At 44.5% G+C, this 121,896-nt stretch overlaps 1 protein-coding gene across 1 annotated transcript; it reads left to right on the top strand.

The window, feature by feature from the left end:
• Positions 1 to 9,701: 9,701 nt before the first annotated feature.
• Positions 9,702 to 69,281, top strand: trabd2b (TraB domain containing 2B). Its single transcript, XM_018728116.1, has 7 exons — positions 9,702 to 10,024; positions 12,505 to 13,074; positions 44,971 to 45,117; positions 51,623 to 51,797; positions 65,766 to 65,856; positions 67,966 to 68,214; positions 68,795 to 69,281. The coding sequence occupies exons 1-7, from the start codon at positions 9,917 to 9,919 to the stop codon at positions 69,015 to 69,017; spliced, it is 1,563 nt and encodes a 520-aa protein (XP_018583632.1). The 5' UTR covers positions 9,702 to 9,916; the 3' UTR covers positions 69,018 to 69,281.
• Positions 69,282 to 121,896: the final 52,615 nt, after the last annotated feature.

The raw sequence follows: 121,896 nt of genomic DNA, 5'->3' as shown, positions 1-121,896 counted from the left end.
TAGTTCTTGATCAGTCCACAAGAGGGCAACGTCTATTGAAGTGCCTGCATCTACAGGATATTGTGACCATACAGCCACTACAAAACCAAGAGGTCTGATCACATCAGTAATCAACGCTCATGTTGGGAGTAAGAACATATGCATACACACTCAAAGGTTCACACAGAGACCTATGAAAATAGTGGTGCATGCTGGGGGTGCAGTGTATCCATGCTGGGCATCTCTCTCATGGAGATGTGATCAGTGCCAACTCAGTGTCCTTGCTGTCTCTCTGACAATATGCATCTAACTCCACCCCAACTGATAAATGAAAGTCTCTGTACCTGCATTGCTTAGAGTTGCCGTAACACTGCCCCTCCATCGTCCTCCCTCAGTCATGCATGACAGAAAGCTCCCGCTGAAGTATCCTCTTTATCGGAATGAGAGGGGCCACGCTTGCATGCTTGTCAACCAACCTTGGCCCATTTACACGCTCCAGGTCCCAGACAAGGCTGCAAGCTGTGCCCCTCCACTGGCCGCTGCTTTTCCATGGTATTGCGTGGAACCCACTACAACTGAAATGCATCTCAAAATCTGATCAGAGATCAGATATGTCAGAAGAAGGCCAAGACGGGACAAGGACAGCCGGGGCCTTGGGGCAGGTTGTATTCATTTGCTGTGCAAACCAATGTCGTGGCTAAGATATCATGCACCTGGGTCGGCTTTGGGTACCATGTTACATATCAAAATAAATCTGAAGCACGATTTCAAACAGAACTGGCCTACAACTGGGGCAAGGAATGGCATATGAGACAAACTGAAATTTTATCCCACTATTTTGCCCATTCCTCTTTCTGGCAAGGTACGCATGTGAAACAGCACTCCTTTCCATAAATCATGTCTCTGGGGTGGATGTGTCTGCCTGGCTTTCGGCCCCCTGGCAAAGTTTGAACCCTCACAGAGCTTCAAGAGGTCTGGGTTCGAGGCCCTTGAGCAGAGTTACTCTGTATTTGCTCACTAAGAAGCAGCAGCGCATTGCGCTGAGCTTTACAAGACTTTGGTCACTAACAGCCAGAGTGAGGAAAACAGGAGCTCTGCAGTGTGTTCAACCCCAGGGAGCAGGATCTTTTTAACCCTCCAATGAAAATATCTGCTCAGGTCTTACCGCAGAAGTGAGACGGCATGAAGGCTGAGAGCTCCCAGCGTCACTGTTATTAACATTCCGACAAATAACCATCTTGTGACTACCCTGCAATGCAGTAACATCCTGTCCAGGCTGTACCCTGCCTCATGCCCGGTACATCTGGAGTAGACTCTTGCCCGCTGCATGAGACAAGCAGTTATTGACACTGAATAGAAGGATAGATGGGTTGAGGTCTACATATCCTTAAACTAAACAACTCCAGCACCTTCCGCCCAGCCAGGACTTTCCTATCTGTCCCAAGATGTTAATGTGGGCAGCACTTGAGCAAGCAATGGCCTCCTACACAATTAGTGCATCATTGAAAACACGCACACACACGTTTGTTTAAGCTGTCATGGTCTGGCCTTGAGATTGGCTCTCACTTTGGCTAAACAGCACTCCACTGATATGAACAAATGAAATTTAACAGAAACAACAGGGAAACTTTTCAAAAAGATACCAGCATGTACAGTAAACTGTCTGAAATGTATACAGTAAACTGTCTGAAATGGACAAAGGCATGTATGGATCCCACAATTATGACGACTTGACTTTGTCTCTTGTTTTAATGCAATAAATGGTTACTAACTCCACACCAGTGAAACTCATAAACATACCAACATTGTCAATAAAAAGCTTGATTAAACTGCAAAAATGGCATTTTATTTTGTAGGGATGTCCAGCAAACATTGCTTCCTTTGGGAATCTGTCATTCGAAGAAATATCAGCAGTTAGCAAAACAAAAACACACACACACATTCATACTTTGACATCTTGCAGGCGCTCGTGCACATTTCCTGCAGGGACAATAAATAAATCACCAAATGAGATGAACATGAGGGCTGTTTTCTTTGCCGAGGAGTACAGTCAGTTGCAGTACAAACCCCTACACATGTTCAGCATCAGCACAAGAAGCAGAAAATTACATCTGCTCTTTTCCTGGAAGCCTCTCTGTTTGTGTGTATACTTTACACTTCACTCATAAAGACCTAGCTGTTTTATGCTGTTCCATGTTTTTTTTTTTGTTTTTCAACTTTTTTTCATTAGGCAGGAGACGGGGGACAGGTCCTGTTGACAAGGTTTTATGCACAGAGTGGACGGCGGGGAAGGAAAACCTGAAATGTTGCCCCTTCCTACCAAACGAAGGAGTCTTTGAGTCCGGTGAACGAAACTCACCAGATAAGGTGAGATTGTGACTGCGATCGTGGAAAGGGACCAAGCAGCACAACAGAGTTGCCTTAGTCAAGCGTGTGATTGAGTCCACCTGATTTACATCCATGACAAACATAGCCTGACCTTCTGGGTCATGGAAAAGTAGCTCAGACTTTCTGCTCATTCAAGCCTACAGCTCAAAAACAGAGAAGCAGCATTATAAACATGTAAAAAAGGAAATGAGATGAGTGGCAAAGAACAGGGAATGACAAAAAGGAGAAATGGGGGGAAAAATAAATGTTTTCAATATGCACTTTTCCAGCAAAAACTCCTGATTCTTTAAATGTTTGCCTCTATTTTCCCATCCAGTCTTGTGTTTATCTAGGTGTAATTCATCACAGAAATCTAAGTGTCCGTATCAGGGTCTGTGCAATCAGTTGTGGCGTCAGACGTAACAAGCATGCCCTGCTGCTATCACCTCGGTGCCGGTGGGTTGAGTGACGGGTTGCGGCACACAGCAAAAGTATCGGCATCCTTTCTTCGGTATCTTTCAGAGCTGGGTGGGAGGGAAGGGTCCAGATGATCCAGTAAGACAAACAGAGGCTCAGGTTGACTGCACTCAGCAGGTTCTGGACAACCCATGGTAAACAGTGAAGACTGCATTTTAACTGGTGGCTTTTTACACCCTGTTCTGGATTCACCTGTGGGGGTTATGAAGTGTGAGACTTTTTGTGATGATGGCCTAGGACAGTGGCATGCGAGTGTTTACGTGACCCAAGATGTAGCAAACTGATGGCCAGAAATATAATTAAGACAATTCTGATTCCAAAATTTGCCAAAAGTATGGCAAGTGTGCGCATAGCATACAGACACGAATGTGGATGGCACAACACAGAGGTGATCTGAAGAAAACTCCAGCAAATAGCAGAAGATGAAATGCGTTGCATAAATGTTAAATAAACGCTGGATAAATGCTGGATAAACACAGTTAATGTTTCACCCCTTTGGAAAAAAAGCTGCCAACCCCACGCGACCCGCAGCTGCCAGAATACAAGACAGCCTTTGTCTCCCCCGCCAACCCACTGAAATCCCACGTCCCTCCGTGGTAACGTTGCGATTGCTGCCCTATAGCAAAATGGGGAAAGCACACCTCAGCAGAACAGAAAACAAACTGCAAGGATAGAGATGTTTACATGTTCTGCTTCGCTTGCAGGGTTGTGCATTCCTCTATAACTTGTACCTCCAGTCAGACGGTACAGTCAGGTGATTTCAAAGGGCTTAGAATAAAGAATGCAGCCCACCCCCTACCACGCTCTGTACAGAGCACAAGAGGAGGCGGTAGCAGGAGGTACGGGGTGGCCTGTCTGCACGTACCATTCAGAGTCATGCATTTTTGAAATGGACGGACGCAGCCAAATGGCATCAAATGAGCCTCAGCACTTAGGAACCAGCTTCACGATTCACTTGGAGCTAAGGCTGACCTCAAATCACCTGGAATGCCACTGAGGTCTGGCAACAGCACCTTTCCCATCAGGCTCCCCTCCAGCTATATAGTCCAACGCCCATCTGACCTCGATGTCCCCGGCCAGGGAATGACCTGCCCAGAGGCTGATTTCAGAGTTCATGAAACTGAACTGGAATAAAGAGCAGGGAAAAAGAGAAAGACAGAGCTTGTTGGGAAAACATTGAGGAGGTCCTGCCCGCTCCCTTACAGGAAGGGAATATTTACATGAGCAGGTACTGACAGATGCTGCCAAGCTGTGCCTTGCCATGGCAATGTGGGCCTGTCCAAGGGAAATAAAGAGGGACTGTGAGGCAGACAGAGCATGGCCTCCATGGAAGCGACGGCTCACCTTTCACTTGTGGCCACCAAGCAATCTAAAATCGCCAATCTTACTCACAGATATTAGCCAGACTGTCCGCTCTTTGCATGATTTGCAGCCCCCTACTTACTATACTGTTACAAGAAACCTCTAACTTGTAATAAAAGAAAACCTTCTTTTTACAATGATACACATATCATTGTAAAAGCAAGTTGTCCTGTTCTATAAGTATTATGAGACTGAAAACAGATTTTTGTGTAATGCTTTGTGATAACTAACATTATGAATAGTATATTATGATATTTATAATATATAAGCAAATAAATGTCAGTTTAGTTGTAGTTCTGTGTTGTCCTGAAATATAATGAAGGTCTGTCTTATGCTTAGAATACCCAGACAATCTTCTCTCCTCCTTAAAGATGATGGCCTGTGAGTATTCTAAAGCAACGCAGTTACTCTGATTATAACAGGAGGTACATTTAAATCTGAAAAAAATCAATATAGGACACATAATTTGTTGATGTTTACTGATCAGCAACATCTCAACTCAACCTAAATTGTGAACTAGAGATACTAACATATGAAAAAAAGCAGCCTAGCACAGGGGAGCTGAATGGCAAGGAGGTCAATAAATTAAACTTTATTTTCTCTAAATGTGTTTATATGCTCCAGGAACTGATTTGGCACAGCTTATTGTTGTGCTGAGATGAATTAAAACGGAGGAGTTCTGAAGAGCCATTCGGTCGAGACAAAGGTGGAAAGAGACAATTACATGGCAGGAGGACATTGTGCTCACTGCTTTGATGTGCAGATGAACACAGATGGGTATACACACATACCCACACACTTGAGTGTTTTTCACTGCTTGCTGTGTTTGTGTGCAAAAGTTGAAAAAATTATACACACAGATAAATACAAATTCACAAGCTGAAAAAAGAAGTTGGAAAAGAGCAGGACAAAAGAACGCCTGCTTTAGTGGACATGAATACTACCACATTAGACTTTTGAGCAGCAACGGATATTCAATAGAAAATAAAATTCTATTCCTCCCAGCTATAAACCTTATACTTCCTGCCTTTTATCTTTTGTTTCAACCTCTTTTGGAGAGGCTTGAAGTCCTCAAACAAACACGGAATGAATTCCCCAGGACCCCAGTGATGAATGTCTTCACTCCAAGTTGCACTGTTGCACTCATCTGTTACCCCCGGCTGTCAGCCCCTCCCCATCTGTCAGTCTTCTTGCGCCCCCCTCCCTCTCTCATTAAGAGTCACACTTTGATGGAGGGTCAGCGCACGTTTTACTGCATGTTTCTGGTTGTCAAGACAGCTCTGCATGGCAAACACAGCAACAAGAGCAGTTCCTGCGTTGTCCTCTTCTTTAGCTCCCTGGGCCCTCTTAAAGCAAAACTGTACACCACCAGCAAATTAAATTTAAATATATAAGGAGGGAAACCAAAAGAACCCAACCAGTTCTGGCTTACTGGGGCTGTATGTTGAATAACTTGACCACGGGCCGTGGGGGATCTCACGCAAAAAATGAACGTTGTGTCCTGAAGGCATAGCCGACCCTGAAGTGACAGCATCCACCGCATCTCCTCCGCCTCTTGCCGTGCTGTGTCTTGCCCCCCTGCGATCCCAGGAAATCCGGAAAGGGGAACCACAACAATATTTTGCCAGCGCCTCTGAGTCAATATTATTCTGCATTTAAAGTACAGGATGGTGGGCTGGCTGAGGTGGTGCAGACAGTGAAACAGTGAAAGGACAGCCCTGGTCCTGTGGTCCATTAGCCTGCCGGCATGCCTCTCTCCATCTCCATGGGGGTGCATACTTCTTCTGCATGGATTCAGGCATTGATCTACCCTGCCTTTCTCTCTCTCTCCCTCTTCTTCCTGAAAACTTGCTCTTGTTGGTTCTTGAGAAATTCCACCTTGTTTCTTTAACTAATTCCCCCCCCCAGCTCTGCATGGAATGGATCCATGCAGTCTCCTGCCAGCAGGGGGCCCCCTTCACAAGACAACAAAGTCTTGATCGTGTTACTGTCACAGCAGTTCAGTGCCCCACTGGGTCTTACCTGAACATAAGACCTGTAAGGATGAAGTGAGGGAAGTCAATCCTGACTCCATTTACTTACACTGGAGTCCACCTCTTAGAGTGAATATTCCAACTGAAGGCCTATCTACTCACAGGTGGCTCGAATCCCCGCTCCCGCTGTAGTACCCTTGAGCAAGGTACTTATCCTGCCCTACTGTTTAAATGGTTCATTGTAAGTAGCTTAGTCTACAAAACCCAGCATTGTCATTTTCCCTGGACAAAGATGTCAGCTACATAAATAAGTAATGAGATTCAGCATCTTAAAGATTCATAAGCGTCAGTACATCCTAAAGCTTTGGTTATTTAATGAAACATTCTCGTGTTTGTGATTATTGGAAATACTGCAAAAAAAAAAAAAAAACTTAAATTACAGAAGTTCAAAATTATGCAATGGAAGAATATGAAAAAAGCCCATGAATTACGGACAGGAAAGGAAAAAATAGGGGACTGAGACTGAGCGTGATGGTGAGACACAGACATATTTAAATGTTACAAAGACATTAGATATTAGAGACCACAAAAGGTAGAACCACAAAGGACCAAAGCAAATGAAAAGCTGGCAAGTAAGTCAAATTGTCTGGCATATAAAAATGCCACCATCTTGATAACGTTTTTGTTATTTCTGTGTGTCTCATGACAGGCATTGACTGTTTAAACACTTTTCTACAGCGCCCCTCTCCTCAAGTTTCAGATCCAATCACCCTGAGAAAGAAGATAGAAGTAGAGAAAGAGAGGGGTTGGGGTGAAAGGGATTTCATTGGGTCCTGTCTCTTAATCTCAGGAATGTACTCAAGCCAAACACACACGCATGCACACACAAGTGCACAAACACACACACACACACACACACACACACACAGAGCAAAATTTAATACTGGCAGAGGCAGATACAAATGAACCTCATATAGTAAGCCAACCATTTTCCCTCCAGTTTTAGACCAAAAGTCCAACTAAGTATTCTACACAGCAACAAATATACTGAACATCAAGCGACATGCGGACTGCAGATAGCATAGCAGTTAGGTTTGTTGTCTTCCTGTCTGAAGGCCCCAGGTTCAAATTCCACTCTTGGTGTATTAAACTTGATCAAGGTCTTTATCCTGAACTGATACAGTAAGAATACCCTACTGTACAAATGGTAAATCTTTTGATTAACTCTTATTATATGCTGACTTGGACAATGTGTTTCAGGAAAATAAAGGTTCATAAAATCTTGTAAGGAAACCAGTAGCTTGGTATCAGACATCAGCCGTATGTGTAACAATGTGTTCTTATGTGTTTCATTAGTATGAATGCATGAGCATGACTGAGGTTTTCAATCCTGTTGTTAGTGGCAAAGAACTGGTTTGATAACTTGGCAGGAGTGAAGCACAATGTGATTCATACCGTAGTGGCTGTGGACACATATGCGTGCTCCATCCTGCCTTGCTGTCTCTCACACTCTTTCTCCAGCGGGTCCCCAGACATCCAGAGTGTTTTCCACAGGTCACAGACAGAACATTCATTTTAAGCCTTTCCTTTCTCTGCCTGCTTTGGGTATGTATGTGCTGTGAATCTTGGCGCCGGCCCTGGAGAGTCCCACAACAGGGCACGCGCCTCGTCTGTCACTGGTTGGGGGACGTGCAAACCTCCTGGAGAGAGAACTTGCTCCCAAAGTGTGCTTCACACAGTTAACTCCATCTGCAGGGGCTTACATTACCACAGTTAGTTTGTGAAGGCCTTCCAGGTACTTACCCTAAATTCCTCCTGGAAAAAATTACCCAGCTGTACAAATGGGCAAATCTTTGCAAGTATCCTAACATTGCAATTCGCTTTAGAGAAAAGCACCAGCTAAATGGGTAAATGTAAATAATTGATAAATGCTTGTCCATTGCAGACTTGTAGTAGTTTGGAACCTATCCATGAAGCACAGGGCACAATGCATGGTACCCACTGAAGGGAGCACTGATTCAGCATAGGACAATCACACATGAGAGCAATTCAGTCACAAATTCATCTGAAACATGTCTTTGGACTGTGGGAGGAAACCAGAGCACATCTCAGAAACCCATGCAAACACGAGGGGAACATGCAAACTCCACACAGAGAAAATGGGGACGAGACCCATGTTCAACTGCATCCAGGTTCTACAAGATATTGACTCTTCCCCACTGTGCCTCTCAAAAGAACCCAGAGAAAAGGCAAACAGAGCTATTATGGCACGTGAACGTGATAGCAGACCCTGCAGAAAGGCCAATTGTGCAGCTGATGGACATAGGAAGATGTTTAAGACAGATATTTGTACAAGAAAGGCACAACTTAGAGAAGAACGTCTCGTGTGAGGAGAGCAGCGAAGACCGTTTGAGCCGAAGCACAAAGGGGACCCTTATCCGGCCCCTGTGGGCGCTCACTTCTGAGGGGCGGCCTGCGTTCTGCGCGTTTGAAGAATTCAGATGATTTATTGTGCGCTACTTGACTCCCTCGCTCCATCCGGCACCCTGACAATAGCCGAGGTCACTGGCATGCAGTGTTGCCGCCGGTTACGTACAGGGACACGCAATTGACAATCGTCATGACAACTCATGCTCCTGTGGAGTGCCACAAAACAAGGAGCTGTATTGAGGCACGCCATTCATTTCACATTTCTGGTTTGGCAGTTATTATTTTTATAATCACGTTTTGAATGTTGTTCTAATACAGTCAAAACCAAAGCGGCAGATCAGCTGCAAACAGTGTTTAGCAACACATGGGGTTTGGTTAAGCTAGAAAAATATGATTTCAGTAATGGAAAATATCAAAGGTTAATCAATAATTCTCTAGCTTGGAACGTACTGGAAAAATACACCACGTATATTTAATATTTTACAAATGTCTCATATACGGGTGTTTCCAAACAACAGCTGAGCTGGTGCTCATTCATTGCGGTGCAGTGGTCACTAGTATCAAGGTGAAGCTGGAAAAAAATACGGAAATGGAATAAGTGAATGAAACTGCAGAGAGTGACGCAGAGTGGCTTAGAAGCTCGACTGAGATCATGTACGAGGAATCGCGGGCTCTCAATCTCTCCACCCAAGTAAGTCCGCTCATACGATGACCGCGGAGGTCCACGCACATGTTCGCGCGCGCGCAGCGCTCCACGAGCAGAGCGGGCTGCTGCCGGCTGCCCTCTCGCGGTGCACATCTGAGGCGACTTCTTTGACCTCGGGGATTAAGGTTTGCAACTTGTTTTAGCACCACGATTTAACTGTGGATTTCGGCCGCTGAAGTGCGTTAAGTGGTCGATTTCCCACCACAACCGCACACACACACGGAATGACAGTCCCCCTCCTTCTCCCCGAGAAAGGGGGAATCGAGCGGTCGGCCTCCTCCTCCTCGCCACCTCCTCCTAACGGTAAACAGTGTGCCGCGAACTTGTGGAGCGAGAGAGTGAGAGAGAGTGAGCCCAGTGAATAGAGAGCGAGAGAGAGAGAGAGAGAGAGAGAGGGAGGGGAAAGAGAGGAGGCAGAGAGAAAGGGAGTCTTCGCTGGGGTCAGAGAATGGCGGAGAGCCGGAATGATCCACGTCCTTCTCCTGAACGGCGGTTTTAAGCCGGGGATAACGCACTGCAGGAACGCGATCCGATTGAAAAAGCGGCGAGGAGCGAACAGAAACAGAGGCACGCATACGGAGGGTAGACAGCGCCGCGCTCGCGGCTTCCGCTCAGTCTCAGGATGTTCTGTCAGCCGGGGATACGGTGGGTGCTTATGGGCGCGTTCCTGCACACGGTGTCGCCCCGGGAGCACCGCGCGCGGCCAAGGCAATGTGACACACCTAAGACGGTGAGTTCGCGGCAAGAGAGACGTGCTCTACCTGCGCACAGACGCACTTACGCCCGTGCATACAGACACGCGCTGAAGCGCGCGCCTTGAATACTCCTCAACAGGTGAACGTGTGTGTCCACAGGCAGTGTGCACTTCTGCTTCTAATTTTAACTTTAGATTTTGGCGTTTCAGAGTTTGATTTGTAGGAAAATTAAAGGGTGACTTAAGCGTCCAGAAGAATAGTTCGCAAGTTGAATGTGAAAACGTACGAAGTCACTTCAGAAACAGTTTTTGCTAGTTTGATTTGATATCTTTTTTTTTGTTCCTAAGGACCGTTTCAATTTGTGGAAATTTGTATCCTGCGCTTCTACAGGATTAATTTTCAGAAGTATTGTGTTACTTTCTTAATTTTGTAAATAACATTTTATAGACGAAATGCGAGTTAAATTAAAACACATTTCGCTATGTGATTCTTACATATTCTTACATAGATATTGGCGATGAACTTGTTCGTAAACACGGGCTCAAACAGTGCAATTCGTGGGAACCAACTCATCATTATTCAGATTTATTGAAATTCATTTGGTCATATACTTTTGTAATTACAGAAAATATCAGTTTGTCAATTAAATTGCTCAGGTGACTCTCAATACAGCCCACTGTCCTTAAATGACAAAGAGGGAAATTATTTCAAGAAGTTTTAGCACACATTGTTGTAGACCTTGAAAGGGATACTGTAAATATAGTATAAATCATGCAGTTTAAATAGGTTCACGTTCAGGCAAATGAAATGGAGCCCCGAAGCTGTCAGTGACGAAGAAAGTAGAACGGCCACCTTTTAGTGCATTTTCATAAGTCAGTTGCATTCCAGTGAATGAAGAACAAAAATTTGCACGAGAATATTTAAAAGAAGTTTCAGTAATTATTGAGTTTGTTGGCTGTCCCGCACGACGAGTGACGAGAGAACTTTTCAAAGCGCTCTTCCCCTCGGTCGCTTGGCTCCAGCGCCAGTGAAAAGCTTTGAAAAGGTGCCTGAAAAACCACTGAATCCGCTAAAACACACACACACACACACACACACACACACACACACACACACACACACACATACATACTGTACATACATACATGCATACATACAGGGAACACAGTTGCAGAACACTGCTCGCCACAGGTTTGCTGTTGAAAGGCAGTGGCTGCATTATTTATTGCTGACGTCGTTGTTGAGTTGTATTAATACAAGCAACATGACATGTATTGCAATATGATAATGAAAATATCACCAAGTTTAGACAGAAGCGGATTCAGGAAAACTAGGAGGAACAGTTCGGGAAAAATAGAATTTCTAGACCGGTTTGTCAAATGACACAATGCTGCGCTACTGTACGTCAGTTACCCCCCAGTAAGTAGACTTTTCTTTTGTCGCTTACATTACGAATAATAACAATAATAAAATTAATAACATAAAATAATTTTATCGACTGCAATTAACACCAAGCTTTTTTAATAAAAATATGAACTTATAATGAACTACAGTCTGTGTAGCTGTGTGTGTGTGTGTGTGTGTGTGTGTGTGTGTGTGTGGGTGTGGGTGCAGCGGTCGGAGAATACGATAACCACAAAGCTTCCTATTAAAATTATATATAAAACTTGAATGTGCATTTATTGCAAGTGTCATCCTTCGTCAGTTAACTTTGCAGTAACCCCGAAAATGCACAGATTAATAATAGTTTCCTCTTGAGTGCACACCAGTGACCAGATCATAAAATGGAGGGAGAGCGCAGTCTCCTGTAATTATGAGATATCATATGTGTTCATATCTACTAACGTTTCTGTTTCTACCCATTTCACTGTGACCATGTTCAGTGTGAGGATTTATAGAAGAAGAGTTACATGAGCATGAGTGCTCAATAAACCAGTGTTAAAGGAAGAGATTATATGATCTCTGCATGTTCATTATGAACTCCCTTCAGTTTATTGAACACTGCTCACTTTACTGTGTGCTTTTAAATACATGCAAAAATTCTAGGAATACTCAATTGTTTTTATTGCTTTTTTTTAGTCTCCTTGCCATTAGTTGTGCCTGAGAGGCGGGATGTTTTTAATGATGTAAACATTTTCATTTCAAACCACACACACACACACACACACACACACACACACACACTCACTCTGAAGGCCTGGAGCTGCCTGGGACTCTGATCACCAGTCATGATACTTTATAGTTTCTTTCACGGTTGTACCTTTAGTGACCGTTGCTTTTACACTGTTGAAGTTTTAAATGGTGAAACCTTTGACATGTGGTGTCAATCCTTTGCAATTTTCAATGGTGAGATTAGTTTAATTACTTCAACAATAACTTCTTTAATACTAGTGTTGTTAGTATTCTCATACAGGGTAATGTATGTTTTCAGAAATTTAAAAAACTTTTAAAAAATCATTTTTCTTTTCCTCCCATACCTGTTCGTGTTTGTCTGTTCCTTGGTGTGGTCCTGCAGCAGAGCGATATGAACTCCTTCTTGTGGACTGTGCGCAGAGAGCCTCCTTACCCACCATCCTACCTCTTCGGGACCATCCATGTGCCCTACACTCGGGTGTGGGACTTCATCCCGGAGAGCTCGAAGCAGGCCTTCCAGACCAGCACCAGCGTCTACTTCGAGCTGGACCTGACTGACCCCTTGACCATCTCCAAGCTGACAAGCTGCCAGCTTCTGCCTCATGGTGAGAACCTACAGACACTGCTGCCTCGTGACCTCTATAGGCGCCTGAAGCGCCACCTCGACTATGTCAGACACATGATGCCCTACTGGATGACGGCAGACCAGCGTGGGCGCGGCCTCTATGCCGACTACCTATTCAATGCCATTGCGGGCAACTGGGAGCGCAAGCGGCCCGTGTGGGTGATGCTGATGGTGAACTCGCTGACTGAGTCGGACGTGCGTTCCCGTGGTGCCCCCGTTCTTGACCTCTTCCTGGCCCAGGAGGCCGAGCGCCTGGGCAAGCGGACAGGTGCCGTGGAGAGAGTAGAGGAGCAGTGTCACCCCCTCAACGGACTCAACTTTTCCCAGGTCAGAACAGCACAGGAGGGACAGGGCTGGGCCTCAGTGGGTGTGGCATTGGGGTGAGATTTTCATTCCCACCATTGCCCTGGCTTTCCTGATGCAATTAATAGTTAATCATGTATATTCCCTCATATGAACTGTTTTCTGAAAATCACAGATGCAAAGTACAGTATATATCTGATATAGGAAACAGCTGCATGACAGATATTTCAAACTCGTTCCATAAATGTATGGTGGGTTTTACTTTAACCACCCCTCTTAATTGACTAATGAGTGAAATCAACATGAATTTTTAAATTACATGAATATTGGCTTTCCTGATGCAATTAATAGTTAATCATGTATATTCACTCATATGAACTGTTTTCTGAAAATCACAGATGCAAAGTACAGTATATATCTGATATAAGAAACAGCTGCATGACAGACTTTTCATTTCAAAAATAATTTAAAAATTCATGTTGATTGCACTCATTAGTCAATTAAGAGGGGTGGTTAAAGTAAAACCCACCATACATTTATGGAACGAGTTTGAAATGTCTGCTATGTGGATAACCATTGGAATGATAAGCATGGATTACTTCTGTGTGTCCGAACTGATTGAAACACAGCCAACTTTGGCCCTTTCTATCCACTCTTTCTAGAGCTAATCAGCACGCTGCAGATTAGTTTGCAACAGAGGAGCTACGGGACTGGGAACAACTCATTCCCCTCCTCTTTTTACCATCTTTCTGCACGTTGCCAGGCTGGCTGGTGGCCTAAGCCGACGTGAGAGTGCTTCCGTGTGCGTTGTAACCTGAGCCTGAAAGATGGGTGAATTAACCTAATTACTCGATGACATGATGAACAAGGATAGTATCTGTATTGGGTTTCTTCCCTGGGGAAGCCAGGGTGGAGAGGGTGCCTTCAAGCACAATGGCCCCAGAATGGCGACAGTCGAGGGGCACTCAGTCAAAGTAAGTCATCAAAATTGTAATAAGTTGTTAAAGAATTTTTCTACTTTACTGTTTCTTTTCTCCCAGCACCATGGTGGATGGTGGCAACGGCTGTTTTCACTCGTACCCTTGCACGCTCAGGCACATGGGCACATACAAGCACCACAGATGTTCTGTAACAGTATCTGTGTTCCTGGGCCCCTGCTGTGACAGTGACTGGGGGGCCTTGTGTGCTAATTTGAGAGCTGTTCCCGCTGTGTCACCTCTCCTCTTTCATCATCACCTCCTAACTATGCTGTCAGAAATGTGTGTCTGTGTATATGAGGTGTGTTGAAGTAGGAGTCAGTGCTGAGACTTGTTGAATGGTGGGGCCCTGGCTTTGGGTGGGGGTGTTGAACAGTGTCCCCACTCAGCAGCAGGACACTGGTGTCCCTGTGCCATGGGCTCATGTCACCTCTCTTTGGTGTGGGACAGTTATGTCCCCAGTCTGTGTTCATGGATAATGACACCGCTCTTTGCTTTGTGTGACATTGATACCAGTTTCTCTTTTAGGATCTGAATAGAACACTCTCGATTCTCTAGAAAAGTGACAGTTTCCTGTTGGACATTGATGATTCTGAGCTGTGCAACGAGGAAGATGTGGTGCAATAGCAAAGTCAGATAATCACAAGAATACCGGCGCTCCCTGTCTACATCTGGTCTTACCATATTTATCATACTTGTCATACTCTGGTATTGGACAGAGCTCAGCAGGCGTCCTATAAAAGCTCAGTGGACTGTAAACTGTCTATAACATTTTAAACAGGCAACTTCAAAAGCACTTTGTAAGACCACAGAGAAGTAATTAAGGAAGCAGCCTAATGAGCTATTAGCTGTGATAAGTTTATGTAGTGCACAGGGCATTGTAGTGGATATGGACTTGTGACTAAAGTTACTGGTCCCAGATCCCAGGTGGCAACCCTTTTGTTGTATCCTAGAGCAGTGATTTGCACCAGGGCTGCTGCCTTTGGACTCTAGGCCCGGTGATGAAAGGGAAGAAGTTTCCTGTGGCACTCTTTAATGTAGCAGGTGGACATTGTCCTATGAGCTCAGGATTCTGTTTATGCTCTTGCAAAATGGGTTCCATACTCTTTGGATCCAGCCCCAGAGTCAGTGAGATGTAGCCCATTGGAGACATGAACAGGATGCTCAGCTCAACTGCAGCCTGAGTAGAAAATGACAGCAGACAAATGTGGAGGTGACCTGGAATGAAAACGTCCGGCAGATGACTTTGCCCTGTTACTGTTGTTTTTGCACTGTGGTCGACTGGAACACAGGAAGGGCCTCGTGGTTAGACAGACAGGGGACAGACAGAGGGGCACTCCGCCGGCGCGGTCCCTAATCCGAAACATGAGAACTGCTCTGCTCTGAGATCTGACCAGGGACTCATTCCAAGCTGGGCCGGCCCGCATATTATTTGTTCCCAATAAAAATAACTGCTCACAATGTCCTGAAACTAGCTGCTCTCGCATGGCCAAGGAGGCCCCAGTGCCGTGGATGAGCCATGGGCATTCTTGAAGACAAACTGCTCCGCAAACGCCGTACACCTCTGCCTCTCGTGTGTGGAGTTGGAGGCCCCAGCCATGCCAGGGAAAGGCCTTAGGGCCTGATGCAGTTCACAAGCTTCCCTCTTAGGGTGAAAGGTGTCACAGGAAGCAGACCTCCTCCAGAGGGACCATTGTCAGGGACCAGGACGATGGTTGATATGTCCGGGGGTGGGGGCTTTGTTTAGCTGGCATCTGCCTGGGCACAGACATAGGGGGCAAGATCAGAATCTGGTTACAGCCGTGGCTTAGGAAACAGAGGCCGGCTGATGGGTGTTTCACATCGAGCTGCCGGAGAGTGATGTGGCCAGACAGTTGGTTAGGGCTGGGGGATGCTGTGTAGCCTTTGTGCAGATTATAATGTGTGCTGCATGGAAGCTCTGTCAGGGTCCAGGCATCATGAAGGTGCACAGGCAAATTAACGCCACCTGATCTGCCCTCCATGAGACACTGGAGCAACTTATAAACACATGGAGGGCAGATTCTCACGTAAACTCACTAGTTTCCTGTCTTGTCTTCCAACCAGCTTCACATCAGTGTGTAAGTATACATTTCCTTCTCCTTCCCACTTATATTATTTTGAGACGTGTCACTGCTTGGCACCCAGTTCAGAGAGTGACATCACACGACTGGCGTCTTGCTTCTGGGCCTTGGGTTAGAGGTCACGGCCCCACTGATGGCACAGACAGCATGGGGAGACAGGAGTCTGAAGGCCGGGCAGCAAGGCGGGGGGTAGGCTGGGTTACTTACTTATTTTCCCAGTGTGCCGTGGAGCCTGCTGCCTGGACATACTCAAACGCCCACAGCATTATCACCTCGGGGCAGATCCAGCTAGGGGTGACTGTTGGGGGATGACTCTCTGGACTTCAGAAATGGAGGCTTTTTAAGAAGACCTGAGACGCCTTTGGACTGAATTTGTAGTTTTGGGAAGTTTTTGTTGCCGTGTGCATGTGCAAGGTGACTAAATTATTCAAATGTGTAGCAATAAGCAGGGGTATACCATTAAGTCAAATGTAATGTGAAGGCAGTGGCTTCTTATTATCCGAGCTGAAAGGTGTTTTTGTGTAATGATCACATTTCAGCAGACTCACAGTCAGTGCAAATTCATAACTGCTAACCCTGTGTGGGCAAACAGTACAAAGCTGTGCTGTTGCGCTTCCCATGTTCCAAAACACATATTTCCAAACATGTCACATCAGACCATCACACGACACTTCATAGCATATTAGTTGGGCTGCATATTGAGTAAACATGGTGTACTTCCCAGAAGGAATTTGGTCATTTTTGACCATGTATGGCCTTAAAATATTTACATTCTGGACCTTGTGTGTTGGAACTTTTTGGAGTACCCTGCCAGTGTCCATGGCTCAGTGGTGTGAAAACCAGAACTGTGTCACAGCTGTCTTGTCCTGTTGCAGTGTTTCCTTCCTACTTGCAGTGTTTATGTTCCTTGAAGGACCTGACTTTGAATCCCACCTCCTGATGCAGTACCCTTGAGCAAGGTACTTATCCATACTTCACACACACACACACACACACACACACACACACACTTTCAGAACCGCTTGTCCCATACGGGGTCGTGGGGAACCGGAGCCTACCCGGCAACTGAGGGCATAAGGCTGGAGGGGGAGGGGACACACCCAGGACGGGACGCCAGTCCGCCGCAAGGCACCCCAAGTGGGACTCGAACCCTAGACACACCAGAGAGGAGGACCCGGTCCAACCCACTGCGCCACCACGCCCCCGCCTTATCCATAATTCTTCCAGCAAAAATGAATCAGCTGTATAAATGGATAAATAATTGTGTTTAGCTTGTATGTAACAATGTAAGTTGCTTTGGAACAAAGCGTCATCTGAATAAATATGTAATGTAAATGGAATTCTTGTCCTCCAAATGGTCTCCTTTAGAGACTTCTGTGCAGCTTTAATGTGATGATCACAGCATTTCAGAAGCAAATATAGTGAAAGAAAATAACTGTGGTGCACAAAATGACAATAAAGCAGTACAATAGCTAATATGCTCAAATATGCAAGGAAACCGATATCAGGCGATCTCCTGGCTCTGACTAATGTGCAGACTATGGTCCAAATATTGCTTGAATTACTTAATTGGACCTCTTAATGACTAAATTGCCCCCTGCTATCCAAAAGTGCTTAGAGAATTAGGATTTGGCAAGAGCAGTGACTGGAGATGGAATGCAATGCAGTCAGCAATTGGTACGTGTGCCGAACGGCTGCAGCGCTCCCACTAGGGACACATGTCTCCTTAGTCCAGTTCAGTTGGGACACGTGTTGTCTAGCATTTCTTATGAACTTGAATTGTAATTAACATTTTCCTGCTTAACTACAGCTAAGCAACTTTTCTTTAACTTGAGAATTTCTTCTAAGCACCTTGTTCTTCAACAGGACCCCTCTTATAATTACATTTATATTTTTTTATTTGAGAGGAGTTGCTTTTTTCAAACTCTCTTATAATGTTAAGCTGACACACACACACACACACACACACACACACACACACACACACACACACACAGTATCAGGTGAGTGAGTAGGTTATTGTGTCTAGCACTCTCATCTTGGATAAAGGCGTCACCTAAATATTATATAATAATTATTCTAAGTTGCTTTGGAGAAAAGCATCTGCTGGATTAATAAATGTAATTACCTTGATCAAGTGCACAACAGCAAGAGGTGGGATTTGAAGCAGGTCCTTCAAGCACAAGACAACAACCCTATCCACCATACCACCTGCTGACCCTGGTCTCCTGTGATCTGAACCCAACATCCTGGCTACACTACAGTCCAAGCTGCTGTACTGACCTCAGTTTCCATGATCTTCTTTTACAAATCAGCATCGTTTGAAGCAGTAAAACAGACTAGGGGCTGCTCCTTTGCTTTTGGAGGTCCAGAGGCATGTATAATTATTGCTTTAGCCAAGAGATGTCCAGCCTTTTTTGTCCAAAGGCCACAATCATTATAACAAACTGGTCTCAAGGCCTCACATTAAAATTATAGGAAGACACATAACGAATCATAAATGCGAAAAATGAAAAAAAAATTGTGTTGTGATCGGAGGTGGTGTGCGTGTAACTATAAAACTGTCTTCTGTGGATTTAACAAAGTGCATAGCATTTATGGTACAGTAGGTTTAGTACAGGTGGTCCTCAGCTTACAAAAAAGGGTTCAGTTACGATAAGTTTGTCATAAGTCTACTTTGTTGTAGGTCTGTATTATGTGAACCATAAAGATACAAAGGTTATAAATAATCAACATGAATGAATGCTGTTGTATAATAGGGCTTTATTATATAGCATTTTCATTAATTTCACACATTATTTATGTTATAGAATACTAATATACAGTACAGTATTATAATTATCTTTTTATGCTGTTATTTTAACTTTTATTTCTGAATCAATTGTCATTTTCTTTTGTGCACCACCAGAAGACTTTTTTTCACGTTAGCAATAGTAAATAAAAATGAACTTGAAAGGAATTGCAAATATAAAGTCTGGTAAACAAAACTGCAATTGCTGCTAGACACCTCAACACTGACAAAGACCCAAATAATAGCAAATATTGGTGCTCGGCAGCAGCGTAGCCAGTTGATGTTAATGTACATCAGATGGAGCGGTTATCAATAGACATTGTGACCAAACATCTGACCCAAAAATCATATACTAAGGTTGATGGGATGGCCATTGTAAGTCTAGGTTTCCATAAGTTACATGTGTTTTAAGTCAAAGACTACCTGTATAAATTAATTTCCCAAATGTTCTTGTGGGCCGCATTAGGTTACGCAGCAGGCCATATGCAGCCTTCAGCCCACATGTTGGACCCCCTGCTTTAGCCTCTGTTTCTGTCCATGTTCTTCAAACCTCCAGGGTCTCCTTGCTGGTGAAAAAGCCCCCTGTCCTTCGCATCCTTGGGTTGTGTTGCCTGGAAGGAATGCTGGACAGAGGGGGTCAGATGGCCATACTGCATTGATGTCCCCTTAAGGTGCTTCATTTCTGGGGTCATCTTTAGCCTCGCCAGGCTCTATGCCTCCTGTCCGTCCTTGCATCCTTGGGGATCATAGCTGGAAAAGCAAGAAATTAATTCCTCACCTTGCTGCTAAATGTGCCTTGAAGCACTAAAGCTTCATCAGTAGATGGTACGAGACCATGGCTCTACACACTCGCTTCTTCAAATTCCACATCCTTCTTTTTATTTATTTCTCTGTATTCCTTTTCCAAATGGAACAGCCATTTTTATCATTGCTCTTTAATGGCAGTACATTTCACTGAGACAAAACTTTCTCCTATAGTCTTCTGTGGGTTTAACAAGGTCTCAGTAAAAGACATAGATTAAAAAGGTAATTGACGAGAAAATACCAGAACACAGATAGGTCTCTGGATTGCTTTTATCGTAGTAATACAAAAATACTACATTATGATAATTAGTAAAATTGTTTGTGCTCGAACATCTCCTTGTGGGTGAAGATGTATGTTTTTCCAGACATAGTTGTTTCAGGGAGTAGCCAATTGATTGCAGGCAAGAATGCAGCCCGAGGATTTTGTTGGAAAACATCCCCTGGAATGCTGTTGTCGGAGTGTCTGATAGCCATCTGAGATCAGAATCGTCCTGGACTCGCTGACTGCCGCTGTTTGCAAGGATCTGAGGTGGGTGTGTCCATGAGAGGGCTGCGCTTGGACATGCTGACTGGGGACTGTGTTCGTGTGTTTGCGTGTGTGTTTCAGTGGGAATCAAGTGATAGAAAACAAGTGAATCAAAGTATCTGAAACAGGATCAAAGTATTTGAGAATCTCAAGCAAGCAATCTCAAAGAGTTAACATAATATGATATCTTAAGAGCATGATACTTTTGATAAAACGTATCAGGTTACAGACAGGAAAGGCTGTAAAATAAGAACACAGTGAATCAGTTTCATTGGCTTTAAACATGATCCTCATGTGTAGTATAGGCACTTACACACTTTAAGTTAGGGATCTCAGAGAACCATCTCAGGGCTCACAGGTGTGTGCTTTGTGCCCATGACCCTGCAGAGAACCATCTAGTGGAGACCTCCCAGCACGGCTGTTGGACCATGGTGTCAGGTGCCTTGGTCCTATATAGTTGTCAGGGTGTTACATTGTGCTCTGAAAAGTATTTGCCCCCTTTCCAACTAATTTGGCCAGTTATAGTAGTATGTGAATGTAATGTGAGATAAAAAAATTAACGCCACTATTGTTTTACGCCATTTCGTTGATAATTTCATTGACTGCTGATAATTTTGTTAAACTATGTGATCAAACTTAACATCAAAAACCTGGAAAAATACTTTTTCACAGAACTGGTGGCATGGCGGGTTTGGCCTGTGCCTGCTCTCTGGCAGGTCTGGGGTTCGAGTCCTGCTTGGAGTGCCTTGCGATGGACTGGTGTCCCGTCCTAGGTGTGTCCCCTCCCCCTCCAGCCTTCCACCCTGTGTTGCCGGGTTAGGCTCCGGTTTGCCATGACCCTGCTTGGGACAAGCGGTTTCGTCCAGTATGCGGAAAGAACTGGTGAGGAAGGTCCACTACTGTGGTGTGTCGTGTTGCTGCTCAGAATCCCTCTTTCCACCTGATAAGTGTTCCTTAAACAGAGTTATTCAGTCTACATTGATATTAAGGATGACCGTACTGGCAAAGGAGCTCAGACCAGTTTTTCACCCAGTGGAGTTTCTGTGGTTCATGCATTTTCTTGATCTCAACTGTGTTTCTGCTGTTGTTTCTGAATGAAGCAGCTACATCCCCATTCACAGCACACGTTCCTCTGCTGCTGCACACAAGTTCCCCAAATACACACAATCCCTGTCCGATGTGAAACTTATGGTTGGAGTGCTCGAAATGCAGTCCCTCTTGTAAATTTTTACTGGTGCACACATAAATCCTTTGCTTGCTCCTCCCTGTCTGTATGGCCATGTGGACTGTTGATCCTGCCCATAGTCACAGAGTGTGCAGCAGGGAAAGGGGACCGGCTTCACTCACACTAATGTCCACTGAATTCCTGTTAATAGATGTCCATTCTGCAGGCAGAGTTTAATATAAAGCTAAATATACCTAAATTTATTAGGTTAGATAATTTAATAATTTAAATTATACTGGGATTCTGGCCCCTTTTTGACTCAGAGTAGTTGATGTATACATTTTTACTTTAGGAACCAACTTATGAAATATTTAATTTTTTAAGGAAAAACACATGTATTCAGTCATATGAAAGGGCAATTCAGAGTCACCAGTTCATTTGAATTGTATGTCTTTGAACTTAGGGAGATGCAGTGGCGCAGTGGGTTTGACCAGGTCCTGCTCTTTGGTGGGTCTGGGGTCCGAGTCCAACTTGGGGTGCCTTGCGACAGACTAGTGTCCCATCCTGGGTGTGTCCCCTCCCCCTGTCACATTATGCCCTCTGTTGCTGGGTTAGGCTCTGGCTCCCTGTGACCCTGCATGGGACAAGTGGTTTCAGACTGTGTGTGTGTCTTCGAACTATTAGAGGAAACAGGAGCACCTCAAGAATATTGTGCCTTGATGTATCCTGTGGATCACAAGTTCTGTACATTTGCAGGTTTCATGGTGTCTGGACTGGTGAGGGCTCAGAGTTGCAAACTTAGCACTCTGCTGTTGACAGCTCATTGCTGAGATATTTACATCTGCACACAGAAGATGACAAAGTCACTTCTCATCCTGCTACTGTTCTCTAGACTCCCGCTGGCATTCTTTGTATAATTTGTGGGTGTTGCAGTTCTATTCCAGGGTGAGGATTAACACCAAAATCCAGTGTGGTTATTTAGAATAGGAAGTTTGGAGCCCAGTCCCAAACAAGGGCTCAATCTCTTAATGGCAAGATTAATGTTAGGGAAACAACGAGCACCTCCCGATGACTGTCTCCTGTTTTTGAAGCCCTCCACTAAGCTCTGGGGATATATACAGTTCTCCGACCCATATCCCACCCTGCTCTGCTGACTTTAAGGAATTAGACACCTTTGGGCCTCTTGGCTTTGCTTGTAATTCCCTATGTCTCTGCCACAGAATAGATACTGTTTCCCTCTCGACTCCAGCACTATTTGCATGTTTATCCGGTCACTTTTCCACTACCTCCATTCATACATTTCAGATTAGCAGTTTCAGCTCAAAGATGCCTGATTACCACAAAGATGTACTTTTGATTTATTTTCAACGGCTGGTGTCTTCCTGTTGACCTTAGGCATGGCTCTTTTGGGCCATGAGAGAGGTGGAAGTGGCATGGAGAACTGAACGGCAGAACTTAGTTGCTCCCAGTGAATTGGCGAAAGACATTTAAAGAGGGTTTGTCCTGAAAAAAATCCAAAAAGAACTAAAAATCAGGAGATGTTGTACTTTCTCCTCCCTGATGTTGCCAAAACAAAAGGTTGTGCAATTTAGACATCTTTCTTCCTCACGTCTTGGTTTATGGTTTGCTTTTCTCCATTCTGATCTCGCTCAGTTTCACCTGCTGTTCACCACTCTGGTTTCTTCCCTGTCTCTCTAGTTCTTCTACAACAGCCTCTTTTTGCGCTCCCTGGAACAGTTTAAATGTAATATCCAACATGTGGCAGCGTTTATGGAAGGCAAATGAATTGAAAAATCAAATTCACTTAGAGATTCCAGCCGTGGTCCCTGAAGGGCCGTTCTGTTGGGGGAGAGTGTGATGGGCAGCTGTAATTACACCCACAGAGAGGGTCTCTTTGAGGGGGAGGGGTACTGGGGGACCTGCTGAGAAAAGACTGGGTGCAAATCATTCGCTCAGCTCTCCTGCTGTCCCACATCACCATCAGCTGGAGCTCCATAAAAGCTGCATTTGGCCAAGAAGTGTGTCTGTATGTGTGGGTCTTATGGGCAGTGACTGAATCTGCGTTGTGTTCCAGTCAAGCTGGATGGTGTAGATGTGTCATGGCTCTCAGACATCACACTCTCCCTCCCTCCCCCATGCACACAGTCATACATAAACAGGTGGTAAGGCTTTATTATACGCTGAAGACACAAGAGCCGAAAAGTGGGACTTCTGCAGCCATGTGTGGCATGCAGTGTTTGGGGGCGAGTCAGAGAAGAGACTGCAAAACACTTTTGGACACAAAAATTTAACTTGGAGCTAGAAAGTCAGTGTGTAAATATGAGTTAATTGGTTTCTGATGCCCCTTATAATTTCATGCCACACCACCTGCACTGGGGGGTAAGAGCTTTAGGAGTCCTTCACTGCCACCTCGTCCATGGCTATCCCACAGAAACCATAGCTACGTCACTAACAGGACCACCTCTCTGACTCATGAACACGAGCACTACCTTGCTCAATAGTGGAGCTGTTTCTTGCCATAATTGCTGTTGCCACATTTCCCATTCATCTGGTGTGCTGGCTCTGGGTACGAGATGTTCACTGTTGCATTCCAGCAGCTGTAGCAATGGGCTCACAGTGCCACAAGGCCACTGTACACACTCCCTAATATGAAAAATACGGTTTTGAGTAGCATAAGCCAGAACTGTTTCAGACTTTAAGTTTCTATATTTCAATGACAATGACAATACTAAATCGCCTCTGCTGATGAACCGGCCTCTCAGGGAATATCTAATGACAGTTAATAAACGCAGTGGAACTGTTTTGTGTGAGTCTGTCATTGTCAGCTGTGAAGGACGTCTTGGGTGGAACGAGAGTGGAGAGTTAGAGTGGGGGGCATAGGGGAAGGAAGAGCATATTCCATTGCTTCCCTGCCCACACCCGAACCCAGAGCTCTACACAGCAGTGGCCAAGTCAAGCACTAGCAGAACAGTGCAAATGGCCTTTTAATGTGTGCTAACAGCAGGAGCGCAAAGCAATGTGAAGTTGGGGTGGGAGCAGTGACGGAGAGTCCACACTCGCTTCCTCCTGGCCCCAAGAAAAATGGACTGGTCCCCTGATATAGCCGCCTTCATGCCTAAACCCTTCAGGCCTCTCTTACAGTTCTCTGTGTGCCCAAGGACAGCCCGAATGTCCCCTCCAGCTGCTGCGGTTGGTCCCTGCGAGGCTTCTGTTTGCCACAGCTCTGGCTGAGCAACCAAGTCTAAGGGCCTCATGACTAGCCACTGCTTTTCTGTCATGTGATTCTTTTCAAATTTATCAAAAAGAAATGGGGAATGAATTAAATGTCCCTCTGGTGGACTTTGCCTCTAAACTAAGGGAAACCTCACTCATTCACTTATCCATAATTGCTTATTGTAAGACAGGGTCATGGCAGTGCAGAGTCTATCCCAGAAGCATAAAGCCCCAGGCCAGACAAGGTACATCCCGGACAAAACACCAATCCCTCGTTGGATAGACTACGACAGACATACAAAATATAATCTAAGAATGTTAGTTGCATTGAGAGCCAAAATATTGAACATGGATTGGGGCTGTTAGAAACTAGACCCTTTTGGTATTTTTAAACTAGATTATGTGCTGTGAAATTTTAAATGAGCAGAAATGCTGGGCTTCTTTACAGTCACTTTCTAAAGCATGTAGAACTTATTACCAGGTGCTCTTGTCCAGCCTTGAACCTTCCTTCCATTCATGTGTCCAGCACTGCCCGGTATGGGACCAGCCTCTCCCCAGTTTCTGCTTTTTGCTGACAGCTAGAGTTACTGCCCTCACACCTGTCCAACCTGCCAGGCAACTGGGGCTCCCGTAGCATTTGAAGGTTATGGCAGAGGAAAGAAGAGCACTCCAGGGTCAGCTTCCGGGAAGACAGGTGCGAGAGCCAAGGGATTATCCTGCCTGGGGTGCTGCTGTGCATGCTTTTCTCCTTGTAATGTCTTCACCAGCAGGGAGGTTCTGACCTCTCTAGTTTGGACTCACCTGGGAGAAAGATGAAAAAACTTAGTTCGATTACCTTCAAAAACTTACCCTACATTACAGTCCTTAACACAGTGCTATGAAAAAATATTTGCCCCCTCCCTGATTTTTTATATTTTTTTACATATTTGTCACAGTTAAAGGGGTGCTGTGGCGCAGTGGGTTGGACCACAGTCCTGCTCTCCGGTGAGTCTGGGGTTCGAGTCCTGCTTGGAGTGCCTTGTGACGGACTGGCGTCCCATCCTGGGTGTGTCCCCTCCCCCTCCGGCCTTACGCCCTGTGTTGCCGGGTAGGCTCCCGTTCCCCGCGACCCCGTATGGAACAAGTGGTTCTGAAAATGTGTGTGTGTCACAGTTAAATGATTGAGATCATCAAACAAATTTTAATATTACACAAAGATAACCCGAGTAAATACAAAATGCAGTTTTTAAATGATGATTTCATTTATTAAGGGAAAAAAGCTGTCCGAACCTACCTGGCCCTATATGAAAAAGTAATTGCCCCCGTAAACCTAATAACTGGTTGTGCCACCCTTGGCGGCAACAACTGCAATCAAGCATTTGCGATAACTGGCAATGAGTCTTTCATATCGCTGTGGAGGAATTTTGGCCCACTCTTCTTTGCAGAATTGTTTTAATTCAGCCACATTGGAGGGTTTTCGAGCATGAACGGCCTGTTTAAGGTCATGCCACAGCATCTCAATCGGATTTAAGTCCGGACTTTGACTAGGCCACTCCAAAACCTTAATTTTGTTTTATTTAGCCATTCAGAGGTGGACTTGCTGGTGTGTTTCGGACCATTGTCCTGCTGCATAACCCAAGTGTGCTTGAGCTTGAGGTCACGAACTGATGGCCGGACATTCTCCTTCAGGATTTTCTGGTAGAGTGCAGAATTCATGGTTCCATCAGTTATGGCAAGTCATCCAGGTCCTGAAGCTGCAAAACAGCCCTAGACCATCACACTACCACCACCATGTTTGACTGTTGGTATAATGTTGTTTATGAAATGCTGTGTTAGTTTTACGCCAGATGCAGCAGGATGCACACCTTCCAAAAAGTTCAACTTTTGTCTCATCAGTCCACAGAATATTTGCCCAAAAGTCTTGGGGATAATCAAGATGTTTTTTGGCAAATGTGAGACAAGCCTTTGTGTTCTTTTTGGTCAGCAGTGGCTTTCGCCTTGGAACTCTCCCATGGATGCCATTTTTGCCCAGTCTCTTTCTTATTGTTGAATCATGAGCACTGACCTTAACTGAATTCTTTAGATGTTGTTCTGGGTTCTTTTATGAGTTCCTGGATGAGTCGTCGTTGGGCTCTTGGAGTAATTTTGGTGGGCCGGCCACTCCTGGGAAGGTTCACCACTGTTCCAAGTTTTCTCCATTTGTGGATAATGGCTCTCACCATGGCTCGCTGGAGTCCCAAAGCCTTAGAAATGGCTTTGTAACCCTTTCCAGACTGATACATGTCAATTACTTTGTTTCTCATCTGTTCTTGAATTTCTTTAGATAGCAGCATGATGTGTTGCTTTTTGAGATCTTTTAGCATGCTTCACTTTGTCAGACAGGTTCTGTTTAAGTGATTTCTTGATTCAACAGGTCTGGCCGTAATCAGGCCTGGGTGTAGCAAGTGAAATTTAACTCAGCTTTCCAAAAAATGTGGTTAATCACAGTTTGTTTATTCATGATTTAACAAGGAGGGGGGTGGGGGCAATTACTTTTTCATATAGGGCCAGGTAGGTTTGGACAGCTTTTTTCCCTTAATAAATGAAATTATCATTTAAAAACTGCATTTTGTATTTACTCGGGCTATCTTTGTGTAATATTAAAATTTGTTTGTTGATCTCAATCATTTAACTGTGACAAATATGCAAAAAAATAAAAAATCAGGGAGGGGGCAAATACTTTTTCACGGCACTGTGTATATTTGCAGTCCAACAAATCACTCATTGGATTTGTAATGTTGGGGGTAATGGTTTTTCACTCAAGCCTTTGAAGCGTTTTTTGAATGGTGTGTGCTGGCCATATTGTTATTTTAGCAGGCATTTGCTGTGCTATACACTAAAATGCAGCGCTATGCTTGCGCAAAGTTAAAAACTGGCCTGAAAGAGAAGGGTCCTCTGAGAGCTATTCAGTCTCACAGTAAAGTTGAGCAAGCTTCAAATGTGCTTGGGGCTAAACTCGAACATGGAACTCACATGCCCTTTCGCAGAAACCATCAGAAAAGTACCTGGAGCAGACGTTTACGTTTACATTCATTCATTTAGCAGACACTTTTTTCCCAAGTGACATACATCTCGGAGAATAATAAATACACACACACACACACACAGTCTGAAACCCCTTGTCCCAAGCGGGGTCGCAGTGAGCCAGAGCCTAAACTGGCAACACAGGGCACAAGGCCGGAGGGGGGAGGGGACACACCCAGGATGGGACGCCAGTCCATCACAAGGCACCCCACGCAGGACTCAAACCCCAGACCCACCAGAGAGCAGGCCCTGGCCAAACCCGCTACGCCACCACACCCCCTGAATAATAAATAAAGTGCATTAAATCAACAGAAGGTGAGATTTCAATGCAGACACATGATTCTTCAATATAGTCAGTTTGTCATATCCCACTATATGAACCAGTGTACATCACAAAAGCAGCTGCACATAGGCTTTACATGTACCTGTTTATTGAGCTCTTACAGGATCAGGGGAGAAGTGAATATGAAAGAGACCGACAGAGACAAAGCTGAGAGTGCAGTTTTGGTTTTATTTTATTTTATTTTATTTTACTGTATTGGTCTGAAGTTAAGAGACAATTCCTTCTGAAAATTATGTTTATAACCAGGGCAGCAGCTAACACCGAAATGAAATCTGGTGTTAGCTGCTGCCCTGGTTATAAACATATCCCCATAGATCCTTCCTTTAAATGTAACATCAAAGTAAGATTTCTTCCATGCTGCTACAAGCACATTGAAAAGGAAGACAATGATCATTTGTTTAAACCCCCAGCAGTCTGAAAATAAAAAAGGAATGCAGAAGAAGTGTGAAGTCTGGTTTTAAGTCTATGAGTTATTCCAAGAATTCAGCAGCATTTTGCACCCGGCTTATTCTCTGGAGTAGGGCGTTCAGAAGCAGGAGTGCTGGAGAATTGTCCTGGTGGCATGGGATTTAAAGCACTAGAAAGTGCATGGGGGACCCAAGTTTCGGTCCCCCTTGGTTATATTAGAACTACCTGATCGCATTCCTGCCAGTGGCTGTTTAATGAATCCTAATGCTGCAGGTGTAGAACTGACCTCTTATTGTCTGAAGGGAACTGCACAGCTTTATTTATTTATTTAATTTTTTCTTTCTTGTATACTTGTGTAGTTTACTGTTTACTCTAGTGTGATTCCATGGTCTTGTCTCTAAGTTGTTATATGAATGCTGCTGTAGCCTCATGCTCTATCTATCTATCTATCTATCTATCTATCTATCTATCTATCTATCTATCTATCTATCTATCTATCTCAGGAGATGCTGAAACAAAAGCAGTATGTGCTAAAGCACAAGCATGGGTTAGCAGGACAGCCCTCAAAAGCTCTACAAGCTTTAACAGGAGATGTTCTTACTGCCGCTGTGGTCTCTGTTACCCTTTTGCTGAGGTTTTCCCATGTGTTGACCACCCAGTTCTTTGGGCTGCACAACACTGGCAGTAACACTGACCTTGGACTTGTTTGGGGTTTGGACAGCCCGTGGTTGGCTGTGAGTGATCTACTCCTGAATCAGTACTTTTGGGCACCGTCTCTGCAGAACTTGTTGTTCCCGAAGTTGAGCAGGAAGTTTAGACTGGGCCTTAGAAGCTCTTCCTTCATTATTAGATCAGCACAAACAAACACCTCATCAGCTTTGTATTTCAGAGTTCATTTGGGATGGAATGTTCTGTGAACTCAGTCGTGTCCTTCAAGTTGAGTGCTGCTAAGCCAAGCTTCACACTTCTCTGCACTCGTATGACCATTCCAGGAGGAAACGTTTTGCAGCTCTTAGTGGTCACATTTGGGATGATTTCTGGAGAAGCTTTTAAAATGCTAAAAATTGTTGTAAGTCAGAGTCCATATCCACAGCGGACAGGATGGCTCCAGTGCATGGGTGGTTACTGTCTGCAAGAGCAGTGGTGGAAAGGAATCAGTAAGATCTGGATGCACAGTGTCCATAGGGCTAATTGTTACCTTTTTCCACCAGTAGAGGAAGAATACCTAGCAGCAGACTTCTGGAGGTTTTCCGGGTAAGGTTTCCATGTCAAAGCTGACAGTCTGATGAAGGACCCCTGTGAGAATCCTGTAACGGGGCACAGGGGAACGCTTTGCACCCGCTCAGCCAAGAGGTCAAGAGGAAAAGCAGAACAGACAGCCGCTGGCATGCTGTGCCTTTTTAAGGCCAAGGACATCTTTCACAGGGAAGTGCCCAGAGGGACAGGTCCTTTGCTGGTCTTCTGTGACAGAAGATCCAAACCTGCTTGGCCAACAGGAGAGCCAAAACTAGTGGGCTTACATCTGCAGGACCAGAGGGATAGGTAGTACATGTTACCACCTGCAAAGTATGTTGTAGTTTTCAAGGACATAAAATTCACTTATTTTTACACTTTCTGGTGTGTTTTTAAAACTGCACAGCTCTTGCCTTGTACTCCTATCAGAAGATAGGCCTTCCATTTACATTTATTAACTTAGCAGACACTTTTCTCCAAAGCGACTTACATCGGATACTATGTAGCATTACTAGCCACACACACCTTATTCACTAAGGTGACTTACACTGGTAGATGCACTACTTACAATGGGTCACTCATCCATACATCAGTGGAACACATTCTCTCTGTGATACTCACACACTGTGGGGAACCTGAACAGCATATTTTTGGATTGTGGGAGGAAACCCATGTGCATAGGGAGAACATGCAAACTCCACACAGACCAAGCAGGGATTGAACCCACATTCTCTCACACCACCAAAGCACTGTGAGGCAGCAGTGCTACTCGCTGTGCCACCATGCAGCCTTCCCTACAGCATGGAGCTGGCTTTGTTCCTGTGCAGAACTTGAGCTGTACTACTGTGCCCATTTGGGCTTGACCTATGCTACACTACAGAGTTAATCTGAGCTGTGCAGAGCTGCTTGTACTACTGTGCACAGTTGAGGTTGGCCTGTGCTATTCTCTAGAGTTAATCCGAGTTGTGCAGAGCTGGCTTGGGCTACTGTACTGGGTTTATCTTGGCCTCCTGCTGTGCAGAGTTTATTTTGGCCTGTGCTAGCAAGCAGAACTGAGTTTGGCCTGTGCTGCTGCTCTGCGTTTGAAACAGAGGTGTTGCCATGTATGGACATGTGTTTGTTATTGCAGTTTGAAGCTCTGCTGGCCAACAGGAGTACACAGATGAGAGTGAAATGGCGTTCTGAATTCAAGGTATTGGGCATGTACTCTGGCTTGCATTACACCATGATTTAAACCTGAATCCCCAAGCAAGCAGTCTGATATGCTAAGAGAACTGAACGAAGCATATGGGTGAGCATGAAAAAGAGAGATAAGAGAACTGACGTTGTTGTAGTGACAGAAAAAGATAAGATGCGTTGGGAGCGCTGGGGTCAGGTGGAGGCGAGGGAGACGGAGAGGTCAGACGGGGAGCGAAGGAACAGACAACCAGGTCCAGATGAAAGGATTCCTGCCAGTCCTCTCAACGACAACCACGTGTCAGCATTGCAGAGCTGACAGACTGATGCAATGACAGCGTCCTCGGTGACGCACTGACAACGTTAGTGGTTAGGGGAGCAACAGGCCAGGGCCTCCATCTCCACTTTGCGAATATTTCTTGGAAAAATGTGCAAATACCATCGTACAATGGATGGGGAGAGAGGAACTTAACATCTGCACAGTAGAAGTGCGAGTGTAAAGTCAGCAGCAGGCTTCATGTTGTCTCCATGTGTTCAGAATGAGCTTTCGGTAAAGTTGACTTAACGTTTACATTTGATCATTTAGCGGATGCTTTTCTCCAAAGCCACTTACAACTCAGTGTAAACAAAGTGAATTTCACCAACAGACAAAGAGCTTCAGACACAAGATTATAGAAGAATTCCAGTTCAGTTTGTCCAGTACCACTGTTTTTGCCAGTGCACATTATGTGACTAGCTGCAAACAGAATTCAAATTGACAGTAAAATATAAAGATGTTTGTGATGATGTCATGCAAATTTATGGAGATGTCAGGAGAGCAGGAAAAAAGTGGGCCTGAAAGAAGTGCATATTGAGACTCTTCTTGAGGTAGCTCAATCCACCACATCGGACGGAAAACTGAGAACATGCAGACTTTACTTTTTGGACATCTGATGTTCGAGACCATCAAGTGGCCAGAGGTAGGAGTATAACCCCCTCTGCCAGTTTTGCTGTGCCTAGAGATCCCATGATGCTTGTAGCTTGTACAGGACCTGAACCTCATCTCCTTGTCTTTCACAGCTTGTAGCTATGAGCTCATTCTGGTCTAAATCAATCAACTCAGGAGAGAAGTCTAACTTATTTTAGCAAAGACTTAGTTACCTTGTCCTTTGGTAAACAGCTCCCCCCTTGTTTCAGTAGTCCTGCAGGAACTTCATAGCAGGGTGCAGACGAGCTCACAGCCGTGTAGCTTTTCACCATAAACACTGTGTGCAAGCGTGCGCGTGTGTGTGTGTGTGTGTGTGTGTGTGTGTGTGTGTGTCTGTGTGTTAATGGCGTTATGTTTTGTTAGCCCGCGTGCTTGTGGTGATGAGGGTGCTCATTTGCGGAGAGGCTCGGCAACACGCTAGAGCCTCCTTCCCCAACCGCACGCCCGTAAACGGACCACCACTAATCTAAACTCCGGCAAACGTGACGTTTAACAGCTGCGGCCAGCATGCCTCTCAGGACAGGGGGAGGGCCACACCAGTGGCTGCACGAACAACAGGCAGAAGCGGCGGCAATCAGGCCAACAGGGTGTCTGCGACCACACCGTTCGTCACGTTACAGCGTGGTGGATAGCGTCTCTTTCAGGCTAATCGACTTGGACTGACATTCTTCAACAAACTCCACACTGCGATCAGCATGTGCAGTTGGCTCGCTGCTGACGTCATGCTGAATTAAGACAGTTGCCGCTACCACACAGCCGCGTCTTGCAGCCGCCCTGTCGAAATTCATTAACTTGTTTCTGGGTTTTAATTCCTCTTGAAAAAAGTTTGTTCCCCATGTTAAAGTCAGTAAATAAATGCAAGTGTTAATTAATAAAGTTGCCGGTCCAGCAGGGAGTGTGTGTTTGCAGTGAAGCAGAGTTTTTCAAAACACTCTCCGTCAGACAGAGCGGCTTTCTGTCTGTACCAATTAATATCAAGCACAGCCGGGCCTTTCATACGCAGCGACTGAGGGGGGGAATCTCTCTCCCTTTACAATAATGCATAAATAAGCAGCTCTGAACACGGCAAGCTGCTTTGATGGGAAATTGCCTCCTCTGCCATGGAGAAAAAAGGCCCATTAACATGGGGGGTGGAGGTGCCCTGGGGACCAGCTGAGTCAGGCATCAAGGCTGTGGTACTCGGCAGATCTGGGCGGAGATAGCAGCGAGGTCACGCTGGGGTCGGGACAGGACTCGGCGGCCCCTCTTTTGACCAGCGCTCCCGCCGGCAGCAGGAGGCCTTTTCCCACAGTGGTCACGCAACATTGTGATTGTTCATACAATTGATCGAGATTGATTGAGATTGATCGTACCTCATAGGCACAGATAGCAAGGCAGTAAGTATTGCACTGGGGTCTGTGAGATGATTGCTGGGCCAGATTTGCTACAGTTGGAAGTTCAACAACAGGAATGACCTCCAGAAACATTAACAGCAAATGCTTCACTTTAGTATAGATTTAATGGCTCATACTGGGAGACGTGTCAAAGTTGCGCTGAAGGCCACTGCAGCTCCTCCCTAAACTGCTGCACCATAGTTTGGACGTGAACTCGAGCTTTGCCATTTTCCAGTGGTGGCTGGTAAGCTGGGAACAAATTGGCCCAGTTCCTCTGGGTTAGCCTCGGCCACAATGCCTCTAGCTGGCCGCTGCGAGGCCGTCCATCACTGGGCTGCCAGGCGCCTGTGAGCTGCTGCGTGCCAGCAACGGGAGGTTGCTTCCCTCCCCCTGGCCGCCACATAACTGTCCCACGAGGCGCCGTGCGATCCACGACGTGAGAGGAGTTGGCGGGTGCATGAAGGGAAGAGCACATCGGCTGCCCTCTGCTTCCTGGCAGACATAAGCTGCTGCTGGCTGCCAAGTGCGATACAGAACTGGAAACAACTCAATATGCCGGCATGAATATGAGAGGAGGGGACCACAGCGAAGGCTGCATGAGTCTGTCTGCACTGCCTCCAGATAGGTGTGTGCTTCAGACTGGGACTGCTCTGTGTTTGTCCTAAGAGCAGTCTTATACCCCGCAATGATTTTATTACTATGCATTCATTCAGCTGATGCGTTTCTCCAAAGCAATCCACAAAGTTAAGCTGCTTACAATAATCTACCTATTTACACAGCTGGGTAACTTTTACTGTTATCACTTTAGGGTGAGTACTTTGATCAAAAGTACTAAAAGGGGAACAGGGATACCAACTCTGGTTTTTGAGTGCATTGTGATGGCTCTAACCACTCTGCGACCTGCTACCTCCATAAATAATGTGATTTCAGTTAAAAAATAAACTTAATATTTTACTACTTTATATATATTTATTTACTACTTTATATAGGGGGTGCAGTGGCGCAGTGGGTTGGACCACAGTCCTGCTGTCCAGTGGGTCTGGGGTTCGAGTCCCACTTGGGGTGCCTTGCGACGGACTGGCGTCCTGTCCTGGGTGTGTCCCCTCCCCCTCCGGCCTTACGCCCTGTGTTGCCGGGTAGGCTCCGGTTCCCCGTGACCCCGTATGGGACAGGTGGTTGTGTGTGTGTGTGTGTGTGTGTGTGTGTGTGTGTGTGTGTGTGTGTGTGTGTGTACTACTTTATGTAAATATACCTATATACAGTATATATATATGTGTGTATAGGAAGTCTGTTCTAGCCATTCAGGTAACATGCTCAAGGGTGGGCCCTTACTGGACATTGAACTAACAAAGCTCAGGTTAGTTCCTCCATTCTCAGACTGCAGTGTCAGGATCTGCTGGTTTGACGACACCCAGTTTCCGATGGTTACTCCCTTGGAAGGGCCTGGAATGCACTGCTGACTTGACAGCTGCTCACGTTGTAGCCGAATAACAGAGGTGGGACTGCTCCATCGGTGGGGATTTGCTTTTCCCCTCATTTTCTAAATGAGAGCAATGGTTCTTTTGCGAAAAATTCTAATTCAACAAATTTCTCTGTCAGCACAGCTCAGAGGATTTCCAAACCAAACGTTTTGAAAACAGAGGTGAGGCAGGGGGGCCCTGAAATGGGTGAATGAGGTAGTAATTGCACTTATAGACTTAATCATATTTTTTGACATAGTAAGCAGTTTTGGTGGAGTCAGTGAGCCCCATAAGGTGGGAGGGGATTTACCAAGATGTGGGATTGTTGTGGGAAGCCCGTCAAACACCAGAGTTGCAACTGTTCACATCACAGATGGGACAGGAGGAGTACTCCGATCATGTTTGTCCTACATTCTTTAGCAACAAAACTACTCCACCGAAAAAATATGGCATGTATTCCAATGCCTGGGGCTGACCAAACAATCAGACAGAACCATAATGCACACAACGCTCGAAAAGTGATGGGAGAGAAGACAGCCCACGCAAAATGTGAAAAAAGTGGATCAGAATGCTGAAGAACTTAAGTTAACCTTACATAAATACTATGATGTCCAAATCCTGTGTGCATTTTGGAAATACTCAAAGAAGTTCTGCTGCCTGGTTTGGTTGCATCCTTTAGCTTCTTGTGCATGAACACAGCAGAATATGTCTGCGGTCCGATCTCGACGGCAAGCATCGTAACCGTATCTCATGTCACTGTAAAGCATTAATGACCCGCTGGAAATTTTTCCTCGTTTTAAAGTGAAGTTCCAACTCTGTGAAGTTCTGGGGAATTTTTCCTCTATGGGATGAGTTCCATGCTGGTGTCCTTCAGCTGTGCCCTGGTAATTTAAGGGGACAGACGTCTACCGTCGGCGTGAAACACTCCATGACAGCTTGCACTCGACTCGCCCAGATGTGGCCCATCGCCAGTGACCCTGTCTGGCAGGATGGGGGATGGGGTTGGGAGCCAGGGTAGAGGAATGGGGCATCTGGAGCGTACACCTCTCCGTTGTGCGTCTCCGGCCGGACCTGGATCTAGGATGTGGTCTGGCATAAATGAATTCCAGATTCTCCTGCCTCCCTCTCCCTGTCCAGCAGCCTGGCCTCTCTATCTATCTGTCTGTCTGGGACTTATGTATTTCATCGATTTTTCTTGTGCTTGACCGATCTTTTCATCAAAAGCAACTTGCAGTTATACCCACACATGACTTGGCAGAGTGTTTCCACTAAAAGCTTTTTTTCAGCTCTGCAGAATTGTTGTTTATTTGCAGAAGCATTTCCTTACAAAACAATGGTTGCTACTTTGGGTTTTATAAAATTTTCTTTTAACCACTTGAGACTGTGCAGATGACTTTTGGGAGCTGCTGAAAGGAAACAAATCTTTGGTTATTCCTTTCAGTCTGACTATTTATAGAATAGTGGTCGACTTATAAGCCTGGTAGTCCTGCTATACTGAAATGATGGTAGGGGAACCATGGGATATTTTAGTAGAATAATTCTGCTTAAGCATTGAGCTCTAGAACACAACAGTAGCAGCTTTCGTGTTACAGGCATGTGTTATTAACCATCACACTTCCTACTGGCCTGTGAGGAATAGTGTCACCTGTCTGGGGTCATGTGAAAGGGGGTGGATGAAGTAAGTTCAAGCAGGTCCAAGTTTCTCAAGATTACAAAACAATTATTCAGAGGAGCTATAACCTTCAGCTTCATCTGCTTTAATTTTTTTCTGCTTTAGCCTGCTTTCGTCAGCTCTCACGTCTTAAGGAGCTTCTCACAGACCTTGGTTACATGGTGAGGAAAAGAGAAGGGAGATGGCAGATTTCCTCAAGACAAGTCGCCAGAATAGATCTCCGTAACCAATGAGCCGGGCAGCCATTTCCATGTACCATGTCTTAATCATCCTTGTGATAACTTCACAGGTGGATTATGTGCTGGAGGGGTGCTTGGCTGCTCGTGGTGCAGAAAAGAGATGGACGGCCCACAGATATTTGTTCTGGCCTCTCCACAGTGCTTCCTCATCTCCAGGGCTGGTTTTACAATTAGGTGAACCTTGGGGTGCTGAAATTTTGGGATGCCAAATTTTACTGGAAAAATGTAAATAACACACACATTTTCTGAACCGCTTATCCCATACGGGGTCGCGGGGAGCCGGAGCCTACCCGGCAACACAGGGCGTAAGGCCGGAGGGGGAGGGGACACACCCAGGACGGGACGCCAGTCCGCTGCAAGGCACCCCAAGTGGGACTCGAACCCCAGACCCACCAGAGAGCAGGACCCGGTCCAACCCACTGCGCCACCACACCCCCAATTTAAATAACAGTCCTTGCTTAATAAAAAAGAAACCGTTTTATTAGAAAACTGAAGATGTGCTGCCTTGCATATTATGTAAACGTCATATGATGCATCACTGCCCTGTGCCTTGAAAATGTTGCAACTCTGTGGGCATCATTTCCTATTAAATGAGCTCTCGGTCTACATAGTAAATATTATAGAGTATAATTTTGTTCCCTTAAATTTCCTTCTTAAATTAATATAGCTTTCATTCTGTTTCCAGTCACACACACACATTTTCAGAACCGCCTGTCCTATACGGGGTCACGGGGAACCGGAGCCTACCCGGCAACACAGGGCATAAGGCCAGAGGGGGAGGGGACACACCCAGGACGGGACGCCAGTCCATCGCAAGGCACCCCAAGCAGGACTCGAACCCCAAACCCACTGGAGAGCAGGACTGTGGGCCAACCCACTGCGCCACCGCACCCCCTGTTTCCAGTCATTACAGAATAAATGTGTTTCACACATAATTAGCACATATGTGTTGTCATGAATAACCTCACCAAGTCAAGTGCAAAAGGAAAAACACACACACACACACACACACACACACACACACACACACACACACACACACACACACACATCCAAACAATCTAATGGATTTTGAACTGATTCTTACATAGGGACACCAAAAGCCCTAGTACCAGCTCTGGTTAGCGCTACTGCAGTGCCTCCAGAGTGCCTCTGGAACATGATGGTGCTTTTGTTGCATTGTCACTGTCACGCCATTCCCCACAGCTTCTTCTCATTCAGCTTTTATTTGTATTTTATATCTGTTTTTTTCCTGCAGATGTATAGAAAAGTTTTTCAGGTTATAATAAAATGCACTAAACATGCCAGGGAAGGAGGACACTCTGGGATTCCTTTCACATTTTCTGTCATACACGGATGCACACCCACACGACTCACCAAAACACTAGTGTTCAGGCGCAGGATGTGGAAAGCGTGTTTATTGTACCTGCTGGTGGCCGTGCGCAAGTGAGTGTCCAGTGCACATCTGAGCATGAGGGAAGAATGAAGTACACTGAAATGAGAGATGAACACAGATACCAAAGTGCACTCACCTATCAGCACACACATGCTTACCAACACATCCATATTCGTACCCACACAGTTTCTTACTTTGGGAAGCTGGGCTTGAGGCACAGATTCTGCAGTTTGCCTGCTCCCCGTGAAATTGGACATTTCTCCTTCTGATTTGCCGTGAAATGGCGTGTTTGTCTGGGATTACCCTGCGTTAGCCTTCAGTGTCGAGGGAAGCCGTGACCAAAGGCGTTGCCTCGGCTTGCTCAGCTCCTTCACAAGTCCTCAGCAGACAGAGATTCCTCCCATGTTCCACAGGCACACACACACACACACACACACACACACACACAAACACACACATTCCCTGTTACTGGGCACGCAGACATAAATATACAGAATATAGAGTGATGAGGCAGAATACTTATTGGAGCCTGAAGAAAGGGTGGAATAATAAAAGTGAAGAAAGGGGCCAGATCAGTGGGGGAGCCACTGAGAGGATGAGGATGGTGAAATGTGTTAACAGGTTGTACTGGTGCAAGTTTTTCTCATTGGGATGAATCCCTTCTCTTCAGTCCTGGGTTCAGCAGAGAGCCAGCTGTGTTCCAGAGGTGGTGTGGGGCTGGGGGGGGGGGGCTGGCAGTCAGCTCCTGCTTCTCCAGCTAACTAGAAACACATGGCAGCTCCTCTCCTTTGCTCTCTCTCACACACACACACACACACACATACACACACACACACACATACACACAAATACACTCTCACAGTGTGCTCACACTCATAAGCACATTCACACGCACAACTCCGAAGTCTCACTTTTTTGATGAAACAGGAGACTCCGCCATCACAATACACCACCCTTTAACACATCATGGCTGTTCGTATGCTTCGATCACAAGTCACTGCGTCTCGCAAGAGTGACCACAATCCAATCAAAACTAGTAAAGAACAGTGACTTCACTTGCCTTGTTTTTAAATGGGTCTGCTTGCTGTAACCTCTTAGGCCGGGTTTGTGCAGTCGGCAAGAGCAGAAGGAACAGCCGCCTGCTGAATAGTTGCAGAGTGCGGTTTCCTGAAACCTTGAGGGGTTTTTGCCCTCTTTTCCAATTTGTTCTCATAAAGAAAATTATGTGTCATTCTCATATTTCACATAGACCTTAAAACAGAACCTCATGAAATGCTAATCATTGTTTCAGTGTTATACTGTTAAAATCTATCGAATGAATATGCTGTTTAAAGATAGTGGGGGGCATGACTTCTTAACTAGACAGCACATGTTTTGCTCCTGAGATGTTCACTTTCTTTGCTCTCAGCTGCATACAGACAGTTTCACTCAGATAGGGAGCAGTGTGATTGAGGATGGAGTGTAATTTAGGCTGGAGGGAGTCATGGCAGAGTGTGTTTTAGGGAATAGTGTGACTTAAGGAGGAGTGCAATTCAGGGAGGAGCTGGAAAAGCTCCATGCTGTTGAAGTGCTGCACTAGGGAGAGGTGCATCCATTTGTGCCAAAACACTTTCCTTTTGGAGTAAACACAGCATGTCATGGATGTCCAGTCGCAGGGGTTTTGCCCTTGGTTACCAGAGTAAAAAGGGGTAATGCCCTTGGTTACCAGTGTAAAAAGCACCGCAGGACCCCCTTTGGCTCTCCATACTGTTTGCTTCTGTGTCCCTCCTCCTGCCTTCCATCCTCAGCTGCTTGATGGAGCACTCAGGCCGAGTGGAGCTCCTTTCCTTTTCTCCTCTTTCGAACCTCCAAGGTTCTCGTCAATATTGACACACTCTCAGCCTTTTTCGTAGGCTTGCCTGGATGGGGCAGCTCATTGCGGCTGGAGGGCGAGGACTGGCAGTGGGGGGAAGGGGCGCAGCACTGCCTCTCCAGTGATGCTTTGTTGTCCCCGTCGTCTCCTCGGAGGCCAGGAAAGAATAGATGAATGGCGGCAGTATCCCCGGCTGCCAAGTCAAACAGCGGGGTTTGTTTGTGGACAAGTGTAAAGAGAGTGGCAGTAATCCCTTCGACGTTATTAACTTCACTGGTGGGAGCTGAGAGGGGTCAGGGGGATGTGGATTAGGTGCAGGCAATCGCATCGGGAGAGGGGGAGACTGGCGAAGAGGACATAGGAGATGTGGAGAGGCGGGGTCAAGCTTGCTGAGTCGGCCGGTGGATCAGGCAGGGATGAAGAGATTGCCCTCCCGCTGTGGCGGAGAAGGAAGTTGATGGGGGTTCCAGAGCTTGTAGCCGAGACTGTGTAGTGCAGAGGGTACAGATCTGGGAGGAACAGCTGGCCTTCCACAGCAGATGAATGCAAAGTTGCTCACATGGGCACCACTGTGTGATAATCTGCAGATTTCCTTGCCTCTGGACAGCTCATGCAGAGATTGAGAGAAAGTGTAAAAGACACACACAAAAACATGCTAAATAAAGCTCTTCAGGCTTGTGACTAGCACTGGGGTACCTGTGATATGTAATAAAGTGCTCCTTGGACTGTGTATACCAACAGCTCTGCACTGCAGAATGACTTTTGCCTTTGCTATTATTCATTAAGCAGACACTTTTTTCCAAAGTGAGACACAATGATCATTTACTGGTATTTAGCTGACACCTGTGCCCAAGGTGACTTGCAGTGCTACAAACCCGACACTATACTCCCTACAGTCATTTACACTTCTGTACAGCAGAGCAATGTAACACATATGCACTCATACAAACACACTAAGGGGCATTCAGAGTGACCAGTTCATCTGAAACACGTGTCTTTGGACTTTGGGAGGAAACCTATGCATACACAGAGAGAACATGCAAACTCCAGACATACTGAGTTAGATTTAAACCAATATCCAAAGACAGAGCCCAGGACCTGTGATGACCCAGCACTTCCTGTTGTACCACATTGCTCTCTGTAATATACCCTTTGTGTACATGCCTCATGTGGTCAATTAAAAGTGCTGCTAACCTTTAGATAAGTAAAACTTACAACACCGAGACGAGCCCAAGGCTTGTAAAAATATTTTAGCAATTCCTGACATTGGAAATTACTTCTGAAGCCTCAACGTTGTTTTTACAACACTTGATCAGTTACCGGGTTACATCTGAAAAAGTTTTACGACTTTTAAGGAGAGGACAATAAAACTGCCACAGACAATGGCGGCGCTGTCGTGTGAGATGGGTTTCGCACTGCTTTTTCCTTCTCTTGGTCTGATCCACGTCCCGTTCAGCTCAGTCCAAAATGCATTCCACGGTAAATGTGAATGGCATGGGCATGTGGTGCAAAGAACACACTCACTTGAAGCCTTAAAATATCCACTGCTGTGAAGGCTCGATTGACAGCTCTCTTTCACATGCTGACGTGAGTCTCTCTTCACCGACAAGAAGGCAAAAAAATGCACAAAAAACAAGAAACATAGATGCAATGAAAAGTTCATGGGCTAATGCCTGATCCCTGTGACCAACCCCAGACAAGGGCATCCTCTGAAAAGCTTATTTGGATGGGAGTTTGGGAGTGTGTCCTGTGCTCTGAATGGGCACACCTCCTGTCCCAGTACTGTGGGTTGACCCAGTCTGGGGGGGTGTCTGCCTATGTATTATCACAGCCCTTTGCTCACAACAATCCCTGTTGCCACTTCACTGGGGTCTCATGGACTTTTTTTCCATTTTGACAGGAACAGGAACATTTTGACAGTTATTAAAAGAATGTAATTTCTGTACGCATGCCCTTTCCTTGCTGGTGTAAAAGGTACACTGAGAAGTGCAGACATGGCCCTGTGCTGTCCAGTGGCCACATGCCATAGATCAGGGCTCCAGGTCTTTGCCCTGCCTCAGTTCTTGTCAAGCCAAAAATAGGTGCAAAAGCAAGAAGTGAAAAGGGGAGCTGGATATGAATGCACCCAGCTGCATTCCACGCTTTTATTGTATTTGTTTTGTCATTCTTTCATGTTCCCACCCGAACCCCCCTCCAACCCACTGCTATCAGAATAGATGGCGAGAGGCTCGAAACGCTGCCCCCTGTTTGTCAACCGCGGCCCCCGGTATGCAGGGCTGACAGCTGAGATCCGTCCAACACCTTGTCATCAGCACCTACTCATTACATGCAATAAAAAGCGGGCGTTTCAGACGGAAAACTGGGAACATTAATACTAACAAACAGCCGCTTGAATTTGCTTCAAGGTCAATTGCCTGTATTCTCACATGTGTCAATAAATTACTTACTCCCTTCCTTTTTTGGACCGACAGAGGGGGCACATTAATGTTCTCCTTTTTTTCCCCCTTCTGCTCCTTCTCTTCAACCACAAATGAAATATTGGAATGCAACGTTTGGGAGAAAGACTGCTGTTTCAGAAACATCCATGCCAGGCTGTTTTCAACTTTGGTTTTTTAGCACCTTTATTTGATTATCAGACGGGTTTGTGCTGGTTTGGAAAAACTGATCACAAAATGATGCAGTGGAACAGCAGGGAAAGAAAAGGAAAGGCTCATTCCTCTTCTGCTGTCATTGTAGATCAATAAATAGTGTGTTTATGATGAAAGTGGTGCATTCCCTGTGCAGGCCCATCCCTTTGATAGACTGAGCGTTCCATTCGATGGAGGTGTGGAGCAGGAGTATGGCCCCCGCGTGTCTACGGGAGTGTCACACTGAAGCCGAGGCCATCTAAAGGTGCACATAGCTGTAACCCGTTGTACCTAGGAGGGACACATTTGCTGTATTATTTAATTAGTAATTAATTGATTTAAATTTTGCTTTTCTCCAAAGTGACTTACAATGATTTATCCATTTATACAGCTGGCTAATTTTCACTGGAGCAATTTGGGTTAAGTAGCTTGCTCAAGGGTACTACAGCAGGAGATGGGATTCAAACCTGTGTTCTTCAAGTGGAAGGTGGTGGCTCAACCCACTATGCCACCTGCTGTGTAAAAGATGTGCTACAGAGTTGGCATCTGGTTTCTCCAGGGTCATTAATTACACAGGCCCACAACCCCATCCATGGTTCTCCACCCGACACCCACCCTCATGGGTGCCTTCTCTGTCTGGTTTAGTTTGCGGTATTTAGAGAGACTCCCACTGCTGGCAGCTCAACAGAGGAGGGCAGCAGTGTGTGTGTGTGTGTGTGTGTGTGAGGGGGAGGGGGCAGTGCCAGCCAGTGTCTGTGCCAGGCTCCTCCCTCACATTGCTCTTGGCAGCAGTAGAAAGGTCTGGGGTGGGCAGGGTGCCACACAGGCCGGTGGAGGGGTGGCAGAGGTCGGATTCTGCCGGCCCCCCAGCGTGACCTGGCAGACAAGGGGCAAGACTAATAAAACGGCACACGCAAGATAGAAACAAACGTGTAGCAGACCATCATTACAAAAGGGGGCTACAAGGGGGGCTGCCCACTCAGGTAAGGAGAAGTGAGGGAGCACATCCCACCCTTGTCTGTTTCAGGGTTACCAGCTTGGCAGGGGCACCACCTGCTGCTGAGCAGGCAGCTGAAAATAGACTCTTTTAAATATGTCTAATAAAATTAAAATGATTGCTCTTCTCGTGGGAGGTCCATCGAGGTCCTGCAGAGGCAGCGTAGTGGTTGCGTGCAAGGCGTAGGAGGGGTGCTGTTAACCTTGAATGCAAATGCATCGTTCCGTTGAACAGAGGGGAAAGGAGCGAGAATGGTGGCTGAGCTGCACTTGGTGCCTCTGTATGGTCTAGACAATGCTTCTGACAAAAATAAATTGTTCCTCAAATAGTAATGCCTTGAAATACCACATGTGTTCCAGTGAAAAGGAATATTTGTGATTAATTGTTTCACTAAGACTGTTACTTGTTTCATCGTTAGTCTCAAGCCAATTCAGAAGAGATGGGAGCCTTCCAGTGCATGGGGGAAATACAGCGAGCTGTATTTAGTCAGCCAGTGTCAGCAGTGCCAGAATGCAGGGAAAGTTATTCTGGCACTGATTAGAAGTGAGATGCCAGTGAAAAAAAATGTTAATAAGCATTAAAATGATTTATTATACAGAAATACGGAAATTATACCAAAATTTCAAGTATCTAGCTCAAAGTAGCTATGAAAAACTGCTGGATAGAAAACAAAACAGTGAAGAAATTAACCATTAGATGAAATAATTAAGTGGGTAAATCATCTGAGGATGGCCTGAGAGGGTGTTGGTGAGAGAATGTGCGACGGTGTGAAATCAAATCCTTGGTGCTACGCTGAAACCGCTGTGACTTACTCTGCTGTCAGGACCCTAAACAGTGACTGACAGTTGCAGCTTCTTTGCCGGACCAATCGCTGGTGGCTGTGTCAAAAGAGGGCGGGAGCATGTGCGTAAACCCCTGCTTTTTTAGGACGGCTCCCTTGTTGCCTGGCCTGCTGGTTGCAGCACACCATAAATCCTCCCTAAAGAGGGCTTACTTTCTACTTTAATGGGGACTGTAAATTTGCCGCACCCGGGGCCATGAACAGACTGCCTTTTAAAGCGCCCTTTTCAACTCTGTTGCTCTCTGCCTTCAGTGTGTCGGCGTGAAACGTTACCATCTCACCTTATTGTACTGGGAAGAGTGCCTCGTGAAACATTTAATATAACATTTAAAACATTACTTTCAGCTCTCAACTTTTTTTTGCCTAAATATCAGATCCCTGTCACAATGTGTCAGCAACTGTGGGCATGCCTTTGTTTGCGTGATGGCGTGTATTGTGTGCAGGCTGTGATTTCACTCAGTTGGTCCTGCCTATTTGCTGCAAGGGTATCTGAGAATTGTAAAACATCAGTCCCTCGGTAACCCCAGTGAGAACTAAGGTTTTTTGGTATATTGGTGTGCAGCACTCCTCTCCAGTGCTTAGTTTATCCAGACACACAGCTGCTCAGTGTGTTACCTTTTGCACCCTAAAAATGTAGAGGACATGTGCATTGCTGATTGCAGTCCCAGCCCGAATCGTGAATGAAGATGCCTCTTGCTTTCTGTGACCTCATCCAGGTGCTGTTTGCCCTGAACCAAACGCTACTGCAGCATGAGAGTGTCCGTGCCGGCAGCCTGCAGGGTGCCTACACCACCGAGGACCTCATCACCCACTACAACTGCGGCGACCTCAACTCCATCATCTTCAATCACGACACTTCCCAGGTCAGAGGTGAACTGCACAGATAGGCCACTCGCGGGCAGGTGCCAAGCTTGTGGGCAAATTGCATCAGACATACACACAGACGGCACAAATGCTGCGCTTAGTTGCTAAAGGTGACCAAACAAGACTGGGGCATATATTTTCCTGAAAGTCAAGACATCCCTTACAAAAATAATTTATTTTCCTTGGGTATGTGAGTGTTAGGGGGTGTGGTGGTATGGTGGGTTTGACTGGTGCCTTACTGTGTGGTGGGTCTGGAGTTCGAGCCTTGCTTGGGTTGCATGGTCGCTCTGTATTTTCCCTGTGTTTGCCTCCCCTAACATGCAGAGGAAGGACCTGGCAACCCACTTCTATTCCTTCCTTGACTTGCGTTAAAAACCACACGAGTGGTCACTGTGGGTCAGATTTAACTCAGCACCTTGCATGTGAGTGTAACCTGTAGTGCTCCTATTACACTGAGTCCTAGTGTAGCGAACATTTGCATCACAAGTTTTCAAAGGTACAAAATTTTCTTTTATTTACATTAAATTGTATTTTCTTCAGTATTCAAATTTTTTTATAGAGCAAACATCATTTACATTTCAATGTCCAGTCATTATTTCAAAGTAAATGAGGGGAGTGTGGGACTGGATTAATTTAACTCACTTCCAGAGTGGTTACCATTTGTACCTGTTTTTTTAGTGCTGTTAATCAGTAGCAAGATGGCAAGCATTGCTCATGTTTATGAGATGAATCTGCTGCTAGTCAGTGCTGATTGTCAGTTTGTAAAGACACTTTCTTATTTTCAGTCATTTTAAATCAGTTTTAATTTCAATGTAGCATGAAATTAATCAGAATGTTAAAATCCTTATGGTGTTTTTTTGTTATAGCTATATCCAAAACTTTTACTGAATATACTCAGCGAATAAATCAATGCACATGTTTGTTATTATACATTTATTGATTGCATGCATAATACAGCAAACTGAAAGCAGCCAAATGCCAATCGGTGTTGCACATGCTGTTTTATGTTATTAAAAGGTAATAAAATAAAAGTCCTGCAAAGGACTGGCATCCAGTCCATGATGTTCCCTGCCATATGCCCTATACTTCCAAGATAGGATCTGGAACATAGCAACCCTGCATATGACAAACTGTAAATTAAAATGAAATTATAATTAAAGGCTTACAGTAAGGGGGCGCGGTGGCGCAGTGGGTTGGACCGGGTCCTGCTCTCTGGTGGGTCTAGGGTTCAAGTCCCGCTTGAAGTGCCTTGCGACGGACTGGCGTCCCATCCTGGGTGTCTCCCCTCCCCCTCCAGCCTTACACCCTGTGTTGCTGGGTTAGGCTCCGGCTACCTGTGACCCCGTATGGGACAAGCGGTTCAGATGGTGTGTGTGTGTGTGTGTGTGTGTGTGTGTGTGTGGAGGGGCTTACAGTAAATTTTAAATTCATTGCACTTTTAACTAATGTTTATACAGAGCCTAATCTATGGGTAGGTAAAGGGAGGCTTCCATTATAAAGCTTTTAAATAGACTTCTGGTGCCATTTGTGTTCGTAAGTGAAGGACCCAATGTACTTAGCATGTTTCGCTACTGTAACACATCAATATGGTACAGCTTTTGCAGGAGGGCACATATGACAAACCCTCGGAAATGTAATGTAATGTTCAGATCCAAAGCAATATGTAATAGCATTTTTTTCACCCTTCTAGATAGCTTATCAGTGCTATGAAGAAATAGGGCATTTGAGCCTGACACATAGGCTACAAAGCAGGATCTGAGCAGCAGGTGTCCCATGATGCATTGACTTTAATCCGGACCCTGTGCTCGCCTGCGGCTCTGTCTTCATTAGGCAACTGTCTGAAGGGCCTCGAACAGCGTAGGTTAATGCATTTTAGCAGCAGCAGCTGTGCAACCCTGAGACTCAAACCGGAGAACAGAAGTGGAGGAAAGCCGAGATTTTGGGGGAGAGGCAGAAAATTGGGGCTGGGCTGGGCCAAGCCAGCAGTAAGGGGAAGTGGGGGAATATTCCCCTGTCGCTCCACATTTCCTGGACAGAGTGCAGCTAATGGGCCTTCCTGTGATAAGTTATCTGCCTGTGGTTCGCATCCCCCACCTCCCCTTCACCGCTTCCCCGCGCACTTTCTTCTATGCCTTTATTAATCTCCACAACGGCTGCAGTAAATCGTTGACTCTTGCTGGGCCTATCAGCCATGGCCCATCTGGAACCTGGAGCCCTGGTACCGCTCAACATGCTGTGTGCAAGAAAGAAAGAAAGAAAGAAAGAAAGAAAGAAAGAAAAAGAAAGAAAGACTGCATCCTTACTGAACTACAGTCAGTCAGTCACAGAGCATAGCTACCCCCCCAAAACACACACACAGGACCTGCAAAACACCAAGCTGTGTATTCAGTAAGATATGTGTTTAAAAATAAGACATGTGTTTGTCATCTGAGTTCTGAGTTGAGCAACAACAGAAGACTTGGGAGCATCGAAATCGCTGGCATTTTAATTGTTTGCTTAATGGTTTATTTGTTTCTTCCGCAGCAGATCCGAAATTCTGAACACAGTGAACAGATCCCTTTTTTAACATTTCCACATAGTTTGAAACAGCTGGGTTTCAGCTGCTTCTTATAAATAGAATATTATAATTGGGTTCACATTTTTGGACTATTTTTTTCACTTGATGTTTCGGCAGCTCGGCAGGAAGGGACTTTTTTAGGGGAAAAAATAAAGAATTAGAGACTCTATAACCCCATTAAAACCACAAGCATAAAATAAATATACATACACTTATAAACAGTTATCATAATGTCTTGTTGGCCTAATGCAATTTTTCTGACGTATCAGAAGTAGTGCCTGACAGCAGCAGATGTGATGTAGGGTTGAGATGAAAAGCAGTTAAAAGTGGAGTCTTTAAAAGCCACCAGTAGCACATTCATGTTTCACTGGGGTGACTGTTAAAGCCAATTCATCCATCCTGGTCGTGCTGTGTATCTGTAATGGAGTTATGCTTTATTTACTTGCACAACTGGGCAGGTAAACTCATTTAACTCCAAATTTTCTTTATTTTGTAGCAGAATTTTAGAACCATCTAATAGTGGCTTGAAATTTATTTCTAATTCATTTGTAGAACATAACTATTTTTAATTCTTTTTTTTTTTTACTTTAAACACCAGCACCCCAATGGGTGGCCTGATGGCACAGTGAGTAGTGCTGTTGTCTTACAGCACCTAGGTGGTGTGAGAGGATGTAGGTTTGATACCTGCTCGTTCTGTGTGAAGTTTGCATGGTCTGCGTTGGTATCCTGTGACATTCTAAGGATATGCTGTTCAGGTGGATTGATGCTCTAAAAGTCACCTATAGTTTGTAAGTGAGAGAGAAAGAATGTTTCATTGATGTGTGGATGAGTGACTCATTGTAAGCAGTGTAGATACACTACTTGCAGTGTAAGTCATCTTGGGTGAATAAGGTGTGTGAGCTGATAACACTGTATAGAGTGCCCTGAAAGTTGCTTTGGAGAAAAGTGTCTGCTAAATGAATAAATGCAAATACAAGAGAACTACCCAGAAAAAGCCTCAGATGAAAAAGTTAGTGTTATTAACTGCAATAAGGCCTTGGAAAGTACATTCTAGGGATTACTAGTTCTTACTTTAGCCTTATAAAACTTTGCAGTTGAACATTCTCCCAAAGGAACAACATTTGCAAAGTTAGCCAGCAAAGCTGAAACTACAGGCACAGCGGTGTCCATCCATTAAAAATGGTGTTTTATGGTGCTTTAAGAGCTGTCAGCAGAGTCTGTCTTTGATGAGTAGACACAATGCTGAAACAATATTATTTTTCAACAGGAAGATCTCTATCAATAGTTGTTCCTAAGATATCAGTGCTGTAGGTGCAGAGTACCAGAACAAGTCTATGAGTCTATGGCAGGTTGCGCCTAAAGTGTGCGTGTACATTCACACCACTACAAAGGTAAATAATTAATGGAAATAATGGAAAGGATCTTGTTGTATCTTCATTTTTTTGTTTTAAATAAGTTATTTTATTTTTCCCTTCCTTGTTATTACGTGGCAAAAATCAGCAGTGTATGTAATACATTGAAGTGGATGGTTGGGTTATGTTGGCTTTAGTGTGGATCCTTGAAGTTCCTAACCAGCTAACAGTGTATGTGATCATTTTCTCTATTGTTTGTCTGCATCAAGCCCCTGTAGGAATTTAGTTAATTTGATTTTAATTAATTCTTTGAGAGTGTGTATGCCATTTTGTTGTGGAAACAGCGATGGGGTGCTGGTCACAGCCTAGAGATGTGTGGTGTATAAAAATATGTACAGTAGGTGTTGAATTTGTACCCTCCTTTAGCGACTTGGCACTGACACCATGAGGTAAATCCAAAGTTTGCAGTTTGCACTTGTTAGTAGTTAGCATGGCTGTAAAATGTATAAAGTTAGAACACGACAAGGCTTCATGTCTACAGTAGTTATAACAAGCAGCTTGACATTATTAAACTTTTTACTTAAAAGACATCATCCCCATCTAACCAACTTAACCTCAAATTGGTGCATTTCAATTATGAAAAATTTCATTTTAAGTACTTCCCATATGAGGGATACTGACACACATTACAAGTGCCAAGAAAGACATGGTTCTTTGTTCACAAGCTGGCTTTGAGCCAGCGTCTGTGCAACCCATGAAGTAATTGTGATCTAATAGGCCAGATGTTGAAATAAATTTGTTTACATCTCGGTCTATTTGACATGAAATGTAGGTCTTTTTAAAACAGTGGTCAGATTTTACGCTGCGTGCATGCTGTGAAAATGTTGTGTATTAAGTAAGAGATGTGTTTGAAATTTCATCCTTGAAGTGCTGAATTATGTTCCCCCTTAAAAAATACAAGAGCAGAATGTGCTGAGGGAATTACCAACATCATAGGTTGTTCTTTAGCTCAGTACAGGGTTTTTTATTTTACTGGCTGCTTGAGACCATAGTTTTATTTCAATAATAGACAGCCATTTGCCTGTACTAAATTTGGGCCTAGTTGACTGACAGGGTTAAAGATGGAGGGGGGGGGGGGGGGGGGGGGTGCAGTGGGTTTGGCCAGTGGCCTCTGTGTGGTGGGTCTAGGGTTTGAGACCTACTTGGGGTGCCTTGTGGTGGACTGGTGTCCCGTCCAGGGTGCATGCTCTCTCCCCTTCGGCCCTGTTCCCTATGTTGCCAGGTAAGGCTCTGGCTTGCCGCAGCCCCGCTTGGGACAAGCGGTTGTAGACATTGGTTGGTTAGATTGATAGAGGTTGTGTTGCAGACATGATCCTAGAGTATTATTAATATGTTGCTTAGTTGATACATTTATATTTGCATTTTTTTTATTAGGGGCGGCATAGCGATGCAGTGGTTACCATTTCCACCTCACAGTGACTGGGGTGTTTGGGCTTGGGTTTGAATCCGGTTCAGTCTGTGTGGAGTTTGCATGTTCTCCATGCGTCTATTTGGGTTTCCTCCTGGAGTCTAAAGCCATGTAGTTCAGGTGAAGTGGTGATGCTAAATTGCCCACACTGTGAACCTCATTCCACACCACCACCAACTCTCTTACCACCTGGAACATCACTACAATCCAGGAGGTGTGAAGGAACCTGGAGTCGACAGATGCTTTGAGCCCAGAGTGACACCGGAGGTTTAGCATGGTGAAACCCACTGTGACAAATGGCCTGGTGGGTGGGACAAGAGGATGCTGATTCCGGATTTTAGGTTTCATTTGCTCTTTACTCTGGAACTCTTAGGCTAAGTGAGTGGTTGTGGAAAAGGGAATCAAAAAGTAGGCAGAGGCTTGAACTCACAGACTTTTGATATCTGGTGCTTTTCCATTTCTCATTCCAGGAGAAGTAGTCTTGTTGTCGACAGAAGGGGTTTAAATAAAAGACTTATAGCAACCACATGTTTGTTAACTATAACTAGGTGTTTGTATTAGGGTGGCATGATATCCAGCATGGCAGAAGGTATAGATGTGGGTAATGTTTCATATGTGATGGTGTGAAGTGCTCCTTAGTGGAATGTTCAGGTCTTCAGCATTCTTGCTTATATGTGTGTTCTGTCTTGGCGTTTATACTTTTGTGTGCATGTGTTCTGCATGTGCCATGTTTATGCTTATGTGTGCATGTGTTCTGTCTCCACTACATGCCACACCCATCTTCCCAGCATACACAAAAAACAGAGCAAGCAAGGAAGGGATCCCCTTAGCCCACATCCCTATGTGCTCTTCAGTTCATGGAGGGTTTGTGGTTCAGCATCTCATGGTGGGCTGTTGATTCTAATTCCGCAGAGGATTCCAGCCCAGAAAGGCAAACATAAATCCATCACTAAGTGAAGAAGCACATGGTGGGAAAGATTGTTGCCTCAAAATGGTCCATTTCCTCGCTGCCGTCACGCCTCTGTGCCTTGTCAGGTAGCCCGGTGTCTCGGGTGCAGGTGTGTGCCAGCGTGTGTGTGCCAGCCCACACTCAGTCTTTCTCTCTCTCTCTCTCTGTCTCCTAACAGCTTCCACACTTCATTAACAGCTCCCTGCCGGACCACGAGCGCATCACAGCACAGCAGATCGACAGCTACTTTCGCCGGGAGCTCATCCACAAGCGGAACCAGCGCATGGCACGTCGTGTCTCTGCCCTCATGCAGCGGAGCCCCACCCAGACTTTCTTCTTTGCCTTTGGGGCAGGTAAGAGATGGGGCCTCGATGGGGCGAGGCAATAACGGGCTTGGCAATTCCTGTAACAACAGGCATTATAAACTGCCTCAGATTAATAATTGTGAAGGTACAACTTAATCACTCCACTCACAGAGTGTCTTATCTTGCTACACTCACTGACCACTTCATATGGTCCATCTAGTATTGAGTGGGACCCTCCTTTGCCTCCTGAATTTAGCAGCAAGGTGCTGGATGTGGTTTTTGGTCCATTCTAGCTTTATAGCTTCTCACAATTTCTCCAGATTTTTTTGGCAACACATTCACATTCCATGTCATTCCAAAGATGTTGTGTTGGCTGTAGAGGTGCAGATTCCACAGGCCACTGTGTTAAAGTAAAGCACTGCCATGTTTGTGGAACCTGTGTGTCCAAAAACTCCCGGAGGTTGGCCGTTTCTGAGATGCTGGAACCAGTGTGCCTGGCATCAGTGATCACACCACCTTCTGAGTCTCTTAGTTCTTGTACATTGTCTTGTCCTGCACACTCTGATGTTCATTCAAACAGTAACTAGACCTCTTAAGCCTGTCTGTATACTTTATACTTTGCACTGAGTCAAAACCATATTCCATATGTGAATATAGCTGGTTGTACCTAATAAAGTGGCCTGTGATAGTAGCTGCTCCTGAGAGCTAGCTACTGTACAAAGCAGACACACAGGCAGATTCAGACAGTCAGATTATATCAGAGAATGAGGAGTAGATTGTAGCTCAAAAGGGAGTGATGACCTTCTGCAGAGGACTAGCTGCACGTCCCATAATGCCTGCGATGCGGTCAGCAGTTGTTCACCCTGGGAAGTGAGGAGGGAGGGACCCGGGATGTATGAGCGGAGCACAGTTCTTCTCTTGCAAGTTCCACAGCGGCACTAAATGGAAATGAAGCAGAAAGGCAGGAGGCTGTCATCCCGCTATCACCCCCAGGAGTGTGGCCTGGCCTGACAAGAAGAGGAGGCCCGGGTGCGAAAAAGTTGTGGAATTTGTGCAGTTTCTTGAGAAGGAATATTGAGGCCCATTGTGGCAGTTAGAAAAGCTGCCAATATACCTCTGACATGAGCAGTGCTTCTGCCTGTGTGTCTGTGTGTTTGCAGAATACACTCAAATGTGGAGAAATGTTTTAGTGCTGGAGAAATTGCGGTGCACATACAGAAATTTTTGCTCCAGAGCCAGTAATCTCTCCCGGCTTTGAAATACGAAGAGGAAAAAAAAACAGAACTGTTTGTTTCAATTAGCATTCCAGGGTAATGCTGCTAATGTTTCCTGTAGGGCGCTGCCTCTCCTGTGTGTGTGTGTGTGTGTGTGTGTGTGGTGGACTCCTGCAGTCCCCTGGGTGTGCACACCACACTGGCTGATTAATGCTGATCACCTTGCTCTTTCCTCTGTGCATTTCTTACTCCCCTTACTCTGCGCTTTATTTAGACAAGGCCATTACAGTGCCGTCCAGCTCTGCTGGGTGTATTGTGTGTGTGTGTGTGTGTGTGTGTGTGTGTGTGCGCGCTTCTGTGTGTGTGTGTGTGTGTGTGTGTGTGTGTGTGTGTGTGCGCTTCTGTGTGTCTTTTGACTTGGACATGTACATGTATGCACATTTATGAGCATAGATGCATAAATGCAGGACAAGGGCAAATGCTACGTGTGTCCACAGAAATTTCAGGTCACAAATGTCTGTCTGTAGTGGGGGAACCCAACAGCACCACATTCCACTGAAGCAGTTATATAGAACATGTAAACTAAATATGTAAGAGCACCTTTCAAAGGGGTTTTTTCAACCTTTAGCTGTTGTGAAAATGTAGGAAGTCGTCTTTGGCACTTCTTGAAATTTATTGTCTTATGCAGTGAACCTCAGGGTAAACAATAATAAATCGTACAAAGCTGGAGAGCTTTCCAAGGATCTGAAGTCAGGCTCTGGGCTCCAGGCTCTGCTGGTCTTCTGCAGGTCACACTACCAAAATAAAACTTGTTCATCTGTCTCTGTTCCCTCTATTCGGCTGGGCATTAGGTGGTGCACATCATGGGGAACATGTCAATGACACGTGAAAAGTTCAGTAGTGTAGAACTGAGCTTGGCAAGGGGGCTGTTGGGGTTCCATAACCACAAGCTTGCACTATAGCTCCACATGTCTTGCTGTCCATGCTATCCACATGTTCGAGTCGGCCTGCTGTCTCCGCCATTCCTGCTGTTTCTCAGGCGCCTATCCACCAAGAAGGCAGGAACAGCCCCGTGTTCATTGGTGCTCCCACCCCCATCTGGCCAAAAACTCCTTAGCGGTCCTCCAGCACTACTTTCAGCTTGGAACCGGTTCTCTGGAATAATTTCAGAGCTGCAGAAGGAAAACAAAAAAGTGGGGCGAAAAATGCGGGCTCCCAGGTGGAGGCCGTTCTAGAGTTACTCGGGCCCTTCCTCGCCTTTTCCGGGGGTAATCAAACTACACGATGTGTGTATAAAGTGGTTTGGGCAGCCCATTCATCTGAGCAGTACCCCCACCCTCTGTCACCCCTACATCGTTGAGTCCCAGACCCCCCCCCCCAAGCCCACCGCAACCTTGTGGCACTGCCTGACAGCCGTTCTGGACAATAACACGCTTGCAAAGACATTTTTCATTTTTATGTGCAAGTTATTTTTGAAAACATGGCAGGAGGAGAGTCATAACAAGGAGAAAATGAATAAATATGACTGCTGCGGTGGAGGCCTTTGCTTCCTCTCTGGCGCCCCCTGCAGAGGCAAAGCATCCTCGCGAAAGAAGCTGAAAGGGGTTCGGGCACTCCTCAGGAACCTCAGCACTGGCATTCTTACAGCCTTTAGGACACACTTTCTTTCAGAAAAAATCCACAGAAGTGATAGTAACTTGCCATGCAGATGTTGAAGTTTTATTTTATGTTTACTCAGCAGTACAGTCAAGAACATACGCACCCTGTTGCATGTCTTCTGAGTTACGACAGGTCTCGTTCACCGCACAGTGATATCAGCCTGACTTTAAATGACTTCTTGATTGCATGTGCTTCCACCGGACGGTCGATAAAGATTTCCTCACTCATGAAATCACATTGCACTGTTTGAAGGAGTTTGTGTACAACACGCTGCAGTTTTCAGGTGCACATGTTCTCTCCCGCACTCCCTCGTTCACACACATACACTCTGCTTTCTGTTCCCCGGTGACTCGTACTCCTCTCTGGCACACACTTGTAGGCACGCAAAGCCTAAAAGCCACAAACAGTGGACGACACCTCACGCTGGCTGTCTGACAGGCGGGACGCGCCATTCCTCCACTCGTCTCCGGCGGGCTCACCGCTCCCTTATTGAAAACATCCGCTGGAATTTCCTGGAGTCGCCACATCCCAGCCACCAGCAGACCGATGCTCTTAGTGAGTCAGGCGACGTGCGCACGAGACAACACGTGAGAGCGTGTCAGAGTGTGTCAGTGTGTTTGGAGAGCAGGGCCACATGCTGGCCCTGTGGTAGGAAAGAGGGGGATGCGTGTGAGGGAGAAGAAAGAGAGTCAGATCCTCACACTTTCAGAGGATATCCGTCTTGTTTTTTCCTCTAACAAATAAATAGTATTTCACTTTATTATGTCAAATGTTTTTGCCTTACTCTAATCTGTTTTGAAGGAAAATGTGAGTTTAACCAATAAAAAAAGTTTTGTCGGAGGGCTGGCCACATGTGTTCTGCAGTTGCATTGCGTGTGCTAATGCTGCAACAGGCGCTCATTGACAGGAGCCAAATGGAGACAGCCCTGTTCTTTCTGCCTTTGTGCCTCATGCTTTGTCACTCTCTCTTTCGGTCTCCATCGCTTCCTCCGGCCGATCCTGTTCCTCCTTTTTCAGCCTGATATCATCTCTTTCATGCTGCATCTCTGCAGCGCCATCTGTTCTGTTTTCTTATCTTGACTACTTTCCTCGTTAGTAAATTTGGGAGTATGGAGAGCTTGGATTGAATGGTTTCAGTGGTTTTCTACCTAGGTGGTTCTTCAAACACACTGACCTCTTGCACAATTGTCTTAGGAATTTTTAAAAATGCAAATATTTTTCCCAGATTATTTACTTTTTCTGGGGTGCGGTGGCGCAGTGGGTTGGACCACAGTCCTGCTGTCCGGTGGGTCTGGGGTTCGAGTCCCGCTTGGGGTACCTTGCGACGGTCTGGCGTCCTGTCCTTGGTGTGTCCCCTCCCCCTCCGGCCTTACGCCCTGTGTTGCCGGGTAGGCTCCGGTTCCCCGTGACCCCATATGGGACAAGCGGCTCTGAAGATGTGTGTGTGTATTTACTTTTTCTTTAATTTTTTTCCACTGACCATTTTCTGAAATGTTATGTGCTTCTGCATCCAGACTTCAGCTGATGGCACATTGCACTCAAACAGAAGGAGAGCAGGACCACCTTCTTCCTTCCACTGGCTTCCACAGCATTTACAGCTTCTATAAACAGGGAGTGTCAGTGATCAATAACAAGATGGCCGATGCTGTAGATGTTTGTGGGGTCAATCACCAAACAATCGCCACTAAATAGGTTTGTGGAGTTTCTGGAAATGGCATATTGTTATTTTCAGTCATTGTAAAATAGTTCTAATTTTAATATAGGATAGGTGCTTTATTAATCCCTGAAGGGAAATTTACAATACAAAAGTGGGACAAAAACAAAAAAGCTATGAGAAACAAGAAGAAATTCATGGAGCTACTGTGAGGCACAGTTAATTAATTAAAAATTATTTCAAAAAGCAGTGTAGTTTTTTATGTGTATAATATATTTATACAGTATATATTTTGCAAAAGTGGACTTGTGCTTCATTGTGCTATGTATAGATACCTACAGATGGTATATTTACCAGTTTTATTTCACTTCGAATAAAGATGTCTGCTGAGCAACAATAGAATGACAATCCCAAAGTACAGGATTAACTGTCCACTTTGTGACTGGTTGTGACAATTATGAAAGCTGTAGCGGATGTTCTCACGCCCTCCCAGTCTCACATAATTGCGTCATTTCCTCGCATCTCATAGCAGCTGGAATACAAGTTACGATACTAAGTACGATACTAAGTACTAAGTACAATACTAATGAGTGACCCATTGTAAGTAGTGTATCTAGCAGTGTAAGTCACCTTGGTGGATAAGGTGTGTAGGCTATTAGCACTATATAGTATCCATCGTAAGTCGCTTTAGAGAAAAGCATCTCCTAAGTGAATAAATGTAAATGTACACACACACACACACACACACATTTTCAGAACCGCTTGTCCCGTACGGGGTCACGGGGAACCGGAGCCTACCCGGCAACACAGGGCGTAAGGCCTGAGGGGGAAGGGGACACACCCAGGACGGGACGCCAGTCCGTCGCAAGGTACCCCAAGCGGGACTCGAACCCCAGACCCACTGGACAGCAGGACTGCGGCCCAACCCACTGCGCCACCGCACCCCCTTGTAAATGTACATATAAATGTAAATGTAAGTCAAATGTGAGCCACAGCGCTGGAGGCTGTCAGCAAAAAGTCCAGCTTGAGTTGTGTTGAGAGCAGCATCATCAGCATAGCGCTGCGCCAAGGGCTCAACGGTAGCTGTTTCTGGGTGGAGACGGGGCCGCGGGGGCCTCTAAATAGGGCCTTGTAGAAGTGCTGCAGGGTCGGGAAAGATGGGAGAAGAGAATTCGTCTCTGGTGCTGACAGCAGCATGGCTTACATGTGGCACAGGAAAAACTTGAAGACTCTTAACTTTCCCTTTGTGCATTCCAAGGATGCTTGTCTCTTCCTTTTCCAGTCTGCTTCTCGTCCCGCCGAACCCTGCCCACTGTCATATTAATCAGCCGTAACTCCAGGTTCTCACTTCATGTTCAGAGTGGGGTTCAGTTCAGGCTCTGGTTCCCTTGATGATACTGCAAAGTTTCTATATAATGACTCTCAGCTCTTGTTGGTTTTTTGTGCCTCATTGCCCTCCTTGGCGATTACATGCTTCATTAATTGTAAGAACCACTCGTCAGAACTCGTTTTGCAGTAAAACGATTTTTTTCTGTGTTTCGCTCAAACTCACATACACTCAGTATAACTGAGTACTAAACTGCGAGTTACTCTAAAAGTTAAATCAACTCTGGGAAACATTATGTCCCTTCAGCACCCTTCAGGGTTGATTCAAATCTCTGTTAATTGAATACTCTTACTTTTAATGTGCAAACACATAAACACAGATACAGTACACTGGGTCCTCAGCATACAAATGCAATTGAGACCAGAAGTCTGTTTGTAACTCAATTTATGTATAAATCCATTGGCTATGTCACAATCAAAAAACGCAATTATTTGCATGCCCCTAGATTTATTTGCAGGTTCAATTCTGTAAAAATCTCAGATAAAATGTACTGAACTTAAACTTCAATCCAACACATTTGTTTAATTATTACATGTTTATCATCTGCTTGTATGCAAGGTGTCTGGAAGGCATAGCACATGAGGCAGGGAACACTGCAAACGGGACACCAGTTCAGCACAGACTTTTATTATCTTTTATTCATTTGAAACAGTATGTGCAACATTTGTCAGTATATGTCTACTTTGACCTTGCTTTATTATCTATACAATCAATAAAAGCATAATAGAGTCATGCCTCGGTTTACAATGCTACTTGAAAGTATGTGAACCCTATAAGAATGGTCATTATTTTTGTATAAAATATTGAAATAAACTTATAAAAGGAATACTTGATTATGATTTACCCACCTGATTGTACTTATGCACTTGGTTTAACCAATGCAGTTTTGGGTTCACTTATTTTTGCACCTGCAGTGCTTCCCTGTTTCTATTACTTGCATGATTTCTTCTAAAGCAACATATGGAATTGGTCATTACACACCTATTATGCCAGATGGGAATGACTGCTTCTCATTAAAGAACCATTTTGTGGTAAAAATAAGGGACACAAGGGGTTCACATACTTTCAAGCAGCAATCAAGAATTATGAGAAAAATACTGCGAGACTTAATTTTTTTATTCATTTTGACTTACATTAAAATTAAAACTAATTTGAAGCGACTAAAAAATGAAAACACGTAGTCTCCACAAATTACTGTGCAATGCAGAATGTTGACTGATTAGGCTCATAAACTAGTGCAGCATTGAGCATCTTATTATTGATCACTGACATTCACAAATAAATTGTAGACAAGCCAGTTGAATTAATCTGCTCTCACAATCCTGCTCTGTTTGGGTGTATTTTACTGCTGACAAATGACTGTGCATTTACACACGTGTGTGGATACACACACACTGAAAGATGGGAACATGAAGAGTAGGAGCAATCACACTGTACGCGTTTTCAGAGCAGGCACTGTTCTGTTACAATATTATCTGTACCTGTGTCCCTTTTGTGATTCATCAGGCAGGAAGTGGGTACGATGTCGCCTGTATGGAACTTCAGTCATTCCAATTAAAGATTTCCTGCAGTGTGCGCAACCCACACTCTGTAATTTATGTAAACTGTTTAGCGTGACCTTCAGTGCTATATAACTACCACACAAATATTTCTACAAAAAAACAGCAAAAACCTCTGTTTTGTAGGGTGATTATTATCTAGCAACCAACTATAATGGAAAAATCTTGTTAGCCAAGTGCACAAGAGGGAGATTTGGAAAGACACTGAGTTGGTTATTAGGGGACATAAATTATTTAAAGACAGGAAAAAGGATTAAGTGAGTGAGAATGTACGGGAGGGGGATAAAGAAAGGAAGAGGTACTTATTATAGGTTTGGGAGGAAGAAGACCAAAGTAAAATGCAACGGTCGGCTGAACATCCATTGTTTGATGAGAAACGCTGTGTCAGCACTGCTGGTGAAGTCGGCCTGTCCTCGGGAAGAATTTCTTTGTGGTGTCATGGATTCAATGGCCAAACGTGAGATTGTGTGTGTGTGTGTGCGTGCAAAGTCATTGTCTCAATGCTTTGTGTGTGTGTGCACATACGGTCAGTGCTTCCTTGCCCCCTGGCTCCTGTGAGGGAGTTAAGACCTCAGTTTGTCAGGAATAAAAACAAACGGTGGACACAATTTTTGCTAAATGTTTTAATGTGTCACGGGCGCGACCTCCCACACCTTGCCATCCCCCTCCCTTTCTCCCCTCTCCATTTTTCCTCTTCTGGGACAGTTACAAACAACAGTGCCTTGCCAGCCTGTCAAGCAGCGTACGGGCAAATGGACAATCTAAATATTTAAAGTGACGGAGAAAGAATAAAACATTTCTGTGGAAAGCCACTGAGCAGGAATCCCAGCGACAGCTGTGAGGGGACACACTGGCAGGAGGCATTCGGTGCTGCCAACCTCCCACCACCACAATTGCCAGGATGAATCTTACCGCACACACAGGCACACACTCGGAGCACTGTCACAGAGAGCGTTGATTTAGCTCCTCGTTCTTGTTAATCCCATACCTGCAGCACACAGAAGTGTCGCTGGGAGTGGAATTTCCTGATCTTTACTTTGAGACGCCGTGAGAAGCTGATCCGTCGCAGGCTTCATGTCAGATGTGCATCCGGCAGCAGATTCACTGACTTGGTGAAGCTGGAGGAGCAGGCCAAGAGCAGAGCTCAGGAATGCTTCGAGTTGTAATTTTACTATTAGGCCGGGGTTTTCGTTCAGACGCTCTTTGATTATCGGGTGGGAGACATAATGCTGTCGATAAGTACAATGCAAGCAGAGCCGGGAGTTAATGATGGCTTTCACTCCCCTTGAACTACTGCAGACCCGAATGGTGTTCTCGCGGGGGCTCCGGGAGCCCATGGCGGCAAGCGGACCCTGTAATTACAGCGAGGAATGCATGCTTTACCGGAGCGGGCCCTGTGTGTGTGTCCCACTCCCCTTCCCCCTCACACCATTGCCTCATCTTCTTGAGCAGCATCTTGTGTTTATTTGCAGCCCAGCAACAGTGCCCAGTGTGTGGCGGGTCCTGCTGCCACCCACCTCCACCCCACACCCCCCCACCAGCATATGCCCCTCTGTCTTTCACGTGTCAAAAAAGCCACTGCTCTCCGCATCTCCTCTTATTCCACACCTCCCTGCCCCCTAACCCTATGGCTCTGTGTGTTGTCAGGGCTGGGCCGCTGACAGGAAGGTGGTGGATGTTTGGGGGAGCAAGCAAGCGAGTGAGGGAGGGAACGTGTGAGTAATGAGGTGCTGACATTGCTGGAGTCCTACCCACGAGCCTCTCCAAAACCAACCTGGGTGGCACTGCAGCAATGCTCACAGAGAATTCGAGAGCAGAAAATCGAGAGAAAGAGAGGAGCAAGTTAAGCCAAACATCTTCAGTCAGCAGCAGTGTCAGGTGGAGTGTTGCAGAGAGGTGCTGAGCAGCAACATGCCATTTCAGGCGACTGTGGCTTCACAGTTGCCTTGATAAAATGTCAGTGGTGTTAGTGCACCCCACACTGTCCATACTGTCCCTACAACCCAGAAGCTGTACTGACACCCAGTAAACGTTCCATAAGGACTGGTTATAGAGGATGATGCAGTTAAGCTGCTGGTGGTTTCACTCCTGGTGGCGGTTCTTTGTGTCTCTGCTTACTGGATCCCAGCCACATGAGCAGCGCCAGCCCACTGGGATTCATGCCTTTGGAGTCTCCCTCTCCCATCCCGTTTAGCCATCCAGTGCCAGATGCTGATGCACGCCATCTTCCCACACGCTGGGAAGAGTCATGCAGGAAGGAGGTATTAGGGTTCCAAAAAGCCTGGGCCCTCTAATTAAGGCTCCCGTTTGTTTATTTTCTGGGCGGCTAAAGTTTTCTGGCTGGGGCTTGATCTGCAGCTCCTTAGCACAAGATTGTTTACAGTCATCTAAAGGCTGACTGCGGGCACAAAACAAACAAACACCTGGTTTAGGGAGGCGTTTGGTTTCCAGTTTACAAAGGAGTATGAGAATGATGCATACTTTCTCCTTTTTCATTTTTAACATTATATGTCAAACACATTATGAGAAAAGCCAGACTAAAAGAAATGTAGATGTTCAGTTGGTGGAAGGAACAGAACAATCTCTCGGGATCGGTGATCAACAACAAAGGATGCAGCAGTCAGGAGATACGTACTTGGTAGCGCTATGACGAAAATATCAAGAAGGTCATCAAATGTGCCGACATATCCACAACAAGATTATTATTATAATTGTTCAAGCAGTGCTATTTTACATAACACTATGTGGATGTGAAAGCTGGACTTTTAAAAAGCAGGATAGGAAAAACCTGGGACTCCTTTGAACTGTGGTGCTGGACGAGACTTTTAAAGATATTGTCAAGAAACTCAAAACTGTGTACTGTCAAGAAAACAAACAGATGGATAGTGGGTCAATTCAAGTCAGAACTCTCACTCTGGAGGCACAAATGATGAGACTGAGGTTGTGCTTTTCACATGTCATGCGAAGATTGGATTCTCTTGTGAAGACTTAAATGCTTGGAAAATTTAGAGGAAAAGGAAGACAACCAATAAACAGATGGATGGAGTTTGTCATAACCATAGTGGATACATCAGTTTCCAACGTAAAGGCACAAGTGGAGCACAGATAATTCTAGAGGCACTCTAGATTTTATGTGTGGTTGCCATAAGACAACATGGACCTGACCACACTTAACAACATGAGAGACATTCTTTGTTTTCCTCGGAGCTGACAGAATGGCACTGTCGTCTTGTGAATCTGATACAGTATATGTTTTTCTCCCTCTGTGTGGACTGGGTTTACATTTTGAGTTACGCAGATTTTTAAAAATTAACACCAAAAATATGATGCCAGTGTTTTTTTATTTTTTTTCTGTTTTTTCCTCATTTATTTGGGGAGGAAGATGAAACTTATGTGCAATCAAGCATTTCAAGCTGCACAGCTGGTAATATTGCGGTTAGTAGTTATTGCTGCTGCCTTTGGACCCAAACGTTGCAGGTTCGTGTCCCAACTTCAGCTGCAGTACCCTTGAGCAGGGTACTTACCCTAAATTGCTCCAGTAAAATTACCCAGCTCTGTAAATGGGTAAATAATTGTAAATAGCTTAATGCCGTAAGTCACTTTGGAGAAAAGCTAAATTAGCAAATGTAAATTCTTTTTTCTGTTTGCCATGTGAAATAAGGAGTTTGTATATGTGAATCAAAGGGAACATAATGTAAGAAAAGCTATGACTTGCTACAGTTACTCAGAGCCATGTGTATGTTTTATATCTGTACAGTTATTAAACAATGTTGTAAAAGTCTTAACTTAGCCTAGTTTAGTCATTTTTCTTTCCCCTTTTGTTGAATCTATGTTTCCAATGATTATATCTTTATATTTTTGTTTATATTAACTTAGATTACACACACACACACACACACACACACTGGCTGAAGCCACTTGTCCCAAGAGGGGTTGCGGTGAGTTGGAGCCTAACCCCGCAACACAGAGCGTAAAGCTGGAAGGGGAGGGGACACACCCAGGACGGGACACCAGTCCGTCACAAGGCACCCCAAGCGGAACTCGAACCCCAGACCCGCTAGAGAGCAGGACCCAGCCAAGCCTGTTGCACCACCGTGCCCCCCTCTTAACTTAGATTATTTACAGTTAAATTAATTTTAAGAACGTTTACCCCAACTAGCAACCCTGATACATAAGATAAACATTCTGTTTTTGTTATTTGGCACCAACAGATAATATCTACCTAGTATTCATTGCCAATGAATTTTTTTCCTTTTTTGCCTGAGAGTATGGGAAAAACCCATTTTATCACTATAGAGTTTTAGAAAATATAGATAATAAAAATTTCAAATCTTAAATCTGTGTCTGTGAGGGACTGCAGTAATTCAACTCTCTCCCACAGTGTTTGGTGTTTCTGAGTGTCGGTGATCAGTATGAACGAATCAGTCAACAATTGACATCGAATAGAATTTTGAGGAGATGCAGTTTTGTTTTAAATTAATCATTTTAAATTAGTTTTCGTTTTAATATAATGAAATTAGTTAAATTATTAAATTATTTAAATTATTTTTCATTTTAATATAATGACATTTAAATGTTGTTTTATAATTTTTACTGGGTCTTTTTGGTTTTATTTTATTGTTATTTAAGTATTTGTCTTTATTCATTTATTAATAATCTCTTCCCCAAATTCATTGTTGGGGACATGAAGAGCCTTATCCTGGAAGCACACAGCGAGGCAGAGTACATCCTGGATGCAATACAAGTCCATGGCAGGGCAATTTTATTTATTTATTGTTAGTTATTCTAGCTAAATCTAGGGTTTCTGCACAATGTACACAATACCTGCAAATATTTATTTTTTGGGAGGGTCATCTGTGACAGAGGGGCATCTGTGTTTTCACTTTTATTGATTGTGAGCTACTGTAACCATGAGTTCTGCACAAAACAGTTATTAACAGACTTTTGGATCCAGTTGTGTTTGTATATTGAGGGGCCAATGTATGTAGACGTGAGGGAAAAAATTGAGACAATGATTAAGAATCCAACAGTCACTGAGCAGAAAGTTATTTTTATTGTATTCTCAGGTGGCTGGGATGCGGAAAGCAACTTATACCGTAGCACGGTGCATTCTGAGTAGCTGTCTCTGTGTGTGAGCTGTGGTGAGGCTGACTGACACTAATGTGAGGCTAGTCCACAGATGACAGACTGATACAGTGCAGATGCTGCCCTGGACACTTTTTGGGTGCCAAGGTTTTTGCTCAGGGTGCCAGGGGCTGGTCCACAGAGGGGGGAATGGCTTTAGTCCCTGATTCAGCAGGTGGGTTGGGAGAGCAGCACGGCGGCTGCTCAGCTTGTGGCCACACACATTCCTGCACAGCCCCAAAACCACAGACGAAACACTTTTGCCTCCAGGACCTTCTTGTAATCACAGTCTTCTGTGAGACCTCTGTTCCTACTGTTTATTTATTAGCTCCAAAACGGAGAAAATAAATAAGTGACGTGAAGTAGAAGGCTTGACCTCACACCAGGAATGTTTTTTCACCCCCAAAGAGAAGCGCATGTACATAAAAGAGCTTTATAAATAAATTATTAGAGAAACAAATCCAGTGGGTTACAGGTATGAAAACACTGGATGTAGAACGGAGGCCTTGAGGCTGGATCGCAATGTGAGCTGCTTTGAACATGGCAGCCGCTCAACTCGCAGACAGTATGTGCTATGGGTCTGAACAGCTCAATGGGCCTCCTGTTCGCCCCTTGGGACTAGCGGGGCGTGAGGAGAGTGGGAGGAGTGGCGGGATATTGCTGTCTGACCTGACCGACACCCCTTACGCTCCATTGGCCCTGTGGTTATCTTTGAACGACCTGGCCAAGAAACTGTGCAGCTTCTCCAGGTTCGGTCAGAAAAATTACCATTTGTTTGAATGCAAAAAAAGAGCCTAGATGATTTTCAGCATATTAGTAATGAAGTTTGGGAACTTGATGAGGGGACAGTGTCACGAGGCATTAGCAGTTATTGCTGGGATGAGTGACACGTGGGATTATCGGACGCTCATAGAAAAGGGGAAGCTTTCATATATTTCACTGCAGGCCCTGTGTTCGATGTCGCAGAGTGGAGGAATTGTGTGCGCACACATGCGTGTATCTGAGGAATGAAGCGAGGGCAGGTCACAGGCTCCGCTGCTGGATCCTTGAGAAAAGTAACTAGAACAACCTGCTGCAGTACAATAACCAGCTGTGTGAACGTGTGAAACTGGATGAAAGCATTGCTTTTCTAATTATTCACCTACCCTATGTTTTTCTCCAAAGCTAATTTCGCTGACTTACCCATTTATACAGCTGGGAAATTTTATTGTATCAATTCAAGGTAAGTACTTTCCTCAAGGGTCCTACAGCAGGAAGTTGGATTCAAACCTGGGTCCTTCGCATGCAGGGTGGCAGCACTATCTATTGCCCCTAGCAGCTGAAATGTGGGATAATTAGAAATAAATTATACACCTTATGTCCTCTACTCCCTCTTTCCTTTTTGCCGCACAGCTTAGTGTTCCTTGTCTTCTTTGGCAGGCCACTTCCTGGGGAACCACAGTGTGTTGGACATACTGCGGCAGGAGGGTTACGAGGTGGAGCACACACCCCCTGAACAACCAATCCCAGAGTGAGTTCTGGCCCCAGTCCGGCTGTACCTGCCTGGAGACAGTTCGTACAGTAATACACACAGTAATGACATCACCACTTGGAAAGAGTACCACTCTGTCTCTGTTGTTCACTCTGTTTAGCGTGGTGGTACCTTTCTGTTGTCTGGGAAACCTCTCCGCACCAGCATGAACATGATCGGCTCTCAGTGCTCTCTTCCACTCGGTTCTGGGAGGGAGGTAAAGTTCAAGAGCCACAGGCCTGTGATGTGTCAACAGCCAGAACAATGTACGCTGCCTGCAGGCACTTTGGATTAATATCCCGAGCCTCCCGTAAAGAGACGGGGCCTCCTCTCGGCACCTAAAACACACCGTCTGAGAAAAGGCCTCCCCCACAGCAGCCAGCTCGCAAAGAGGGGTACCCCGTAGGCAACCTCCCACACCTACCTGACCTGGCTCGGCAAACCTGCTGCAGGGTGGGGGTGGAATGAGGGGTGTTTAGAGCTCTGGGGGTTATGGGGGGCTGTGCAGGTTGTGTCTGTTAAACCAGCAGCCCTGGTAACAGTTATCACCATGCAGTGAAAATGGAAAAAGGGAGAAAGAAGGCAAAGTCATGTAATGCAGACTAAACCGTTGCAGTCACAGCCGTTTACTTTTGCATGGCGCACAGCAAATCACAGCCGCAGCCCTTCCTCCACCTCTGAGGGACAGGCTCGAGCTGAGCTGGAGTCAACAGCGGTTGTGGGAACAGCCAAAGAGTGGGCCGACTGCGGTTCAGAAAAACAAATTAAGGAGGGCTGTGCAAACATTTCACGTTTACATTTATCCGTTTGGCGGACACTTTCAACCCCAGCAGCCTGCAGCCTTATCGCACACTCCACAAATACAGTATGGGCCCCAAGCAAAAGGTCATGAGAGGTCATAAGCCTACACCCAAAACTCAGCATGTAAACTTATGTAGCAGTGTTTAATGGCTTAACAACCACAAGAAAAATAAGAACTTTCAGTGTTCCTGGGCCTGAGCGCCAAGTGATGTGCAAAAGGACAAGCACTGCCACAATAGTGCTATGGGCTACTTAAAGATGACCAGGGGCCACTTCCTAGAGGATCATGCCAGCTTGAGATATGGTGAACATGACACTATGCGAGAAACTGGGTGCCGGGCCATATTTTTCATGTGTGTTAATGGCTGTGCACCTTCCCACAGATGTATCTGCAGTTTGCCATGTATGGCAGTGTATTTCTGTGTAGATGAAACAAGTATCAATAAAGAGATCCCTTTCACCAGTCATTTGAATAACACGGGAGTAAAAGTCTCTTCTCTGTAGGGGGATATATTACAGTCGCTCATTTCCATACTCCCATTTGCTGCAGAGAAATACAACAGGTCCAAAGCTCCCTGTATTGGCTTTCCTGGTACCCTTCTCCTGATCCCCTCCAGGCATGTGGGTGTTCTTCCACTTTGTACCCTCCTCATGAGAAGGGACACGTTTCACCGAGTCAAAGACTTAGCCAGCGAACTTGACAACTTTATCTCTTTATATCAGAAACATCCATGTGCCAAATTACCAAAATATGCCAATCCAGGGAGTAACCTGTCTCATAGCCCATCTTTACCGTGATATGCTCTGTTTCTCTGTGACATATAACATTAAAAGACTAGCAACAAATAATAATTTTGTTAAAAATATTATAAAATATGTTGGTTTTGTCATTTCATGAATCAAAGCTTTTTTGGTATTTCTTTTTAATTGGTCTTATAAACAGCACAGGGTCACAACAGCATACTGGTAGAGACAGTACAGCGAAAAACATGCAAATATATCCACATACATAGAGCGAGGGCTCAGGGTCAAATTCATTAGAATTGTCATTCAAATCAAATGTATTTTTTTCCATAATTCAGTTAATTTTAGGCTACATATTTTTGTCTTGCAAATAATTATTTTATTTTTTTCCATAAGAAATAATGGTAATTTCAGGCCTTCATAACAGGAATTCATGTAACCCCATTATGTGAGGAATGTATGCACTATGGAGTAATTCACTCAGAAATAAATTAATATGCTGGTACTCAGTGAGCATTTCAGTTTAAACACAGCTTGGCTCTGTCATTTCTCCCTGTTGCCCAGGCACCCGTTCCAGGATATCACCGAGGTGTCCAGCACGACGGGGCCCCAGTCATCAACCGAGGTCCCCCTCACTGGGGTCAGTGGATCTCCAGAGCCAGGAGCAAGCCAAGACAACCTGCCGCACTTGCTACTCCCAGACAGCTTGAGTCAGCTGGAGGAGTTTGGGAGGCAGAAACGGCCCCGGAAGCACCATCGCACCCACAACCGACCCCGGCTCTTCAGTGATCTCTGGGTCCGCATGGAGGCTAGGTGAGATGCACATAAAAAATTAATTTGATGTGCAGAATATTCTGGTATGTTCCATTGACCAGGAAAATAAACTCTGGTGTAAAACTAATGACCTATTTGGTATTCATTAATTGGGCCCTGGGGGTGTGGTGGCGCAGTGAGTTTGACTGGGTCCTGCTCTCTGGTGAGTCTGGGGTTCAAGTCCCACTTGGGGTACCTTGCGACAGACTGGTATCCCATCCTGGATGGGTCCCCTCCCCCTCCAGCCTTATCCCCTGTGCTGCTGGGTTTGGCTCCAGCTTGCTGTGACCCTGCTTAGGAGAAGTGGTTTCAGACTGTGTGTGTTCTTCAAAGTGGCTTACAGTGTTAAACCACTTACAATTACTTGCCCATTTGAAGAGCTAAGTAAATGACAATGTCTCAATTCACAGTAAGTACCTTGATCAGTGGTACTATATCAGGAGCAGGGATTGGAACCTGGGCCCTTTAAGTGCAATGCAACAGCTCTAACCACTATGCCACCTGCTGTCCACATTATGAAAAATCTAGTGTGACAAACTAACCAAAATGGTTGGATTCTTCTGTCTGTGTTTTTGGACAGCACCAGTCCCATTCCAAATATCAGGATAACAAATGGCTACGTTACAGTGGAACCGCCTCTAACACATCAGCAGCAGCTTCGAAGGACTGTACTGGGCCCCTTGAGGCCGTCTGCGAGGCCAGCCGTATCCCAGAGCCCACCAAACTCCGCATTGCCTGCCACTGGCCACAGCCTCACGTGCCTCATAGCCTGCCTAGTTGTGCACATGTCACTTGCCTCCTGACTGCAAGCGGGAGGCCACATATGTGAACTGCTTCCTGTCCTTGGACTGAGGAGTGGGAGGTAGCTGTCCACCCAGTAAGGCCAGAGACCCAGAGAACAGACCACTGCCATCCTGGAAAACCAAAGAATATCCAGAGTCTGTCTGCAGGCGTCTACTGTTTGTCTGAGTTGTTTTCACACAGATGAAGGCGGCTGTAACCAGAACAACATATTTACATATCTTAACAACAACATACTCGCATATCAGAGGGCGGACTGGCCAACACAAAGCTAAGGCCTGAGTGGTGTATTTCAAAGGTACAGAAATCTCTGGAAACACACACTTGGAATTATCAGAAAATAATATAATTGAGTTCATATGCAGAGAGATTCTGAATTTTAAAGTGTCTACAGCATAAAAATATGAATTATATAGAAATTAATGATGATATTAATAATGTGATTCTACTAATGAAAATAACAATTATAAATTTAAAGCTCATTGTTATAGGCCTAGGAGAAGGATCCTGCAGTTGAGGTTTTTGTAAATTGTGCATTTTTTGTTCAGAAAGACATATTGTGTATTTATTCTTCTTCTGAGAGTATATTTTCATGCATTTGTTGACTACCTAAAAAAATAAAACTCAAATAGAAAAACTGTGTTTGAGTTCCTTGCGTGAGACACAAGCGGCTCACGGTTGTGCAGAGCAGAGCAGCACCTCTCCGCTCGCTCTCTTCTTCGCCTCAGTGTAACTTTTTCCTGCTGGCCTTTGTAAGCGTGATCTTACTCTGCCCTCTACAGGCACGTGCGGAAACTGCATCATTTGTAAACTGCGCTTTCGATTTTTGCCATATTTTGCAATGTTTCATTTAATTTCGAAAATTTTATTTAGTTATGGAAACTATTTCGTAAACTTTAAGGACTCTTCAGAGTCAATATACAGGTCCTGCATGCCACTAAGATATGACAAATACAAACTTTTACATTTACATCCGTAAGGAGAATTTAAAAAAAAACTACCACACCAGACCGCATCCAGCACAACAGTTCGATCCTCCGCCTTAACAGCGCGAGACCTCAAACCCTTACTGTCCACGCGGACTTCGAATCCAATGGCCGCCGAAGTTGATTGGCTGTTCCTGTTCTGTTGTGCGCGGAGCGACGCCAGCAGGTGGCGATGACTCCGCGCGAGACGGAACGTAAAGTCTGGCAGCCGAAATTCCAGTAAGAAAATTAAGACTTTTTTAATAACTTCTAAGCGTCTGACAGAGCGAATTTTATTTTAGTTCCTCACATAACTATTGAAAATAGAACATAATTATAAAAAATAATGATACCACATTATTCACGAAGTATATTTAAAATTTTTATTTGCAATTATGCACAACATTAATGATCACACCTAGTTTAGAATGAGTCGTTAGTATTACGCACGGATGTTGCGATGTATGTTGCTAATTGATCGGATTGGTCTAATTGGTGGTGTTTGTGCTCCTCAGGGTGCGGTGTCGCAGCAGGTAAACAAACACACACACACACACACACACACACAGCACGAGTGCGTGTTGTCGGGGCAGTGTGTCTGCACAGCACCACACCAGCAGTAGCTCCTTTCTCAGCTGGTTACTCACTTGACTTGAACCTTTTGTCCAATGAGAAGGAACCGATAAATTCGTAGGAATTAAACTGACCTCTGTAGCACTGCCGTAATTATACCTGTTTTTTTATCCGCTTCTTTACTGCAAGCTCTTAGTGTAGTGTGTATAACTAAAATAATTTTAACTACCTAAAACAACATGTAAACGTATGTACTCTACTAGGTAGGACTAACTGTGGGCTCGGTGCAGTAAATCCGATCCACACGTGACCAGGCAGCAAAACATTACTATTTTAAATACACACGCTATCGGTCACAAGACAGCTGCCATTTGTTTGTGTTATTGACCTCCTCTAAATTGTTGTTTCGTCACACTGAAATAGTACATACACACAACTAAAGATAAAAAGAAAATAGTTTCATTTGTACTCGAATGATCTTTCCCTTATTATGCTGACAGGTGCAGCCCTTCTGTTTTTTTTAAACCTTATAACAAGCATTTTATGGCTCAGTGTTACTTAAAGACCTGAGCCCCGAAATCACTGAATGATGGAGGTAAAGATTAAGTTGAATAGTTGAACAGAGAAAAAAGGACCTATTTTTAGCACGCGTCGGTTTTTACTCTGTTTATTTTCCACACATTAAATTATTATACCCATATAGTGAACCATGCAGAATATTAAATACTACGGCCGCAGGGGATCGGCGGGCTTTGCAATTCAAAGGCCACCTAAAACAGTTTCAGTTTATAATCATATAAATCAGAACCATATAAAAACGACGCACATATGCGCAGTCAAATGTTAGACATTAAGATATGAGAATGAAGGTGTTTTGTTTTAAAAGAATAGGAACAAAGCCCTTGAAGAAGTCACAACGATTTTTTATATTCACAAAATCTAAATGTTGCGGCTTCGTTCTGCAGAATTGGAGAAAGATTTTATCAAAAGCATTATTATGGCCTGTTCACAGAAAGTTTAAACATATATCTGGACTCAGTTTAATGTAACTTGTAAGTAACCGATTACACATGATTTGTCTTACTGTATTTGTATATATGTTATTTCATAAGTAATATCCCTTTATTACTGCCAAATGTGGTCACTTTTTATTTAAAACATTCTAACTATGTATGCATATGCTCGGTGATTTCCTAGCTATGATGTCAGAGAGTGAATAAATGAACAAATGAAAATGTGAGTGAAGAGTGAAATTTACCGAAGGACGTCTTATTTTTCGGAAGGGAGGCGTTTTGACGGGAAGCCTTGCTCAACGTCCTCCTGCTGTATTCCTAAGGTTATTGTATAAATAATACGTGTTTATTACTGCCAGGTCTTGCGTGACGCTGAGGAAGGCTTCCCGCCAAAAAACGCGTCCGTCCCGAAAAAGAAAACGTCTTTAGGTGAAGAATTTCGGCTTGAGTCTGTTGTCCGTGGTGGGTCTGAGGTTCGAGTCCTGCTTGGGGTTCCTTGCGATGGACTGGCGTCCCGTCCAGGGTGTGTCCCCTCCCTCTTCAGCCTTGCACCCCTATCCTATGTTTCTGGGATAGGCATTGTAGACATTGTGTGTGTGTGTGTGTCCGTATCCGTATGTGTCCGTGTATTATCCGCCTCCCTGCATTCTTCCAGTCGAAAATAGGTGCGCTTTCCATCACCTTACTCTTTTTTTTCGTTACAAGTAGAGCGAGTCTTTCGTTCTGACAGATGATAAAGAATCCTCATTTTATTCCGGGTTTCTCGTAGTCACTCTTTTTTTTTTTTTTACTGTTTTTCACTTTAAATTTATAAGCCGGTGTTGAAGTCCGAAATGCGATTATTTTAATTGTTTTAAGTGCTCATGTTTTTCACAGTCTATTTAGAGTAAAGACGAGTGAATAGTAGTGTGGATGGGATACATTTCGGAAGTGTCTTGTATTCTTGGACTGTCTTTTAACTTAAGGATTAATTATGTTCGCGGTGAAAATGTGTGCTGAAAGAGGCCGGGTTTTGGTGACACAGTCCTGACACTCGGAGCCGAAGGGAAGGAAGGGTCGTTTCCACTCGTGGGAGTGGGAGTGGGAGTCTCTTTTCCTAAATTCCGCTCTGTGTTCGCTGTGCTGATGTCCCTCCTCTCTGCGGCCCGAAACATTCACCGTCTACATGCTGCATATTGTACTTAGAAATGCTCATATATTTTCCAAACATTGCAAATTGTTGCACCTGTCATCAAGTACACGTGTTATTCAGCTGCATTTCATTACTGCTCGCAAACGAATCTGCCTGCTGTAGGTAGTATGTGTATGAAAATTATTTAAGATATGAACAGTCACGCTTTTATGCCCCTGTTTTCGAAAGTTGAACAAAATTTTGTTTTCAGGAATATTACAGTGTTTTTCTTATCCGGTATAAGGAAATAATTATTTCCTTTCCTGTAGCATCTGGAGAAATGTCTGTTTTAGTGATACGCGACAGGAAAGCACTTGTTCTGTTATTGATCGATGTCAGTGAAAAATTAACTGTCAATGCAATAATAATACTAATAATAAATAATAAAACACTACTAATTCTGGAAATAGATTTTTCTTTCTCACTTGCTGTCTTCAGATAGTTTCATGCTTGCCAAGAACACATTTTAAAATAAACAGCTATTTCGGCCCTTAAGCCATGACAGGACAATGTTTGCTTTTGCTAAAATACCATTTTGCCTGGGCTTGGGGGTCTTGTTTGGCCGAGTGCAGGTCCTGACTCAGCCCACAGCTCACTGACCCCTTGCTGGGCAAAGGAGGGATCTCAGGCTGCATATAAATAAAAGATTACAGCGGAAAATCAATTTCTGGGCAAACTCATTAAAAATGCTTCATCTTCTTAAACGATCCCCATTTTTCTTTCCTTCTCCTCCTGCCCTCTCAGCCTATTTCCTTCTCTCTCCTCAGTCCCCTATCCCTTACCTTCCTTTGGCAGTAATTACTTGCACAAGTCACCTAAAAGCCTTTTGATTCACACCATTTCACAAATGAAGGTTAAGTTTGTTTAACCGACCTGGATTCGCCAGTCATGTTAAAGCATATAATGTAGCAGGTTCTCATTTTCTGCTCATCCAACTCTCCTTCCTTTCCCTTCCTTGCTCTCTTTCCTCCTGCCAGGAGAATCCAAGGTTAAGGTTCATAAAGGGTCTGCAGGGGTTTTGGAGTGGAGACACACCCTGCCTGGACTTGAGCGGAATGATAAGCTGTTAAGAATCACCTCTGATGATTGAATTCAAAACACAAGAAAACTCTAGCAGCAGTGTTGACCTTAGAAAGCTCTTTAGGTGCTTTCAAGAAAAGTGTGAATAGATGTTAATTGAAAGAAATGCAAGGATTAAATTACCGTTCAGTCTTGTAATTGCACTAGTAATTAGCGTAGGCCCAGATATTAGTCATGCCTCCAAGACACCTTTTAAAATGGTGAAATAAAGCTTCTCTCAGGATACCTCCACCCAGAGCTACTACCTTGCCTGCAAAACCCAGATCATATGAAAACAGAATTATAATTCAGCTGTTTTTAAAATTGTTTTTCCTCTTGAAACTCCAACATCACATTTCAACTGTTCATACCTTTGGATATAAATGAACTCAGTGAATTAGCTGAATCCCTGATGATTCAAATGTCTCATTTTTTGTTTCTCACTTTACTTAGCTTATATAACTGTTGCTTGTACTGTGAGTGACCAATATGAAGATTTTTTAGAATTTATGTTCTCAGTTAAAACCATCTTTGTCTTGTCGCTGTGCTATGACTGTTAACGCTACCGTGTAAAAGTGTGTGTGTGTATACTGTATATATAAATGCTAAATGTAATAGTGCGTGTGGACTCCTGGAAGTGGAGCATAGCAATGTCTGCTATGGTACAAATAACTTTCAATTAAAAATGTTCAGTTGTAGTGCCAGCAACCCCTGACAACTCTTGCAGTGTAAAGGGCCCTATGAAAGACACTGGCCTTTCACTGAAGCTTTTGAAATGATTGGCTGAGTGAGCTCAGGCGCCCACTCCACAGAAACCACGGCTGTGCACTGACATCCCACACTGGAAAGAGGCCTGGCGTCCATGTAGGGATGACCTTGCAACTGGGAAAAGCACAATTAAGAGATGAGCCGAATGACCGCGCGAGCAGCTGTTGTGCAGGCAGCAGGTGGTATTGGATGTGTAACCAGCAGGTTACAGGTTCAAGTCCCAAGAGGGCCTGCACTAGGGCATCCTCGAGCAAGGTAATTAACCTGAATTGCTTGAGTAAATATCCAGCAGCATGAGGTGTGTGGGTAGCTGTGGATAAGGGCGTCGGCTAAGTAAATGTGCCACGTGTGTGCATTTCCAAGAGCACCTGATGGCTGAGAGAGGATAGATGCAATGGGGGTGGAATAGGGCTCACAGATATACTTTGACAGGTACAGAATAAGAAATGGACACATTGAGACAGCAGCCATTTCCGGGGTGTTGGTCCAACACATTTGTAGAGCTATTGGGAGGGACGAAATATGTAAAATAGATGTCGTTGTGGTGCTGAAAAACAAGATTGTGCCATGTATGAATATGAAATAACCAGAACATTGAGTCTTAACTTAACCTATTATTTTACTTTTTTTTTTTTTTTAAAAAAAAGGGATTTTACAACGGCACACACACACACAGAGAAAACATTCAGCCAAATGACAACTTCTGTTTTATTACGTATAAATAACATTTATTATGTCATTTGGAGAAAATGTATGGCTGTTTTATGTTTACTATCCGTAGTATTGTACTTTTTATTTAACTGCTACCTTTGTCTAAGAGAAAGTTAGAATGGAGGAACTTTGAGATGTACATTGCTTTCGAGAAAAGTGTCAGCTAAATGAATGGATGTAAATGTAAACTCAGAAATGCAACCATTTAAACTGGTGAATATTTATTTAAGCAAGTCAGGCTGAGTATCTAAGTCAAGGACACAACACCAATGCCCATGATCAGGGATTTATTCTAATAAATCTAATTACTTCACTGCTACTCTGCATACACAAAATATATAACTGCTCAAAATGTACAGTAATAGCAGCAGAGCTTCCACATATTCCATAAGATAAGGTTATACAGTTCACAATTCTCATAAGGGCCAGACCAAGCAAGGACAGAAGGAAAAGTAATTGTATTTTAGCAAGTTAAAGTGAGTGTTAAAACAGTAAAAGGAGCATGAAAGTTTTTGCAGGGAGGGTCAATAAGCAATCTGTGGTTTGGCAAAGCCTAAGAGGTGGTTTGCTGCTACAACACATTAAAAATATTTTTGGACCTCCATTCTCCCACAGCCTTTCCAATCTTCATGTCTTTAGCACTATGCCAATGTTACTAGCAGCAGCATTAAAACTGCTTGCACAATGCTATAGTAGCCATACCATTTCATGAAACCACATCCCAGTCAACAGAAAACCGGCATTTACTCTCCCCGAAAATCAGTGCACCAGATGTGCTTGTAGGATGTGTAAATTACACTTTGTGGGCACTGCATCTATACCATCTGTAAAGCTGAGCGTGTTATCGTTGCCCCAGTGAAAGAGAAATGGATTAGGACAAAACTGTGATGGACTGTGCCAAGTGTGTCCTACATGGGAGACACTATTGGCATGACAGATGTCCTCTACATACAGCCAGAATAAGCTCCCTTGTATGAAACTGGCAGGATTTAACCTGACATTGCGGACGTTTGCCTTCCGGTCCATAAAAGGTTTGGCAAGAAAACTACACACTGATGTGACACATAACATTAATTATTTCCTTTACTTCCCCTGTGTGTGTTCTCAGTAAGTATCCAGCCCTGGCTCTGATGAATTGCTCCTTGTGAGGAAATCACAAGTGAACACAATGGTTGCGAACATCACATACAGCATATAAGCAGTAAAAACAACATTGTGAATGGGTATGCTTCCCTAACAGGGACACGGGGAGCCAAGAAGTAAATATGTACAACATCTGGATGTTGCTGATGTAGTGCACTTTTTGAATTTTTCTCTGAGATGTACGTCGCTTTGTAAAAAAGCATCTGCTAAATGAAAAAATTTAAATGTTTTCAGTATTTTCATAAGTTTAGTATCTGAATTTTGTAACTTGGGCCTTTTCTGAAAGGGGTAAACTGGACTAAACCATAATGAGTATCTTTGTTTGAAAGATGTCCTTTTGTAATGAAATGATCCTTTTTAAAGCCCAATCACAGAGCAGTTGCAGGGAGAGAGAGAGGGAGTGTGGGTGCGTGTTCGTGTAAAAGCGAAGGTAAAAGAGTCGTGTTTCACAGGTTTTTGTGACGTTTCAGTGCTTTATTATTCAGGACAAGGGGCACTTCAGATGCGAAATGGGTTCTCTTTGATATTGACAGCAGCTTGAGAGAGAGAGTGCCCTCAAAAACAGACGGCGGTAAATTTATTCTTTGAGGTGAAAAAAAGAAAAATTAGCAGCATACGACTCTGGCCACAGCAGCCAATCGCTTTGATGGTCCTGCGGTGTTACTCCACACACTAATGAAATATGGTAATTGCATACACATGAAGGCCTTTCCATACAGCCAGGGCACAAGGAGAAAAAACAAATATGACTTTGTCCTCAGACATTTCGCGTGATTAACTCTCATCTTCATAAACATACATTTGCTTCTCCCACCAAATACAAAGACATGAGTCATCATTTATCAAAAAGGTGCTGAAAGAGAAAGGATTTTACAGTCTAAGAATGACCAGCTTCTCTTCGTTATTGACATGAAAAGTGGAAAAATACAACCTAGAACCTACCTACGAACTGCACAGAAAGTTCTTTCTGCATTATCCACTTCCCCTTTCTGTGGAAGTGCTTAAGGGCTACTAAAATGAATTTATTCTTTCTTATATCGTCACTCTCAAAAACTGCTGCTGTGTGCATAATTAAGTAAGACAATACACCATCATCAGTTAAATTGGAAGAATGGCTGATATCATAATTCTAGGCTGTTATGTACCTGCTCAGGTAGGGATTTTCACAAGGGGGCTGGTCTTGCTGGCCTGTAGTGATCAGGGTGGTGGGAGTGGGGAAAAGGCAATGAGAAGACGACACCGGGGAGGTTGTCTGTTTGATCGTCAATGTTTGCTCAGAGTCAGACAGCCGATCCAGCCAGCCATCACCTCCCCCTCGGCTTTGGTCTTCCTGCCCACCTCTCCAGGGATTGCGCTAGAGGTCAGGGAGAAGGTGGAGGTCAGATGGGCTGGACCCAGCCTTCCTCAAACACTGTTAATGGGACAGTGCACTGGGGGCCATGAGGCACAGGGGCTGTTATGTGCCTGCTTTGCTAACTGGGGCTAAATGCTTGAAGTATAAACACAAATGTACGCAAGCACACATACTTTCGGAGCAGGCTGAACCAGAGCTGAATAAATTGATGAAATGAATTAACCAGTTAATTGTGTTTCATTTTAGCACAATGGCAACTGAAGCCTAAAAGCTGAATTGGTACAAAAAAGTTGCAGCTAAATTCCAAATGGTATTTGGAAAAACCAAGGGTTTTGAACCAAAAAACATGAGATAATGTTTTTTAAAAAGACATTTATTTCAGTGGACTAATGGATATGCTAAAAATATATCTTATTTATTGTGTAGTTTTTTTAAGTTGCTATCAGTATCAGGATTTAAAAACATTTTCTTTCAGCACTGATAGATTAAAGCAGGGCAAAGAAAATTAAACTTGAAAAGCCTGCCACGTTTTGCGCTGAATTCACTTCCAATTGTCATTTTAAGGAAAAGAAACAGTACATGGTCAGGGCTGAGAGACAGATGGGGTATCAGTACAGATGTTTAATTCTAATGTGAACACACAGATATCCCTTTAATTCCCGGTTAGCAAGTCCATTACACCAAGGCCTTTTATCGCTCAGTTTCAGGTGTATCCAGGTAACTCCAAGGCCAGCCTGCACTTAAAACGCAACAGTCAAGGTAACAGGTAATTGCAACGCTGTCTCGTAAAATTTCCTAGTTACCCATAGGTGCACAACCCCCCAACCTTCACCCCATTCTTGTGTTCCTACTTTTGGCTGACAAGAAATGTAAGAGAAAACAATAAAAAGCTTGATAAATACATATATGTATATACACAGTGTCTTGCAGAAGTATTCAAGCCCCTTGAAAGTGAGCACCATTTTCTGGATTTCACAAGATGCATACACATATTCTTTATTATTTTTACAGTAAACCTAGATGTTCCAACAGTTAGTTTTCAAGGGTAAAATTTAAAAAAATGTCAGAAGATTTTTTTAAATAAAATCTGGGAAAATGCTGCTTGGCATAAGTATTCAACCCCACATATTAATATTTAGTGGAGCCTGCTTTTGCCACAATAACAGCCTTATCACACACACACACACACACACACACACACACACACACACATTTTCAGAACCGCTTGTCCCATACAGGGTCACGGGGAACCGGAGCCAAACCGGTAACACAGGGAGTAAGGCCGGAGGGGGAGGGGACACACCCAGGACAGGACGCCAGTCCGTCGCAAGGCACCCCAAGCGGGACTCAAACCCCAGACCCACCGGAAAGCAGGACTGTGGTCCAACCCACTGCGTCACCGTACCCCCTAACAATAACAGCCTTATCTTTTGAGTTAAATCTGAACCCGCTTTGCACATTGATCAGGAATGATTTTGTCCTACTCTTCCTAACATATTTTCTGTAGATCATTCAAGTTGGTTGGATGGCACTTCTGGACTGCAATTTTCAAAAACTGCCACAGATTCTCAATGTGGCTAAGATCAAGACTTTGACTAAGCCATTGTTTGACATTCATTTTTCTGTTTTTGAGCCACTCCAGCATTGCCTTGCCCATGTGCTTGGGACTTTTGTCTTGCTGGAAGGTGAACCTTCTCCTGAACCTCAGTTTCCTAACCAATTGGAACAGGTTCTCCTCCACTGTTTCCTTCTATTTAGTTCCATCCATTGTTCCATCAGTCTTAACAAGATTTACAGTCCCTGCAGATCACAAAGCATCTCTACAGCATTATGCTGCCACCACCATACTTCACTTTAGGGATGATGTTTTTTTGAGGCATGGGCAGTGTTAGGTTTGCGCCATACATAGCACTTTGAATTTTGGCTTCATCTGTATAAAACACCTTTTCCCACATCCTAGCTGGGTACTCTAGATGTCCCTTGTTATGGATATTCTTGAGTAATAGCTTTTTTCTTGTAACCTTCCCAAAATAGGCCAGTGTTATGGAGAGTTCTTGATATTGTGGGCTCATGCACATGCACCCCAGTTTCAGCAGCTGACTTCTGTAGGTCCTTGGGAGTGATGGCTGGCATATTTGTCATTCCTATAGCAATTTATGTCTTGCATGGGCGCTAAGTTTTGACAAACCTGATACACCTTTCACTTCCTGATGATGGATCCAATAGTGTTCTCTGGGACAACCAAGAACTTGATATTTTCCCTATCCTTTTCCTGACATGCATTTGGATCACTTTATGTATTACTGCTGTGGTATGCTCTTTGGTCTTCATTTTTGCTGTGAGTTCACAGCCTGGCTCCACAAAATGTGACCTTAACTTTAATTGTTCACTGGTAGAAATTAATTATTCAATTATGTCCAAATAATAAGCAAATCTGTGTTTTTTTTTTGGAACAATTTGCCACTTTATGCTTTTGGAGCACTGGGATTTGAATACTTATGTAAGCAGCACATTTCAGTTTTACATTTTATTTTTAATATCTGAGGGCAAATAACTAATTTGGCTTCTGAAATAGACTGTTAATGTGAAATAGATCTCAGTGAAAATAGCTACTGGGAGAATACTTGTATGTATCTTTGAAAATCCAGAAAATTGTGCTAATTTTCAAGGGGCTTCAATACCCTTGCAAGGCAGTGTGTGTTTGTGTGTGTGTGTGTGTGTGTGTGTGTGTGTGTGTGTGTGTGAGAAAAATGTGACAGAAGTGGGGCATAACTGAGTTTCTCAGCAGAAATTTCCCTTTACTTCTATTTGTTTAAACTGACAGATTTTTTGCATGTGACAAGAATCAGTTAGAGCTATTACAGCTGGTGCAGTGCAGTTTCCATCATTATATGGATTTTTTTTAAATAGTGGTACGTCGACACACTTTTAATGTTTGATTCCCAGTGATAAGAGCTGCATGACAAATGAAGCCATAATCACAATAAAAAAGTTTAATGTGGTCAAAGGTTGGTGTCCTCGGCGGTAATGAGCAGCAGTCTGGGTACTGAGCAAACAGGCCGCGGGAAGGCTGTGGTGGGGCTCAGCGATCAAGGTGAAAGCCTGACAGTGAAGAGCAAGTGGGGATTAGTCCAGCTGTGCCACGTGTGCAGCTATTGACTGGTTATAGGTTGGCACTTCAATGAATACACTTATGGGGTCATGCACAGGGGCACATTGTGGTCACAAACACGGAGAAAAGCTGACACCTGTAGCAGGATAGGTGTGGTTTTGGGAACATATTTCATCCAGTCACAAAGACAAAGAGACACAGAGCAAAGCACACATACTGACACAAGCACACTCACAACAGAGGCAGGTTCCCTGTTTACTGGCGTATGCTTTCACACTCTATTTTCTCACCTTCAGCACTCTCTTGTTTGTTTCCATCTGTAAACAGACAACAACACAAGCAAAATAGTGGCCATTGACATCAATAACTTGCTTTTTTCCCGATCCCTCTCATTGTTCTCATCTGATTTCGCTGTGCCGCGGACCGCATTACGAATTCGCCATGCTGCTCATGCCCTGATTGAAGAGACGAGCTGATTTCTCCAGCTTTCTCCCGAATGGAGGGTGCTATAGCAAATAGCCCAATGGGTCTGTTTAGATAACACTGACCTCTCTCTAGTTGTGACAGCACTACTGTAAGTGAGCGGTTTTATGGGATTCTGCAGTCCCTGAGTGGAAGTCAAAAAAGAAAAAGAGGAAAATTGATCAATTCAGAATTTAAAAAAACTGTGGGCTTATTGTACCTCCCACCTGCCTCTCTGTGTCTAAAAGTGTTAGTAATCATGCTAAATTGTGGGGAACACAAGAGCATCTTTGGTGATCTGCATTCTACAAACACAGTTGCCTTGGCAACATACTGTATATAATTTTAGAAAGCACTGTTTCTTCAAACCAACCATTTAAGTCTTTGTTTAATTTCATATTAACAGTTTCTTTATTTTTGCTGGACTGCACATTGTCTCATTGTATTTTTATCACTTTCTTGGCAAGCAATGATTATGTTCAGCGGCCAAAGTAACGACAATATGGCAGCCTGAAAAAAACACATATTTACCTGATGTGTTTCTCCAAAGCGACTTACAGTTGTTTACCCATTTATACAGCTGGGTAATTTTTTACTGGAGCAATTAAGGGTAAGTACCTTGCTCAAGGGAACTACAGCTGGAAGTGAGATGCAAACCTGCAACCTTTGGGTCCAAATGCAGCATCTCTAGCCACTACACTACCAGCTGCCCACATATATACAATGTACCGCAATAGTGGTACATAAGGCTGGCATGCAACGTACAGCCAAACTGAATTCCATGATGGGCCATTTGAGTGTTTGAAGAACACCTCTCTGTGTTTGTTTCCAGTGTGGATCAGTGGTGCCATAGGGATGTGTGTCTTAAGTGCTTTACAGTGACACTACCACGTGCCTTTGTCATGTGCATTTGAACACTAAGGTCTGTTAAGCAACTCTTCAGTTACAGAAGCCAGTTACAGACTTTCGGCTTGGTGCAGTTATAGCTGTTGTCGCTGGAGATGGCTGTTATAAAAGCTCCCGATCGCCGGCTGAAGCGAGGAAGTGTGTTTCTGACGGATCACTAAGCGCTGATTCACAGGGGCAGTGTTGGTATCGCCGTGCCGAACCGAGCTGTGCCACACTCTGGGCTGCTCTGTACTTAAGAGTCTGGGTTCAAGAGTTCCCCTTGCGGCGCAGGAGTAGGCTGCGCTAAGATAATGTTGTTGTTTTTTCATTAAAGCGCGCGACGCTCCATCGCAGGGGAGGGAAGGACACGGGCGACATTTTCCCGCGGAAAAACCGCTGAAGTGAGCCGCGTGGACGCGCGCGCCAACTGAATCCGCGCGGCAGTGTCCCTCAAGCATCAGACGGCAGAGTGCGCGTCAAACAACCTTTTTACGTAGCCGAGCAAGGTTCCTTCGCGAAAAGTGAAAGGAATAAGACTTCCCGTGAATATTAGTGTCAGTTTCCCGCTGTGTTTAGGGGGGATGAGGAAGCGTAGAACTTGCAGTGTTGTTTGTTTCCACTAGTCTAGAGTAGGGGTTCCGGTGCCCCTTTAAAATAAGATGAAAAGATGAAAACTGAAGACCCCTCCTAAAATGTCTGCAAATAAATTTGGTCAAAATTATAAACAGGGCCTGTTATTGCACATAAACTTGATTTCCTTCACACAGAATTATGTCATAAACAGTAATAACGGAGTAAAGTTTTAATTTTCCTTGTTATTTTACTTACATTAATTGGTTAGACAGGGAGTAATATTTTCAAACAGGACTGTTCTTCGAGGACCCCTTGAACCTGTGTCTTCAGCACATATCAGTTCCGTCAAAGAAACTTGAAATATTTCATATACTGGGGAAACATTAGAAAAACCACTATTTCATATACCATGGGTTTAATAGCAGTAATCCCCTTTTATTAAATGTAATTCAAATGTCAGCCATAGCGCATTTAAAACGCAGTGATCGATGCAGCGATAATTCGATTAGGACGATAAATGATAACGTTGTTTTTATCTGTACACTGTGGTTTCGTAACCCAGAGTAAAGGAAATGTGGTATTCGGAGCCAGTCTATAGAAAATAGATAAATATGAATTAAATTAATTAAAACTTTTTGTGCATTCTATATAATATTTGCTACTATTTATGTAAGTATTTGGTCTGCTGTAAGGAATACTTTGTGAAGCGATATGAATAATATTTTAACTGGCGATGAAAGTATTAATTAATGACGTCGCAACGTTGATACTGGTGTTGATAAAGAGACCTACCGGCAGCTGTAGAGTTCCACTCCTGCAACGCCTCACAAAACCACTAGGAGGAGATATTGATCGCAGGTTCCCAAGTCTTCTGTAAAATAATAATAATAATAATAATAATAATAATCATCATAATACGCATTGACTGAAGCCGCTAATAATAATAATTTAGAAAGTTTGTAGTTCTGTAAACTAATCCATTACTAATTCCAATTCCTTTAGTTAATCAAATTGATTCTGTAATTTTTTAATACTTTAACTGTGGATAAATATCGGAAATGCTACATTGTTTTACAGAATTTTAAATTTGTGCTATACTCCGTGGAAATATATTTATTATGGGTATGACAGTCCCTTTGGAGAAAAGCGTCTGACAAATGTATACATGTACGTTTAAAAATAAAAATTGAACTGCCCCAAATTAGATGCAGAGAAGTTAACGTGTTTGGGAGAATGTGTTGTGGATGATCGTTTACCACAGTGTTCCGCCCAGCAAGCGACAAGACAACGTTTTCAGTGTAAATATGCAAATATATGCGTCCCGTGTTTTCACCAGAAGTTTCTCATACCAAGTGTGAAACACGGAACTGGGAGCAACATCTATGAGAGCACACCGTCCAGAGAATGACTAAAACAACAAAAAGTAATGCAACGTGTAAAAAGTATATTTGATGGAGAGGGGGAAGTAAAGCCACTGTACACAGTCATGCGGTTTAGCCCAAAAGAGCTCGCGGCGATGAGCGACATTGTCCTCCCGGTCACCTCATACCGTCCTCAGCTCAATGGGATGCAAATCCGCGGGTCCACAGGGGTCGGTGTCGCAAATCCATTGATTAGAGATGAATACAGTGACTACTTTCAGACCCTTCACAGTTATTAAGACTAATAGAAAAAAAACATAAAATAAAGAGAAAGAAGCGGGCGTCGAAGAATAGCCGCCTCCTCTGAAGGCCTCTCTCGCAGTTTGGCTTTCAATTTGCATTCCTTTGTCCGGCATCTTGTAATCCCCCCCTCGGCATGCCAAGAAACACACAACAGATTTATTGTCCCAGTCAACAAATCGTTTAGGTCATCCCAAACCCATTACTGCCGTGCGGAGGGAGAGCCCCCCCAGACCGCTGCTCCCCTCAGTCTCATCACACGAACCAGTGCCTTCCAAACACGGGCGCGCGGGCGGGCGGGCGAGAGGCGTGGGGGGGGACACAGCTTTGTTCTATTCACACCAGCACACCGCTATGGACTCAACACTTTCCCAACGTACCGTGAGGAGCGCTGGGGGGGGAGTTCTCACCCTTAAAGCTCCAAAAAGCCTGGCCTTGGCAGAACACACACATAACTGCTCTACACACAGAATTAAACGGTACTTCAGCAAACTCTGCACGATGATCTCAAAATGTAATCGTTCCCAAAAATGGGAAAGCACACGTAGCAAAAGACTCTTCAGACTTTTACTTAGTTTTTAATTTTGTACTCAGTTTTCACACACTAAAATGCCAAGAATTGCAAGTCCGGTCATTCACATTGGATCTCATGCATTCGGCAGTGTTAAAATTAAATGTTATTTAGTTGGCCTTTTCGACGTTGTTAAGCTAATACTGCTTGACTGTAACTTGAAGGAAAAAAGACACGCAGTTCCCGAAGTAAAGGCAGGCCGACAGAGAACTAACCGGAGGCGCTGGAGCGCAAAAAGCGCGGTTCACGCGACACTAGAGCCGCACCAATCACACGTCACAGAGCCCGTCAGCTGAACACCTCGCGGCAACTCGTTCACATGGAAACAGAATGGCGTCCTCTCACTCCTGTACGCTCACTTTACAGATCACTCTATGTTCCTCACTTTTAATCCGATTTGACGTTTTATGTTTCTGTAGATACTGAATTATGTTTATGTTTTTTTTAAACTATACTGTATACACAAGTACTTGCAACAGTGATCTCGTAAGTGCTCGATAAGCGTGTACGTGTTATGTTTAATATTTTTTAGGATTTGTTCAAAAGGAAAAGCCACTCGTGTGTACGGGTTCTGGAGCTATGTGACAAATTGACTATACTCAAGAATCTGCCTCCAAATCTCTCCTCTGTTGAGAATGCACTTGTACTGTTCTCGGGGATACGTCGGTTTGGAAAAAAGCGTCTGCTAAATGAGTAAATCATGAAAAAAGCAATAAAACTTTACAGGAAAGTTAATTCATAGTTGATATAAATTCTTCAGTGTTTGTTGGGTCCTCGAAAGACACAAGTTTAAATCCTGTCTCCTGCTAAATAAATGTAGTGAAAATAAGAGCAAAACAATAATTGTGGTGTGAACGATGCATAAAAGAAAATACCATTTGGAAGTAAGTCTGCTGTGTCGTTTTGTTGTATGAGTACGGTTTATTTTTGTGCGTCGGCAGTGTAATAACTTGTTAGGTATCGGGGACAAAAATTTACATTTACACATATTACACATTAGCAGACACTTTTCTCCAAAGCGACATACACCTCAGAGAAAAATACAAGGAGGAGTGCATTACATCAACAGCATAAAATATTAGCAACATACCTCTGTGGAGTTATAAACAAGATTTTCTGGAATGCTGAGAGGACACGTCCCTCTTTTGTTACAACTATAGTGAGTGTATTACTTGTGTGTGCTGTGTGGTTACCCTGTTTGAGCACAGAGAAGAGAGAAAATAGTTGCCCATCTGCTCGCCTTCCAGTGTTCATTGCTGCCTTTCACTTTCAAACTCTAAGGAGAGGTCACCCCTGGGAGACACAGCCTGCTGAGGCATCTCTTCACATGCATAGGCCTCGACTAAACAAAGCTCCCACCACTGTGTTTGAACACACACAATTATCTCTAATTTTTGTTTTTCTTTTAATTTTGTTCAACTTGGAGAAGTGGTGAAAGAAGGACAACAGCAAGGCCTTGTGATGATTCTGGATGGGTCTTCCCACTTGCCGGGTGTAATTAAGACTTTTTTTGTCAAACGCATAAGTGAGTCCTTTTGAATGTAATTTAATATATGTTGTGGTGGCCACTAATTTTTTTCCCCATAAGACATCTGGGAAGAAAAGCATGGCTGTGGTGGAAAGAAAGTGTACCTGGCCGGAGGTTAGCGTTAGTATGGTTAAATCATTTTCATATGGCACAGGAAGGAGAAATTCAAAGATAAAAGTACCATTTCAACACCACTTATTAACAGCACATTTAAGATCCTGTTGTGATTTCCACATTTATAAGAGTTGCAAAGAACAAAAAGAGTGAAGACCAGGAAATACAACCATTGTCAGTAGAAAGGGGGGGAGAAAAAAAAACCAATGAGTTCTTGGTTCAAGACGGGGTCATCTAGATGAACATTATTAGGTAAAATTGCATTTTCAGGTTCCTCTACATCCAGTTTTATTTTTTCTATAATGATTTTTTATAATGACATGGACGACTAAAATACACTCCTGCCATGAAATTCCATCGAGCTCCACTCATTCTCACCTTCCTGTTGTCATTACAAGAACCAGTTATGGAGTGGAAACAATCTTAGTACGTCTTTAATTGCCAAATGAAGCTGCTGCTTAAAAATGGAAAGTTATTTTGTAAAAAACTTTATTGTTGTTGTTTGTTAACAGTCGCCTATGTTCACTTCTGATAATTACACCGTCATCCTTCCTAATGATTTCATCACATGACAGCTTGGAGAAATGTGAGCTTTAATGTGTTGATTCAGCGCAATTTGCTGTGTCAAAGGCGTTCCAAAGCAAAGCTGAGACATGTGCTGTTTATGGCTTCAGTTCCCATGTTCCATCACTTGTGGACACCATGATGTGGAAGAGAAAGGGTCGGTGTCTCTCACAACCTCTCTATTGTCATCCTCTGTTCACACTCTCTCTGATCGCACTCTGTTCAAACACTCAGTAACCACAGTTTGTTCACACACTCTGCCCGGTGTATGTTGAGGTGCTGTGCTTAATGAAAGCCGCTCCCAGTCCTCACAGAAGATCCCCAGCCGGGCAGGGAGCGAGAGTCCTTCAGCGAAAGTCCAGATTAATGTAATGCAAATAACTGTGAGGAAGGCCAGTTTAACAAAGACGACACGCCTCTTTGATGCGCGGAAGACCGAACGCAGTGCGAGGATTTTCCCGCTTCCCGGTCAATAGTAAGGAGGAGAGGAGAATGTAGATGTAGAATTTAGAATGTAGAACAACATTGGTTCTGAAGAGCTGTGTTAGAACACCGTGGATCTAGAGGACAGCCTCGAGTTATTCCCCGTCGCCAGATCGTGCCTAAACGATTGAGAACGAAGTCCACTTGGAATAGAAACATCACTAATTGTTTTATTTTTACACGATTCCTATGGCTGTATACAACATTTAATTGCTTTACATCACCTACCCAGGACCGAATAAATGCTGTAATTTCATGTGTTTGAAAAACAAGAACATATTTATATTCAGATAATTCAGACGATAACAAAGGTGTTTGCTGTGCAGTGATAATAATAATAATAATAATAAGATGGGAAACTAAGACGTTAATAATTTGGGAAAAAAAGTGAGTGCTCCTTAAGGGGTTTATTATTTAACGTAATATATGTTACAAGAAAAACATCAAGTAGCGTTCTAAACCCAGTTTATTCTGAGGTCAGGAAGAGGATATAGGTTGTTAAGAAACAACCGAAATCCATGCAAGACTTTTTCTGTTCTTCATTTATTATGTCAGATGTAATTTTCCGTGGAACGCATCAAAACTAATAACTCGTGGGTTACAGGAGTGTGCGGGTTTGAGTTGTGTTTGGCAGAGGACTTTTCAGCGTTTGAACATTTCATGTACTCGGGTTTCAAAGCATACATTTATTAATTCATTTCTCTGTTATTACTTTTGTGCCTTTCTCAGACCGTTGTAAATTGGCACAAGATGCAGCTGTTGTACATTTTTTCACCACAGCCTAACTCACACTGTCCTGAAAGTATATCGTACTGGGTATCGCCGGTCTCGCCGCATAACATCGAATTCCACCGCCTCCCCGAGTCAGATGTGTTTTGAATTACGAACACATTTGTTATTGGATATTACAAAATCGGCTTATATACGCATATATAAAGTAAAAGTCCTTCTGTTTCAAGGCGTAAATAGAGTACAGTATATATAAAATTCAAAATGTTATAGCGTTACAAGAGTTATGTCTATACAAGTCGATTTTGTAGTCACATAGCAGTAGCAAAAAACTAGTAATAGTAAAACAAAAGAATTAATTTTAAAATTATACAAATTATTGTTCATTTCATAATTTAATTTATTCAGTTAATCACTCATAAGAGAACAGACAATGTTTTTTTAAATATAGTTGTATTGTACTACACGGACAATTGCACATTTTCTTGGTAATAATATTATATTAACTGCTTAATTCATATTCACATGAAAGCATGTAATGAGAGTACACACACACACACACACATTTTCGGAACCGCTTGTCCCATACAGGGTCACGGGGAACCGGAGCCTACCCGGCAATGAGAGTACTTTTTTAAAAAACACGAAAACAAAACAGAATTCAGAACAACGGCGTTAGAAAAAAAACGTGAATTTTTTCAACACACATTTCCATACATGTCCATTTTTGTGACACTTCCCACAAATTCTATGTGTTAATGACGGAAATCAGCATGCCGCGTCTCTAAATCAATTGCATAAACAGAGCAGTTATTCATATTCCACTGCTATCGCCTTTCTCTTTTCATAATCACACTACATTAAAACAGGACAGGATTGGAGCGCGCGAACACATAAACTCCAGCAAGTACCGCAAGGGGGGAGGAAATTCAGAGCATACAGTCATAATTTTGTCATTTTCTTATAAATAAGAACAAAGGTCTGTTTGTAGTAACAGTGACTCTATTATTATTATTATTATTATTATTATTATTATTATGTGTGCACGTGTAATTTTTCTTTTTCTTTTTATTAACTGTCGCAAGATTGAGGATTGCGGTTCTAATTGCTGCAACAATGAGATGAGAAGAGGCCGAGCAGGTGTTTGTTCTGTGTTTCCACATCTCCCACATATGACGAGGCACTCAGAGTCCCCATGGCAGGGCCAGTGTGACTGCATTTGTACCAGGCTTCTTGATCAAAGGTGCTTTGTGGTACAGATGTCCATGCCTAAGGTTTGCCATCAACTAAATCAACATGGCCTGCGGGGGACCTCTACTCTCACTGCACCCTCTCATATGTCCTAAAGAGCCAGGAAGCCCTGACGGAGTGTGAATGTATGTGTGTCAGTATGTTTGTGTTTAATCACTCCTGTCATCTGTTATGTGAGATTTTCACAAGTCTTTATTGGTCAGATATTGATACCTTCTCCACACCTGAAAAAAAATCTTCATCAAAATACATGTCTGTGGCCTTTATGGAGAAGACCAGAATAAAATGGACATCTCTGCAGTCCTTTCTAGAACCAGAAGTCAACATTTTCCCCCATACACACATGCAACTTTAATGTGGCATGCACATAAGGATAAAATTACCCTGACAAGCAAATACACACACACACACACACACACACACACACACACACACACACACACACACACACACACACACACACACACACAAATGCACATTCCTGCTCAATTCTCCTGCATATGTATAACCTGCTTGGTAACACCTGTAAGCTTTTACTGCGCCTGCACGACACTGATAGTGGTTACCCTCCTTTGCAGAGAGAGCTGAAAATAATTTTAATTTGGTAGATCATAAGTTTGATTAGGCAGAGAGGAAGAAACAGAGTTCTTTGTTTGCATGAGAGACTTGTGCCCCAGGGGCTTCCTGGCACTGACTTTGTTTAGAACTGCAAAATATTACATCATTTTATTCTCCCTCTGTCATGGATTGTTACCATGTTTTTGGAATGAGGATGCTGAAGTGGAGACGACATGAAAAGGTTACTTCTACAGTCACTGCAAACTCTGAAAAACGTGTTAAGACCTAAAAGGAACTCACAGTCATTTGGAGAATTTTCTAGATCCTTCCCGACCTGCAAAGCTACCTAATTATGTCAAGTCTGGTGAAAATAAAGTCCACTTAACCCACCGTCTTGTCGGTCTTTACACAGGTGGAGCCAAAGCCCCCCAGCTGATGACAAACTCCACATGTGGTTGTGCGCAGACGGTCCCACAGATACGTAATACGACATCTGCTTAAACGTGCGCCCCACACAAAGCAAAAACACAAAAGGGGCTGCATCAAGATTTTTTCTGCACTTAATGGACCCCTTAGAAAGAGTTTCCTAATGGGATGCGACAAAGATTTCCATTATCTTCTCTACCATACTACAATTCAGCTCCTGTGCAAGTGACCTGCCCTGGGGGAGGGGTCAATGAAATAATTAATTAGAGCACAGTGCAAGTGGGAAAGTTGTGAACCGGATCAAGTTCAACAGGCTTTTCTTATCCTAGGCCACTGAAAACGAGAGCAGATTTTTTCTTCATATTAACAAATAAGTGCCACAGAAAATGGGAGGACCATATGTTATCTTGTTATCAATTCAATTCAATTCAACTCATTTTTACAGAGCGCTCTTCTCATGCAGTGACACATTTCATGTGTGTAGTCACGCAGTGACTACTACATTTCCAGCCTCAACTTGGTTAGTTCAACATAATAAAACATTTGTAAAGGTTCAAACCTTGTGTTGCCGGGTAGGCTCCGGTTCCCCGTGACCCCGTACGGGACAAGCGGTTCTGAAGATGTGTGTGTGTGTGTGTGATGATGTGGCAATATTGCATAAATGGGGGAATTTTAGAGAATGAAAGTCGGGCAAATTGGGAATTCACACAGTGGATGTGTAACCGGCAACACAGGGCGTAAGGGAAATTCACACAATGGACATTCTAGATTTATGTACAGAGTGTCTCCTCCGTGAACCGCCACCTTATCGTGGTGGAGGGGTTTGAGTGCCTGAATGAGTCCAGGAGCTATGTTGTCTGGGGCTACATGCCCCTGGTAGGGTCTCCCATGGCAGACAGGTCCTGGATGACAGACGAGACAAAGCGCGGTTCAAAAACCCCTTATGACAAAAAAATCAAGGCGTCCGTTTACCCCGCCCGGTATGGGGTCACCGGGGCCCCACCCTGGAGCCAGGCCTGGGGGGGGGGCTCGCATGCGAGCGCCTGGTGGCCAGGTCTATGCCCACGGGGCCTGGCCGGGCTCAGCCCGAAGCCACAACGTGGAGCCGCTCTTCGGTGGGCTCACCACCTGCCGGAGAAACCATAAGGGGCCGGTGCGTTGTGATTTGGGCGGTGGTCGGGGCCGAGTGCCCGGCCGACCCAAACCTCGGGCGCCAACTCTGGTTTTTGGGACTTGGAATGTCACCTCACTGGCGGGGAAGGAGCCTGAGCTGGTGCGGGAAGTTGAGAGATACCGTCTAGATATAGTCGGGCTCACTTCCACTCACAGCTTGGGTTCTGGAACCACTCTACTCGATCGAGGGTGGACTCTCCACTATTCTGGCGTTGCCCAAGGTGAGAGGCGGCGGGCTGGTGTGGGCTTATTAATAGCCCCCCAGTTCAGCCGCCATGTGTTGGAGTCTACCCCGGTGAATGAGAGGGTCATCTCCCTACGCCTTCGGGTCAGGGAACGGTCTCTCACTGTCGTTTGTGCTTATGCGCCTAGCGGCAGTGTAGAGTACCCGGCCTTTTTAGAGTCCCTGGGGGGCGTGCTGGAAAGCGCTCCCACTGGGGACTCTGTCGTTCTACTGGGGGACTTTAACGCCCACGTGGGCAGCGACAGTGATACCTGGAGGGGCGTGATTGGGAGGAACGGCCTCCCTGATCTGAACCCGAGCGGTGAGTTGTTATTGGATTTCTGTGCTAGTCGCGGTTTATCCATAACGAACACCATGTTCATGCATAAGGGTGTCCACCAGTGCACTTGGCACCAGGACACCCTAGGTCGGAGGTCGATGATCGACTTTGTAGTCGTTTCTTCTGACCTTCGGCCATATGTCTTGGACACTCGGGTGAAGAGAGGGCTGAGCTGTCAACTGATCACCACCTGGTGGTGAGTTGGATTCGATGGCGGGGGAAAAAGCTGGACAGACCTGGCAGGCCCAAACGCATAGTGAGGGTCTGTTGGGAACGTTTGGCGGAGGCCCCTGTCAGAGAGGTCTTCAACTCCCACCTCCGACAGAGCTTCAACCAGGTCCCGAGGGAGGTGGGGGACATTGAGTCTGAATGGACTATGTTCCGCTCCTCCATTGTCGGTGCGGCTGTTCGGAGCTGCGGCCATAAGGTCTCCGGTGCCTGTCGCGGCGGCAATCCCCGAACACGGTGGTGGACACCGGAAGTAAGGGATGCCGTCAAGCTGAAGAAGGAGTTCTATCGGGCCTGGCTGGCTCATGGGACTCCTGAAGCAGCTGATGGGTACCGACGGGCCAAACGGAGCGCGGCTCTGGCAGTCGCCGCGGCAAAAACTCGGGCTTGGAGGAGTTCGGTGAGGCCATGGAGGAAGACTTTCGGTCGGCCTCAAAGAGATTCTGGCAAACCGTCCGGCGACTCAGAGGGGGGAAGCAGTGTTCCACGAACACTGTTTACAGTGGAAGTGGTGCGCTGCTGACCTCAGCTGAGGATGTTCTCGGGCGGTGGAAGGAGTACTTTGAGGATCTCCTCAATCCCTCCGACACGCCTTCCGTAGAGGAAGCTGAGGCTGGGGACTCGGAGGGGGACTCGTCCATTACCCTGGCTGAAGTTGCTGAGGTAGTCAAAAAACTCCTCGGTGGCAAGGCTCCGGGGGTGGATGAGATCCGCCCCGAGTTTCTCAAGTCTCTGGATGTTGTGGGGCTGTCTTGGCTGACACGCCTCTGCAGCATCGCGTGGAGTTCGGGAACGGTGCCTCTGGACTGGCAGACCGGGGTGGTGGTCCCTCTTTTTAAGAAGGGGGACCGGAGATTGTGTTCCAACTACAGGGGGATCACACTCCTTAGCCTCCCTGGGAAAGTCTATGCCAGGGTACTGGAAAGGAGAATCCGACCGATAGTCGAACCTCGGATTCAGGAGGAGCAATGCGGTTTTCGCCCTGGCCGTGGAACACTGGACCAGCTCTATACCCTCACTAGGGTGTTGGAGGGTTCGTGGGAGTTTGCCCAACCAGTCCATATGTGTTTTGTGGACCTGGAGAAGGCATTCGACCGTGTCCCTCGTGGCATCCTGTGGGGGGTGCTTCGGGATTATGGGGTTCGGGGCTCGTTGCTACGGGCTGTTCGTTCCCTGTATGACCGGAGCAGGAGCTTGGTTCGCATTGCCGGCAGTAAGTCAGACCTGTTCCCGGTGCATGTTGGACTCCGCCAGGGCTGCCCTTTGTCACCGATTCTGTTCATTATTTTCATGGACAGAATTTCTAGGCGCAGTCAGGGAACGGAGGGTGTCTGTTTTGGTGGCCGCGAGATCTCGTCTCTGCTTTTTGCGGACGATGTGGTCCTGTTGGCTTCATCAAGTCAAGACTTGCAGCGTGCACTGGGGAGGTTTGCAGCCGAGTGCGAAGCGGCGGGGATGAGAATCAGCACCTCCAAATCCGAGGCCATGGTTCTCAGTCGGAAAAAGGTGGATTGCTCCCTCCGGGTTAGGGGGGAGTTGCTCCCTCAAGTGGAGGAGTTTAAGTATCTTGGGGTCTTGTTCACGAGTGAGGGAAAAATGGAGCGGCAGGTCGACAGACGGATCGGTGCGGCGTCTGCAGTAATGCGGTCATTGTACCGGTCTGTTGTGGTGAAGAGGGAGCTGAGTCGTAAGGCGAAGCTCTCAATTTACCGGTCGATCTACGTTCCTACCCTCACCTATGGTCATGAACTCTGGATCATGACCGAAAGAATGAGATCGCGGATACAAGCGGCAGAAATGAGTTTCCTCCGCAGAGTGGCTGGGCGCACCCTTAGGGATAGGGTGAGGAGCTCAGTCACCCGGGAGGAGCTCGGAGTAGAGCCGCTGCTCCTCCGCATCGAGAGGAGCCAGTTGAGGTGGCTCGGGCATCTGTTCCGGATGCCTCCTGGACGCCTCCCTGGGGAGGTGCTCCGGGCTTGTCCCACTGGGAGGAGGCCTCGGGGCAGACCCAGGACACGTTGGAGAGACTATGTCTCCCGGCTGGCCTGGGAACGCCTTGGGGTTCCCCCAGAGGAACTGGAGGAGGTGTGCGGGGAGAGGGAGGTCTGGAGTACTCTGCTCGGACTGCTGCCCCCGCGACCCGGCCCCGGATAAAAGCGGAGGAAGATGGATGGATGGATGGATGGATGTACAGAGTGTCCACACAAAAAAACCCCTGCATTTATTGCAGAAGATCATTTGACAAAGTTTGACTAGACTAAGTGTATAGCTGACAGTGTGTTTCCACAGCTCACTTTTGTCAGATGTCTGCACTGAACAGAAAGACAGGAATTTCAGGGCATCAGGCCTCTGGCTTTAACTGACACAGCAGTTAAGGGAACGAATGTGAATGCAGTGGTCAACTGCAGGAAAGTAGGAAGATGAGGGTGGCACAGGGAACAGTGGCATGTCTTTCAGCAATGGGATGCAACACAGGATGGGCAGCATCTACACCACACTCTTCAGCATGAGCTCCTTCAACCAGCAGCATCAGCAAGCCTCAGAGCCAGCCTAGCCACCAGACACAAAGCAGGACCTTGTCATTTGCACAATGCCATGAAACACACACACACACACACACACACACACACACACACACACACACACACACACACACCTTCAGAACCGCTTGTCCCATACGGGGTCACGGGGAACCAGAGCCTACCCAGTAACACAGGGCGTAAGGCCGGAGGGGGAGGGGACACACCCAGGACAGGACGCCAGTCCGTCGCAAGGCACCCCAAGCAGGACTCGAACCCCAGACCCACCGGAGAGCAGGACTGCGGTCCAACCCACTGCGCTACCACACCCCCTGCCATGAAACAGTGAATTCAAACAACACACAGTGTGAAAGGCATACTGCTTTAGCAATTTTTGTTTGAAATTCTCGTTCACTTCCACTATTTATAAACATTTATCCTAATGTAGAATCACAGTGGTCCAGATCATATCCTGGAAGCGCACAGCACCAGGTTAGAATACATATGCTCTGTAGCAGAGCAGCCACACACACACACACACACACAAACACACACACACACACACACACACACACCCTCAAGCATTCACACACTACAGTCAGTTTAGAGTCAGTAGTCCTCTTGAAACAGATGAAACTGTGGGAGGAAACTGAACCATCCAGAAGAAGCTCACAAGGACACTGGGACAAGATGCAAACCCCATACAGATTAAGAGGGGGTCAAATCCATGTCTAATCATCTAGCTCAAGGGCCTGGAGGCACCCATGCCGCCTGCTGTGCCATCATTCTGTCTGTGAAATTATTAACAAAATGATATTTCCAGATGTAATATTTCTGTGATTATGGAGACAACAATGTAGCTAGTTAATCAGTAAGTGTGAATCCTAGCCAAGAAACATCTTTCCACTTTTTACTGCCTCAGAGGGAGTTCCTAATATTCACATCTGAGAGTTAAAAAGTTGCCTGGGTGAAACTTGAATCAGCCTCTTGGCTCAGTTTTGTTTAGGGTGGATTAAATTCAGTCAATTTAGATAACCCTTGATTAAAACTGCTTTCTTTATACTTTATTTTCCCATCATGCCTTAGGATGAGGTTCAGTAAGGTACCCCTCAAGATGTGGATGACTCCAAGCTTGGGAAAAGTGAAAAAAGGAATAAATTTGCACAAGTGTCGCAGAATCCCTTGTGGTGAGATAGCCTTCCATGCAGAGAGGGAGGAGACAAGGAGGTCAGCTCTGGCCGGCCCTTGGCCCAGTTCTGCCGTTCACCAAGGTTTATGCGAGTTTATGAAAACAGGCTGTGTCTCCAGTTCCCCTTTTCGGAGTGTTTATCCAGGACCAAGACCACCAGTCTTTCAGCAGGTTTGCAAGAATCATCGGACCTGCCGAGAAGACTCAGTAGTAGTCAAACCATCCCCTGGCAGGGTTAGTACTGCAAAGCACCTCCATAATGACCCACAAACACCCAGGACTCCTCCCTCCCTGCCTCCTCCACCTCTCTGCTCCAAGGACTGGTGTACGGCCAGGGGAATAGAGGAATAGAAAAGAACAAAGGAGGGAATATGCAGCAGAATACAGTATGTATAAGGTTGGCTTGAATGCATGCTGTTTACTCATTTTGAGATCTGGTTGCTGTAGCACCTTTCTGACTTGAGTGGTTAATTTTCAATTTAGTCTTACTCTTCTGCTTTTTGATGCAGTATCTGAGATTAAGAGAATTATGGCAGGGTTGCTTTTCTGTTGGTGGTATATTTTTTCTTGAATTTCAGACTTTCAGTTCTATCACACAGAGTGGGAAATGAACACTGTAAAATGAGCCTGTGGCTTCTGGCCTTTTACTTTACTTTGACCTCACCATTAAATCATCCAGGAGGATATACAGTGGATCACTGATGGGCAATCAGGAAACACGACTGATATTAGGAGATAGAAGAAGGCTGGGACCCTAGAATGTTGCTGGTATAGGGGGAGGCTTCACCTGTCATAAATTAACCTTGGCAGCCCATACATCTGTGTAACAAGAGGCACATACACAGCTACATGCATCCATGCACACACATAGACAAGAAACATTTTTACAAACCTTGTAGCATTCCTGTAGCCCTTAGAGCAGTGTGTTTGATCCAGTAGACCAACATGAGAAAGATACCTTCTTTGCCTTCTCTCTGCTTCTTCTGTCCGTCAGTACCACAGGGTTGAGGAGCAGGCAACTGTATTAACAGATGGTGGGAGTCAATAAAACACACAAATCAGGACTCTGACACATCTGTCCTGTAACATGTGTGGAGAATCTTTCTAGTTGGCTCCAGGGGATGGGTGGGGATGAACATGGAGTCTAGGCCACAAGGACAGATTTGGATCTGACAGTGGGAGCTTCCATGGCAACCCAAGACACACAGAGAAAAATTTGAATTAGAAAGTCTGTGAGATATGGAACCATCCCCTTGTTCTAGTGCATGACAATGAATGAAGATAAATTCCATGAGCCAAGGAGACCACCAACATTTCTCAATAATCTACATTCTTAGACAAATAGAAATGTTAATCTGAATGACTGACAGATTTTTAATGCACCTTTCATCACACTTTGTGTTCATGTTTAGCAACAACAAAAAAAACTTCCATACCTTCCCTTCTGCGCAAAGCAAAGGAAAACCTAGTTAGCTGACTGACAGTCAGCGTTTACAAGCTTTAAAAAATAACCAGCCTTCTGTAAATACACAAGAATCTGAAAAACTACCTCTGACCTTAATGTCTGTAGGTATGACCACCACAAGTGAAACATAAACATTTTAATGTTGAAATGTTAACTATTGTTCAAAACATAACTTTGGCGCAAGATTGCTGTTTTGACATATGGTCTCAATCTGAAAAATATATAAATGTACTCTGAAGTATCCCTTCATAAAAATGAACCCAGGGACAGTGTAAATATATGCAGTGTCACTGTTTATTGTTTGCAAGGTGAAAGACAGCAAAGAAATGTTTTTTTTTTCCATATATAAGACTATCAATAGTCCAGATGCATATTTGTACATACATGTAAGTTTCAGGTTTGTAATGATTCATCTAGCATTTTATTGCTGTTTGTTTAAGAGTTGCAGTTCCATGAGGAGTTCTTAAAAATGTTTTTAAAGCTTAAAGTTTCATTGATGGTAACTATGCATTGCAGCTTTTGACACTGTATATTCTGAAAGTGTAACATCTAAAAGTGAGTATGGAGGACATCCAGCAGCAGCAAAAACTGGAATGGCTCACTGCAAAGTCAGAGCATTTTTAATTTGGTGCTCTGACTTTGTCTCTTTTTCATTTTCATATAGTTAAATGCTTGCACAGGCCAGGTTCTCTTGTTCAAATGTGTCTAAACAGAACATAGCACAGCAATACAGTGGCAATGTCTGCATCTCAGATTTAAAGGCTATTCCAAATTAGGTCTTCTAATCCCTAGTGTATCTATCAGGGCTCCCCGGTAGCCAGCTGTCCTGTTTGAAAAGTAAACAGAGTCAACCTGAGTTTTAATTGAGAATAAGTAATTAAAGATCAAAAGCAGCAGGCATGATTGGGTGGAGAAGGCGAATTCATTGTAGTTATCATTAAAAGGAAACTATACACACAGACACATATATAAATCAGGTTTTAACAGTTACAGGAAAAAAATGACCATGAAACAAAAAGGACAAGCAAAAACATCAAACAGATTTAATAAAATAGGGTTGATAAGCATCCAGCCCTGGTTAATTCCCAACAAATTATCTAATCCAGATGTTGCACTTAAAGTGTAAACACTGTGCCCTGCAGAATCATAAAATAAATAAGCATGAGAGAGGTTTAGAGTTTCAAACAGTGACTAACCCCAGTCCAGGACCTCTACACAGCAAAACCCTGCCCCCCCCACACTGCCTTTAGCTTTTTGAAACAGGAAAATGTAAATATGGTAATATTTAGCACGTGTTTTAAAGCAGATCGGTTTTCTCAAGTGAAAAAAGAAAAAAACAAGCCCACACACGAAAAAAGGCCTCCTCAGATTTGGGCCTGTTTTCCTGCATTCTGCATGTGGACCTGACGTGTTGTGGGTTCCTCTGTTTGGCCAAACAGTCCCAATGGGCAATTGGGCTACTTTTATGGTGCTGCACTCAGCCTGCCCTTACAGTTGAATTGATGTGCACGTGTGTTACACTATATTAAAAAACAGCCGTTGTTTCAGTGAGATATTTCATTCATAAGATGAGTAAAGGCAAAAAAGAGAATGACAACGGGAAAGAAGAGAAGGAAAAGCGCATGGGGAAACACTTGGGACATATGGATATGTTTAAGGACCACCAAGGAAGGGAAAACTTGTGCATTTTCATATAAAGCCAGATAAAATATATAATTACATGGGTTTAAGGGGTTGTCTGTCACAGATTCATTCAGGAATTTCTGGTTGTGTCTTCGACAGTTGTAGTACACTGAATTTTCATGAATGTAGGTGATGGAAATTACAAATTTAGTGTTGAAGACACGCTTTTGACACGGTCTCAGTCTGTGTGAGAGCACGACAGTCCCTGTCTTCATGAGCCTGAGGGTAAGACAAAGAAAGAGCAAAGGGAATGGGTAAAAATGCAGACAAGAAAAAAAAAGAGACTCTTGTAAAATACCTGCAGCACACTTTAAAACTTTCATCGCAGCCAGTATTTATAGTCCTTCGATTCCTTGTCAGTGTTTGTAGCCAATTTGTTGTGCTCCAATAAATAGACTGCCCTATTTATCAACAAACCACATGGCAGTCATTTATTGAGGCTAACGAGAGGCAGATGTGTGTCTTCGCATGCAGGTTCGAGGCGCTGACAAGGCAAAACAGATAGCAGAGATGTACGGTCTAAACCCTGACTTCTGAATCAGCTGCAAACAGCCACCGTGATTAGATGACGTGCAGCGAAGCGCATCCATCCACCCCAGTATTTCTCGGGCTGCCAAAAACCACTAGTGTGCCGGGCAGGAACCCCAGTGACTCTGGCATTCGGTAATCAATGGCATTAAATATGCTTTGTTTTGATGAAAAACCTATGCGCACCAGGGCCTATAAAACGGATAGTCCTGGATATGTTTCAAGAGAGTGTCGGTGTTTTGATTGCATTTCAATAAAATGTCACCCCTCACTGGGGTCTGGGAAAATAGCAGGAGGAGCAGTTTAAACCACAATCTGAAAAGTCCTGTTTCGCAGCTCCGCCTCTTTCACCTCACAAAAGTGCATCCACCAAACACATACATTCATAATTCCACATAAATCATGTTGGGCTTAGCATCGGGCTCAGTTTACTTTCGAGTGCAGTGTCTCTGAGTGTGCGTCTGTGTGTATGGATGTGTGTATGAGTGAGTGTGTGTGTTGCCAATTACCTCAGCTATAAATACAAGAGCCCCATCCGTCACCGAGTCTCTGGGTGGCTGCAGCATAACTCTAATAGGTTTCAGATGGTCCCTGCGGCCTCCCTGCAAGCAGCTCTTCCCCTAGAGCACGGCCTGTGTGTCTGTGTGTGACAGAGAGAAAGGCTAAGGAGAAATCTTCGACATCCAAAAGCTTGAAAAAAACAAGCAATAAACAAGGGATGTTGATGTATTTTTTCGTTTTTCGGTGACAAATGTTCTGACAGCCCCTGTTTTTTAGGGCTGTAGACAGAGACTGTCCTGAAGGGCACAGCTGGGTGGGAGTGACAACAACGTGAAGGAATTAAAACGGCTTTGACAAATTATTCTACGTCCCTCTTCCCCTCCTTTCTCTATTATTTTTTCCGTTCTTTTTTTATGGAATATAAGATTTTTTTTACAGGCAGCAAAGGCCGTCCTCGTCCTCCCTCCACGGAATTCAGCAAATTCCTCGAAGGAGCCAAAACAAACTGTTAGCGAGGCAGGTTGAAGGAGGGTCATTACACCGCTTACCCACTGATTCAGATCAAAAGATGAAGGGAAAACGTTACACTGTTTTCGAAAAAAGGAGAAAAAAACAGCGGTAACCTCGCAATAAATCTTGTTGCCTTGCGAAGTTTGTCTCAGCACGTTGCCAAAATATGATTTTAATAAACTCCGCGGGTTCGCGCCGTGGCTGCCAGCGCCACGTTCCTAGGAGTCCGCGAGCGCGAGACTCGCGGGGTTTTTCTGCGAGGGAGCGGCGCGAGGGCTGGCGCGAGGGCTGGCGCGCAGAATTCGGTCCCGCTCCTCCTTCATCGCTGCACGCCTCTCTCGCTGAGGAAACGAGTCTGGCGTCGGTGTCATTCTACCTTTCAAAAGCGCATAAGTCCCATATCTGTTTTTTCACACTGCATTATATTTTAACAGTATGAATAGTCACAGCGACACAGGGCCAAAATCAATAATATTCATCATTCTGATATATGTTATTATTTTTATTGTTTCAGTAGACTGTATCAGTGATGTAAAAACTCGCCAGGTATGAGAACCAAAAATATTAGAAGTACTACTTAATGCAGTTATGCTACGGCTTGCGTAAATATTGCAGGAACACGCCCGTACTTGCTTCTCCTATTGATATTACAGTTATGATTAGATGTCTTAAGTGTTGTGGTTGATGTCGTGTTAGGGTTGTGCGTGGTACCAATGACAGCAGGTCAGCGGTTCTCGGATTAGCACCTAACTGAGAGCCGAGGAGGTGTGACCTGCCACCCGCCCCGCGAGACAGCAGATCAATGGACACCTATTAACACCAAATTAGTATCGATTCAGCATCCGAGAGACACGATGACAGCGATCCAGTTCGCTTGCAGAAAACGCCGGACACACCCAAGTCAAGTGACTATCAGATTGTTGTAAACCAACGCCGCTTAACTTAACCAAGGGTTTGCATAATATAATGATGCGTATTACAATTAACATGAAACTTCTTTATTTTAAAATAAAAAAATTATGTGCAAAAACAAGCAAAAGCATCATCATCATCATCAGAATTATTAACAAATAACAAAATACTGAAGAAAAACTTTAGAACTGTAGGTTTTAAATTCCCATCTGACATAATAATTAATGGTGAATAATCAATGTTTTACTGTTTGTGCAGTCTGTGATGGGGATCGAGCGATCACGGGTGGAATACCCGGTTTGACGTCACATCTTTTCTACAGGTTCAGTGAAATGGATCAACTCCCTGTCTGAGTTCTGGGTGCTGTGACGACGAATTCCAGCATATTTCAATTCATTCTACTCGGCACTCTGCAGCGTTGCACGTGACTCTCGGGCTGTGACCCAGTCCCTCTGATCTTGTATGCGCGCGCTCCAGCGCCTCCGCTCGAGCTGCTCTGTGGCTGTTGACACCATCTTCATGGCAATAAAAATGTAAAACGGCGCATTTCCAGATGGTACACACCGCGCGAGCAACGAAAGTTGAGGACCTTGTTGTTTTAAAATCAAATGCAGACCTGAAAAAGTGGAATCAGATTCAAAGCTAAACCGTAATTGTGAATGAAGTCTCCTGATTATTCAAATTACCATCCAATGGAAGGACCCATCAACAGACAGGCCGCTGTATAAATTGGCTTTAGTTCCAAGTTTAGCCACACTTATTGCTTTGTTATTCTTCTTGTTGTTGCTGTTGTTGTTTTAATTGCGTAACAGCATCCTCCCTGTTTTCACAAGAGTCGGGTGGTAACGGATCATTAGCTACCCTGCATGCCATGGCCTGTGGCAACACACAGCCCTTGAGAGAGAGGATCTAAACACTTGGGAGTGGTGTGACCACTGCTTGGGGGGTGGGGGCGACTGTGTCCTGCGGGAGGTAGGGGGTTAACACCATACACCAATTAACAGTTTTTCGTAGCTCAGAGAGCCCCAAAGACACCCGGAACCCTAAGCTGCTATAAATCCATTAAATCCCCCTCATTAGAGCACGAGCCTCATTACTGGCAGCAAGGGAGGGGGGGGTGAGCTGGGTTATTTGGGTTTGTCGGTCTTCACCAGCAATCGCGGTGTACGCCCGTACGCACAGTGAGGTCATTAACCCACGCTGTGCGGCAATTACACTGACCCTGCAGTCAGTTAATCAACGTCAACATCATTAAAGGTGCACATTTAAATAGCTGAAGAAATTAGCCATCCATAAGAGCAAATTTTGTCTTACTACAAAAGTGGCTGTCAGAAGTACTTTAACACTAGGCCTCAACTTTTAAAGGAATCTGGGAGGTGTAATTTTCATTACGTTATTACAACAATGACCAAAAAATTAAATAAACCAGTACAGATAATAACATCTCAGAGGCAAAAAGGATGTTAATATAATAAACACCACAAAAATCATATGCAAAAAATGCAATAAAATCAAGAGAATATAGGAACATCTTAAACATACACATGACTAAGAACCATTCACAACAACATGCAGTATTCCCTGTGCATTTACATTGTCATTTAGAAGAAATATAATTTCTGTTGACTGCATGTGAAGAGGCATGTGTCAAGATAATTTGGACTGTGACTCCTGTTCTATGACCCTTCATCTAAATATGCAGTGCTATGACACCTCTGAATTTTCAAAATGCACTTCTAGTTGTTTTATTATAATTAAAAACGATTAAATTGCAACTCATAACTGCATTTCACATATGTAGTATTAAATTTAGAAATTCTGTGTTTCAATGGTTAATGCTGTAAGGTTTAGACATTAATAAAAATATGATTGTTTTCTTGCTGAATGAATGACTTCTTGAATTTTCATGACCAGTTTCTTATCATAACCTAACATAACCCCATAACTATGGTCTGATATGTTTTTTAACTACATTCGTTATTACATTGTTTTGTGTCAGCTAAGTTTTTTAGTTATATGGAACATGCTAAGCTATAGTTTTTATGTGGTAGTGTGCTGTATATGTCAGTTGTGTCTAGCTGGGTTATTAAGTTAGTGCAGCTGGATCAAAATGCCATGCATGCGTATAATACCAATCAGCACAAGAGCTTGAGTGACAGCAGTGTTTGTGTTTAAAAGAATCTGTTAAAACTTAATTCTGATTGTAAAATGTATACTGTGTCATGGTACAAAATATTTAGCTCACTCACCTTTATGCAATAATTGACTGTAAGACTCACTTCAGTGCTTTTTGATACTAATGCCTTTTTTGTATTAACACATTTCTTTCCTTTATTATACTTTTAACATAAGTCCATCTTTGTAGAGATAGATAGATAGATAGATAGATAGATAGATAGATAGATAGATAGATAGATAGATAGATAGATCCCTGAAGGAAATCTTCCAGTTGTTTCCATGCTCATTGTGTTCCAAGCAGGAAAGAGAAAGAAGGAGCGAGTAGGTGGCAGAGGATGATGGGGGAAGGGAAGAGGAAAGGAGAGGAAAGGAGAGGACTGCCCAGACACTTCGGCAAAGAGCTGCGAGTGGCCCGCAGGCCATCTGCTGGAGTGTGGGCCCTTGTGCAAATGGAGATGCACTAAACCTTTGCTAACCTGCATCGCCCAAGATAAAATATTTATATATGCCATTGTTTAATGGAGAGCTCCCCCAGGCAGAGCCTTAATTTGTTTTCCTCCCTAGAAAATTAATTCCCTCCCCATCATCAGTGTCGGCAGTGATGGTGATTACTGACGCTCCATCTTTGGCCCCTGATAAAGCAAGTCCTCGAGACCTTTTAATAGTCAAACTCCACTTTACAATTATACTTCATCCGATACATACATTACCATAGATTACACGAAAGGTGAACCTGGGACCCGTCAGGCAGTTTTACAGAGCGCTCCCTCTTGCTCTCTCTCTTTCATCTTCTCTCTTCATCTTCTCAACTATCTCTCTCTCCTTTTACCAATCTGTCTGCCTCTGTATCTCTGTGAGAAGCTCTCTCCTCCGTCTCAACAGAAACGAGCGTTTCTGAAGTGCGCAGCTAAACAAAGATTTGCCAATGAAAATGTTTGCAAAAGAAAGATAGTAATTATCGTGGCATTAGTATGTACTGCGAGCGGACTGAGTGGAGGAGTGTTCTTGGTGCTGGGTAATTAACCGTTTTTTTTCCACAGGGCTCATATTTTGCTACAGCAGTGGCAGCACTGAAGGAATGTTCAACAACAGCTCTCAGGGCAAGAGAACCTGAACTGCCCTAGATCAAACAACATGCCCTGCCTCACACATCTCAACAAAGCGTACAGCAGGCAGAATGCAGAAGGACAGTCTCACTATGGCTAAGATACAGGAAGAGGGAATGGGCCACAGGCTGGTTGCCAACCTATTTCAGACCAAAGGTATTGAGCCTGATGGAAGGTGTGATGTTGCAGAAGGGTTGAGAGAAGACTTAGGTGGCTGTAATGACAGGCCTCTTTGTCTTTTGTTGTCACTACACGCACAGAGCAGCTGAGGCCTATCTGGGTGATAAGGTGGCGGAAGTGTATTCCACTCTTTGGCTTCAAGGGGAGAGTGCACTTTCATCTGACTTGAAGCAATTCCATTTATAGTGGTAATTTCCACAGCTACAATCCAACAGAGACCAACAAACATGTACAGAAAGACAAGCACACAATCATGACAAGTTTGACAGTACATAGTGAAGTGAGAGAGTAGTGAATAACAAATAAAAATAATGTTTACAATGCTGGTAATAAAAAATTATACACATTACAACTATTAGGCTAGCCGCAGTCTCATTGCATCAAAAGTAAATTTCACAGTATTTTTGCAGCTAATGCACGGCAGTATAGTTACCCTTCATTTTTCCAGAGTTACAGTTGAAGACGTAAAGATAAGTGATGTTCTTGACAGTGATCATATACAGCAAATGAGCATCATAAATTATGGTGACTGACATGTTTAATTAAATAGCCATAATTAATAAATGTATTTTGCTGCACACTCACAAACTGTACTATCAAATGGTTTGTTTGCTGCAGCTATACCGAAATTGTTAACAACAGGTAAAAAACGAAGATGCCAAAGTGTCATCATTTGTTTTAAGTTGCATTTTCCTCACCACTTACTCATTCACTTCTACTAACTGTGTATCCTGGTCAGGGTTGTGGCAGTACAGATCCTATTCCGGAATCACTGGGCACAAGCCTTGGGCGTTACACTCTGTACGGGATGCCAGTCCATTGCAAGGTAACTGCACACCCACACACTAAAGCACTACAGGCAATTTAGCTTCACTACATCACCTGAACTGCATATCTTTTGGCTGCAGGAGGAAAGTGGAGCACCCTTATGAAACTCAGACAGACACAAGGAGAACAAGCAAACTCCACACAGACTGAGCCAGATTAAAAATTACACCCGAACAGCCCACGTGGTGTAAAGTGGATGCCATACCCACTCCGCCACCATGTTGCCCCACCATCGTGACATCATATGATAGAGATCTTTTTAAATCTTGAGTCACAGTCATTAGACAAGCCCGTCTTACTTCTGTGCTCCTCTGGTACTTAACTGGTGGTGTATGTCTCCCCTATCAATGATTGGCAAAACCCCAAATATCTCAAACTGAGTATGTGACATAAGATCCTCCCAGCACAAAGTACACATAGTAAACAGTGCAGTCACCTAACAGCAGGCTCCTATTAAACAAAAAATTGTCACCCTTGCTGTAACAGGGCTCCTAGATGCCAGGTAGACAAATGAACGGGTCTGCGGTAGTGGAGGCAGCTTTAGAAATACGTTCTTCTTCACTGAAAAGATTTCAGCTCTTGTGATTCATGCCAATGTGCATACAAATTTATTACAGTACAGCAAACAGTTATTCTTTTGTGTCCGAAAAGGTCCAAATATATTATAAAATTCTGAAGGAAATTAATTTTGTAACTGTGATGAATTTTAATGCAATGATGAACCCAAAATTTAAATTGTCTTGTATGTCCATATTTTCAAATAAATGCAGTTAATGTGACATTTAAAAATATTCTGCTATTTTACATAATTGTGAGCATTTTTGCAAAGCATCAAAGTTACTTTTCTGCTAACTGACCATTTTCTAAGCGATTAAATTAAACCTTAAATTTTTTTGAAAAATACAGTTACCGTGTGAATGAACAGCATAAAACACTTTTAATAATTATTTTAAACCGTAAATTAAAATACTGTTTTCTAAGCTTCCAATTTTGCAGTTATATGTATATATCTCTATAACATTTTTTCACAGTGTAGTAGTGGCAGTACTAGTAATAATTGTAAAATCATGGTTGTTATATTGTTATCTATTATTTTCATTTTAGTTTATCTTATTGTTAATAAAAATTCTGCTTTTATCAGTGGTTAACTGACAGGCATCTTCTATGAAGTGTGAAGAAACTGGACTTTCGTGCTTGTAGTGCTTGCCACATCGGGGGTGAACAGGACAAAAAAACAATTCACAAGCCCAGAATGTGGTGTATGGGGGGGGGGGGGGGGGGGGGGGGGCAATGATCAGGAGAAGACAAAGAGAGTAGATTTGTCAGGAATGGCCCCAGGCCACAGATACACTGCCAAGGGTAAAATGAATGAAATTTTACTCCTGTTTGGATGCATTATTCTGGCTTTTCTATACTGGGTGGGGTGAGCTGGACGACCTCCTTTGTTCCCTCAAGGTAAACCTTTCTATGAACTAATGGGCCGAACCTGCAGAAGTTCTGGTCTTTATTCGGTTGATTAAAGGAGCCTACTGGGTTGTCTGACAAGCATCTGAACCTCATACGAATGAGCCAGCCTGCGGTGGAGCACACTCCGTGCATTTCATCTTTGAGCTGTCCTTAGCACTCGTTTCCCCGCCGTGTTTTTGTAAGGAAACTTTAGAAGTGCTGATGGCGGGGCTCCGTTCCATGTGTGAGTAGGGATGAATGGCCGGGCTTATTCGTGATGACACCCAGGTACAATCAGGGCAGGGTGCTCTCCCAGTATGTGAGTCTCTCTAAACTGACATGCATGCCTTCCCTAGTTTGTGTTGTATCCTTCTCTGTCATATCACATTTGCCCTGTAACTTCCTTCTTCAGTTCTCCTATCCTCTGCCCTCAGTTTTTTCTCTTTTTTTTTATTTTCTGCATGTGCATATTTTTTGATCCTCACTCCTTTGCACTTAGATCTTATTGTTCCTACCACTCTTCCTAATTTATCTTTATGCTCTCTCTGTTTCCGTTCTCAGTTGTTTTCAGCCTTCTTCCTCTGTCCTTTTCCCCACATCACTCTGTTGTGGATCACAAAACACAAAAAAGGTGCTTACAACTCTTGGCTAAGGGCTCTCTAGAGTTTTTTACTGGTTGTTTCAACCGCAGACAGACGTTTTTGAGATTTGTTCTCACTTGCCAGGTTAAGCCTTTGGCCAGTGGCTGTGTGTTGCTTCCTGGCCAAAAACTGCTTGACAAGCACACAGCAGCTTTGACATTCCACCCTCTTCTCCTATTGTCGGCCACACAACGTTTTGAAAAGGCAGGCGAGAGATAGAAAGAGATGAAGCAGGGAAGAAAGGAATAAACTGAGAATGAAAGCATAAGGGTTTTGAAGCTCTGTGTTATTCCCTGGCACAGCTTTGTGGAAGCCAAAGGCATTAATGGGAACAGCATGGTTCCCACTTTTGTGTGTTCTGCTCCGACTGCCTATCAAAAAGTAATATCCTCATATTTAACTCTTTTGTTGTCTTTTGAAATTAGAAAGAATCTATCTCCAATGTTGTAAGCCAAACCCTGCTCCTCTGAACTAGTTCCTTCTCCCCTCCTGTACGGCCTCCTTCCTGGCTCCCTTCTCTCTTGTTCTTTATCACCCTGGCTCCATCCTTGTCCCATGGACCCCGGGAATTAAAGGCCTACTGCACAACCTACCCCAAGCACCTCCCAACCCGCCCCCCCATTCCTTGAATCTACCCACGCTCTCCTAACCCTCTTCCCATCTTCCGCTCGGCCCCCATTCCTGCTTGCTCCCTTTTTCTTCTCTCTTGAGTCATTTAAAAAAATACAGTAACACAATCTGAGGGAAAACTGATTTAATCTTTTCTAAACTATAAAAGTCAGTCACCCAGAGAAACATCTGCACGGTCAAATTTAAAACAAACTGTCAGGGAGTCGGGTAACCCGTAAAGAGAGAGGTAGAGAGACGGGTGGGGGCAGTGGGATGGGGGTTTCAGAGAAACCTTTTTCTCTCCCGTCTCTCCCTCCTTGTTTTCTCATTTAACCTATTGTCACTGCAGCTAAATCCTTTTCCCCTCGTTCTCTATGATGAGCAGTCTTTTTCATTCCTCTGATTTTCTAGTGTACAGATTCCACTGCTTGTAATCCTCAAATGACAGAATAAAGATGTGATAAAACCGTATGAGGCACAGTGAATGTGGCCCATGACAGGCCACAGTAACCTCCAGAATGCAGGGCTAAAAGCGCCAGAAAAAGAAAAAAGTAATGCAACAGTGCCAATTGATCTGCCCCCATATGGAGTTTCTAAAATGTTAAATCTCTGTGATACATAGCCATTGTGGCCTGTGATAGTCATATACCACACGTTTATTTGAAAAGCAGGGCATTTTTAAATCTCTTGTGCTTGTTGCTCAAGGTCTCCATTTGACACTCCCACGCACAGTCTTTCAATCTACTGATGCCCCACAAACCACATGCCATTTTCTTACTTGCACTGACCTAGTAGACTATTCACTGCCGTACCAAAAAGCAGTGATACATTTTCAGCAAAAGTTTGATCATTTCCCAGACTAAAGAGAAACTGGCAGGTTGAGAGGCCTTCCACTAAAAAGGTCTCTCTTCAGCTGCTCCCACAGATGTATGAAGTCTTATGGCATTTATTTTCCCTTGCTGTTTCTTTAACTCTGGCTAGGATTTCTTTCTCTGCTGTCTCTCAGCCATCAGTAATCATCAACTTAGTCCCGTACTGAGTCATGTCAGATGCCATGAAAAAAGGGAATCCATTTCCTTTGGTTTGGTATTTGTGGAGGCAAACTGCCCGTCATTCGTCTGGCCTCTGGCCTGAGGTTCTAACTTAATGCACCATGTTCAGCTGCACATCAGGTTAGTCCGCAGAACCCCAAATGCCATGGGCTGCTCTAGTGTGCTCCACCTCCACCAAAGTACATGATGATTTGGCACCCCGATGCCTTGTTTCAAAGACCAGGAGCAAAATGCGTGATTCTGCCATGTTAAGACCTTACCTCAAAACCCACACGCACACACAAACACACAGACCAGAGCCATCACTCCCTAGCTAATGGCCTCAATAACATCCCCAGCTTAACGCTAAAACGGCCTGAAAAAAGTGGAAAAACTGTAGCAGCCAGTCCATCTAATGCCACCCCCGGAAGGCGTCTCTAATTACTTGGCCTGGAGATGGCTTTTAGCTAAATCACATGGTTTCTGAAGAGCCTGTATCAAGCGAGACGAGGGCTTTAACAATTACATTAGGCCTCTCCCCATCCCCAGGTCCAGCACTAACAATCACCATGATTTCCAACCGTTTCATTGTTATTATCCCGGCGTGACAATGATGTTTTTTTGCTGTGATTTGGTGTCAAAGCAAAGCTGCTTTGGGCTCGTTGAAGTGAGGGGCCTGCTGGCAGAGAGCTCGCCAATGTTAATGTTTTGCCTAGCTGCTGGGAGGCAGTTGGGCAAACTTGTGCAGGCCCTTCGCTTGGGTTGGAGTGTGCTGCAGGGGTGGGGCCACTGCCTATTTGACTGCATACGTAAGCCACGCATGCATACACTGGCATAACAAGTTACCACAGTACTGAGTGAAAAGTGCTCCTTTAAATGGTCTAACTGAATTCAGCACAAAATGCAAATCGTAATCCCTAGGGTTAGTAGTGGAAGGTACTTATAACTTGCAAAGTTTGTGGATCTCTCATCACTCCACATGAGTAAACACTGGGGCTGAATATTTCAGGGAGATGAGCTCATCATTTCCATCTCTCCATTTATGTTTATTCTTAACTCATATTCACAATGAATTTCATTTGTTTGCTGTCTTTCAAAGCAAGAACAATGCATGCATTCTACTCAAAAACAAATGTATTTGATGTGTACTGAAAGTGACTGGTCCTACTCAAGGTTGCTGCGGAAAGGCACCACATGAAGCTTAAACCTGTAGCTTTCTGGTGAGAAGCCCAACAACATTGCCTTGCGAAAGCCTAAACAAGAAAGTGACACAAACTGGGATTACATACATAAGCATTGTGCATGATGGTGCAGTGGGTAGCCCTGGTGCCTCACAACCCCAGGGTGATACATTCTGATGTGGGTTTGAATCCTGCTCAGTCTGTGTGGAATTTGCATGTTTTCATGAGTTTGCTTTGGATGTTCTGACTTCCTTCCACAGTTCAAAAATGTGTTTGAGTAAATTAGTGCATCTGAATTGGTCACAGAATGTGTGTAAATGAATGCGTTACATTGCAGTGCATCTGGCAACATAAATCACCTTTCACTAAGACCAGTTAATAATAATAACACATAATGTACTCATTTAAAGGTTTAAAAATGTGGGTTACCCTGGTAAAAGGGAAGAGGTGACAGAAAATGAAATAGCAACACAAGGCACAGTGAAGCAAAAACAGCTGAGTCAGCTGATCAGGAACACTGAGAAAAGTGGAGCAGTTCTATCTGTGGAGGTGGTGGGGGGGCAGAGGAGCCAAGTGGGGTTGGACACCCTCCCACCTGCCCCCCAGCAGAGGTTGCCCCACCTGTCAGACAGCACTGACATGAATGCCGTCCTGGCCCACTCCTGCATCCGGGAGGGTGGCTGTTGGGGCACATGGAAACAGAGCGAGAGGGCGGCTGGGGCTCTTCAGCTGAAGGGCTCTGCAATCAGGGTGCATGGTTTATTGTCCGTTGTCTCACATTCAGCTCCCCCTTGCCGCTGACAAATGCATGCACACCTACCCCCCACCCCAAAGCATCCCAACAAATGTGGTGTGACGAAAAGGGAGAATTTCGGCATTTGTGTTAAACAATGAAAACCACATAACCAAGGTTTTACCTCCTTTTCCTCTACCCTTCAGTCGCCACTCTGTTCTCCTCTCTCACTTCTGTTTCGTAGTGAAAAGAAGTAGAAAACAGAACAGACATGGAGGGAATGAGCTGGAGCAGAGACAGTGAAAATCAGAGTAAATCAAAGGCAAGGAGTGAGATACATATTTTTTTATGCATGCACAGGCTCCCTAGAGAGCCGCCGGTTATCACAGAGAAGTACAGGCTCCCAGAGGTCTGGGACAATGGCACCAGTCAACAGCTGGGTTCTCCGTAACCCCTCTCCCTCGCTCCTCTCACCCACACAAAGGCACCGGGGGGGTAGCTCGACGGCCGGTGAAAAAGCAGCATGGCATTTTAATGGGAGGGCTCTGGAGGGAGGGGGGGTGAGGACGAGAGTCGATGCAGGAGCACAGAGAGCACGGCCGTGATTTGGGGGGCTTTTATCTGAATGATTGCCCCCAATTAGATCCTGCTCAGAGTAGGTGAGAATAAGAGAGGAGAATGGGCCTGCATGAGGAGGGAAGGGGGGGTGGGCGGGGTGGGGGACAGGGGGTTCGTGATGAACAGCCAGGCTCTTCATAAATATTTATCAAAAACTGTTGGTCCATATTGCTCCGTTGTGCTATTTACTTTTTTGCTGTTGTTTTTGATCTCTGTAAGCATGTAACTGCAATATAATTTTGTGTCCTTTGTACACGTATCACCTGTGTATCCAGCATGTCTGCGCTCGTGAGTGTGTGTGCGTGTGTAAGAAGAAAGAGTGGGATTGTGTATGCCTGTGTGCGTGCGTCTGTGCAAATTACTTTATGTTTGGCTGTGTGTAGTATAACAATCACCTGCCCACCCCAGCAGCTGTCTCCCATCACCGGCGATGTTACAAACACACACAAGCATGCCAATAGCTGAAATGCGCAGGCGGGGAGGTCTCCTGGCAGAGGGCTCTGTGTTTTGCCCTCAAAACGCGGGTGGTTCTTTCGACTGTCTGTTTACGAGTCTCCAAAACCAGAGACATCTGCTTTTGTCACTGAGTGATTTGCGTTGTTCTGTGTGTGTATGTGTGTGTGCAGTTTGTTTCTGTGTGTATGTGTGTGCCAGAGGCGGAGAGGAAAAGTTCACTTTCAATGTTTAGATAAATGTTTTTTCTGTACCATTGCCCTGAAACAGTCGCTTGCCTACAAATACACACAAACCCGCTTTCCTGGCACAACTTGAATGATCTCTCTCTCCCGGGCCCCCCGCCTCCGGTGCCCGTCTTGTATCACGCCTCAGTGAAAGAATACAGGGCCTTTCCACTGCAGTGAGTCAACGGGCAGCACAAGGCACACTTGATCTTTCCTTTTCCCACATCCCCCCTCCCCTTTCTTCCCTCAGTAGTGGTATTTCTTGCTTTTCACACCTTTCTCCCCCGCTGCCATACCCAGCACCCCGTGACCACTGCCTCCCACAGCGGGCCATGCCACCACACGACTGGGTGGTGTATTAGGATGGGGTATTCACTGGTGCCCTTCCTGCATGCCAGGCCCCCCACCAAGTCAGTGCTAGGATGGTCCCCTGGTATCATCCAATTTCTGCGTGCCACGTTGGATAATATTCGCTGAATGAAAGCCGTCAGGTTGAAGAACCAGTAACCGATGGCTTTCTCACGTGTGGCATTGCACTGTTTGTGTGGTAACCCACTCACAGGGCTAACTTTCAGCTGGGAGCTCTCAGGAGAAGTACCTGGCAACAGGGCACATCAGCAGCACCTCAACCATAAACAAAAGGCCTACCCTGAGGTCCAGGGTCCAATAGCTAACTCATCAATACACTCAGTGCTCCTCTGAGGCCTCAGCCAGATGCATAGGGCAGGTGAATAGGTGCACAGCTTCCATAATTGGCTGGTAGATGCTCTCCATCCCTGGCACACACTGTTGTTGCTCAGGAAAGGGGTTAGAAGTAGACCAGGCCTCCAGATCAGCTTGCTGATGTGTTTGTTAGTTGGGCACACTGTGGACATGTCTGTCACAACCACGCGGTGGGTAGTCATGCCCAAACGCCTGCACTCTCCCACATGTTCGCACCCCTTTGCGTGAACCCTAACCGATTCCTCTCCAGCCACGACAGGTGCAGATGCCACAGAACCCCCTTGTGCCCCCATCTAGACAGGATTAAGCTACTTTCCTGGCATGAGAGGCACGTGGAGGAGAGGGCAGCAGTGGGGGAGGCTGGCCCCAATAAATCAGCACAAACATGCACAGCGCGCAAATGCCGCTGCTGAACATTCCACAGGAAAGCGGGAGGCCCGGTCGCTGCAAGTTCCTCTCCCTTTCCACTTGCCGTAGCAGTACACCCCCCGCACCCAAACAAAACCCACATTTGTTTTCCTTCCCTACCCCCCGATTAACTCTCCAGGTCTCTTACCCCCAGCCCCCAAGCTGCTAATAGTTTAATGTGAGGAAGAATGTTCCCGGTTTCCTGAGAATTTCACCATTAGTCATCAAAATGATCTTAATGTTTTTCTCCTCTCCCTTCCCTGTCAGAATCTGTACATGCTGCGCCGCAACAACTGCCAAGAGACAGCACGGGGTGGCATAAATAAGGAACGGGGGTTGAGCATGTGGCAGTTTCTCAGTTGACTGGAGGGCAAGGGCAGAGACTCCATAATTACCCCCTGACATGGGGCAGTTAATTCCAGGTAAGCTGGAATTTCTGACTAAGCAAAGGAAGGTTTTTTTCTTAACCAGCAGAACTACCATGAGGGAACTGTGAAGCAGAAATTGCAAATTTGATGCAAATGGTTTGCGTTTTCATGATTTCCTGAATGTCTGCTTCTCACACAACAAGGAATTTCCGAAAGAGGGCCAAAACAGTGGTTCATGAATAGAATTGGGGGGGCAGTCTGTTTTCTGTGAGGGTACCTTAGTTCCATATATGTGCCCTGTTGTAGCCATTGGCACGCTGCAGGAAGCTCATCTCTCCCTATCAATATCTAGGCTATCAATCCCCCTACTGTACAGGAATTAAATCAAATATTTAGGAAAGGTTTGAGCTCCTATAAATCTGCAGTGGAAGAGAAAGATTGAAAAGGATATGCCCTTGGCCCTCCGTCCCACTCAGGTCCTCAGACCTGTCAGTCAGAAGAAGCAGAGAAGGAAAGTCAAGAAATCTGTTTGAAATCAGGGCACAATGCAGCAATGAGTGCTGCATAGACAGCAGAAAGATGGGTATAGTGATACAGTGGGTCATGTTGCTGTTTCACAGTTCCTGGGCTGTGCAATTGGATGTAGGTTTGATTCCAGCTCATTCTGCATGGAGTTTGCATGGCTGTATTAATTTGGGTTTTCTCCCACAGTCCAAAGACACATGCTTCAGATCAAATGGTGACTCTAAACTACCTGTAGTGTTGTGCATTACTTTACTGCATAAATTGGATGAACAATTGCAGGGAGTTTAATTCAGTTACCTTGGATAAAGATGTGAGCTACACAGTACTTAATACTATGAAGTTATTGTTGCATGTCACTCTGAAGAAAAATGTCTGCTAAATTAATAAATTTAAAGATTAAAATTTACAACTCCAATTCCAAAAAAGCTGGGACAGTATGGAAAATACAAATGAAAACAAAATGGACTGATTTGTGAATTCACTTTGAGTTGTAGTCAAACAAAAACAACATGAAACACAGGACAGCTAGTAGCATACTGGTTAGAGGTATTGCCTTGGAACCCAAAAGTTGTGGGTTTCACTGTCACCTGTTGCTGTAGTATCCCTGTGCAAGGTACTTCCTTTAAATTTCTCTAGTAAAAAACATTATTCTTCTGTGCTACTGTCCATCTCAGATGAGACCAAGCCCAGAGAAATCTGGACAGTGTTGATGTATGGCTTCTCCTTTGCATATTAAGCTTTAACTTGCATCTGTGGATGCAGTGGCAAATGGTGGTGACTGACAAAGGTTTACTGCAGTAATCCCAAGCGCATGTCATGATATCGATTACAGACACATGACAGTTTTTAAAACAATGACGTCTGAGGGATTGGAAATCATGCGCATTTGGAAATGGTTTTTGGCCTTGCTCTTTACCCACCAAGGTTTGACCAGATTCCTTGAATCTTTTCATTACATTGTACACTGCAAAAGGTGAATTGCCCAAAATCCTACCGATGTGTCTTTGGGGAAAGTTTTTCTCAAAGTGCTTGACTATTCGCTGGTGCATCTGTTTACAAATTGTTGAGATTTGACCCATCTTTGCTCTTGAAGGACTAGGCCTTTTTTGGAGGCTCCTTTTATACTGTAACATGATTGCCTGAGCTGTTTCACATCACCTTCTTATTTTAAATTGTCACATTGTTATCCTAAACTACCCTTGTCCCAACTTTTTTGGAACATGTTGCAGGCATAAATTTCAGAATAAATGTATACATACACACACACATAGCACTTGTCCCAAGCAGGGTCACAGTGAGCCAGAGCCTAACCCAGCCACACAGGATGCAAAGCTGGTGGGGGAGGGGACACACTCAGGACAAGACACCAGTCTGTCGCAAGGCACCCCAAGCAGGACTCGAACCCCAGACCCACCGGAGAGCAGGACTGTAGTCAAACCCCCTGCACCACCGCACCCCTCTAGAATAAATGTATATCTTCAAAAAACAATGCTGTTGATTATGTAAAACATGAACTACCTTGTCCTTGTAATGTTTTTGTTTGAATTCAAGTCAAAGTAAATTTACAATTCAGCCCCTTTTGTTTTTATTTTGTATTTTCCATACTGTCCCAACTTTTTTGGAATTAGGGTTGTAAAAAAGACAAGAAGGCAGACTTGCATGTGCATGCACATACATCCCCATTATTTAATCACAAAAAGGAGAGGTTTACTGAGGCCAACCTTCTCCAAGTTCATAAAAAATAAAAATAAAAAAATGGAAAGGTCATTTTAATATTTATTATTTACTTGGGGGTGTGGTGGGTTGGACTACAGTCCTGCTCTCCGGTGGGTCTGGGGTTCGAGTCCTGCTTGGGGTGCCTTGCGACAGACTGGTGCCCTGTCCTGGGTGTGTCCCCTCCCCCTCTGGCCTTGTGCCCTGTGTTACTGGGTTGGCTCTGGTTCCCTGTGACCCTGTATGGGACAAGTGGTTCTGAAAATGTGTGTGTGTGTGTGTGTGTGTGTGTGTGTTATTTATTTCTGTCACTTTAAATTTTCAATATTATCATACTTTTAGGAAAAAAAAAAAAATTTTATCTAATTACCCAAGGCTACCTAGCAAATTCATTTTGTTTTTCTGCTTGGTGTGGTTCTCTTTTTCTTTCCTTCTTGGGGGAGAATGGATTGTAGAAAAGGTGTTCTATAAATAAATAACAAATAGATCCACAGACATATAAACAAACAAATTTACTGATGCCCTGTACATACATGGATAAACAATCTAAATAAACAGATAAACAAAAACAACCCCAATAAATACTGTACATTCACACAGGAATACACCTGCACACAACCAAATTCTCAAATTCACAAATATGTTTATATGCATTCTCAGATATGCATTCATGTGCGTTTACGTAACAAATGCATACTCTATGCGGCAAAGTCTGTAAGTGATGGTCATTCGCTTAGTTAAAATAAAACTATTCCATTCACAAACTACCATCAAAAACCAGCATATTACTGATTCTCTGAACCTTTTTATTTTTCAAACACTCTGGCACTCTACTAATAAAGGAAGGAACTCCTTGTTGACGAGTTTGGGGTGGAGAGGTCACATAGAGAGTAAATTGAGGGCAGATGCCCTCCTAAACAAAGCCAGGCCTATTTATAGAAAAATAAAGACACAAATAGGAGCAGAAGGGCACTTCTGAACAGCATGAATGCATGCATCTACGATTGGTCGCATAGCTCTTAGTGTTTACTGAATTACTCCACCTTTCTAGCTAATAGTTTAGCTATGGATAAACCTCCTCTATTAGACCTTCTTTCTAAGAGAGAACTCACTCAAGGAGGGAAAATACATTTACCGTTAAAAAAAATGTAATATTCACATTTTCAGCAAAAGAGAAGTCACTAACATACTTTGTTCATTCTTTCTTGTTTATGCATCTGTGTAAATCCCCTGCCCAGTGCTCTCGACCTCCAGCACACACACAGATAACCTCCCCTTTTGGGGTCTCCAGAGAGCTGAGTGCCCCACGCCTCACCAATTCCCCAAACCACAGGACTGGTGGCCTGGGCAGTCAGCTGTCAAGTTGGGAATAGGGGATTTGCAATCGTGTTGGCATCTGGATTCCATCCAGCTTCCAGAATCCCCTGGGCCTGCAGGGATTGATCCATGGGCATGTTTCTTCCAGGTCGCATCAACTGTGACAGAGCAGTGAATTGACTAAACTGTCCGACCCACCTTGTCTGGGAGAACACAAAGGGTGTGGGGCATGTGGAAGCCAGGTAAAGGCATACTTTTGCAACCTGTATGCACTGGACCCCTGAGTCTTAGTAACCAGAAAGGTGCAGATGTTCCTGAGAGAGGAGAGAAAAGCACATGGAAATGTGACTCCCTGGGCAGTAACCACCACAGCATATTGCCCTGCCTCTTTCTCTTCTGACGTTCACCAGCCTCCTTAGCATTCATGCCTGTCTCGCTCGGTGAAATGTCATGTCTCTGTGGACTTGTCCCCTTCTCTGTGTATCGATATTGGTTCTTTATGTATATGACGGTTTCTTTGAACACATATTTTAAGTCTTCGTTCATATAATTGTTCCGTTTGCTTTTCTTTTATCCTTGAACACTCAGTGTCTGGTAAGACACACATCATTTACTTGTTTTCAGTACGGCCTCACAAGCGTCCTTTGCGACATTATTGTGTCCCTGCCTTCTTTTGTCTGGGTTGTTTTGTGAAACCCATGTATCTGTCTGCTGCCTTGCAGGTCCTACTTTTCCAGAGTCCCCTGTGACATGGGTGATTGATTTGTGTCTTGCTATGAGACAGGCTGGACCACCCCATGTCTCTGAGAGACAGGGTCCTTCACCCTTCTGCCAGATTGAAATCTATACCTTAATTTCACATAAAAAACAATGCATCTAAGTTAAACATATAAAACAATTGTATTTATGTATAATGAATAAAGGGGATGAAGACAATGAATAGATATATTTAAAATGGTATTATTTATATTGGACACATATGTGTGTAAATTATGTCACAGTTTTCACTGTATTTTTTTGCTTGTTTTCAGCCTGAGAGGGATTACAGTGTGTATTACTAGTGACAAGCCAGTATGTCATAAAAACATTTGGCGGTGATGGTAAATCTGTGTGCTCAGCTTGGCAGGAGTGGGCCCTAGGTGCCCATGCAGTCACAGAGGGGTCCCATTTTACTGCCCTGCCAAGCTACAATGTCTGTACAACCAGAGCCAAGCCCCCGACGAGTGCACACAAAGCTGGGGGGAATTTCGGGTCACTTCTCACTAGCTCAGCCTTGTTCATTACCCCATGACCCCCCACCCCATACTCACACCCACACACACACACACACACACACACACACACACACACACACACACACACACACACAGACACTCACACCACAGGTCCTCTACAGCTGGCATTGTCCCCTGGGGTTTAATTGGAGCGATGTTGCCTATTGTGCACATCATCAATGGCACTGGAAAGCCCTATTGTGGGGGTGAGTGGGGGGCAGGAGCTTTCGTTAGGTGTGGAACTGAATAGAGCTTCCGGGGTGAGGCTTGGAGCGCTGCATGGTGGGGACCCCCATGGAAGGTGAAACTGCCGACTCTCCTCTCTGCACAGGCCAGCCCGACGCTTGGCCCTGAATGGTCATGGCGTCCGTTTGTAGTGCCGACTTTCATGATGATTCAGAGCAGGGGCTGGAAAGAGAGCTTGTCAGAAGGCTTGTGTTTCACCTGGGGCTCCAGCTTCCCCACCTAATGAGATGTTTTGCATGCTGTGTGTCATCTAACTGAGCTGTTCTCTTCTTCAAGGAGATGCAGTCAAGCTTTTTTCAAACACCTTACACCACATTAGGAAAAACATAAAAAAATGAATTATTAATACAGGACGGTTTGAGCCTGATTTTGTAAAAGTGGGCCAAATGATGTGGACATTCCAAGGTCAAAGCAAATCTGGTTCAGACAAGCAGGTCAGTGGTGGATCAGCTTCACTGCTAGCAAAATCTCATCGCTCTCATCACCCTGAATGCCTGTAATATGTTACAACACACATTGTCTGTTATTTGCAGGTGGGGGGAATTGTCTTTGACAAACACATAACAAAGGCTGGAAGGCAAATGTCAGGTCATGTATCACTGCATGATTTACATTGTGGGTAGGGGGTCTGCAGCTGAAAGTAGATGTGTTGTGCAAGGGGATATTCAGTGCCTCCCAGCTCTGGCCCAGGGGCCCCGCTCTCTACCATGCTGATGGCTAACTTCATCAAAGTTTCATCAAGCTAATGAGTAAATACTGTTCTACATATGACATCTCACTAATCTGTCTAATGTATTGTGTATATGTAGAAATATTTTGATTACGTTCATGTGTTACTTTTGCCCCTTAATTTAAGCAGTGGTATGAGGTTTAGAGATGCAATTATATAGTTTCCTACAGCCTTGATAACTTCATTAACTGAGCAAATTATTAGTTTTGATTCACTGAAGCTGAATGCTTATCTCAGTTGCATATGTCACAAATTATCATGAAGTCAGATCAAGAGGTCAACTTCTGTATTCTTACACAGTTCACGGAAGAAAAAAGATGCATAATTTACATTTTGAAAAAGCTATATCGGCTAAATTATCCTAAAACCCAGACTAGCGTTCAGTTGACTGGTCAGTCAAACTTGATAAAAGGAGATGTGGCAAAAAGCAGCCTACTGGGTATGACTGAGAAAGTCTCCTATAAGTAATCAACAGAATCAGTTTGCATAAATAAATAAAACTGAGGATACGTTTCGTAGGAGTTTTCCGCCTTGATTTTCTCATACTTCACCATGGTACCGTCTGGTCTACTCCATCTATGCTGAGGAAGCAGGGCGGCACAGGAGCCTGTGAAGCCTGGCACGCCATGCACAGGATGGTGCCGTGGAGGGAGCGCACTGACAAGTGACAAACTCCAGCCCCTCTCAGAGAACAGCCGCCGAGTTCATTACATCCTTCCATTCATGCCAAGCTGGCCATCCGCTCTCTGACTCACCAACTCCTTCTTTCTTTCATTCATTCCCGGTGTTTACATTTCCGTCCACACACACACAAATAGGGCCAGACGTCCCACCCGCGACATATAAGCACAGGGAACATGTGCACAGGCTTGGTGGTAATGCTAGGCTGACATCATTGCTGTGCTCCTCTAAGGTTTCTCTCCATGCACTCATGGGACAGAATATCTCTGGCCCATGTGACTGCAACGATACACAACAGGGCTCAGAATTGAGGTTTGAGTCATAAGCCCTTGTCCATGAGAAAAATTTGCATCACAGCCCACTTCAAACATGAACATTCTTTACCAATGTCTGTGTATTCATTTTTACATCTGCACAGTTCAAATAAAGCTCAGAGACACGGACCTCCTGTCCACCCATGGAATTGCCACAGGTGGAAGTGAGGGGTCACGTGCAAAGAGCTGTTCACTAAACTGTTGTAATATTGGGAAATATTTACTGTTGCTAAATGCTAGTGTCTACCTTGGCCCCCCATCCCATGATATTTGCCCACCTCTTCCTTTTAGCCTGGATGTCTGCGACAGTAAACGCTCCCAGGGCAACATGCCAGGGATGTAGGATTGTTGCTGTCTATGAAAAAGGCACCTCCATTCAACACCCCCAGCAGACCCTTCCAGT

Source organism: Scleropages formosus, chromosome 9 (assembly GCF_900964775.1).
Source record: "Scleropages formosus chromosome 9, fSclFor1.1, whole genome shotgun sequence".
Classification (NCBI taxonomy): domain Eukaryota; kingdom Metazoa; phylum Chordata; class Actinopteri; order Osteoglossiformes; family Osteoglossidae; genus Scleropages; species Scleropages formosus.
Note: the sequence above shows the minus strand (reverse complement) of the source record. Positions and strands in the feature narration are given on the sequence as shown.

Bases quoted from the DNA above. Each gene is read 5' to 3' on its own strand.
- trabd2b (XM_018728116.1), top strand. From the start codon at position 9,917: ATGTTCTGTCAGCCGGGGATACGGTGGGTGCTTATGGGCGCGTTCCTG. The intron at 10,025-12,504 runs GTGAGTTCGCGG...GTGGTCCTGCAG, and splicing joins AATGTGACACACCTAAGACG to CAGAGCGATATGAACTCCTT. The intron at 68,215-68,794 runs GTGAGATGCACA...GTTTTTGGACAG, and splicing joins TGGGTCCGCATGGAGGCTAG to CACCAGTCCCATTCCAAATA.